General features: G+C 36.8%; 4 protein-coding genes across 5 annotated transcripts in view; 1 reads left to right on the top strand and 3 right to left on the bottom strand.

The window, feature by feature from the left end:
• The first annotated feature begins 71,184 nt into the window (after positions 1-71,184).
• On the top strand, positions 71,185-98,457 carry chrna11 (cholinergic receptor, nicotinic, alpha 11). Its single transcript, XM_015973582.3, has 10 exons — positions 71,185-71,479; positions 78,083-78,222; positions 79,378-79,422; positions 79,977-80,086; positions 80,167-80,246; positions 85,556-85,723; positions 85,801-85,995; positions 92,461-92,547; positions 94,856-94,965; positions 96,624-98,457. Exons 1-10 carry the CDS (start codon positions 71,428-71,430, stop codon positions 97,344-97,346), a joined length of 1,710 nt encoding a protein of 569 aa, XP_015829068.1. The 5' UTR covers positions 71,185-71,427; the 3' UTR covers positions 97,347-98,457.
• Positions 78,249-131,369, bottom strand: snx27a (sorting nexin 27a). 2 transcript variants are annotated; one of them, XM_070547488.1, is made up of 13 exons: positions 130,922-131,369; positions 127,161-127,386; positions 126,876-127,068; positions 126,651-126,715; positions 124,539-124,643; positions 124,381-124,459; positions 124,121-124,284; positions 122,258-122,347; positions 121,745-121,894; positions 121,455-121,583; positions 119,231-119,290; positions 119,012-119,060; positions 78,249-78,280 (listed from the first exon to the last, which is right to left on the bottom strand). In XM_070547488.1, the coding sequence occupies exons 1-13, from the start codon at positions 131,233-131,235 to the stop codon at positions 78,264-78,266; spliced, it is 1,641 nt and encodes a 546-aa protein (XP_070403589.1). In that variant the 5' UTR covers positions 131,236-131,369; the 3' UTR covers positions 78,249-78,263. The 2 variants fall into 2 exon arrangements, with proteins under 2 accessions (XP_070403589.1, XP_015829069.3); XM_015973583.3 differs by lacking the exon at positions 78,249-78,280 and adding an exon at positions 113,920-117,383.
• A 1,603-nt stretch (positions 131,370-132,972) lies between these two features.
• LOC107394594 (ictacalcin) lies at positions 132,973-135,749 on the bottom strand. The gene is made up of 3 exons (XM_015973584.3): positions 135,652-135,749; positions 133,369-133,517; positions 132,973-133,215 (listed from the first exon to the last, which is right to left on the bottom strand). The coding sequence occupies exons 2-3, from the start codon at positions 133,504-133,506 to the stop codon at positions 133,072-133,074; spliced, it is 282 nt and encodes a 93-aa protein (XP_015829070.1). The 5' UTR covers positions 133,507-133,517; positions 135,652-135,749; the 3' UTR covers positions 132,973-133,071.
• Positions 135,750-142,272: 6,523 nt separating this feature from the next.
• The window catches only part of s100a10a (S100 calcium binding protein A10a), a 2,516-nt gene continuing 609 nt past the window's right edge, over positions 142,273-144,179 (bottom strand). The window contains exons 2-3 of the mRNA XM_015973590.3: positions 143,616-143,777; positions 142,273-142,524 (exon numbers count right to left, since the gene is read on the bottom strand). Of these exons, the coding sequence (XP_015829076.1) occupies positions 142,363-142,524; positions 143,616-143,756 (303 nt within the window). The 5' untranslated portion in view covers positions 143,757-143,777 and the 3' untranslated portion in view covers positions 142,273-142,362. The remainder of the gene's footprint in view (positions 142,525-143,615; positions 143,778-144,179) is intronic.

Below are 144,179 nucleotides of genomic sequence, written 5' to 3'. Positions count from 1 at the left end.
AAAAAACAACATACTATAGTATGTGTCATGAAAATGTATAAAAAGCCAAGTTATAATATGTTTCCTGAAAATGTGTAAAAAAAACAACATACTATAGTATGTATCTTGAAAATTAGAGAAAAAACATTCTATAGTATTTGCCCTGAAAAAGTATAAAAAACAACATACTTTAGAATGTATCTTGAAAAGGTAGAGAAAAAAACATACTGTAGTATTTGCCCTGAAAAAGTATAAAAAAACATACTATAGTATGTGTCCTGAAAATGTGTAAAAAAAACATACTTTAGTATGTGTCCTGAAAATGTATTAAAAAACATACTGTAGTATGTCTCCTGAAAAAGTATAAAAAAACAACATACTGTAGTATGTGTCCTGAAAAAGTATAAAAAACAACATACTATAGTATGTGTCATGAAAATGTATAAAAAGCCAAGCTATAGTATGTTTCCTGAAAATGTAGGAAAAAAACAACATACTATAGTATGTATCTTGAAAATGTAGAGAAAAAACATACTGTAGTATTTGCCCTGAAAAAGTATAAAACACAACATACTTTAGTATGTGTCCTGAAAATGTGTAAAAAAACATACTTTAGTATGTGTTCTGAAAATGTATTAAAAAACATACTGTAGTATGTGTCCTGAAAAAGTATAAAAAAACAACATACTGTAGTATGTGTCCTGAAAAAGTATAAAAAACAACATACTATAGTATGTGTCATGAAAATGTATAAAAAGCCAAGCTATAGTATGTTTCCTGAAAATGTATTAAAAAAAACATACTTTAGTATGTGTCCTTAAAATGTGTAAAAAAACATACTGTAGTATGTGTCCTGAAAAAGTATAAAAAACAACATACTTTAGTATGTGTCCTTAAAATGTGTAAAAAAACATACTGTAGTATGTGTCCTGAAAAAGTATAAAAAACAACGTACTATAGTATGTGTCATGAAAATGTATAAAAAGCCAAGCTATAGTATGTTTCCTGAAAATGTATAAAAAAAACAACATACTATAGTATGTATCTTGAAAATGTAGAGAAAAAACATACTGTAGTATTTGCCCTGAAAAAGTATAAAAAACAACATACTTTAGTATGTGTCCTGAAAATGTGTAAAAAAACATACTTTAGTATGTGTCCTGAAAATGTATTAAAAAACATACTGTAGTATGTGTCCTGAAAATTTATAAAAACAACGTACTATAGTATGTGTCATGAAAATGTATAAAAAGCCAAGCTATAGTATGTTTCCTGAAAATGTATAAAAAAAACCCAACATACTATAGTATGTATCTTGAAAATGTAGAGAAAAAAACATACTGTAGTACTTGCCCTGAAAAAGTATAAAACACAACATACTTTAGTATGTGTCCTGAAAATGTGTAAAAAAAACATACTTTAGTATGTGTCCTGAAAATGTATTAAAAAACATACTGTAGTATGTGTCCTGAAAAAGTATAAAAAAACAACATACTGTAGTATGTGTCCTGAAAAAGTATAAAAAAAACAACATACTATAGTATGTGTCATGAAAATGTATAAAAAGCCAAGCTATAGTATGTTTCCTGAAAATGTATAAAAAAAACAACATACTATAGTATGTATCTTGAAAATGCAGAGAAAAAACATACTGTAGTATTTGCCCTGAAAAAGTATAAAAAACAACATACTTTACTATGTGTCCTGAAAATGTGTAAAAAAACATACTTTAGTATGTGTCCTGAAAATGTATTAAAAAACATACTGTAGTATGTGTCCTGAAAATTTATAAAAAACAACGTACTATAGTATGTGTCATGAAAATGTATGAAAAGCCAAGCTATAGTATGTTTCCTGAAAATGTAGAAAAAAAACCAACATACTATAGTATGTATCTTGAAAATGTAGAGAAAAAACATACTGTAGTATTTGCCCTGAAAAAGTATAAAACACAACATACTTTAGTATGTGTCCTGAAAATGTGTAAAAAAACATACTTTAGTATGTGTCCTGAAAATTTATAAAAATACTATAGTATGTGTCCAGAAAAAGTATAAAAATAAACATACTATAGTATGTGTCTTGAAAATGTATTAAGTAATATATTGTAGTATGTGTCCTGAAAAAGTATAAAAAAACAACATACTATAGTATGTGTCATGAAAATGTATAAAAAGCCAAGTTATAATATGTTTCCTGAAAATGTGTAAAAAAAAACAACATACTATAGTATGTATCTTGAAAATTAGAGAAAAAACATTCTATAGTATTTGCCCTGAAAAAGTATAAAAAACAACATACTTTAGAATGTATCTTGAAAAGGTAGAGAAAAAACATACTGTAGTATATGCCCTGAAAAAGTATAAAAAAACATACTATAGTATGTGTCCTGAAAATGTGTAAAAAAACATACTTTAGTATGTGTCCTGAAAATGTATTAAAAAACATACTGTAGTATGTCTCCTGAAAAAGTATAAAAAAACAACATACTGTAGTATGTGTCCTGAAAAAGTATAAAAAACAACATACTATAGTATGTGTCATGAAAATGTATAAAAAGCCAAGCTATAGTATGTTTCCTGAAAATGTAGAAAAAAAACAACATACTATAGTATGTATCTTGAAAATGTAGAGAAAAAACATACTGTAGTATTTGCCCTGAAAAAGTATAAAACACAACATACTTTAGTATGTGTCCTGAAAATGTGTAAAAAAACATACTTTAGTATGTGTTCTGAAAATGTATTAAAAAACATACTGTAGTATGTGTCCTGAAAAAGTATAAAAAAACAACATACTGTAGTATGTGTCCTGAAAAAGTATAAAAAACAACATACTATAGTATGTGTCATGAAAATGTATAAAAAGCCAAGCTATAGTATGTTTCCTGAAAATGTATAAAAAAAACAACATACTTTAGTATGTGTCCTTAAAATGTGTAAAAAAACATACTGTAGTATGTGTCCTGAAAAAGTATAAAAAACAACATACTTTAGTATGTGTCCTTAAAATGTGTAAAAAAAACATACTGTAGTATGTGTCCTGAAAAAGTATAAAAAACAACGTACTATAGTATGTGTCATGAAAATGTATAAAAAGCCAAGCTATAGTATGTTTCCTGAAAATGTATAAAAAAAACAACATACTATAGTATGTATCTTGAAAATGTAGAGAAAAAACATACTGTAGTATTTGCCCTGAAAAAGTATAAAAAACAACATACTTTAGTATGTGTCCTGAAAATGTGTAAAAAAACATACTTTAGTATGTGTCCTGAAAATGTATTAAAAAACATACTGTAGTATGTGTCCTGAAAATTTATAAAAACAACGTACTATAGTATGTGTCATGAAAATGTATAAAAAGCCAAGCTATAGTATGTTTCCTGAAAATGTATAAAAAAAACCAACATACTATAGTATGTATCTTGAAAATGTAGAGAAAAAACATACTGTAGTATTTGCCCTGAAAAAGTATAAAAAACAACATACTTTAGTATGTGTCCTGAAAATGTGTAAAAAAACATACTTTAGTATGTGTCCTGAAAATTTATAAAAAACAACGAACTATAGTATGTGTCATGAAAATGTATAAAAAGCCAAGCTATAGTATGTTTCCTGAAAATGTAGAAAAAAAAACAATATACTATAGTAAGTATCTTGAAAATGTAGAGAAAAAAACATACTGTAGTACTTGCCCTGAAAAAGTATAAAACACAACATACTTTAGTATGTGTCCTGAAAATGTGTAAAAAACATACTTTAGTATGTGTCCTGAAAATGTATTAAAAAACATACTGTAGTATGTGTCCTGAAAATGTGTAAAAAAACATACTTTAGTATGTGTCCTGAAAATTTATAAAAAACAACGAACTATAGTATGTGTCATGAAAATGTATAAAAAGCCAAGCTATAGTATGTTTACTGAAAATGTAGAAAAAAAAACAACATACTACAGTATGTATCTTGAAAATGTAGAGAAAAAAACATACTGTAGTACTTGCCCTGAAAAAGTATAAAACACAACATACTTTAGTATGTGTCCTGAAAATGTGTAAAAAAACATACTTTAGTATGTGTCCTGAAAATGTATTAAAAAACATACTGTAGTATGTGTCCTGAAAAAGTATAAAAAAACAACATACTGTAGTATGTGTCCTGAAAAAGTATAAAAAAACAACATACTATAGTATGTGTCATGAAAATGTATAAAAAGCCAAGCTATAGTATGTTTCCTGAAAATGTATAAAAAAAAACAACATACTATAGTATGTATCTTGAAAATGCAGAGAAAAAACAAACTGTAGTATTTGCCCTGAAAAAGTATAAAAAACAACATACTTTACTATGTGTCCTGAAAATGTGTAAAAAAACATACTTTAGTATGTGTCCTGAAAATGTATTAAAAAACATACTGTAGTATGTGTCCTGAAAATTTATAAAAAACAACGTACTATAGTATGTGTCATGAAAATGTATGAAAAGCCAAGCTATAGTATGTTTCCTGAAAATGTAGAAAAAAACCAACATACTATAGTATGTATCTTGAAAATGTAGAGAAAAAACATACTGTAGTATTTGCCCTGAAAAAGTATAAAACACAACATACTTTAGTATGTGTCCTGAAAATGTGTAAAAAAACATACTTTAGTATGTGTCCTGAAAATTTATAAAAATACTATAGTATGTGTCCAGAAAAAGTATAAAAATAAACATACTATAGTATGTGTCTTGAAAATGTATTAAGTAATATATTGTAGTATGTGTCCTGAAAAAGTATAAAAAAACAACATACTATAGTATGTGTCATGAAAATGTATAAAAAGCCAAGTTATAATATGTTTCCTGAAAATGTGTAAAAAAAACAACATACTATAGTATGTATCTTGAAAATTAGAGAAAAAACATTCTATAGTATTTGCCCTGAAAAAGTATAAAAAACAACATACTTTAGAATGTATCTTGAAAAGGTAGAGAAAAAACATACTGTAGTATTTGCCCTGAAAAAGTATAAAAAAACATACTATAGTATGTGTCCTGAAAATGTGTAAAAAAACATACTTTAGTATGTGTCCTGAAAATGTATTAAAAAACATACTGTAGTATGTGTCCTGAAAAAGTATAAAAAACAACATACTATAGTATGTGTCATAAAAATGTATAAAAAGCCAAGCTATAGTATGTTTCCTGTAAATGTATAAAAAAAACAACATACTATAGTATGTATCTAGAAAATGTAGAGAAAAATCATACTGTAGTATTTGCCCTGAGAAAGTATAAAAAACAACATACTTTAGTATGTGTCCTGAAAATGTGTAAAAAAAATACTTTAGTATGTGTCCTGAAAATGTATTAAAAAACATACTGTAGTATGTGTCCTGAAAAAGTATAAAAAACAACGTACTATAGTATGTGTCATGAAAATGTATAAAAAGCCAAGCTATAGTATGTTTCCTGAAAATGTATTAAAAAACATACTGTAGAATGTGTCCTGAAAATTTATAAAAAACAACGTACTATAGTATGTGTCATGAAAATGTATAAAACGCCAAGCTATAGTATGTTTCCTGAAAATGTAGAAAAAAACCCAACATACTATAGTATGTATCTTGAAAATGTAGAGAAAAAACATACTGTAGTATTTGCCCTGAAAAAGTATAAAACACAACATACTTTAGTATGTGTCCTGAAAATGTGTAAAAAAACATACTTTAGTATGTGTCCTGAAAATGTATTAAAAAACATACTGTAGTATGTGTCCCGAAAAAGTATTAAAAAACAACATACTGTAGTTTGTGTCCTGAAAAAGTATAAAAAACAACATACTATAGTATGTGTCATGAAAATGTATAGAAAGCCAAGCTATAGTATGTTTCCTGAAAATGTATTAAAAAAACAACATACTATAGTATGTATCTTGAAAATGTAGAGAAAAAACATACTGTAGTATTTGCCCTGAAAAAGTATAAAAAACAACATACTTTAGGATGTGTCCTGAAAATGTGTAAAAAAACATACTTTAGTATGTGTCCTGAAAATGTATTAAAAAACATACTGTATTATGTGTCCTGAAAATTTATAAAAAACAACGTACTATAGTATGTGTCATGAAAATGTATAAAAAGCCAAGCTATAGTATGTTTCCTGAAAATGTAGAAAAAATACCAACATACTATAGTATGTATCTTGAAAATGTAGAGAAAAAACATACTGTAGTATTTGCCCTGAAAAAGTATAAAACACAACATACTTTAGTATGTGTCCTGAAAATGTGTAAAAAAACATACTTTAGTATGTGTCCTGAAAATGTATTAAAAAACATACTGTAGTATGTGTCCTGAAAATTTATAAAAAACAACGTACTATAGTATGTGTCATGAAAATGTATAAAAAGCCAAGCTATAGTATGTTTCCTGAAAATGTAGAAAAAAAACCCAACATACTATAGTATGTATCTTAAAAATGTAGAGAAAAAACATACTGTAGTATTTGCCCTGAAAAAGTATAAAACACAACATACTTTAGTATGTGTCCTGAAAAAGTATAAAAAACAACATACTATAGTATGTGTCATGAAAATGTATAAAAAGCCAAGCTATAGTATGTTTCCTGAAAATGTATAAAAAAACAACATACTATAGTATGTATCTTGAAAATGTAGAGAAAAAATATACTGTAGTATTTGCCCTGAAAAAGTATAAAAAACAACATACTTTAGTATGTGTCCTGAAAATGTGTAAAAAAACATACTTTAGTATGTGTCCTGAAAATGTATTAAAAAACATACTGTAGTATGTGTCCTGAAAAAGTATAAAAAACAACGTACTATAGTATGTGTCATGAAAATGTAGAAAAAGCCAAGCTATAGAATGTTTCCTGAAAATGTATAAAAAAAACCAACATACTATAGTATGTATCTTGAAAATGTAGAGAAAAAAACATACTGTAGTATTTGCCCTGAAAAAGTATAAAAAACAACATACTTTAGTATGTGTCCTGAAAATGTGTAAAAAAACATACTTTAGTATGTGTCCTGAAAATGTATTAAAAAAACATACTGTAGTATGTGTCCTGAAAATTTATGAAAAAAATAATGTACTATAGTATGTGTCATGAAAATGTATAAAAAGCCAAGCTATAGTATGTTTCCTGAAAATGTATAAAAAAACAACATACTATAGTATGTATCTTGAAAATGTAGAGAAAAAACATACTGTAGTATTTGCCCTGAAAAAGTATAAAACACAACATACTTTAGTATGTGTCCTGAAAATGTGTAAAAAAACATACTTTAGTATGTGTCCTGAAAATGTATTAAAAAACATACTGTAGTATGTGTCCTGAAAAAGTATAAAAGTATAAAAGTATAAAAAAACAACATACTGTAGTATGTGTCCTGAAAAAGTATAAAAAACAACATACTACGTCATGAAAATGTATAAAAAGCCAAGCTATAGTATGTTTCCTGAAAATGTAGAAAAAAAACAACATACTATAGTATGTATCTTGAAAATGTAGGGAAAAAACATACTGTAGTATTTGCCCTGAAAAAGTATAAAACACACCATACTTTAGTATGTGTCCTGAAAATGTGTAAAAAAACATACTTTAGTATGTGTCCTGAAAATGTATAAAAAAAACCAACATACTATAGTATGTATCTTGAAAATGTAGAGAAAAAAACATACTGTAGTATTTGCCCTGAAAAAGTATAAAAAACAACATACTTTAGTATGTGTCCTGAAAATGTGTAAAAAACATACTTTAGTATGTGTCCTGAAAATGTATTAAAAAAACATACTGTAGTATGTGTCCTGAAAATTTATAAAAAAAATAATGTACTATAGTATGTGTCATGAAAATGTATAAAAAGCCAAGCTATAGTATGTTTCCTGAAAATGTAGAAAAAAACCAACATACTATAGTATGTATCCTGATAATGTAGAGAAAAAACATACTGTAGTATTTGCCCTGAAAAAGTATAAAACACAACATACTTTAGTATGTGTCCTGAAAATGTGTAAAAAAAAACATACTTTAGTATGTGTCCTGAAAATGTATTAAAAAACATACTGTAGTATGTGTCCTGAAAAAGTATAAAAAAACAACATACTGTAGTATGTGTCCTGAAAAAGTATAAAAAACAACATACTATAGTATGTGTCATGAAAATGTATAAAAAGCCAAGCTATAGTATGTTTCCTGAAAATGTAGAAAAAAAACAACATACTATAGTATGTATCTTGAAAATGTAGAGAAAAAACATACTGTAGTATTTGCCCTGAAAAAGTATAAAACACAACATACTTTAGTATGTGTCCTGAAAATGTGTAAAAAAACATACTTTAGTATGTGTCCTGAAAATGTATTAAAAAACATACTGTAGTACGTGTCCTGAAAAAGTATAAAAAAACAACATACTGTAGTATGTGTCCTGAAAAAGTATAAAAAACAACATACTATAGTATGTGTCATGAAAATGTATAAAAAGCCAAGCTATAGTATGTTTCCTGAAAATGTATAAAAAAAACAACATACTATAGTATGTATCTTGAAAATGTAGAGAAAAAACATACTGTAGTATTTGCCCTGAAAAAGTATAAAAAACAACATACTTTAGTATGTGTCCTGAAAATGTGTAAAAAAATACTTTAGTATGTGTCCTGAAAATGTATTAAAAAACATACTGTAGTATGTGTCCTGAAAAAGTATAAAAAACAACGTACTATAGTATGTGTCATGAAAATGTATAAAAAGCCAAGCTATAGTATGTTTCCTGAAATGTATAAAAAAAACCAACATACTATAGTATGTATCTTGAAAATGTAGAGAAAAAACATACTGTAGTATTTGCCCTGAAAAAGTATAAAAAACAACATACTTTAGTATGTGTCCTGGAAATGTGTAAAAAAACATACTTTAGTATGTGTCCTGAAAATTTATAAAAAACAACGAACTATAGTATGTGTCATGAAAATGTATAAAAAGCCAAGCTATAGTATGTTTCCTGAAAATGTAGAAAAAAAAACCAACATCCTATAGTATGTATCTTGAAAATGTAGAGAAAAAAACATACTGTAGTATTTGCCCTGAAAAAGTATAAAACACAACATACTTTAGTATGTGTCCTGAAAATGTGTAAAAAAACATACTTTAGTACGTGTCCTGAAAATGTATTAAAAAACATACTGTAGTATGTGTCCTGAAAAAGTATAAAAAAACAACATACTGTAGTATGTGTCCTGAAAAAGTATAAAAAACAACATACTATAGTATGTGTCATGAAAATGTACAAAAAGCCAAGCTATAGTATGTTTCCTGAAAATGTATAAAAAAAACAACATACTATAGTATATATCTTGAAAATGTAGAGAAAAAACATACTGTAGTATTTGCCCTCAAAAAGTATAAAAAACAACATACTTTACTATGTGTCCTGAAAATGTGTAAAAAAACATACTTTAGTATGTGTCCTGAAAATGTATTAAAAAACATACTGTAGTATGTGTCCTGAAAAAGTATAAAAAACAACATACTATAGTATGTGTCATGAAAATGTATAAAAAGCCAAGCTATAGTATGTTTCCTGAAAATGTATAAAAAAACAACATACTATAGTATGTATCTAGAAAATGTAGAGAAAAATCATACTGTAGTATTTGCCCTGAAAAAGTATAAAAAACAACATACTTTAGTATGTGTCCTGAAAATGTGTAAAAAAATACTTTAGTATGTGTCCTGAAAATGTATTAAAAAACATACTGTAGTATGTGTCCTGAAAAAGTATAAAAAACAACGTACTATTGTATGTGTCATGAAAATGTATAAAAAGCCAAGCTATAGTATGTTTCCTGAAAATGTATAAAAAAAAACAACATACTATAGTATGTATCTTGAAAATGTAGAGAAAAAACATACTGTAGTATTTGCCCTGAAAAAGTATAAAAAACAACATACTTTAGTATGTGTCCTGAAAATGTGTAAAAAAAACATACTTTAGTATGTGTCCTGAAAATGTATTAAAAAACATACTGTAGTATGTGTCCTGAAAATTTATAAAAAAACAACGTACTATAGTATGTGTCATGAAAATGTATAAAAAGCCAAGCTAAAGTATGTTTCCTGAAAATGTAGAAAAAAACCAACATTTTATATTATGTATCTTGAAAATGTAGAGAAAAAACATACTGTAGTATTTGCCCTGAAAAAGTATAAAACACAACATACTTTAGTATGTGTCCTGAAAATGTGTAAAAAAACATACTTTAGTATGTGTCCTGAAACAGTATAAAAAACTAAATACTTTAGTATGTGTCCAGAAAATGTATAAAAATACTATAGTATGTGTCCAGAAAAAGTATAAAAATAAACATACTATAGTATGTGTCTTGAAAATGTATTAAGTAATATACTGTAGTATGTGTCCTGAAAAAGTATAAAAAACAACATACTTTAGTATGTGTCATGAAAATGTATAAAAAGCCAAGTTATAATATGTTTCCTGAAAATGTGTAAAAAACCAACATACTATAGTATGTATCTTGAAAATTAGAGAAAAAACATTCTGTAGTATTTGCCCTGAAAAAGTATAAAAACAACATACTTTAGTATGTATCTTGAAAAGGTAGAGAAAAAACATACTGTAGTATTTGCCCTGAAAAAGTATAAAAAACAACATACTTTAGTATGTGTCCTGAAAATGTGTAAAAAAACATACTTTAGTACGTGTCCTGAACATGTATTAAAAAAACTACTGTAGTATGTGTCCTGAAAAAGTATAAAAAAAACATACTATAGTATGTGTCCTGAAAATGTATAAAAACCCAAGCTATAATATGTTTCCTGAAAATGTGTAAAAAAACCAACATGCTATAGAATGTATCTTGAAAATTAGAGAAAAAACATTCTATAGTATTTGCCCTGAAAAAGTATAAAAAACAACATACTTTAGTATGTATCTTGAAAATGTAGAGAAAAAACATACTGTAGTATTTCCCTGAAAAAGTATAAAAAACAACATACTTTAGTATGTGTCCTGAAAATGTGTAAAAAACATACTTTAGTATGTGTCCTGAAAATGTATAAAAATACTATAGTATGTGTCCTGAAAAAGTATACAAATAAAAATACTATAGTATGTGTCTTGAAAATGTATTAAGTAACATACTGTGGTATGTGTCCTGAAAAAGTATAAAACACAACTTACTTTAGTATGTGTCCTGAAAATGTGTAAAAAACATACTTTAGTATGTGTCCTGAAACAGTATAAAAATTTAAATACTTTAGTATGTGTCCTGAAAAAGAATAAAAAACAACATACTATAGTATGTGTCCTGAAAATGTGTAAAAAAACATACTTTAGTATGTGTCCTGAAAAAGTATAAAAAACAACATACTATAGTATGTGTCATGAAAATGTATAAAAAAACAACATACTATAGTATGTATCTAGAAAATGTAGAGAAAAATCATACTGTAGTATTTGCCCTGAAAAAGTATAAAAAACAACATACTTTAGTATGTGTCCTGAAAATGTGTAAAAAAATACTTTAGTATGTGTCCTGAAAATGTATTTAAAAACATACTGTAGTATGTGTCCTGAAAAAGTATAAAAAACAACGTACTATAGTATGTGTCATGAAAATGTATAAAAAGCCAAGCTATAGTATTTTTCCTGAAAATGTATAAAAAAAAACAACATACTATAGTATGTATGGTGAAAATGTAGAGAAAAAACATACTGTAGTATTTGCCCTGAAAAAGTATTAAAAACAACATACTTTACTATGTGTCCTGAAAATGTGTAAAAAAACATACTTTAGTATGTGTCCTGAAAATGTATTAAAAAACATACTGTAGTATGTGTCCTGAAAATTTATAAAAAACAACGTACTATAGTATGTGTCATGAAAATGTATAAAAAGCCAAGCTATAGTATTTTTCCTGAAAATGTAGAAAAAAAACCAACATACTATAGTATGTATCTTGAAAATGTAGAGAAAAAACATACTGTAGTATTTGCCCTGAAAAAGTATAAAACACAACATACTTTAGTATGTGTCCTGAAAATGTGTAAAAAAAACATACTTTAGTATGTGTCCTGAAAATGTATTAAAAAACATACTGTAGTATGTGTCCTGAAAAAGTTTAAAAAAACAACATACTGTAGTATGTGTCCTGAAAAAGTATAAAAAACAACATACTATAGTATGTGTCATGAAAATGTATAAAAAGCCAAGCTATAGTATGTTTCCTGAAAATGTATAAAAAAACAACATACTATAGTATGTATCTTGAAAATGTAGAGAAAAAACATACTGTAGTATTTGCCCTGAAAAAGTATAAAAAACAACATACTTTAGTATGTGTCCTGAAAATGTGTAAAAAAACATACTTTAGTATGTGTCCTGAAAAAGTATAAAAAAACAACATGCTGTAGTATGTGTCCTGAAAAAGTATAAAAAACAACATACTATATGTTACGGCTGGAGCCTTTTTGTGTTGTGATTTCATTTTTTTGTGCATTTTATGTTGCATCTGAGGAGCCTGCCTGCAGACTATGTTGGCTCACCCTTGCTCCTCCCTGCACCAGCTGAGCTGGGTTTTCATCAGCCGCAAATTGTTTAAAGGACCAGCTGGAGCTCCTCACCAATGGGGGACAATAGTGCAGAGCTGCCTTTCCTCTGGTCTGTTGTCTCCCACTTAGAACTCCGATATTGTGCTCTTACTGTTTGAACCTGTTTTGGTAAAAGTGGATTTAGATCCGTGGTGGTTAAAAGAATAATAGTCATCTTTTCTGAATTAAGAGAAAGTAAATAAAACCTTTGTTAATTTTCCTTTGTGTCACGCGTCCTCCATGTTACCCCAGGCCCCCTAGACACCTGGTTGTAACATATGGGGGCTCGTCCGGGATCATTAAGTACCCTTAAACTGAGGTTGGATGCGTGATCATTTGTGTGTCTCAGTGTTTTACCAGTTATGGCTACTTTTGATTTAGCGCAGTTTGTGGAGGCCCTATCCCGTGGACTGATTGGTGCCTGTCGCAAGCGGGATCTGCTGGACGTGGCGGATCACTTTGGATTTCAGGTGGACAGCTCAATGTTAAAGGTGGAGCTGCAGGTAATCAGTGGCTTGGAGGACTTGGGCCTGCTTACTCGGCAACAGGCTGCCTCGCCTGCGGAGGCCCGTGTACATGCTGAACCTCCCCTGGCGACCCCGCCCCCTGTCAGCCCTGCAGCACCTGATGACAGAGACAGACTGGTTACAGCTGCTGGAGACGTGGACCCGGCTGACTCTGATGAGGACGTGACTCCAGCCGAATTCAGGCTGAGGATTGAGCAACTCCGTTTGGACGCTGAGGACAGAGCCCAGCGCAGACAGCTGGAGTTTGAGATGAGAAAGCTGGAACTGGAAGCTGATACAAAATTGCGGCTCCGCAAACTTGAACTTGAACACGAGGCTGTGAAGGCTGTGAAAGAGGCATCTCCGGTGAGTTCCCCACCGCAAGACTCTTTTAATATCAGTAACTGCATGGCGTTGATGCCTGTTTTCAGGGAATCTGAGGTTGACTGCTACTTCTCTGCGTTTGAACGCATCGCAACGGCGCTTAATTGGCCGCGGGATGTGTGGCCTCTTCTGCTGCAGTGCAGATTCACAGGTAAAGCCTCCGAGGTTGTAGCCGCTCTCTCTGTCTCGGATAGCAATAATTATGACACCGTTAAAACTGCAGTTTTACAGGCATATGAGTTGGTGCCAGAAGCCTATCGCCAGAAATTCAGACTTTCCAGGAAAAACTCTGCACAGACACACATAGAGTTTGCTCGAGTAAAAACGGTTCTATTCGATAAATGGTGTAATTCCTCCAAGGTAAAAGACTTTGCTACTTTGCGTGAGCTCCTGCTCCTTGAGGAATTTAAACGCTGCATCCCTGATAAAGTGGTTCAGTATGTAAACGAGCAGAAGGTGACGTCATTGTCTGCTGCAGCGCAGCTCGCGGATGAGTTTGTGTTAACTCACAGGGTGAACTTTGATCCCAACAGAAGACCCTCACCTGGGCCGCCTGCTGAGGCAGACATAACGAATGTCGTTCCTGAACCTGCTCTGTGTTTTTATTGTCACAAGCCTGGTCATGTCATAAAGGACTGTCCCATTCTCCAGGCCAAGAATGTAAGACAAGAACAGCCTGACAATGTTGAGGTTTTTACCTGTTCAGCCCATGTTACTGTTGGGGAACGGGATGTGGGATCCTGTTTTAAGCCATTTGTATTTTCTGGATTTGTTTCATTGTCGGCTGATGATAGGCCTGTACCGATAAAAATCCTGAGGGACACTGGGGCATCTCATTCTCTCATTCTGAGTTCGGCATTACCCTTTTCTGGAAGAAGTGCTTGTGGTTTTAAAGTAGTTGTTAAAGGGATTGCGCCCCCGTCCTTTCAGAGGCCTGTCCATCGTGTGTTTTTAACATCTGATCTCGTCACAGGATATTTTAACATTGCTGTCTGTCGCTCCCTACCAGTGGATGGCGTCGTTCTCCTGTTGGGAAATGACATCGCCGGGGACTTGGTGGTTCCACCTGCCTGGTCAAATCCTCAAGCTAAGGGAGTAGAAAACATGTCAGTTTCTACTCCTAATGGTCTCATTGCAGGAAACAAAAACACAGGCTCCTGTGAAATGGACAGACGTGCTGCTGAGCCTGAGCCGCCCGTGTTTGATGCTGGGTTTTGTGGACCAGCCAAAATAAAGAGGAAAAATAAAAAGAAACCATTATGATTTATCCGTGAGTAGTGTACAGAGACCTTCGCTTTACAAATTCCGTGCTTTGGCCACTTATTAAGTAAGATGACAAGCAGCAAAGGCCCAGAAAAGATTTTGGTTTTGCCCAACCTGGAGAATGAGATGTAGCAGTGTTTGTTGTTTTGTTTTTTGTACCCAAAGGTGTAGACCTTAGGCTTTATGGGGGGAAGTGTTACGGCTGGAGCCTTTTTGTGTTGTGATTTCATTTTTTTGTGCATTTTATGTTGCATCTGAGGAGCCTGCCTGCAGACTATGTTGGCTCACCCTTGCTCCTCCCTGCACCAGCTGAGCTGGGTTTTCATCAGCCGCAAATTGTTTAAAGGACCAGCTGGAGCTCCTCACCAATGGGGGACAATAGTGCAGAGCTGCCTTTCCTCTGGTCTGTTGTCTCCCACTTAGAACTCCGATATTGTGCTCTTACTGTTTGAACCTGTTTTGGTAAAAGTGGATTTAGATCCGTGGTGGTTAAAAGAATAATAGTCATCTTTTCTGAATTAAGAGAAAGTAAATAAAACCTTTGTTAATTTTCCTTTGTGTCACGCGTCCTCCATGTTACCCCAGGCCCCCTAGACACCTGGTTGTAACACTATAGTATGTGTCATGAAAATGTATAAAAAGCCAAGCTATAGTATGTTTCCTGAAAATGTATAAAAAAAACAACATACTATAGTATGTATCTTGAAAATGTAGAGAAAAAACATACTGTAGTATTTGCCCTGAAAAAGTATAAAACACAACATACTTTAGTATGTGTCCTGAAAATGTGTAAAAAAACATACTTTAGTATGTGTCCTGAAACAGTATAAAAAACTAAATACTTTAGTATGTGTCCAGAAAATGTATAAAAATACTATAGTATGTGTCCAGAAAAAGTATAAAAATAAACATACTATAGTATGTGTCTTGAAAATGTATTAAGTAATATACTGTAGTATGTGTCCTGAAAAAGTATAAAAAACAACATACTTTAGTATGTGTCATGAAAATGTATAAAAAGCCAAGTTATAATATGTTTCCTGAAAATGTGTAAAAAACAACATACTATAGTATGTATCTTGAAAATTAGAGAAAAAACATTCTATAGTATTTGCCCTGAAAAAGTATAAAAACAACATACTTTAGTATGTATCTTGAAAAGGTAGAGAAAAAACATACTGTAGTATTTGCCCTGAAAAAGTATAAAAAACAACATACTTTAGTATGTGTCCTGAAAATGTGTAAAAAAACATACTTTAGTACGTGTCCTGAAAATGTATTAAAAAACATACTGTAGTATGTGTCCTGAAAAAGTATAAAAAAAACATACTATAGTATGTGTTAGGGCTGTCGCGGTTGAGGAATTCCCCCTGCGGTGATTCAGGGTGGCTTAATATTGCGGTATGCGATATTATTGCAGTCCTTTTTTTTATTGCAGTACTATCTAAACATAATGTTTACACATTTAAAAAAGGTTAAAAATTGCCGTGCCTTCTTTTATAACGCTTTACTGAATGCAGATCAAAGGGCAGTAACAACACAGATCGCAGTAACGTTTGTTTCTCCGACAGTTGGAGTCCGACTGAACTTAAAAACAACAAAATTCAGGAGAAGGTTAAACTTTTAAATGCAAATTTGGCTGCAGCATCTAACAAATAAGAAACAGTCCCCATTTTGTTTAGTTGTTTAAAATCAAGCATAAAAAATTACATGTACCGGGCGCGCGCGCGCCGGGGGGCGGGCGCACTATCATTTCACTTTCACACACACGAATGACGGTGATTTATAGCTCGGTCACGTCCTTGTTACCTACAAGGAAAACTAGCATGTTAACCATATACGGTTTGAGAGAGGATCTGAGAGGGGTGGCAACATTTCCAGCAACACTGAAAACCCTCTCGGATGGTGCGCTCGTTGCACTTACCCCAAATTCCACTACCTCCGCTCCGGTCCGGCCCCGCTCGCTTCCTAACTCAACTTGCGTACGACTCTGGCGAGCAAAGGGAATCTCTCCCGGTTGTTGCTCCACCATGTCAGGGGGTTCTTTAGGGTGGATGCATTCCTCCTGCAGGTAGCGAGTGAGCTCCAGCTCGGCTCAAACTCTCTTCAGGACGGTTGCAGAAGCAGTGCTTGTCCGGGACTTCAGCAGGTCTCCGAGCGTTTATTATTTATTTATTTTTTGCCGCTGCAGCTCCGTCTCGGCCAAGGACTCTGGCTGCGCAGCAGCTGACGTACTGAAAACCAAAGCGCTCCCAAAGGAGCGAAGTAACGTTTCGTTTTGATACCAGTGCAGCCATCCTTCTCAACATGCATCATTGAGTTGAACCAAGTTCAGTAATCGCGGTGGCCCATGATGCAGCGCGGTGGGCTTCTTCATATCGCGATATTTCATTTTTGCGGTTACCGCGACAGCCCTAGTATGTGTCCTGAAAATGTATAAAAAGCCAAGCTATAATATGTTTTCTGAAAATGTGTAAAAAAACCAACATGCTATAGAATGTATCTTGAAAATTAGAGAAAAAACATTCTATAGTATTTGCCCTGAAAAAGTATAAAAAACAACATACTTTAGTATGTATCTTGAAAATGTAGAGAAAAAACATACTGTAGTATTTCCCTGAAAAAGTATAAAAAACAACATACTTTAGTATGTGTCCTGAAAATGTGTAAAAAAACATACTTTAGTATGTGTCCTGAAAATGTATTAAAAAACATACTGTAGTATGTGTCCTGAAAATTTATAAAAAACAACGTACTATAGTATGTGTCATGAAAATGTATAAAAAGCCAAGCTATAGTATGTTTCCTGAAAATGTAGAAAAAATACCAACATACTATAGTATGTATCTTGAAAATGTAGAGAAAAAACATACTGTAGTATTTGCCCTGAAAAAGTATAAAACACAACATACTTTAGTATGTGTCCTGAAAATGTGTAAAAAACATACTTTAGTATGTGTCCTGAAAATGTATTGAAAAACATACTGTAGTATGTGTCCTGAAAATTTATAAAAAACAACGTACTATAGTATGTGTCATGAAAATGTATAAAAAGCCAAGCTATAGTATGTTTCCTGAAAATGTAGAAAAAAAAACAACATACTATAGTATGTATCTTGAAAATGTAGAGAAAAACATACTGTAGTATTTGCCCTGAAAAAGTATAAAACACAACATACTTTAGTATGTGTCCTGAAAAAGTATAAAAAAAGAACATACTGTAGTATGTGTCCTGAAAAAGTATAAAAAACAACATACTATAGTATGTGTCATGAAAATGTATAAAAAGCCAAGCTATAGTATGTTTCCTGAAAATGTGTAAAAACCAACATACTATAGTATGTATCTTGAAAATGTAGAGAAAAAACATACTGTAGTATTTGCCCTGAAAAAGTATAAAAAACAACATACTTTAGTATATGTCCTGAAAATGTGTAAAAAAACATACTTTAGTATGTGTCCTGAAAATGTATTAAAAAACATACTGTAGTATGTGTCCTGAAAATTTATAAAAAAAATAACGTACTATAGTATGTGTCATGAAAATGTATAAAAAGCCAAGCTATAGTATGTTTCCTGAAAAAAAACCAACATACTATAGTATGTATCCTGAAAATGTAGAGAAAAAACATACTGTAGTATTTGCCCTGAAAAAGTATAAAACACAACACACTTTAGTATGTGTCCTGAAAATGTGTAAAAAAACATACTTTAGTATGTGTCCTGAAAATGTATTAAAAAACATACTGTGGTATGTGTCCTGAAAAAGTATAAAAAAACAACATACTGTAGTATGTGTCCTGAAAAAGTATAAAAAACAACATACTATAGTATGTGTCATGAAAATGTATAAAAAGCCAAGCTATAGTATGTTTCCTGAAAATGTAGGAAAAAAACAACATACTATAGTATGTATCTTGAAAATGTAGAGAAAAAACATACTGTAGTATTTGCCCTGAAAAAGTATAAAACACAACATACTTTTGTATGTGTCCTGAAAATGTGTAAAAAAACATACTTTAGTATGTGTCCTGAAAATGTGTAAAAAAACATGCTTTAGTATGTGTCCTGAAAATGTATTAAAAAACATACTGTAGTATGTGTCCTGAAAAAGTATAATAAAACAACATACTGTAGTATGTGTCCTGAAAAAGTATAAAAAACAACATACTATAGTATGTGTCATGAAAATGTATAAAAAGCCAAGCTATAGTATGTTTCCTGAAAATGTATAAAAAAACAACATACTATAGTATGTATCTTGAAAATGTAGAGAAAAAACATACTGTAGTATTTGCCCTGAAAAAGTATAAAAAACAACATACTTTAGTATGTGTCCTGAAAATGTGTAAAAAAATACTTTAGTATGTGTCCTGAAAATGTATTAAAAACATACTGTAGTATGTGTCCTGAAAAAGTATAAAAAACAACGTACTATAGTATGTGTCATGAAAATGTATAAAAAGCCAAGCTATAGTATGTTTCCTGAAAATGTATAAAAAAACCAACATACTATAGTATGTATTTTGAAAATTTAGAGAAAAAACATACTGTAGTATTTGCCCTGAAAAAGTATAAAAAACAACATACTTTAGTATGTGTCCTGAAAATGTGTAAAAAAACATACTTTAGTATGTGTCCTGAAAATGTATTAAAAAACATACTGTAGTATGTGTCCTGAAAATTTATAAAAAACAACGTACTATAGTATGTGTCATGAAAATGTATAAAAAGCAAAGCTATAGTATGTTTCCTGAAAATGTATAAAAAAAACAACATACTATAGTATGTATCTTGAAAATGTAGAGAAAAAACATACTGTAGTATTTGCCCTGAAAAAGTATAAAAAACAACATACTTTAGTATGTGTCCTGAAAATGTGTAAAAAACATACTTTAGTATGTGTCCTGAAAATGTATTAAAAAACATACTGTAGTATGTGTCCTGAAAATTTATAAAAAACAACGAACTATAGTATGTGTCATGAAAATGTATAAAAAGCCAAGCTATAGTATGTTTCCTGAAAATGTAGAAAAAAACCAACATACTATAGTATGTATCTTGAAAATGTAGAGAAAAAAACATACTGTAGTATTTGCCCTGAAAAAGTATAAAACACAACATACTTTAGTATGTGTCCTGAAAATGTGTAAAAAAACATACTTTAGTATGTGTCCTGAAAATGTATTAAAAACATACTGTAGTATGTGTCCTGAAAAAGTATAAAAAAACAACATACTGTAGTATGTGTCCTGAAAAAGTATAAAAAAACAACATACTATAGTATGGTCATGAAAATGTATAGAAAGCCAAGCTATAGTATGTTTCCTGAAAATGTATTAAAAAAACAACATACTATAGTATGTATCTTGAAAATGTAGAGAAAAAACATACTGTAGTATTTGCCCTGAAAAAGTATAAAAAACAACATACTTTAGGATGTGTCCTGAAAATGTGTAAAAAAACATACTTTAGTATGTGTCCTGAAAATGTATTAAAAAACATACTGTAGTATGTGTCCTGAAAATTTATAAAAAACAACGTACTATAGTATGTGTCATGAAAATGTATAAAAAGCCAAGCTATAGTATGTTTCCTGAAAATGTAGAAAAAATACCAAGATACTATAGTATGTATCTTGAAAATGTAGAGAAAAAACATACTGTAGTATTTGCCCTGAAAAAGTATAAAACACAACATACTTTAGTATGTGTCCTGAAAATGTGTAAAAAAACATACTTTAGTATGTGTCCTGAAAATGTATTAAAAAACATACTGTAGTATGTGTCCTGAAAATTTATAAAAAACAACGTACTATAGTATGTGTCATGAAAATGTATAAAAAGCCAAGCTATAGTATGTTTCCTGAAAATGTAGAAAAAAAAACCAACATACTATAGTATGTATCTTGAAAATGTAGAGAAAAACATACTGTAGTATTTGCCCTGAAAAAGTATAAAACACAACATACTTTAGTATGTGTCCTGAAAAAGTATAAAAAACAACATACTGTAGTATGTGTCCTGAAAAAGTATAAAAAACAACATACTATAGTATGTGTCATGAAAATGTATAAAAAGCCAAGCTATAGTATGTTTCCTGAAAATGTGTAAAAACCAACATACTATAGTATGTATCTTGAAAATGTAGAGAAAAAACATACTGTAGTATTTGCCCTGAAAAAGTATAAAAAACAACATACTTTAGTATATGTCCTGAAAATGTGTAAAAAAAACATACTTTAGTATGTGTCCTGAAAATGTATTAAAAAACATACTGTAGTATGTGTCCTGAAAATTTATAAAAAAAACAACGTACTATAGTATGTGTCATTAAAATGTATAAAAAGCCAAGCTATAGTATGTTTCCTGAAAATGTATAAAAAAAACAACATACTATAGTATGTATCTTGAAAATGTAGAGAAAAAACATACTGTAGTATTTGCCCTGAAAAAGTATAAAACACAACATACTTTAGTATGTGTCCTGAAAATGTGTAAAAAAACATACTTTAGTATGTGTCCTGAAACAGTATAAAAAACTAAATACTTTAGTATGTGTCCAGAAAATGTATAAAAATACTATAGTATGTGTCCAGAAAAAGTATAAAAATAAACATACTATAGTATGTGTCTTGAAAATGTATTAAGTAATATACTGTAGTATGTGTCCTGAAAAAGTATAAAAAACAACATACTTTAGTATGTGTCATGAAAATGTATAAAAAGCCAAGTTATAATATGTTTCCTGAAAATGTGTAAAAAACAACATACTATAGTATGTATCTTGAAAATTAGAGAAAAAACATTCTATAGTATTTGCCCTGAAAAAGTATAAAAACAACATACTTTAGTATGTATCTTGAAAAGGTAGAGAGAAAAAAACTGTAGTATTTGCCCTGAAAAAGTATAAAAAACAACATACTTTAGTATGTGTCCTGAAAATGTGTAAAAAAACATACTTTAGTACGTGTCCTGAAAATGTATTAAAAAACATACTGTAGTATGTGTCCTGAAAAAGTATAAAAAAAACATACTATAGTATGTGTTAGGGCTGTCGCGGTTGAGGAATTCCCCCTGCGGTGATTCAGGGTGGCTTAATATTGCGGTATGCGATATTATTGCAGTCCTTTTTTTTTATTGCAGTACTATCTAAACATAATGTTTACACATTTAAAAAAGGTTAAAAATTGCCGTGCCTTCTTTTATAACGCTTTACTGAATGCAGATCAAAGGGCAGTAACAACACAGATCGCAGTAACGTTTGTTTCTCCGACAGTTGGAGTCCGACTGAACTTAAAAACAACAAAATTCAGGAGAAGGTTAAACTTTTAAATGCAAATTTGGCTGCAGCATCTAACAAATAAGAAACAGTCCCCATTTTGTTTAGTTGTTTAAAATCAAGCATAAAAAATTACATGTACCGGGCGCGCGCGCGCCGGGGGGCGGGCGCACTATCATTTCACTTTCACACACACGAATGACGGTGATTTATAGCTCGGTCACGTCCTTGTTACCTACAAGGAAAACTAGCATGTTAACCATATACGGTTTGAGAGAGGATCTGAGAGGGGTGGCAACATTTCCAGCAACACTGAAAACCCTCTCGGATGGTGCGCTCGTTGCACTTACCCCAAATTCCACTACCTCCGCTCCGGTCCGGCCCCGCTCGCTTCCTAACTCAACTTGCGTACGACTCTGGCGAGCAAAGGGAATCTCTCCCGGTTGTTGCTCCACCATGTCAGGGGGTTCTTTAGGGTGGATGCATTCCTCCTGCAGGTAGCGAGTGAGCTCCAGCTCGGCTTAAACTCTCTTCAGGACGGTTGCAGAAGCAGTGCTTGTCCGGGACTTCAGCAGGTCTCCGAGCGTTTATTATTTATTTATTTTTTGCCGCTGCAGCTCCGTCTCGGCCAAGGACTCTGGCTGCGCAGCAGCTGACGTACTGAAAACCAAAGCGCTCCCAAAGGAGCGAAGTAACGTTTCGTTTTGATACCAGTGCAGCCATCCTTCTCAACATGCATCATTGAGTTGAACCAAGTTCAGTAATCGCGGTGGCCCATGATGCAGCGCGGTGGGCTTCTTCATATCGCGATATTTCATTTTTGCGGTTACCGCGACAGCCCTAGTATGTGTCCTGAAAATGTATAAAAAGCCAAGCTATAATATGTTTCCTGAAAATGTGTAAAAAAACCAACATGCTATAGAATGTATCTTGAAAATTAGAGAAAAAACATTCTATAGTATTTGCCCTGAAAAAGTATAAAAAACAACATACTTTAGTATGTATCTTGAAAATGTAGAGAAAAAACATACTGTAGTATTTCCCTGAAAAAGTATAAAAAACAACATACTTTAGTATGTGTCCTGAAAATGTGTAAAAAAACATACTTTAGTATGTGTCCTGAAAATGTATAAAAATACTATAGTATGTGTCCTGAAAAAGTATACAAATAAAAATACTATAGTATGTGTCTTGAAAATGTATTAAGTAACATACTGTGGTATGTGTCCTGAAAAAGTATAAAACACAACTTACTTTAGTATGTGTCCTGAAAATGTGTAAAAAACATACTTTAGTATGTGTCCTGAAACAGTATAAAAATTTAAATACTTTAGTATGTGTCCTGAAAAAGAATAAAAAACAACATACTATAGTATGTGTCCTGAAAATGTGTAAAAAAACATACTTTAGTATGTGTCCTGAAAATGTATTAAAAAAACATACTGTAGTATGTGTCCTGAAAAAGTATAAAAAACAACATACTTTAGTATGTGTCCTGAAAATGTGTAAAAAAATACTTTAGTATGTGTCCTGAAAATGTATTTAAAAACATACTGTAGTATGTGTCCTGAAAAAGTATAAAAAACAACGTACTATAGTATATGTCATGAAAATGTATAAAAAGCCAAGCTATAGTATGTTTCCTGAAAATGTATAAAAAAACAACATACTATAGTATGTATCGTGAAAATGTAGAGAAAAAACATACTGTAGTATTTGCCCTGAAAAAGTATAAAAAACAACATACTTTACTATGTGTCCTGAAAATGTGTAAAAAAACATACTTTAGTATGTGTCCTGAAAATGTATTAAAAAACATACTGTAGTATGTGTCCTGAAAATTTATAAAAAACAACGTACTATAGTATGTGTCATGAAAATGTATAAAAAGCCAAGCTATAGTATTTTTCCTGAAAATGTAGAAAAAAAACCAACATACTATAGTATGTATCTTGAAAATGTAGAGAAAAAACATACTGTAGTATTTGCCCTGAAAATGTATAAAACACAACATACTTTAGTATGTGTCCTGAAAATGTGTAAAAAAACATACTTTAGTATGTGTCCCGAAAATGTATTAAAAAACATACTGTAGTATGTGTCCTGAAAAAGTATAAAAAAACAACATACTGTAGTATGTGTCTTGAAAAAATATAAAAAACAACATACTATAGTATGTGTCATGAAAATGTATAAAAAGCCAAGCTATAGTATGTTTCCTGAAAATGTATAAAAAAACAACATACTATAGTATGTATCTTGAAAATGTAGAGAAAAAACATACTGTAGTATTTGCCCTGAAAAAGTATAAAAAACAACATACTTTAGTATGTGTCCTGAAAATGTGTAAAAAAACATACTTTAGTATGTGTCCTGAAAAAGTATAAAAAAACAACATGCTGTAGTATGTGTCCTGAAAAAGTATAAAAAACAACATACTATAGTATGTGTCATGAAAATGTATAAAAAGCCAAGCTATAGTATGTTTCCTGAAAATGTATAAAAAAACAACATACTATAGTATGTATCTTGAAAATGTAGAGAAAAAACATACTGTAGTATTTGCCCTGAAAAAGTATAAAACACAACATACTTTAGTATGTGTCATGAAAATGTGTAAAAATACTATAGTATGTGTCCTGAAAAAGTATATAAAATAAACATACTATAGTATGTGTCTTGAAAATGTAGTAAGTAACATACTGTGGTATGTGTCCTGAAAAAGTATAAAACACAACTTACTTTAGTATGTGTCCTGAAAATGTGTAAAAAACATACTGTAGTATGTGTCCTGAAACAGTATAAAAATTTAAATACTTTAGTATGTGTCCTGAAAAAGAATAAAAAACAACATACTATAGTATGTGTCCTGAAAATGTGTAAAAAAACATACTTTAGTATGTGTCCTGAAAATGTATTAAAAACATACTGTAGTATGTGTCCTGAAAAAGTATAAAAAACAACATACTATAGTATGTGTCATGAAAATGTATAAAAAGCCAAGCTATGATATGTTTCCTGAAAATGTATAAAAAAAACAACATACTATAGTATGTATCTAGAAAATGTAGAGAAAAATCATACTGTAGTATTTGCCCTGAAAAAGTATAAAAAACATACTTTAGTATGTGTCCTGAAAATGTGTAAAAAAATACTTTAGTATATGTCCTGAAAATGTATTAAAAAACATACTGTAGTATGTGTCCTGAAAAAGTATAAAAAACAACGTACTATAGTATGTGTCATGAAAATGTATAAAAAGCCAAGCTATAGTATGTTTCCTGAAAATGTATAAAAAAACCAACATACTATAGTATGTATCTTGAAAATGTAGAGAAAAAACATACTGTAGTATTTGCCCTGAAAAAGTATAAAAAACAACATACTTTAGTATGTGTCCTGAAAATGTGTAAAAAAACATACTTTAGTATGTGTCCTGAAAATGTATTAAAAAACATACTGTAGTATGTGTCCTGAAAATTTATAAAAAACAACGTACTATAGTATGTGTCATGAAAATGTATAAAACGCCAAGCTATAGTATGTTTCCTGAAAATGTAGAAAAAAAACCAACATACTATAGTATGTATCTTGAAAATGTAGAGAAAAAACATACTGTAGTATTTGCCCTGAAAAAGTATAAAACACAACATACTTTAGTATGTGTCCTGAAAATGTGTAAAAAAACATACTTTAGTATGTGTCCTGAAAATGTATTAAAAAACATACTGTAGTATGTGTCCTGAAAAAGTATAAAAAAAACAACATACTGTAGTATGTGTCCTGAAAAAGTATAAAAAACAACATACTATAGTATGTGTCATGAAAATGTATAGAAAGCCAAGCTATAGTATGTTTCCTGAAAACGTATTAAAAAACAACATACTACAGTATGTATCTTGAAAATGTAGAGAAAAAACATACTGTAGTATTTGCCCTGAAAAAGTATAAAAAACAACATACTTTAGGATGTGTCCTGAAAATGTGTAAAAAAACATACTTTAGTATGTGTCCTGAAAATGTATTAAAAAACATACTGTAGTATGTGTCCTGAAAAAGTATAAAAAACAACGTACTATAGTATGTGTCATGAAAATGTATAAAAAGCCAAGCTATAGTATGTTTCCTGAAAATGTATAAAAAAACCAACATACTATAGTATGTATCTTGAAAATGTAGAGAAAAAACATACTGTAGTATTTGCCCTGAAAAAGTATAAAAAACAACATACTTTAGTATGTGTCCTGAAAATGTGTAAAAAAACATACTTTAGTATGTGTCCTGAAAATGTATTAAAAAACATACTGTAGTATGTGTCCTTAAAATTTATAAAAAACAACGTACTATAGTATGTGTCATGAAAATGTATAAAACGCCAAGCTATAGTATGTTTCCTGAAAATGTAGAAAAAAAACCAACATACTATAGTATGTATCTTGAAAATGTAGAGAAAAAACATACTGTAGTATTTGCCCTGAAAAAGTATAAAACACAACATACTTTAGTATGTGTCCTGAAAATGTGTAAAAAAACATACTTTAATATGTGTCCTGAAAATGTATTAAAAAACATACTGTAGTATGTGTCCTGAAAAAGTATAAAAAAACAACATACTGTAGTATGTGTCCTGAAAAAGTATAAAAAAAAAACATACTATAGTATGTGTCATGAAAATGTGTAAAAAAACATACTTTAATATGTGTCCTGAAAATGTATTAAAAACATACTGTAGTATGTGTCCTGAAAATTTATAAAAAACAACGTACTATAGTATGTGTCATGAAAATGTATAAAAAGCCAAGCTATAGTATGTTTCCTGAAAATGTAGAAAAAAAAACAACATACTATAGTATGTATCTTGAAAATGTAGAGAAAAAACATACTGTAGTATTTGCCCTGAAAAAGTATAAAACACAACATACTTTAGTATGTGTCCTGAAAAAGTATAAAAAAACAACATACTGTAGTATGTGTCCTGAAAAAGTATAAAAAACAACATACTATAGTATGTGTCATGAAAATGTATAAAAAGCCAAGCTATAGTATGTTTCCTGAAAATGTATAAAAAAACAACATACTATAGTATGTATCTTGAAAATGTAGAGAAAAAATATACTGTAGTATTTACCCTGAAAAAGTATAAAAAACATCATACTTTAGTATGTGTCCTGAAAATGTGTAAAAAAACATACTTTAGTATGTGTCCTGAAAATGTATTAAAAAACATACTGTAGTATGTGTCCTGAAAATTCTAAAAAAAATTACGTACTATAGTATGTGTCATGAAAATGTATAAAAAGCCAAGCTATAGTATGTTTCCTGAAAATGTAGAAAAAAACCAACATACTATAGTATGTATCCTGAAAATGTAGAGAAAAAACATACAGTAGTATTTGCCCTGAAAAAGTATAAAACACAACATACTTTAGTATGTGTCCTGAAAATGTGTAAAAAAAACATACTTTAGTATGTGTCCTGAAAATGTATTAAAAAACATACTGTAGTATGTGTCCTGAAAAAGTATAAAAAAAACAACATACTGTAGTATGTGTCCTGAAAAAGTATAAAAAACAACATACTATAGTATGTGTCATGAAAATGTATAAAAAGCCAAGCTATAGTATGTTTCCTGAAAATGTAGAAAAAAACAAGATACTATAGTATGTATCTTGAAAATGTAGAGAAAAAACATACTGTAGTATTTGCCCTGAAAAAGTATAAAACACAACATACTTTAGTATGTGTCCTGAAAATGTGTAAAAAAACATACTTTAGTATGTGTCCTGAAAATGTATTAAAAAACATACTGTAGTATGTGTCCTGAAAAAGTATAATAAAACAACATACTGTAGTATGTGTCCTGAAAAAGTATAAAAAAAACATACTATAGTATGTGTCATGAAAATGTATAAAAAGCCAAGCTATAGTATGTTTCCTGAAAATGTATAAAAAAAACAACATACTATAGTATGTATCTTGAAAATGTAGAGAAAAAACATACTGTAGTATTTGCCCTGAAAAAGTATAAAAACAACATACTTTAGTATGTGTCCTGAAAATGTGTAAAAAAATACTTTAGTATGTGTCCTGAAAATGTATTAAAAACATACTGTAGTATGTGTCCTGAAAAAGTATAAAAAACAACGTACTATAGTATGTGTCATGAAAATGTATAAAAAGCCAAGCTATAGTATGTTTCCTGAAAATGTATAAAAAAAACCAACATACTATAGTATGTATTTTGAAAATGTAGAGAAAAAACATACTGTAGTATTTGCCCTAAAAAAGTATAAAAAACAACATACTTTAGTATGTGTCCTGAAAATGTGTAAAAAAACATACTTTAGTATGTGTCCTGAAAATGTATTAAAAAACATACTGTAGTATGTGTCCTGAAAATTTATAAAAAACAACGTACTATAGTATGTGTCATGAAAATGTATAAAAAGCAAAGCTATAGTATGTTTCCTGAAAATGTATAAAAAAAACCAACATACTATAGTATGTATCTTGAAAATGTAGAGAAAAAACATACTGTAGTATTTGCCCTGAAAAAGTATAAAAAACAACATACTTTAGTATGTGTCCTGAAAATGTGTAAAAAAACATACTTTAGTATGTGTCCTGAAAATGTATTAAAAAACATACTGTAGTATGTGTCCTGAAAATTTATAAAAAACAACGAACTATAGTATGTGTCATGAAAATGTATAAAAAGCCAAGCTATAGTATGTTTCCTGAAAATGTAGAAAAAAACCAACATACTATAGTATGTATCTTGAAAATGTAGAGAAAAAACATACTGTAGTATTTGCCCTGAAAAAGTATAAAACACAACATACTTTAGTATGTGTCCTGAAAATGTGTAAAAAAACATACTTTAGTATGTGTCCTGAAAATGTATTAAAAAACATACTGTAGTATGTGTCCTGAAAAAGTATAAAAAAACAACATACTGTAGTATGTGTCCTGAAAAAGTATAAAAAAAACAACATACTATAGTATGTGTCATGAAAATGTATAGAAAGCCAAGCTATAGTATGTTTCCTGAAAATGTATTAAAAAAACAACATACTATAGTATGTATCTTGAAAATGTAGAGAAAAAACATACTGTAGTATTTGCCCTGAAAAAGTATAAAAAACAACATACTTTAGGATGTGTCCTGAAAATGTGTAAAAAAACATACTTTAGTATGTGTCCTGAAAATGTATTAAAAAACATACTGTAGTATGTGTCCTGAAAATTTATAAAAAACAACGTACTATAGTATGTGTCATGAAAATGTATAAAAAGCCAAGCTATAGTATGTTTCCTGAAAATGTAGAAAAAATACCAACATACTATAGTATGTATCTTGAAAATGTAGAGAAAAAATATACTGTAGTATTTGCCCTGAAAAAGTATAAAACACAACATACTTTAGTATGTGTCCTGAAAATGTGTAAAAAAACATACTTTAGTATGTGTCCTGAAAATGTATTAAAAAACATACTGTAGTATGTGTCCTGAAAATTTATAAAAAAACAACGTACTATAGTATGTGTCATGAAAATGTATAAAAAGCCAAGCTATAGTATGTTTCCTGAAAATGTAGAAAAAAAAACCAACATACTATAGTATGTATCTTGAAAATGTAGAGAAAAACATACTGTAGTATTTGCCCTGAAAAAGTATAAAACACAACATACTTTAGTATGTGTCCTGAAAAAGTATAAAAAAACAACATACTGTAGTATGTGTCCTGAAAAAGTATAAAAAAACAACATACTATAGTATGTGTCATGAAAATGTATAAAAAGCCAAGCTATAGTATGTTTCCTGAAAATGTGTAAAAACCAACATACTATAGTATGTATCTTGAAAATGTAGAGAAAAAACATACTGTAGTATTTGCCCTGAAAAAGTATAAAAAACAACATACTTTAGTATATGTCCTGAAAATGTGTAAAAAAACATACTTTAGTATGTGTCCTGAAAATGTATTAAAAAACATACTGTAGTATGTGTCCTGAAAATTTATAAAAAAAAATAACGTACTATAGTATGTGTCATGAAAATGTATAAAAAGCCAAGCTATAGTATGTTTCCTGAAAAAAAAACCAACATACTATAGTATGTATCCTGAAAATGTAGAGAAAAAACATACTGTAGTATTTGCCCTGAAAAAGTATAAAACACAACACACTTTAGTATGTGTCCTGAAAATGTGTAAAAAAAACATACTTTAGTATGTGTCCTGAAAATGTATTAAAAAACATACTGTAGTATGTGTCCTGAAAAAGTATAAAAAAACAACATACTGTAGTATGTGTCCTGAAAAAGTATAAAAAACAACATACTGTAGTATGTGTCATGAAAATGTATAAAAAGCCAAGCTATAGTATGTTTCCTGAAAATGTAGGAAAAAAACAACATACTATAGTATGTATCTTGAAAATGTAGAGAAAAAACATACTGTAGTATTTGCCCTGAAAAAGTATAAAACACAACATACTTTTGTATGTGTCCTGAAAATGTGTAAAAAAACATACTTTAGTATGTGTCCTGAAAATGTATTAAAAAACATACTGTAGTATGTGACCAGAAAAAGTATAAAAAACAACATACTGTAGTATGTGTCCTGAAAAAGTATAAAAAACAACATACTATAGTATGTGTCATGAAAATGTATAAAAAGCCAAGCTATAGTATGTTTCCTTAAAATGTATAAAAAAAACAACATACTATAGTATGTATCTTGAAAATGTAGAGAAAAAACATACTGTAGTATTTGCCCTGAATAAGTATAAAAAACAACATACTTTAGTATGTGTCCTGAAAATGTGTAAAAAAACATACTGTAGTATGTGTCCTGAAAAAGTATAAAAAACAACATACTATAGTATGTGTCATGAAAATGTATAAAAAGCCAAGCTATAGTATGTTTCCTGAAAATATATTAAAAAACAACATACTATAGTATGTATCTAGAAAATGTAGAGAAAAATCATACTGTAGTATTTGCCCTGAAAAAGTATAAAAAACAACATACTTTAGTATGTGTCCTGAAAATGTGTAAAAAAAACATACTTTAGTATGTGTCCTGAAAATGTATTAAGAAACATACTGTAGTATGTGTCCTGAAAATTTATAAAAAACAACGTACTATAGTATGTGTCATGAAAATGTATAAAAAGCCAAGCTATAGTATGTTTCCTGAAAAAAAAACCAACATACTATAGTATGTATCCTGAAAATGTAGAGAAAAAACATACTGTAGTATTTGCCCTGAAAAAGTATAAAACACAACACACTTTAGTATGTGTCCTGAAAATGTGTAAAAAAAACATACTTTAGTATGTGTCCTGAAAATGTATTAAAAAACATACTGTAGTATGTGTCCTGAAAAAGTATAAAAAAACAACATACTGTAGTAGGTGTCCTGAAAAAGTATAAAAAACAACATACTGTAGTATGTGTCATGAAAATGTATAAAAAGCCAAGCTATAGTATGTTTCCTGAAAATGTAGGAAAAAACAACATACTATAGTATGTATCTTGAAAATGTAGAGAAAAAACATACTGTAGTATTTGCCCTGAAAAAGTATAAAACACAACATACTTTTGTATGTGTCCTGAAAATGTGTAAAAAAACATACTTTAGTATGTGTCCTGAAAATGTATTAAAAAACATACTGTAGTATGTGACCAGAAAAAGTATAAAAAACAACATACTGTAGTATGTGTCCTGAAAAAGTATAAAAAACAACATACTATAGTATGTGTCATGAAAATGTATAAAAAGCCAAGCTATAGTATGTTTCCTGAAAATGTATAAAAAAAACAACATACTATAGTATGTATCTTGAAAATGTAGAGAAAAAACATACTGTAGTATTTGCCCTGAATAAGTATAAAAAACAACATACTTTAGTATGTGTCCTGAAAATGTGTAAAAAAACATACTGTAGTATGTGTCCTGAAAAAGTATAAAAAACAACATACTATAGTATGTGTCATGAAAATGTATAAAAAGCCAAGCTATAGTATGTTTCCTGAAAATGTATTAAAAAACAACATACTATAGTATGTATCTAGAAAATGTAGAGAAAAATCATACTGTAGTATTTGCCCTGAAAAAGTATAAAAAACAACATACTTTAGTATGTGTCCTGAAAATGTGTAAAAAAAACATACTTTAGTATGTGTCCTGAAAATGTATTAAGAAACATACTGTAGTATGTGTCCTGAAAATTTATAAAAAACAACGTACTATAGTATGTGTCATGAAAATGTATAAAAAGCCAAGCTATAGTATGTTTCCTATAAATGTAGAAAAAAAACCAACATACTATAGTATGTATCTTGAAAATGTAGAGAAAAAACATACTGTAGTATTTGCCCTGAAAAAGTATAAAACAAAACATACTTTAGTATGTGTCCTGAAAATGTGTAAAAAAACATACTTTAGTATGTGTCCTGAAAATGTATTATAAAACATACTGTAGTATGTGTCCTGAAAAAGTATAAAAAAACAACATACTGTAGTATGTGTCCTGAAAAAGTATAAAAAACAACATACTATAGTATGTGTCATGAAAATGTATAAAAAGCCAAGCTATAGTATGTTTCCTGAAAATGTATAAAAAAACAACATACTATAGTATGTATCTTGAAAATGAAGAGAAAAAACATACTGTAGTATTTGCCCTGAAAAAGTATAAAAAACAACATACTTTAGTATGTGTCCTGAAAATGTATTAAAAAACATACTGTAGTATGTGTCCTGAAAAAGTATAAAAAACAACATACTATAGTATGTGTCATGAAAATGTATAAAAAGCCAAGCTATAGTATGTTTCCTGAAAATGTATAAAAAAACAACATACTATAGTATGTATCTAGAAAATGTAGAGAAAAATCATACTGTAGTATTTGCCCTGAAAAAGTATAAAAAACAACATACTTTAGTATGTGTCCTGAAAATGTGGAAAAAAAATACTTTAGTATGTGTCCTGAAAATGTATTAAAAAACATACTGTAGTATGTGTCCTGAAAAAGTGTAAAAAAAACAACGTACTATAGTATGTGTCATGAAAATGTATAAAAAGCCAAGCTATAGTATGTTTCCTGAAAATGTATAAAAAAACAACATACTATAGTATGTATCTTGAAAATGTAGAGAAAAAACATACTGTAGTATTTGCCCTGAAAAAGTATAAAAAACAACATACTTTAGTATGTGTCCTGATAATGTGTAAAAAAAACATACTTTAGTATGTCCTGAAAATGTATTAAAAAACATACTGCAGTATGTGTCCTGAAAATTTATAAAAAACAACGTACTATAGTATGTGTCATGAAAATGTATAAAAAGCCAAGCTATAGAATGTTTCCTGAAAATGTAGAAAAAAAACCAACATACTATAGTATGTATCTTGAAAATGTAGATAAAAAACATACTGTAGTATTTGCCCTGAAAAAGTATAAAACACAACATACTTTAGTATGTGTCCTGAAAATGTGTAAAAAAACATACTTTAGTATGTGTCCTGAAAATGTATTAAAAACATACTGTAGTATGTGTCCTGAAAAAGTATAAAAAACAACATACTGTAGTATGTGTCCTGAAAAAGTATAAAAAACAACATACTATAGTATGTGTCATGAAAATGTATAAAAAGCCAAGCTATAGTATGTTTCCTGAAAATGTATAAAAAAACAACATACTATAGTATGTATCTTGAAAATGTAGAGAAAAAACATACTGTAGTATTTGCCCTGAAAAAGTATAAAAAACAACATACTTTAGTATGTGTCCTGAAAATGTGTAAAAAAACATACTTTAGTATTTGTCCTGAAAATGTATCAAAAAACATACTGTAGTATGTGTCCTGAAAAAGTATAAAAAACAACATACTATAGTATGTGTCATGAAAATGTATAAAAAAACAAGCTATAGTATGTTTCCTGAAAATGTATAAAAAAAACAACATACTATAGTATGTATCTAGAAAATGTAGAGAAAAATCATACTGTAGTATTTGCCCTGGAAAAGTATAAAAAACAACATACTTTAGTATGTGTCCTGAAAATGTGTAAAAAAATACTTTAGTATGTGTCCTGAAAATGTATTAAAAAACATACTGTAGTATGTGTCCTGAAAAAGTATAAAAAAACAACGTACTATAGTATGTGTCATGAAAATGTATAAAAAGCCAAGCTATAGTATGTTTACTGAAAATGTATAAAAAGCCAAGCTATAGTATGTTTCCTGAAAATGTATAAAAAAAAACTACATACTATAGTATGTATCTAGAAAATGTAGAGAAAAATCATACTGTAGTATTTGCCCTGAAAAAGTATAAAAAACAACATACTTTAGTATGTGTCCTGAAAATGTGTAAAAAAATACTTTAGTATGTGTCCTGAAAATGTATTAAAAAACATACTGTAGTATGTGTCCTGAAAAAGTATAAAAAAACAACGTACTATAGTTTGTGTCATGAAAATGTATAAAAAGCCAAGCTATAGTATGTTTCCTGAAAATGTATAAAAAAAACAACATACTATAGTATGTATCTTGAAAATGTAGAGAAAAAACATACTGTAGTATTTGCCCTGAAAAAGTATAAAAAAACAACAGACTTTAGTATGTGTCCTGAAAATGTGTAAAAAAACATACTTTAGTATGTGTCCTGAAAATGTATTAAAAAACATACTGTAGTATGTGTCCTTAAAATTTATAAAAAACAACGTACTATAGTATGTGTCATGAAAATGTATAAAAAGCCAAGCTATAGTATGTTTCCTGAAAATGTAGAAAAAAACCCAACATACTATAGTATGTATCTTGATAATGTAGAGAAAAAACATACTGTAGTATTTGCCCTGAAAAAGTATAAAACACAACATACTTTAGTATGTGTCCTGAAAATGTATTAAAAAACATACTGTAGTATGTGTCCTGAAAAAGTATAAAAAAACAACATACTGTAGTATGTGTCCTGAAAAAGTATAAAAAACAACATACTATAGTATGTGTCATGAAAATGTATAAAAAGCCAAGCTATAGTATGTTTCAAGAAAATGTATAAAAAAACAACATACTATAGTATGTATCTTGAAAATGTAGAGAAAAAACATACTGTAGTATTTGCCCTGAAAAAGTATAAAAAACAATATACTTTAGCATGTGTCCTGAAAATGTGTAAAAAAATACTTTAGTATGTGTCCTGAAAATGTATTAAAAAACATACTGTATTATGTGTCCTGAAAAAGTATAAAAAACAACGTACTATAGTATGTGTCATTAAAATGTATAAAAAGCCAAGCTATAGTATGTTTCCTGAAAATGTATAAAAAACAACATACTATAGTATGTATCTAGAAAATGTAGAGAAAAATCATACTGTAGTATTTGCCCTGAAAAAGTATAAAAAACAACATACTTTAGCATGTGTCCTGAAAATGTGTAAAAAAATACTTTAGTATGTGTCCTGAAAATGTGTAAAAAAAACATACTTTAGTATGTGTCCTGAAAATGTATTAAAAAACATACTGTAGTATGTGTCCTGAAAAAGTATAAAAAAACAACATACTGTAGTAGGTGTCCTGAAAAAGTATAAAAAACAACATACTGTAGTATGTGTCATGAAAATGTATAAAAAGCCAAGCTATAGTATGTTTCCTGAAAATGTAGGAAAAAACAACATACTATAGTATGTATCTTGAAAATGTAGAGAAAAAACATACTGTAGTATTTGCCCTGAAAAAGTATAAAACACAACATACTTTTGTATGTGTCCTGAAAATGTGTAAAAAAAACATACTTTAGTATGTGTCCTGAAAATGTATTAAAAAACATACTGTAGTATGTGACCAGAAAAAGTATAAAAAACAACATACTGTAGTATGTGTCCTGAAAAAGTATAAAAAACAACATACTATAGTATGTGTCATGAAAATGTATAAAAAGCCAAGCTATAGTATGTTTCCTGAAAATGTATTAAAAAAACAACATACTATAGTATGTATCTTGAAAATGTAGAGAAAAAACATACTGTAGTATTTGCCCTGAAAAAGTATAAAAAACAACATACTATAGTATGTGTCATGAAAATGTATAAAAAGCCAAGCTATAGTATGTTTCCTGAAAATGTATTAAAAAACAACATACTATAGTATGTATCTAGAAAATGTAGAGAAAAATCATACTGTAGTATTTGCCCTGAAAAAGTATAAAAAACAACATACTTTAGTATGTGTCCTGAAAATGTGTAAAAAAAACATACTTTAGTATGTGTCCTGAAAATGTATTAAGAAACATACTGTAGTATGTGTCCTGAAAATTTATAAAAAACAACGTACTATAGTATGTGTCATGAAAATGTATAAAAAGCCAAGCTATAGTATGTTTCCTATAAATGTAGAAAAAAACCATCATACTATAGTATGTATCTTGAAAATGTAGAGAAAAAACATACTGTAGTATTTGCCCTGAAAAAGTATAAAACAAAACATACTTTAGTATGTGTCCTGAAAATGTGTAAAAAAACATACTTTAGTATGTGTCCTGAAAATGTATTATAAAACATACTGTAGTATGTGTCCTGAAAAAGTATAAAAAAACAACATACTGTAGTATGTGTCCTGAAAAAGTATAAAAAACAACATACTATAGTATGTGTCATGAAAATGTATAAAAAGCCAAGCTATAGTATGTTTCAAGAAAATGTATAAAAAAACAACATACTATAGTATGTATCTTGAAAATGTAGAGAAAAAACATACTGTAGTATTTGCCCTGAAAAAGTATAAAAAACAATATACTTTAGCATGTGTCCTGAAAATGTGTAAAAAAATACTTTAGTATGTGTCCTGAAAATGTATTAAAAAACATACTGTATTATGTGTCCTGAAAAAGTATAAAAAACAACGTACTATAGTATGTGTCATGAAAATGTATAAAAAGCCAAGCTATAGTATGTTTCCTGAAAATGTATAAAAAAAACAACATACTATAGTATGTATCTTGAAAATGTAGAGAAAAAACATACTGTAGTATTTGCCCTGAATAAGTATAAAAAACAACATACTTTAGTATGTGTCCTGAAAATGTGTAAAAAAACATACTGTAGTATGTGTCCTGAAAAAGTATAAAAAACAACATACTATAGTATGTGTCATGAAAATGTATAAAAAGCCAAGCTATAGTATGTTTCCTGAAAATGTATTAAAAAACAACATACTATAGTATGTATCTAGAAAATGTAGAGAAAAATCATACTGTAGTATTTGCCCTGAAAAAGTATAAAAAACAACATACTTTAGTATGTGTCCTGAAAATGTGTAAAAAAAACATACTTTAGTATGTGTCCTGAAAATGTATTAAGAAACATACTGTAGTATGTGTCCTGAAAATTTATAAAAAACAACGTACTATAGTATGTGTCATGAAAATGTATAAAAAGCCAAGCTATAGTATGTTTCCTATAAATGTAGAAAAAAACCAACATACTATAGTATGTATCTTGAAAATGTAGAGAAAAAACATACTGTAGTATTTGCCCTGAAAAAGTATAAAACAAAACATACTTTAGTATGTGTCCTGAAAATGTGTAAAAAAACATACTTTAGTATGTGTCCTGAAAATGTATTATAAAACATACTGTAGTATGTGTCCTGAAAAAGTATAAAAAAACAACATACTGTAGTATGTGTCCTGAAAAAGTATAAAAAACAACATACTATAGTATGTGTCATGAAAATGTATAAAAAGCCAAGCTATAGTATGTTTCCTGAAAATGTATAAAAAAACAACATACTATAGTATGTATCTTGAAAATGAAGAGAAAAAACATACTGTAGTATTTGCCCTGAAAAAGTATAAAAAACAACATACTTTAGTATGTGTCCTGAAAATGTATTAAAAAACATACTGTAGTATGTGTCCTGAAAAAGTATAAAAAACAACATACTATAGTATGTGTCATGAAAATGTATAAAAAGCCAAGCTATAGTATGTTTCCTGAAAATGTATAAAAAAACAACATACTATAGTATGTATCTAGAAAATGTAGAGAAAAATCATACTGTAGTATTTGCCCTGAAAAAGTATAAAAAACAACATACTTTAGTATGTGTCCTGAAAATGTGGAAAAAAAATACTTTAGTATGTGTCCTGAAAATGTATTAAAAAACATACTGTAGTATGTGTCCTGAAAAAGTGTAAAAAAACAACGTACTATAGTATGTGTCATGAAAATGTATAAAAAGCCAAGCTATAGTATGTTTCCTGAAAATGTATAAAAAAACAACATACTATAGTATGTATCTTGAAAATGTAGAGAAAAAACATACTGTAGTATTTGCCCTGAAAAAGTATAAAAAACAACATACTTTAGTATGTGTCCTGATAATGTGTAAAAAAAACATACTTTAGTATGTCCTGAAAATGTATTAAAAAACATACTGCAGTATGTGTCCTGAAAATTTATAAAAAACAACGTACTATAGTATGTGTCATGAAAATGTATAAAAAGCCAAGCTATAGAATGTTTCCTGAAAATGTAGAAAAAAACCAACATACTATAGTATGTATCTTGAAAATGTAGATAAAAAACATACTGTAGTATTTGCCCTGAAAAAGTATAAAACACAACATACTTTAGTATGTGTCCTGAAAATGTGTAAAAAAACATACTTTAGTATGTGTCCTGAAAATGTATTAAAAACATACTGTAGTATGTGTCCTGAAAAAGTATAAAAAACAACATACTGTAGTATGTGTCCTGAAAAAGTATAAAAAACAACATACTATAGTATGTGTCATGAAAATGTATAAAAAGCCAAGCTATAGTATGTTTCCTGAAAATGTATAAAAAAACAACATACTATAGTATGTATCTTGAAAATGTAGAGAAAAAACATACTGTAGTATTTGCCCTGAAAAAGTATAAAAAACAACATACTTTAGTATGTGTCCTGAAAATGTGTAAAAAAACATACTTTAGTATTTGTCCTGAAAATGTATCAAAAAACATACTGTAGTATGTGTCCTGAAAAAGTATAAAAAACAACATACTATAGTATGTGTCATGAAAATGTATAAAAAAACAAGCTATAGTATGTTTCCTGAAAATGTATAAAAAAAACAACATACTATAGTATGTATCTAGAAAATGTAGAGAAAAATCATACTGTAGTATTTGCCCTGGAAAAGTATAAAAAACAACATACTTTAGTATGTGTCCTGAAAATGTGTAAAAAAATACTTTAGTATGTGTCCTGAAAATGTATTAAAAAACATACTGTAGTATGTGTCCTGAAAAAGTATAAAAAACAACGTACTATAGTATGTGTCATGAAAATGTATAAAAAGCCAAGCTATAGTATGTTTACTGAAAATGTATAAAAAGCCAAGCTATAGTATGTTTCCTGAAAATGTATAAAAAAAACTACATACTATAGTATGTATCTAGAAAATGTAGAGAAAAATCATACTGTAGTATTTGCCCTGAAAAAGTATAAAAAACAACATACTTTAGTATGTGTCCTGAAAATGTGTAAAAAAATACTTTAGTATGTGTCCTGAAAATGTATTAAAAAACATACTGTAGTATGTGTCCTGAAAAAGTATAAAAAAACAACGTACTATAGTTTGTGTCATGAAAATGTATAAAAAGCCAAGCTATAGTATGTTTCCTGAAAATGTATAAAAAAAACCAACATACTATAGTATGTATCTTGAAAATGTAGAGAAAAAACATACTGTAGTATTTGCCCTGAAAAAGTATAAAAAAACAACAGACTTTAGTATGTGTCCTGAAAATGTGTAAAAAAACATACTTTAGTATGTGTCCTGAAAATGTATTAAAAAACATACTGTAGTATGTGTCCTGAAAATTTATAAAAAACAACGTACTATAGTATGTGTCATGAAAATGTATAAAAAGCCAAGCTATAGTATGTTTCCTGAAAATGTAGAAAAAAACCCAACATACTATAGTATGTATCTTGATAATGTAGAGAAAAAACATACTGTAGTATTTGCCCTGAAAAAGTATAAAACACAACATACTTTAGTATGTGTCCTGAAAATGTATTAAAAAACATACTGTAGTATGTGTCCTGAAAAAGTATAAAAAAACAACATACTGTAGTATGTGTCCTGAAAAAGTATAAAAAACAACATACTATAGTATGTGTCATGAAAATGTATAAAAAGCCAAGCTATAGTATGTTTCAAGAAAATGTATAAAAAAACAACATACTATAGTATGTATCTTGAAAATGTAGAGAAAAAACATACTGTAGTATTTGCCCTGAAAAAGTATAAAAAACAATATACTTTAGCATGTGTCCTGAAAATGTGTAAAAAAATACTTTAGTATGTGTCCTGAAAATGTATTAAAAAACATACTGTATTATGTGTCCTGAAAAAGTATAAAAAACAACGTACTATAGTATGTGTCATTAAAATGTATAAAAAGCCAAGCTATAGTATGTTTCCTGAAAATGTATAAAAAACAACATACTATAGTATGTATCTAGAAAATGTAGAGAAAAATCATACTGTAGTATTTGCCCTGAAAAAGTATAAAAAACAACATACTTTAGCATGTGTCCTGAAAATGTGTAAAAAAATACTTTAGTATGTGTCCTGAAAATGTGTAAAAAAAACATACTTTAGTATGTGTCCTGAAAATGTATTAAAAAACATACTGTAGTATGTGTCCTGAAAAAGTATAAAAAACAACATACTATAGTATGTGTCATGAAAATGTATAAAAAGCCAAGCTATAGTATGTTTCCTGAAAATGTATTAAAAAACAACATACTATAGTATGTATCTAGAAAATGTAGAGAAAAATCATACTGTAGTATTTGCCCTGAAAAAGTATAAAAAACAACATACTTTAGTATGTGTCCTGAAAATGTGTAAAAAAAACATACTTTAGTATGTGTCCTGAAAATGTATTAAGAAACATACTGTAGTATGTGTCCTGAAAATTTATAAAAAACAACGTACTATAGTATGTGTCATGAAAATGTATAAAAAGCCAAGCTATAGTATGTTTCCTATAAATGTAGAAAAAAACCATCATACTATAGTATGTATCTTGAAAATGTAGAGAAAAAACATACTGTAGTATTTGCCCTGAAAAAGTATAAAACAAAACATACTTTAGTATGTGTCCTGAAAATGTGTAAAAAAACATACTTTAGTATGTGTCCTGAAAATGTATTATAAAACATACTGTAGTATGTGTCCTGAAAAAGTATAAAAAAACAACATACTGTAGTATGTGTCCTGAAAAAGTATAAAAAACAACATACTATAGTATGTGTCATGAAAATGTATAAAAAGCCAAGCTATAGTATGTTTCAAGAAAATGTATAAAAAAACAACATACTATAGTATGTATCTTGAAAATGTAGAGAAAAAACATACTGTAGTATTTGCCCTGAAAAAGTATAAAAAACAATATACTTTAGCATGTGTCCTGAAAATGTGTAAAAAAATACTTTAGTATGTGTCCTGAAAATGTATTAAAAAACATACTGTATTATGTGTCCTGAAAAAGTATAAAAAACAACGTACTATAGTATGTGTCATGAAAATGTATAAAAAGCCAAGCTATAGTATGTTTCCTGAAAATGTATAAAAAAAACAACATACTATAGTATGTATCTTGAAAATGTAGAGAAAAAACATACTGTAGTATTTGCCCTGAATAAGTATAAAAAACAACATACTTTAGTATGTGTCCTGAAAATGTGTAAAAAAACATACTGTAGTATGTGTCCTGAAAAAGTATAAAAAACAACATACTATAGTATGTGTCATGAAAATGTATAAAAAGCCAAGCTATAGTATGTTTCCTGAAAATGTATTAAAAAACAACATACTATAGTATGTATCTAGAAAATGTAGAGAAAAATCATACTGTAGTATTTGCCCTGAAAAAGTATAAAAAACAACATACTTTAGTATGTGTCCTGAAAATGTGTAAAAAAAACATACTTTAGTATGTGTCCTGAAAATGTATTAAGAAACATACTGTAGTATGTGTCCTGAAAATTTATAAAAAACAACGTACTATAGTATGTGTCATGAAAATGTATAAAAAGCCAAGCTATAGTATGTTTCCTATAAATGTAGAAAAAAACCAACATACTATAGTATGTATCTTGAAAATGTAGAGAAAAAACATACTGTAGTATTTGCCCTGAAAAAGTATAAAACAAAACATACTTTAGTATGTGTCCTGAAAATGTGTAAAAAAACATACTTTAGTATGTGTCCTGAAAATGTATTATAAAACATACTGTAGTATGTGTCCTGAAAAAGTATAAAAAAACAACATACTGTAGTATGTGTCCTGAAAAAGTATAAAAAACAACATACTATAGTATGTGTCATGAAAATGTATAAAAAGCCAAGCTATAGTATGTTTCCTGAAAATGTATAAAAAAACAACATACTATAGTATGTATCTTGAAAATGAAGAGAAAAAACATACTGTAGTATTTGCCCTGAAAAAGTATAAAAAACAACATACTTTAGTATGTGTCCTGAAAATGTATTAAAAAACATACTGTAGTATGTGTCCTGAAAAAGTATAAAAAACAACATACTATAGTATGTGTCATGAAAATGTATAAAAAGCCAAGCTATAGTATGTTTCCTGAAAATGTATAAAAAAACAACATACTATAGTATGTATCTAGAAAATGTAGAGAAAAATCATACTGTAGTATTTGCCCTGAAAAAGTATAAAAAACAACATACTTTAGTATGTGTCCTGAAAATGTGGAAAAAAAATACTTTAGTATGTGTCCTGAAAATGTATTAAAAAACATACTGTAGTATGTGTCCTGAAAAAGTGTAAAAAAACAACGTACTATAGTATGTGTCATGAAAATGTATAAAAAGCCAAGCTATAGTATGTTTCCTGAAAATGTATAAAAAAACAACATACTATAGTATGTATCTTGAAAATGTAGAGAAAAAACATACTGTAGTATTTGCCCTGAAAAAGTATAAAAAACAACATACTTTAGTATGTGTCCTGATAATGTGTAAAAAAAACATACTTTAGTATGTCCTGAAAATGTATTAAAAAACATACTGCAGTATGTGTCCTGAAAATTTATAAAAAACAACGTACTATAGTATGTGTCATGAAAATGTATAAAAAGCCAAGCTATAGAATGTTTCCTGAAAATGTAGAAAAAAACCAACATACTATAGTATGTATCTTGAAAATGTAGATAAAAAACATACTGTAGTATTTGCCCTGAAAAAGTATAAAACACAACATACTTTAGTATGTGTCCTGAAAATGTGTAAAAAAACATACTTTAGTATGTGTCCTGAAAATGTATTAAAAACATACTGTAGTATGTGTCCTGAAAAAGTATAAAAAACAACATACTGTAGTATGTGTCCTGAAAAAGTATAAAAAACAACATACTATAGTATGTGTCATGAAAATGTATAAAAAGCCAAGCTATAGTATGTTTCCTGAAAATGTATAAAAAAACAACATACTATAGTATGTATCTTGAAAATGTAGAGAAAAAACATACTGTAGTATTTGCCCTGAAAAAGTATAAAAAACAACATACTTTAGTATGTGTCCTGAAAATGTGTAAAAAAACATACTTTAGTATTTGTCCTGAAAATGTATCAAAAAACATACTGTAGTATGTGTCCTGAAAAAGTATAAAAAACAACATACTATAGTATGTGTCATGAAAATGTATAAAAAAACAAGCTATAGTATGTTTCCTGAAAATGTATAAAAAAAACAACATACTATAGTATGTATCTAGAAAATGTAGAGAAAAATCATACTGTAGTATTTGCCCTGGAAAAGTATAAAAAACAACATACTTTAGTATGTGTCCTGAAAATGTGTAAAAAAATACTTTAGTATGTGTCCTGAAAATGTATTAAAAAACATACTGTAGTATGTGTCCTGAAAAAGTATAAAAAACAACGTACTATAGTATGTGTCATGAAAATGTATAAAAAGCCAAGCTATAGTATGTTTACTGAAAATGTATAAAAAGCCAAGCTATAGTATGTTTCCTGAAAATGTATAAAAAAAACTACATACTATAGTATGTATCTAGAAAATGTAGAGAAAAATCATACTGTAGTATTTGCCCTGAAAAAGTATAAAAAACAACATACTTTAGTATGTGTCCTGAAAATGTGTAAAAAAATACTTTAGTATGTGTCCTGAAAATGTATTAAAAAACATACTGTAGTATGTGTCCTGAAAAAGTATAAAAAAACAACGTACTATAGTTTGTGTCATGAAAATGTATAAAAAGCCAAGCTATAGTATGTTTCCTGAAAATGTATAAAAAAAACCAACATACTATAGTATGTATCTTGAAAATGTAGAGAAAAAACATACTGTAGTATTTGCCCTGAAAAAGTATAAAAAAACAACAGACTTTAGTATGTGTCCTGAAAATGTGTAAAAAAACATACTTTAGTATGTGTCCTGAAAATGTATTAAAAAACATACTGTAGTATGTGTCCTGAAAATTTATAAAAAACAACGTACTATAGTATGTGTCATGAAAATGTATAAAAAGCCAAGCTATAGTATGTTTCCTGAAAATGTAGAAAAAAACCCAACATACTATAGTATGTATCTTGATAATGTAGAGAAAAAACATACTGTAGTATTTGCCCTGAAAAAGTATAAAACACAACATACTTTAGTATGTGTCCTGAAAATGTATTAAAAAACATACTGTAGTATGTGTCCTGAAAAAGTATAAAAAAACAACATACTGTAGTATGTGTCCTGAAAAAGTATAAAAAACAACATACTATAGTATGTGTCATGAAAATGTATAAAAAGCCAAGCTATAGTATGTTTCAAGAAAATGTATAAAAAAACAACATACTATAGTATGTATCTTGAAAATGTAGAGAAAAAACATACTGTAGTATTTGCCCTGAAAAAGTATAAAAAACAATATACTTTAGCATGTGTCCTGAAAATGTGTAAAAAAATACTTTAGTATGTGTCCTGAAAATGTATTAAAAAACATACTGTATTATGTGTCCTGAAAAAGTATAAAAAACAACGTACTATAGTATGTGTCATTAAAATGTATAAAAAGCCAAGCTATAGTATGTTTCCTGAAAATGTATAAAAAACAACATACTATAGTATGTATCTAGAAAATGTAGAGAAAAATCATACTGTAGTATTTGCCCTGAAAAAGTATAAAAAACAACATACTTTAGCATGTGTCCTGAAAATGTGTAAAAAAATACTTTAGTATGTGTCCTGAAAATGTGTAAAAAAAACATACTTTAGTATGTGTCCTGAAAATGTATTAAAAAACATACTGTAGTATGTGTCCTGAAAAAGTATAAAAAAACAACATACTGTAGTAGGTGTCCTGAAAAAGTATAAAAAACAACATACTGTAGTATGTGTCATGAAAATGTATAAAAAGCCAAGCTATAGTATGTTTCCTGAAAATGTAGGAAAAAACAACATACTATAGTATGTATCTTGAAAATGTAGAGAAAAAACATACTGTAGTATTTGCCCTGAAAAAGTATAAAACACAACATACTTTTGTATGTGTCCTGAAAATGTGTAAAAAAAACATACTTTAGTATGTGTCCTGAAAATGTATTAAAAAACATACTGTAGTATGTGACCAGAAAAAGTATAAAAAACAACATACTGTAGTATGTGTCCTGAAAAAGTATAAAAAACAACATACTATAGTATGTGTCATGAAAATGTATAAAAAGCCAAGCTATAGTATGTTTCCTGAAAATGTATTAAAAAAACAACATACTATAGTATGTATCTTGAAAATGTAGAGAAAAAACATACTGTAGTATTTGCCCTGAATAAGTATAAAAAACAACATACTTTAGTATGTGTCCTGAAAATGTGTAAAAAAAACATACTGTAGTATGTGTCCTGAAAAAGTATAAAAAACAACATACTATAGTATGTGTCATGAAAATGTATAAAAAGCCAAGCTATAGTATGTTTCCTGAAAATGTATTAAAAAACAACATACTATAGTATGCATCTAGAAAATGTAGAGAAAAATCATACTGTAGTATTTGCCCTGAAAAAGTATAAAAAACAACATACTTTAGTATGTGTCCTGAAAATGTGTAAAAAAAACATACTTTAGTATGTGTCCTGAAAATGTATTAAGAAACATACTGTAGTATGTGTCCTGAAAATTTATAAAAAACAACGTACTATAGTATGTGTCATGAAAATGTATAAAAAGCCAAGCTATAGTATGTTTCCTATAAATGTAGAAAAAAACCATCATACTATAGTATGTATCTTGAAAATGTAGAGAAAAAACATACTGTAGTATTTGCCCTGAAAAAGTATAAAACAAAACATACTTTAGTATGTGTCCTGAAAATGTGTAAAAAAACATACTTTAGTATGTGTCCTGAAAATGTATTATAAAACATACTGTAGTATGTGTCCTGAAAAAGTATAAAAAAACAACATACTGTAGTATGTGTCCTGAAAAAGTATAAAAAACAACATACTATAGTATGTGTCATGAAAATGTATAAAAAGCCAAGCTATAGTATGTTTCAAGAAAATGTATAAAAAAACAACATACTATAGTATGTATCTTGAAAATGTAGAGAAAAAACATACTGTAGTATTTGCCCTGAAAAAGTATAAAAAACAATATACTTTAGCATGTGTCCTGAAAATGTGTAAAAAAATACTTTAGTATGTGTCCTGAAAATGTATTAAAAAACATACTGTATTATGTGTCCTGAAAAAGTATAAAAAACAACGTACTATAGTATGTGTCATTAAAATGTATAAAAAGCCAAGCTATAGTATGTTTCCTGAAAATGTATAAAAAACAACATACTATAGTATGTATCTAGAAAATGTAGAGAAAAATCATACTGTAGTATTTGCCCTGAAAAAGTATAAAAAACAACATACTTTAGCATGTGTCCTGAAAATGTGTAAAAAAATACTTTAGTATGTGTCCTGAAAATGTGTAAAAAAAACATACTTTAGTATGTGTCCTGAAAATGTATTAAAAAACATACTGTAGTATGTGTCCTGAAAAAGTATAAAAAAACAACATACTGTAGTAGGTGTCCTGAAAAAGTATAAAAAACAACATACTGTAGTATGTGTCATGAAAATGTATAAAAAGCCAAGCTATAGTATGTTTCCTGAAAATGTAGGAAAAAACAACATACTATAGTATGTATCTTGAAAATGTAGAGAAAAAACATACTGTAGTATTTGCCCTGAAAAAGTATAAAACACAACATACTTTTGTATGTGTCCTGAAAATGTGTAAAAAAACATACTTTAGTATGTGTCCTGAAAATGTATTAAAAAACATACTGTAGTATGTGACCAGAAAAAGTATAAAAAACAACATACTGTAGTATGTGTCCTGAAAAAGTATAAAAAACAACATACTATAGTATGTGTCATGAAAATGTATAAAAAGCCAAGCTATAGTATGTTTCCTGAAAATGTATTAAAAAAACAACATACTATAGTATGTATCTTGAAAATGTAGAGAAAAAACATACTGTAGTATTTGCCCTGAATAAGTATAAAAAACAACATACTTTAGTATGTGTCCTGAAAATGTGTAAAAAAAACATACTGTAGTATGTGTCCTGAAAAAGTATAAAAAACAACATACTATAGTATGTGTCATGAAAATGTATAAAAAGCCAAGCTATAGTATGTTTCCTGAAAATGTATTAAAAAACAACATACTATAGTATGTATCTAGAAAATGTAGAGAAAAATCATACTATAGTATTTGCCCTGAAAAAGTATAAAAAACAACATACTTTAGTATGTGTCCTGAAAATGTGTAAAAAAAACATACTTTAGTATGTGTCCTGAAAATGTATTAAGAAACATACTGTAGTATGTGTCCTGAAAATTTATAAAAAACAACGTACTATAGTATGTGTCATGAAAATGTATAAAAAGCCAAGCTATAGTATGTTTCCTATAAATGTAGAAAAAAACCAACATACTATAGTATGTATCTTGAAAATGTAGAGAAAAAACATACTGTAGTATTTGCCCTGAAAAAGTATAAAACAAAACATACTTTAGTATGTGTCCTGAAAATGTGTAAAAAAACATACTTTAGTATGTGTCCTGAAAATGTATTATAAAACATACTGTAGTATGTGTCCTGAAAAAGTATAAAAAAACAACATACTGTAGTATGTGTCCTGAAAAAGTATAAAAAACAACATACTATAGTATGTGTCATGAAAATGTATAAAAAGCCAAGCTATAGTATGTTTCCTGAAAATGTATAAAAAAACAACATACTATAGTATGTATCTTGAAAATGAAGAGAAAAAACATACTGTAGTATTTGCCCTGAAAAAGTATAAAAAACAACATACTTTAGTATGTGTCCTGAAAATGTATTAAAAAACATACTGTAGTATGTGTCCTGAAAAAGTATAAAAAACAACATACTATAGTATGTGTCATGAAAATGTATAAAAAGCCAAGCTATAGTATGTTTCCTGAAAATGTATAAAAAAACAACATACTATAGTATGTATCTAGAAAATGTAGAGAAAAATCATACTGTAGTATTTGCCCTGAAAAAGTATAAAAAACAACATACTTTAGTATGTGTCCTGAAAATGTGGAAAAAAAATACTTTAGTATGTGTCCTGAAAATGTATTAAAAAACATACTGTAGTATGTGTCCTGAAAAAGTGTAAAAAAACAACGTACTATAGTATGTGTCATGAAAATGTATAAAAAGCCAAGCTATAGTATGTTTCCTGAAAATGTATAAAAAAACAACATACTATAGTATGTATCTTGAAAATGTAGAGAAAAAACATACTGTAGTATTTGCCCTGAAAAAGTATAAAAAACAACATACTTTAGTATGTGTCCTGATAATGTGTAAAAAAAACATACTTTAGTATGTGTCCTGAAAATGTATTAAAAAACATACTGCAGTATGTGTCCTGAAAATTTATAAAAAACAACGTACTATAGTATGTGTCATGAAAATGTATAAAAAGCCAAGCTATAGAATGTTTCCTGAAAATGTAGAAAAAAAACCAACATACTATAGTATGTATCTTGAAAATGTAGATAAAAAACATACTGTAGTATTTGCCCTGAAAAAGTATAAAACACAACATACTTTAGTATGTGTCCTGAAAATGTGTAAAAAAACATACTTTAGTATTTGTCCTGAAAATGTATCAAAAAACATACTGTAGTATGTGTCCTGAAAAAGTATAAAAAACAACATACTATAGTATGTGTCATGAAAATGTATAAAAAAACAAGCTATAGTATGTTTCCTGAAAATGTATAAAAAAAAAACATACTATAGTATGTATCTAGAAAATGTAGAGAAAAATCATACTGTAGTATTTGCCCTGGAAAAGTATAAAAAACAACATACTTTAGTATGTGTCCTGAAAATGTGTAAAAAAATACTTTAGTATGTGTCCTGAAAATGTATTAAAAAACATACTGTAGTATGTGTCCTGAAAAAGTATAAAAAACAACGTACTATAGTATGTGTCATGAAAATGTATAAAAAGCCAAGCTATAGTATGTTTACTGAAAATGTATAAAAAGCCAAGCTATAGTATGTTTCCTGAAAATGTATAAAAAAAAAACTACATACTATAGTATGTATCTAGAAAATGTAGAGAAAAATCATACTGTAGTATTTGCCCTGAAAAAGTATAAAAAAACAACATACTTTAGTATGTGTCCTGAAAATGTGTAAAAAAATACTTTAGTATGTGTCCTGAAAATGTATTAAAAAACATACTGTAGTATGTGTCCTGAAAAAGTATAAAAAAACAACGTACTATAGTTTGTGTCATGAAAATGTATAAAAAGCCAAGCTATAGTATGTTTCCTGAAAATGTATAAAAAAAACCAACATACTATAGTATGTATCTTGAAAATGTAGAGAAAAAACATACTGTAGTATTTGCCCTGAAAAAGTATAAAAAAACAACAGACTTTAGTATGTGTCCTGAAAATGTGTAAAAAAACATACTTTAGTATGTGTCCTGAAAATGTATTAAAAAACATACTGTAGTATGTGTCCTGAAAATTTATAAAAAACAACGTACTATAGTATGTGTCATGAAAATGTATAAAAAGCCAAGCTATAGTATGTTTCCTGAAAATGTAGAAAAAAAACCAACATACTATAGTATGTATCTTGATAATGTAGAGAAAAAACATACTGTAGTATTTGCCCTGAAAAAGTATAAAACACAACATACTTTAGTATGTGTCCTGAAAATGTATTAAAAAACATACTGTAGTATGTGTCCTGAAAAAGTATAAAAAAACAACATACTGTAGTATGTGTCCTGAAAAAGTATAAAAAACAACATACTATAGTATGTGTCATGAAAATGTATAAAAAGCCAAGCTATAGTATGTTTCAAGAAAATGTATAAAAAAACAACATACTATAGTATGTATCTTGAAAATGTAGAGAAAAAACATACTGTAGTATTTGCCCTGAAAAAGTATAAAAAACAATATACTTTAGCATGTGTCCTGAAAATGTGTAAAAAAATACTTTAGTATGTGTCCTGAAAATGTATTAAAAAACATACTGTATTATGTGTCCTGAAAAAGTATAAAAAACAACGTACTATAGTATGTGTCATTAAAATGTATAAAAAGCCAAGCTATAGTATGTTTCCTGAAAATGTATAAAAAACAACATACTATAGTATGTATCTAGAAAATGTAGAGAAAAATCATACTGTAGTATTTGCCCTGAAAAAGTATAAAAAACAACATACTTTAGCATGTGTCCTGAAAATGTGTAAAAAAATACTTTAGTATGTGTCCTGAAAATGTATTAAAAAACATACTGCAGTATGTGTCCTGAAAATTTATAAAAAACAACGTACTATAGTATGTGTCATGAAAATGTATAAAAAGCCAAGCTATAGAATGTTTCCTGAAAATGTAGAAAAAAAACCAACATACTATAGTATGTATCTTGAAAATGTAGATAAAAAACATACTGTAGTATTTGCCCTGAAAAAGTATAAAACACAACATACTTTAGTATGTGTCCTGAAAATGTGTAAAAAAACATACTTTAGTATTTGTCCTGAAAATGTATCAAAAAACATACTGTAGTATGTGTCCTGAAAAAGTATAAAAAACAACATACTATAGTATGTGTCATGAAAATGTATAAAAAAACAAGCTATAGTATGTTTCCTGAAAATGTATAAAAAAAACAACATACTATAGTATGTATCTAGAAAATGTAGAGAAAAATCATACTGTAGTATTTGCCCTGGAAAAGTATAAAAAACAACATACTTTAGTATGTGTCCTGAAAATGTGTAAAAAAATACTTTAGTATGTGTCCTGAAAATGTATTAAAAAACATACTGTAGTATGTGTCCTGAAAAAGTATAAAAAACAACGTACTATAGTATGTGTCATGAAAATGTATAAAAAGCCAAGCTATAGTATGTTTACTGAAAATGTATAAAAAGCCAAGCTATAGTATGTTTCCTGAAAATGTATAAAAAAAAAACTACATACTATAGTATGTATCTAGAAAATGTAGAGAAAAATCATACTGTAGTATTTGCCCTGAAAAAGTATAAAAAAACAACATACTTTAGTATGTGTCCTGAAAATGTGTAAAAAAATACTTTAGTATGTGTCCTGAAAATGTATTAAAAAACATACTGTAGTATGTGTCCTGAAAAAGTATAAAAAAACAACGTACTATAGTTTGTGTCATGAAAATGTATAAAAAGCCAAGCTATAGTATGTTTCCTGAAAATGTATAAAAAAAACCAACATACTATAGTATGTATCTTGAAAATGTAGAGAAAAAACATACTGTAGTATTTGCCCTGAAAAAGTATAAAAAAACAACAGACTTTAGTATGTGTCCTGAAAATGTGTAAAAAAACATACTTTAGTATGTGTCCTGAAAATGTATTAAAAAACATACTGTAGTATGTGTCCTGAAAATTTATAAAAAACAACGTACTATAGTATGTGTCATGAAAATGTATAAAAAGCCAAGCTATAGTATGTTTCCTGAAAATGTAGAAAAAAACCCAACATACTATAGTATGTATCTTGATAATGTAGAGAAAAAACATACTGTAGTATTTGCCCTGAAAAAGTATAAAACACAACATACTTTAGTATGTGTCCTGCAAATGTATTAAAAAACATACTGTAGTATGTGTCCTGAAAAAGTATAAAAAAACAACATACTGTAGTATGTGTCCTGAAAAAGTATAAAAAACAACATACTATAGTATGTGTCATGAAAATGTATAAAAAGCCAAGCTATAGTATGTTTCAAGAAAATGTATAAAAAAACAACATACTATAGTATGTATCTTGAAAATGTAGAGAAAAAACATACTGTAGTATTTGCCCTGAAAAAGTATAAAAAACAATATACTTTAGCATGTGTCCTGAAAATGTGTAAAAAAATACTTTAGTATGTGTCCTGAAAATGTATTAAAAAACATACTGTATTATGTGTCCTGAAAAAGTATAAAAAACAACGTACTATAGTATGTGTCATTAAAATGTATAAAAAGCCAAGCTATAGTATGTTTCCTGAAAATGTATAAAAAACAACATACTATAGTATGTATCTAGAAAATGTAGAGAAAAATCATACTGTAGTATTTGCCCTGAAAAAGTATAAAAAACAACATACTTTAGCATGTGTCCTGAAAATGTGTAAAAAAATACTTTAGTATGTGTCCTGAAAATGTATTAAAAAACATACTGTATTATGTGTCCTGAAAAAGTATAAAAAACAACGTACTATAGTATGTGTCATGAAAATGTATAAAAAGCCAAGCTATAGTATGTTTCCTGAAAATGTATTAAAAAAACCAACATACTATAGTATGTATCTAGAAAATGTAGAGAAAAAACATACTGTAGTATTTGCCCTGAAAAAGTATAAAACACAACATACTTTAGTATGTGTCCTGAAAAAGTATAAAAAAACAACATACTGTAGTATGTGTCCTGAAAAAGTATAAAAAACCACATACTATAGTTTGTGTCATGAAAATGTATAAAAAGCCAAGCTATAGTATGTTTCCTGAAAATGTATAAAAACCAACATACTATAGTATGTATCTTGAAAATGTAGAGAAAAAACATACTGTAGTATTTGCCCTGAAAAAGTATAAAAAACAACATACTTTAGTATGTGTCCTGAAAATGTGTAAAAAAACATACTTTAGTATGTGTCCTGAAAATGTATTAAAAAACATACTGTAGTATGTGTCCTGAAAATTTATAAAAAAAAATTACGTACTATAGTATGTGTCATGAAAATGTATAAAAAGCCAAGCTATAGTATGTTTCCTGAAAAAAAACCAACATACTATAGTATGTATCCTGAAAATGTAGAGAAAAAACATACTGTAGTATTTGCCCTGAAAAAGTATAAAACACAACACACTTTAGTATGTGTCCTGAAAATGTGTAAAAAAAACATACTTTAGTATGTATCCTGAAAATGTATTAAAAAACATACTGTAGTATGTGTCCTGAAAAAGTATAAAAAAAAACATACTGTAGTATGTGTCCTGAAAAAGTATAAAAAACAACATACTATAGTATGTGTCATGAAAATGTATAAAAAGCCAAGCTATAGTATGTTTCCTGAAAATGTAGAAAAAAAAACAACATACTATAGTATGTATCTTGAAAATGTGGAGAAAAAACATACTGTAGTATTTGCCCTGAAAAGTATAAAACACAACATACTTTAGTATGTGTCCTGAAAATGTGTAAAAAAACATACTTTAGTATGTGTCCTGAAAATGTATTAAAAAACATACTGTAGTATGTGTCCTGAAAAAGTATAAAAAAAACAACATACTGTAGTTTGTGTCCTGAAAAAGTATAAAAAACAACATACTATAGTATGTGTCATGAAAATGTATAAAAAGCCAAGCTATAGTATGTTTCCTGAAAATGTAGAAAAAAAACAACATACTATAGTATGTATCTTGAAAATGTAGAGAAAAAACATACTGTAGTATTTGCCCTGAAAAAGTATAAAACACAACATACTTTTGTATGTGTCCTGAAAATGTGTAAAAAAACATACTTTAGTATGTGTCCTGAAAATGTATTAAAAAACATACTGTAGTATGTGACCAGAAAAAGTATAAAAAACAACATACTGTAGTATGTGTCCTGAAAAAGTATAAAAAACAACATACTATAGTATGTGTCATGAAAATGTATAAAAAGCCAAGCTATAGTATGTTTCCTGAAAATGTATAAAAAACAACATACTATAGTATGTATCTTGAAAATGTAGAGAAAAAACATGCTGTAGTATTTGCACTGAAAAAATATAAAAAACAACATACTTTAGTATGTGTCCTGAAAATGTGTAAAAAAAACATACTTTAGTATGTGTCCTGAAAATGTATTAAAAAACATACTGTAGTATGTGTCCAGAAAAAGTATAAAAAACAACATACTGTAGTATGTGTCCTGAAAAAGTATAAAAAACAACATACTATAGTATGTGTCATGAAAATGTATAAAAAGCCAAGCTATAGTATGTTTCCTGAAAATGTATAAAAAAAACAACATACTATAGTATGTATCTTGAAAATCTAGAGAAAAAACATACTGTAGTATTTGCCCTGAAAAAGTATAAAAAACAACATACTTTAGTATGTGTCCTGAAAATGTGTAAAAAAACATACTGTAGTATTTGTCCTGAAAAAGTATAAAAAACAACACACTATAGTATGTGTCATGAAAATGTATAAAAAGCCAAGCTATAGTATGTTTCCTGAAAATGTATTAAAAAAACAACATACTATAGTATGTATCTAGAAAATGTAGAGAAAAATCATACTATAGTATTTGCCCTGAAAAAGTATAAAAAACAACATACTTTAGTATGTGTCCAGAAAATGTGTAAAAAAAAACATACTTTAGTATGTGTCCTGAAAATGTATTAAGAAACATACTGTAGTATGTGTCCTGAAAATTTATAAAAAACAACGTACTATAGTATGTGTCATGAAAATGTATAAAAAGCCAAGCTATAGTATGTTTCCTATAAATGTAGAAAAAAAACCAACATACTATAGTATGTATCTTGAAAATGTAGAGAAAAAACATACTGTAGTATTTGCCCTGAAAAAGTATAAAACAAAACATACTTTAGTATGTGTCCTGAAAATGTGTAAAAAAACATACTTTAGTATGTGTCCTGAAAATGTATTATAAAACATACTGTAGTATGTGTCCTGAAAAAGTATAAAAAAACAACATACTGTAGTATGTGTCCTGAAAAAGTATAAAAAACAACATACTATAGTATGTGTCATGAAAATGTATAAAAAGCCAAGCTATAGTATGTTTCCTGAAAATGTATAAAAAAAACAACATACTATAGTATGTATCTTGAAAATGTAGAGAAAAAACATACTTTAGTATTTGCCCTGAAAAAGTATAAAAAACAACATACTTTAGTATGTGTCCTGAAAATGTATTAAAAAACATACTGTAGTATGTGTCCTGAAAAAGTATAAAAAACAACATACTATAGTATGTGTCATGAAAATGTATAAAAAGCCAAGCTATAGTATGTTTCCTGAAAATGTATAAAAAAAACAACATACTATAGTATGTATCTAGAAAATGTAGAGAAAAATCATACTGTAGTATTTGCCCTGAAAAAGTATAAAAAACAACATACTTTAGTATGTGTCCTGAAAATGTGTAAAAAAAATACTTTAGTATGTGTCCTGAAAATGTATTAAAAAACATACTGTAGTATGTGTCCTGAAAAAGTGTAAAAAACAACGTACTATAGTATGTGTCATGAAAATGTATAAAAAGCCAAGCTATAGTATGTTTCCTGAAAATGTCTAAAAAAACAACATACTATAGTATGTATCTTGAAAATGTAGAGAAAAAACATACTGTAGTATTTGCCCTGAAAAAGTATAAAAAACAACATACTTTAGTTTGTGTCCTGATAATGTGTAAAAAAACATACTTTAGTATGTGTCCTGAAAATGTATTAAAAAACATACTGTAGTATGTGTCCTGAAAATTTATAAAAAAACAACGTACTATAGTATGTGTCATGAAAATGTATAAAAAGCCAAGCTATAGAATGTTTCCTGAAAATGTAGAAAAAAAACCAACATACTATAGTATGTATCTTGAAAATGTAGATAAAAAACATACTGTAGTATTTGCCCTGAAAAAGTATAAAACACAACATACTTTAGTATGTGTCCTGAAAATGTGTAAAAAAACATACTTTAGTATGTGTCCTGAAAATGTATTAAAAACATACTGTAGTATGTGTCCTGAAAAAGTATAAAAAACAACATACTGTAGTATGTGTCCTGAAAAAGTATAAAAAACAACATAAAAAGCCAAGCTATAGTATGTTTCCTGAAAATGTATAAAAAAAACAACATACTATAGTATGTATCTTTAAAATGTAGAGAAAAAACATACTGTAGTATTTGCCCTGAAAAAGTATAAAAAACAACATACTTTAGTATGTGTCCTGAAAATGTGTAAAAAAACATACTTTAGTATGTGTCCTGAAAATGTATCAAAAAACATACTGTAGTATGTGTCCTGAAAAAGTATAAAAAACAACATACTATAGTATGTGTCATGAAAATGTATAAAAAAACAAGCTATAGTATGTTTCCTGAAAATGTATAAAAAAACAACATACTATAGTATGTATCTAGAAAATGTAGAGAAAAATCATACTGTAGTATTTGCCATGAAAAAGTATAAAAAACAACATACTTTAGTATGTGTCCTGAAAATGTGTAAAAAAATACTTTAGTATGTGTCCTGAAAATGTATTAAAAAACATACTGTAGTATGTGTCCTGAAAAAGTATAAAAAAAACAACATACTGTAGTTTGTGTCCTGAAAAAGTATAAAAAACAACATACTATAGTATGTGTCATGAAAATGTATAAAAAGCCAAGCTATAGTATGTTTCCTGAAAATGTAGAAAAAAAACAACATACTATAGTATGTATCTTGAAAATGTAGAGAAAAAACATACTGTAGTATTTGCCCTGAAAAAGTATAAAACACAACATACTTTTGTATGTGTCCTGAAAATGTGTAAAAAAACATACTTTAGTATGTGTCCTGAAAATGTATTAAAAAACATACTGTAGTATGTGACCAGAAAAAGTATAAAAAACAACATACTGTAGTATGTGTCCTGAAAAAGTATAAAAAACAACATACTATAGTATGTGTCATGAAAATGTATAAAAAGCCAAGCTATAGTATGTTTCCTGAAAATGTATAAAAAAACAACATACTATAGTATGTATCTTGAAAATGTAGAGAAAAAACATGCTGTAGTATTTGCACTGAAAAAATATAAAAAACAACATACTTTAGTATGTGTCCTGAAAATGTGTAAAAAAAACATACTTTAGTATGTGTCCTGAAAATGTATTAAAAAACATACTGTAGTATGTGTCCAGAAAAAGTATAAAAAACAACATACTGTAGTATGTGTCCTGAAAAAGTATAAAAAACAACATACTATAGTATGTGTCATGAAAATGTATAAAAAGCCAAGCTATAGTATGTTTCCTGAAAATGTATTAAAAAAACAACATACTATAGTATGTATCTTGAAAATCTAGAGAAAAAACATACTGTAGTATTTGCCCTGAAAAAGTATAAAAAACAACATACTTTAGTATGTGTCCTGAAAATGTGTAAAAAAACATACTGTAGTATTTGTCCTGAAAAAGTATAAAAAACAACACACTATAGTATGTGTCATGAAAATGTATAAAAAGCCAAGCTATAGTATGTTTCCTGAAAATGTATTAAAAAAACAACATACTATAGTATGTATCTAGAAAATGTAGAGAAAAATCATACTATAGTATTTGCCCTGAAAAAGTATAAAAAACAACATACTTTAGTATGTGTCCAGAAAATGTGTAAAAAAAACATACTTTAGTATGTGTCCTGAAAATGTATTAAGAAACATACTGTAGTATGTGTCCTGAAAATTTATAAAAAACAACGTACTATAGTATGTGTCATGAAAATGTATAAAAAGCCAAGCTATAGTATGTTTCCTATAAATGTAGAAAAAAAACCAACATACTATAGTATGTATCTTGAAAATGTAGAGAAAAAACATACTGTAGTATTTGCCCTGAAAAAGTATAAAACAAAACATACTTTAGTATGTGTCCTGAAAATGTGTAAAAAAACATACTTTAGTATGTGTCCTGAAAATGTATTATAAAACATACTGTAGTATGTGTCCTGAAAAAGTATAAAAAAACAACATACTGTAGTATGTGTCCTGAAAAAGTATAAAAAACAACATACTATAGTATGTGTCATGAAAATGTATAAAAAGCCAAGCTATAGTATGTTTCCTGAAAATGTATAAAAAAACAACATACTATAGTATGTATCTTGAAAATGTAGAGAAAAAACATACTTTAGTATTTGCCCTGAAAAAGTATAAAAAACAACATACTTTAGTATGTGTCCTGAAAATGTATTAAAAAACATACTGTAGTATGTGTCCTGAAAAAGTATAAAAAACAACATACTATAGTATGTGTCATGAAAATGTATAAAAAGCCAAGCTATAGTATGTTTCCTGAAAATGTATAAAAAAACAACATACTATAGTATGTATCTAGAAAATGTAGAGAAAAATCATACTGTAGTATTTGCCCTGAAAAAGTATAAAAAACAACATACTTTAGTATGTGTCCTGAAAATGTGTAAAAAAAATACTTTAGTATGTGTCCTGAAAATGTATTAAAAAACATACTGTAGTATGTGTCCTGAAAAAGTGTAAAAAACAACGTACTATAGTATGTGTCATGAAAATGTATAAAAAGCCAAGCTATAGTATGTTTCCTGAAAATGTCTAAAAAAACAACATACTATAGTATGTATCTTGAAAATGTAGAGAAAAAACATACTGTAGTATTTGCCCTGAAAAAGTATAAAAAACAACATACTTTAGTTTGTGTCCTGATAATGTGTAAAAAAACATACTTTAGTATGTGTCCTGAAAATGTATTAAAAAACATACTGTAGTATGTGTCCTGAAAATTTATAAAAAAACAACGTACTATAGTATGTGTCATGAAAATGTATAAAAAGCCAAGCTATAGAATGTTTCCTGAAAATGTAGAAAAAAAACCAACATACTATAGTATGTATCTTGAAAATGTAGATAAAAAACATACTGTAGTATTTGCCCTGAAAAAGTATAAAACACAACATACTTTAGTATGTGTCCTGAAAATGTGTAAAAAAACATACTTTAGTATGTGTCCTGAAAATGTATTAAAAACATACTGTAGTATGTGTCCTGAAAAAGTATAAAAAACAACATACTGTAGTATGTGTCCTGAAAAAGTATAAAAAACAACATAAAAAGCCAAGCTATAGTATGTTTACTGAAAATGTATAAAAAAAACAACATACTATAGTATGTATCTTTAAAATGTAGAGAAAAAACATACTGTAGTATTTGCCCTGAAAAAGTATAAAAAACAACATACTTTAGTATGTGTCCTGAAAATGTGTAAAAAAACATACTTTAGTATGTGTCCTCAAAATGTATCAAAAAACATACTGTAGTATGTGTCCTGAAAAAGTATAAAAAACAACATACTATAGTATGTGTCATGAAAATGTATAAAAAAACAAGCTATAGTATGTTTCCTGAAAATGTATAAAAAAACAACATACTATAGTATGTATCTAGAAAATGTAGAGAAAAATCATACTTTAGTATTTGCCCTGAAAAAGTATAAAAAACAACATACTTTAGTATGTGTCCTGAAAATGTGTAAAAAAATACTTTAGTATGTGTCCTGAAAATGTATTAAAAAACATACTGTAGTATGTGTCCTGAAAAAGTATAAAAAACAACGTACTATAGTATGTGTCATGAAAATGTATAAAAAGCCAAGCTATAGTATGTTTCCTGAAAATGTATAAAAAGCCAAGCTATAGTATGTTTCCTGAAAATGTATAAAAAAAAAACAACATACTATAGTATGTATCTAGAAAATGTAGAGAAAAATCATACTGTAGTATTTGCCCTGAAAAAGTATAAAAAACAACATACTTTAGTATGTGTCCTGAAAATGTGTAAAAAATACTTTAGTATGTGTCCTGAAAATGTATTAAAAAACATACTGTAGTATGTGTCCTGAAAAAGTATAAAAAACAACGTACTATAGTTTGTGTCATGAAAATGTATAAAAAGCCAAGCTATAGTATGTTTCCTGAAAATGTATAAAAAAACCAACATACTATAGTATGTATCTTGAAAATGTAGAGAAAAAACATACTGTAGTATTTGCCCTGAAAAAGTATAAAAAAACAACAGACTTTAGTATGTGTCCTGAAAATGTGTAAAAAAACATACTTTAGTATGTGTCCTGAAAATGTATTAAAAAACATACTGTAGTATGTGTCCTGAAAATTTATAAAAAACAACGTACTATAGTATGTGTCATGAAAATGTATAAAAAGCCAAGCTATAGTATGTTTCCTGAAAATGTAGAAAAAAAACCAACATACTATAGTATGTATCTTGATAATGTAGAGAAAAAACATACTGTAGTATTTGCCCTGAAAAAGTATAAAACACAACATACTTTAGTATGTGTCCTGAAAATGTATTAAAAAACATACTGTAGTATGTGTCCTGAAAAAGTATAAAAAAACAACATACTGTAGTATGTGTCCTGAAAAAGTATAAAAAACAACATACTATAGTATGTGTCATGAAAATGTATAAAAAGCCAAGCTATAGTATGTTTCCAGAAAATGTATAAAAAAACAACATACTATAGTATGTATCTTGAAAATGTAGAGAAAAAATATACTGTAGTATTTGCCCTGAAAAAGTATAAAAAACAACATACTTTAGCATGCGTCCTGAAAATGTGTAAAAAAATACTTTAGTATGTGTCCTGAAAATGTATTAAAAAACATACTGTATTATGTGTCCTGAAAAAGTATAAAAAACAACGTACTATAGTATGTGTCATGAAAATGTATAAAAAGCCAAGCTATAGTATGTTTCCTGAAAATGTATAAAAAAACAACATACTATAGTATGTATCTAGAAAATGTAGAGAAAAATCATACTGTAGTATTTGCCCTGAAAAAGTATAAAAAACAACATACTTTAGCATGTGTCCTGAAAATGTGTAAAAAAATACTTTAGTATGTGTCCTGAAAATGTATTAAAAAACATACTGTATTATGTGTCCTGAAAAAGTATAAAAAACAACGTACTATAGTATGTGTCATGAAAATGTATAAAAAGCCAAGCTATAGTATGTTTCCTGAAAATGTATTAAAAAACCCAACATACTATAGTATGTATCTAGAAAATGTAGAGAAAAAACATACTGTAGTATTTGCCCTGAAAAAGTATAAAAAACAACAGACTTTAGTATGTGTCCTGAAAATGTGTAAAAAAACATACTTTAGTATGTGTCCTGAAAATGTATTAAAAACATACTGTAGTATGTGTCCTGAAAATTTATAAAAAACAACGTACTATAGTATGTGTCATGAAAATGTATAAAAAGCCAGGCTATAGTATGTTTCCTGAAAATGTAGAAAAAAAACCAACATACTATAGTATGTATCTTCAAAATGTAGAGAAAAAACATACTGTAGTATTTGCCCTGAAAAAGTATAAAACACAACATACTTTAGTATGTGTCCTGAAAATGTGTAAAAAAACATACTTTAGTATGTGTCCTGAAAATGTATTAAAAAACATACTGTAGTATGTGTCCTGAAAAAGTATAAAAAAACAACATACTGTAGTATGTGTCCTGAAAAAGTATAAAAAACAACATACTATAGTATGTGTAATGAAAATGTATAGAAAGCCAAGCTATAGTATGTTTCCTGAAAATGTATTTAAAAAACAACATACTATAGTATGTATCTTGAAAATGTAGAGAAAAAACATACTGTAGTATTTGCCCTGAAAAAGTATAAAAAACAACATACTTTAGGATGTGTCCTGAAAATGTGTAAAAAAACATACTTTAGTATGTGTCCTGAAAATGTATTAAAAAACATACTGTAGTATGTGTCCTGAAAATTTATAAAAAACAACGTACTATAGTATGTGTCATGAAAATGTATAAAAAGCCAAGCTATAGTATGTTTCCTGAAAATGTATTTAAAAAACAACATACTATAGTATGTATCTTGAAAATGTAGAGAAAAAACATACTGTAGTATTTGCCCTGAAAAAGTATAAAAAACAACATACTTTAGGATGTGTCCTGAAAATGTGTAAAAAAACATACTTTAGTATGTGTCCTGAAAATGTATTAAAAAACATACTGTAGTATGTGTCCTGAAAATTTATAAAAAACAACGTACTATAGTATGTGTCATGAAAATGTATAAAAAGCCAAGCTATAGTATGTTTCCTGAAAATGTAGAAAAAATACCAACATACTATAGTATGTATCTTGAAAATGTAGATAAAAAACATACTGTAGTATTTGCCCTGAAAAAGTATAAAACACAACATACTTTAGTATGTGTCCTGAAAATGTGTAAAAAAACTGCTGCTTATGACTAAAATAATGATGCTTTATTTAAAGAATATTAATCTGTAGCTCAAAGAAAAACCAGATTAAAAGGTGGAAGCACACATTAGTCAGCAGTAGCTCAGCACCACGGGTTTCTATTTGGGACAAACTCTAATCCTCTCTGCTTTCAGACCTTTTTCTTTAACCAGTTATATGAATGACATGGCATATCTCACACGCGTGTTTAAGACGGCTCTGAAATGACTCGACTCTTTAAAGCGGGTTAAGTTACTTTAAATATCAGCGGAGGAGCGATGAGGAACATTTTAACTGGAAGGATGTCAAACTGGCATCAAGCGCGTGCGGCTAAGCACAGAATGACTGCAGCTGGAGATTAAAACCACCCATCCAAACATCTGAACCCGTTTATAAACCATCCGTCACATCAGCGAGATGATGCGTCCACGCTGACATCGAATGAAACTAAAAGAGAAAACTCATTTCTTTCCCACTGCTTTCTGGCGAGGGATCCTGGAACGTCCCCCACCGAACCAGCAGACTTTGCAGTGCTGTGACTTGTCTGTGAGTCTGTTGAACTCATGATAGTTTTAATTATCACTTGACAAATAAACGATTTGCTGTTTCTTATTTGTTTTAAATCCCAGTATGGTTTTTTTTATTAAAAATTAAATGTATTTTCATTTCATTTAGTTAATAAACAACTGTCCTGTACTTGTACTTCTGCGTTCCCCATACTAAGATACTAGATCCCTGTGTGGGTTGGACTTTTTCTTCTTTACCCTGTGTTTTGGTTCTAAGAGACACCAAAACACAGTTCTGTTGGCAACTTCAAACCTTCACCTTGAGGATGAACTGGGGTGAATCACAGCTGAGTGTGAAGTCTATGCCCTGTTCAATGATCACAAGATCTCAAAACAAAGTAATCAGAGTAGATCCAAAGGGTTCAAATGAAGGCAGCTGGACTTCTTTGGTTTCTTGAAGACGTTTCGCTTCTGATCTGAGGAGCTTTGTCAATTCTAACTGGAATATGGGAGAGTCAAGCTTATAAGCTGTAGCTGTCTATTATTTAACGGGCCGAAACTACTCTGGGTACCCCGCCTCTCCATCCCCTGATGAGTCGTCGGCCTCTATTGACCCTTTGCACGTGATGTCACGCCACTCATGAGACCGCCGCCTTCGCCATGATGGACAGCAAAAAGACCGTTTACACCCGTAGAAACTCCAGTGAAGGTAGTCAAAACAAGCCAGTTTGTAGCCTTTTATCGCTTTTGTTTAGTTGATTCGACAGTAAAATGGTTTTAGCTTGCTGCATGGTTTGCTGCACTAACTCAACTCATTTTGTTTTTTTAATAACTTTGATGGAGACTGAGGACGGAGATGAACTGCATTGATCAATCAATCAAGCGGACTGGCAGCCCTCAGATTTGCAGCGAACATGTTTTTACCAGGTGAGATTAACGTTCATTTATTTCACGAGGAAGACAGGGACAGGGATAAATGTGATGTGTTCATTTATACAAGTTATTGATAATCCTGATGGATGGGTATTCCACCACGGAGGCTGCACTCCGTCCACTGTAGTGTAAAGCGAGACAATTATTGACAATATTAAAGCTCCGATGTATGATTACGTGTTAGAATGACGTTATTTATTTATATGAGCGTCAGCGTTCAGAGATCTTCTCATTCCGGTGTGAGAGCAGCAGCTGAACCCGGTGACACCACCAGCTACAGAAGCTGGTAGGGATCCGGACTTTTTAAGTCAGCTTTCGTGTAAAGTGAAACGCTGTTTATAACATAATGTTATAAATCCAGAGGGGTGAATTTAGGCAAAGTCAGCAACATGTTTACATCGGTGAACAGCTGCAGAGAACTAACCGCTCTCTATGAGCCCCGGCTAGATGCGCTACTTCTTCTGATAACTGAACTGGGCATGAACTAGTTGAAGGAATGCTGGAGGAGTTTTGTTTTGATCACATAAACAATTTCAGGCTCTATTTTTCCCTTTGTTTAGTAATCGTGTCGCTCACTGTTTACATGCTTTTGCCGTCCAGCATGGTGGACCCACGTGAGTAGGTGACGTAGGTGCAAAGGGCCAATTGAGAGGGAGTCTTCGTGTTGATTAGATGCTCCTCGGATGAGAAGCAAAACGCAGTGGCGGCTGGCCAGTAGAGGGCGATAGGGCACCGCCCTCCCAGTTTTTCCGTGTTTTTAATTTTTATTTAAAAAAAAAATAAAATTAACAATAATCACATATTCTAAGTTAATTGTGTGTTTTGTAATAAAAATAAATCATATATATATATATATATATATATATATATATATATATATATATATATATATATATATATATATTGGTCTCTGCCGGTCTCTGCCGAGCGGTGGAGGCTGTGTGCTGTTTTTCAATCGCCCAAACAGGACGAGACCAGCTGTCCAATTGCTGACAAGAATATCAAAGGGTAGGAATGGGAATGTATCCAATCAGCGTCGACGTTGTTTCAGAACGTTTCAGAAGCATGATGGGCGATGGAGCTACCGCCAAAGGTTTCGTTGGTGTTCGGTAGAACTCGGTAGAGTCGTTTTTGGTCGTGACGCAGATGTAACATGGACGCCGCCAGTGACTACAACCAGCATGGATACCGGATCTCAGCAGCCACTGAATTCAGTTCAGTCCCTTCTCCAGTATCCGTTCGAGAGGAGAACTATGGTGGAAAAACTTAATGTCAAAGAGCTTGGACCAGATCAGCCCGACGTAAAGATAAGCCAGCAGGAGAAGGAACTGTACACACGACGCTTCTCCCAAAAATTGGTACACCAGGAAGCAGTGGCTAGCTGGATGCAATCATGCTAATGCGTAATTTTGCTTTCCGTGTTTGTTATTCAAAACGGCTGGGACAGATAAGGCATGGATGAGTCAGGAGTTACAGACATGAGAAGGTGAAGAAACACGAGTCATCCTGGGCACACATGGACAACAACACGGTGAAGCTAGCCATGCTAGGCAGCAGAGCTAACGTTGCCATGCAGGGAGAACAGCAGCTGGGCGCAGAGGTAAGCTGTACATTACAATCATTCAAAGCTTTATTTATAAAGCGCCTTCTGCAACCCTGTCAGGAAGCCCAAAGCGCTGAACATTGTACAGTTGTATGTAAATATATTGAATAAATCAACAATAAAAGAAATTCAAATTACAAAATACAAATTACAAAATACAAAATGGAAATTACAAGATAGAGGAAACATTCTGGTAAAGGACAAATGTGTGAAACACATTTGGATTGAGTGGATGGATTGAGTGTACCAATGAAAACTGTGGAATGGATTCAACATAAAAGAGGGCCATTTCTGTGAACAAGACAATCAGAATCAGAAATCCTTGGTTGTCCCACAAACTGGGACATTTGTTTAATAACATGTTTAATGTGCAATAACTGTAAAAATTTCAACACACATACTTATTATACATATTTAATCACGTAAATGTGTATTTCATGTAAATTTGTACATACATCAATCTGATTCCATTTTACTTGTTACACTTCTGCTGCAGCAAACAAATTTCCCAGCTTTTGGGACAATTAAACATTTCTGATTCTCAATTAGATGTTTTTACCTCAAATGTAAAAACATCTGATTGAGAATCAGAAATGTTTTATTGTCCCAAAAACTGGGAAATATAACATTTGTAAGAGAATACTGATGACATTATTTCCTATGAAAGTGTTTCCTATGTACTTATCTGTTGTTTTTTATTTATCATATGACAGGTTTTTCACACCATCCTGAGCCATACAAAAGAAGATTCTTGTCACCACACCCATGACCACAGCCGAATCAGAAAGGTGCTTTTCTACTTTAAAGAGGATTAAGACTTTCCTTGAGGAACACCATGACACAGGATGGGCTGGATGCTCTTGCCATGCTCTCCATGGAAAAACAAGCTTGTCACAAACATTCCTGACTTCAATAAAAAGCTCATCGAGAGCTTTGCCACTCAAAAGGACAGAAGGGCAAAATTTCTGTACAAATGAGGTATCACACACACACACACAAATGCATCCACTTGATCTTTGTATAAAGTTGACCTTGGCACAACACTCCAGAAATATTTAACAGTGTAAATTTCTGGCATTTTGTCTAAGTGGTGTTTACTACCATTACTGTAACAGTGACCTGCTCGTAATTTTTGGTGTTCACTCAAATGTTGAAATTAAACAAAATGTTTTTGTTACTTGCCTCTTGCATTGCCTATTTACCATTTATGTCGTGTTATTTTATGTGCAATTGAATGCAGTATTTTTCAACCTTGGTCTGCAAGGCAGCGTGCCAATAGTCAGACACACCTGGATTAATCAGTTTGTCCAATGATGTAAGACAGGAAATAAAAGAGCTGTGCTTAATTCAGGAAATAGTGAAGTTGTGCACAAAGCTCAGAAAGCACAAGTTTGTTTAAAAAAAAAAAATAGCACAGCCCCACCAAAAATATTTTTCACCAGCCGCCACTGGCAAAACGTCTTCAAGAAACCAAAGAAGTCCAGTTGCCTTCATTTGAAACCTTTGGATTACCATGATCTGGATGACTGAGAACCTTCACCAGCATAATCAGAGTAGAGCTGCTGGTCATCAGAAAAGTGCCAGCTGTTGTCACTTCTCTCTGGAGGGTTTCTGGGCTTGCCCCACTGGAAGAAGACACCAAGGCAGGCACTAAACTCATTGGAGGGATTGGATACAAGTATTTGGCAACCATCATGTGTGCAGGTTGTCCCATTTAAAAAAAAAAAAACCTCGACCTGGGGCTCCATGCAGGATCTCACCTCATGGGGCATAAATGATCTTGAGAACGTTGAGGAAACAGCCCATAACTACACAATGACCCAAAGAGAGCTAGGACCACAGTAAAAATGGTTACTATTAGTAACACGCCGCATTGTCATGGCTTAAAATCCTGCAGCACTCGAGAAGTCCCACTGCTCAAGCCAGCACGTGTCAAGGCCCATCTGAAGTTTGCAAGAGGCTATCTTGAAGATCCAGAGGAGGATCGAGGAACCTCCTTCCATCAGTGGAGATGAAACGTGGATGGATCTTCCAGCATGACAATGATCCCAAACACATTGCAACAAACAAGTGTCTATGTTAAAGGCTTTAAAAGGTTTTGGAGTGGCCAAGACTGTCTGCAGACATCAATCGAATAGACAATCTGTGTTGCCCCAAAACATCACCACCCTAGAGAAGACCAGCATGAAAGAATGGGCCAAAATACCAGCTACAGTGTGTGCAAACATTTGTCTTCCACCGCTGCCAACCCCAAGGTTACGTTACAAAGTAGGTGAACTTTTGTTATTGACCAAATACTTCTTTTCTGCACCATTGTAACATTCATAAACCAAACAATTAGATTTTCTGGAGTTTTATTTTTACATCCTCTCACAGCCAGGGGCGGACTGGAACCAAAATTCGGCCCTGGCATTTTTACAAATCGTCAGCCCCCAGTTGGCCCTCCCCATTGGGGGAGCGGTGGGGGTGGGGGGTGTTGCCGCCCGCGGACTCTTCCCGAAGCAGGGCCAGACCGCTGCGACCGGGAGCCCTGGCCTTCCAGATCAGCTCATTCTCCACGGGCAGAGATCAGTGGGACATTAGCTACATGCTAACACGGTAAAACAACTCCTAAATCATTGCTCTACCACGCTTTTCTTGCTAAAAATGCCTGGAAAAGCCCTGTTAGCTTCGGGTTACCATGTAGCTACTGTTCTGCAGATCACCAACTGTGGAGTACTGTCAGCTAAGCGGCCCACCGGGACGGTGCCAGAATGCCAGAAAGGCCAGTCCACCCCTGCTCACAGCTGACGTGTATCTATGATGAAAACTACAGACCTCTTCATTGGGACAACTTGCACAATTGGTCGCTGCCAAATACCTTCCTGTCCCTTCCTTCATCTTTAGGACCGCATAATTCATAATTTGCAAATAAACATGTCATGTCCCTGAGCAGAGGTGAGTTCCATCATCTCCTCTCACCAGAACCTGAGTTCATTCTCCGCAGGTGGGGAGCAGAGGGAACTACAGCTGCAGACAATTCCCTAATCAGGAACGCGGGTTCAAAAGGAGGACGGAGACACTTCATTTCGCCGGATGATTGTACCAGTTCAGGTAGCACCAGCCACTCGACTTTGAACCTTGAAACCTGTTTAACTCGTGTTTTGGATTATTGACCTTGGATCGTAGTTTCGGATTTGGATATTCCCTTATACCTGTTTGTCTCGCTCAGGATCACCTCATCATCATCTCACCCTCGCTGTCTTCACTTCTGGATTATTCTACATGTCCCGTCCTCCTCCGACGTTCCTGCTCGGATTTCCCTCTGCTGCCTCACTCCTACGACATCTCTCACCCTCTGCTCAGCGTCCTTCCCGGCTTCACTTCCTCTCAGCATTCTACCTGACACCTCAAAGACTCGAGCCGTCTTGGCTCCTCAGCACAGGACTTCCCTGTTGCAGTTCTTAGTTACCGTTTATAATAAAGACATTTTACTTTACTATTTTGGACTTGTGTGATGATTCTGCATGTCTTGGGTTAGGCACTTACCCCGAGCCATGACAAAACACACATTTATTCCAGCTCTGTTATTCCTGTGTGACAACAGTTATAATATTTAACCCTCCCACTGTCTTCATAGGTGACCCCGCCAGGAAAGTTGACCATTGAGCAGGATTGATGGTTTATCTATTGAGGTCCATGTGGCAGGAGTGAGGTAGTGCTCACTCCTCACCCCTGCCACGTGGACCTCAAGGGATAAACCATCAATCCTGCTCAATGGTCAACTTTCCTGGCGGGGTCACCTATGAAGACAGTGGGAGGGTTAAATTAATCACTCACAGGTTATTAATACTCTGATTTAAGTTGTGTTTCAAAGCAGAGGAGGGCATCCTGATGGATAAGCGTTTCAGAGTTACATCAGCTGGATTTTCAATAAAGTTGGCTCCAGGATTTGTCAAAGACAGTGATTTCAGTGCTTCGAAGCAGTTCAGTCTCATAGGAACACTTTGCTGAACCAACTCCTCTTTGATGTCACGAATTATTGGATCACAGTCCACTTTGTCCTCTGGCTGGACTTACTGCGACAGGACGTACCTGAAGTCTATCTGAAAAGAATTTAATCTACTTAACTCCACTCTGGAAAAAAAGATGCCCACCTGACAATATCATCCTGTTAAGAGGAGGGGACATGTCTGCCTAATCCAATCAGCGGAGTCATTAAAAAGTCACAGCCCAGCAGCCGCCATGGCTGATGGCTGCCATTCAGTGGGGCATGAGCAGCAGTCATGTCATGGGGAAGGAGTCACCATCAGTGTTGCTACTCCTCCAACCGTCATCATTAATGTGGATTTCATTCAGTTCCTCCTCAGGCTGCGTAATTGGCATCTCGTCTTGGTTTTGCACCGTTTAGCTCACTTCCTTCCTTGTTAATTAAGACCACCAGCTCCCTACTCCCAGGATGCACTTTTGCCAGGGTTGGCATGCACTTGGAAAAACAAACCACCAGATGTCACCCATGCCTCAGTGCCTCCAATCTGTGTTTTCATGAGGCCTAATGAATTTTGGTTTTTTGGCTCACGCTGGTTGCCGGGTGCGCGACAACACATAAACCAGAATGAGTTGTGCAGAAATGCGAAGAGGAACGCTGCAGCAACAGGATGATTTTTTTTTGTCTTCTGTTTGTGCAGTTTGCTCGTGACTCTGTCATCTTTCTTCTCACCTCTGAGGGCCATTCTCCATCCTGTGTGTGCAGCCGAGCATGAGTGTGTGGCTCCGGATGTGTGACAGGCTTCCAGAGAGAGAGGAAGGTGTAGAGGGGGGTAACTCTGAAGGGCAGTAGAAGTAATAGGGTAATCTATTATACAGTCCAAGTCTTTCTTCCTCCTTTTCTTACCCCCCCCCCCTCCCCCTTTCTTTCTCATTCAGCTTCTCGCTGCCTCTGCCCTTGCATCAGCATTTCACGAGGACAAATGAGAAGTAGAGTTTAACTATGCACATTCCCGTTGTCCTCCTGCAGAGCCCAGCACTTTCTCAATTAAACCGGAGTCCGCCTGCACGGCTGATTCAAAGCTCTCCCCACCGCCTCCACGTGGGTGGAGGTGGCTCATCACACAGAAAACACACAGCTCAGTAGTGCATGACCATCGTTGCAGACGCGGAGCAGTCCGACACAAGTCCTGCAGCACAACTAGAAAGGAGCTGAATATTATTAACAGGGATTTAGGGAATAATCCATGAGGGAGACACGCTTCCTGCTCCCGTAATCCCCGTTTCTCTTCCTCCTTTCTGTAGATACCTGAGAAACTTTTCACACTCATCTGTTTTGTTTACCTTTGGTGAGGTCAGTTCATGGTGATGGACTTATTAAACCCCCCCCCCCCCCCCCCCCCCCCGACATTTTCCTTTTTTTTTTACTTTCAATTTTAGGCCCACCTCCCAAAGAGACAGAGCGCACAGCAACCATGTCCTCCTCCTCTTCCTCCTCCTCCTCTACCTCTCCTCTCCTCCAGCAAGCACACGCTTGCTCAGACTCCTGCCATCTGATGCCGACTGGATGCAGAGCGAAGATTTCCAAGCAGTCTGTCTCCTCCTTCTTTCCTTCTTCCCCTAGCAGCGAGAGCTTCTCCTCTTCTGCTTCCTCTCCTCCCCCGGCTGTTAACTACAAGGATGTGGCACTCCATGGCTCTGCTCCTCTCTGGATTCTCCGCTTTGATCAACGGTGAGCCCGCCTGCATCTCTTGCCTCTTTTCATTCAGAATCTGGCTGCAGCGGTGGTATTTAGTAGGAATTAGGAAGCAGGAGTGTGTTTTTGGTGCTTCGTGTATGAGGCGGAATTTGAAGTGGAGGTAAGACTCCAGGAGAAGTAAAGTCAGAATCTGGCTCACCTGTTTGCTTGGATGATTGCGCACACAGCATATGTTCAGGACTGCATGACATGCTTTAACAGGGAGATTGACATCCAGAATATCAGATGACAGACACAGCATGCAGGCAAAAATCAGAGCTGTCGGAACATTTCATCATCCTAACATTGTCTTTTTTTTCCATATCTGTGCTCGCATCAAGGGGAACCCCCTGCATAAAAGCAAAACCAGATCAGTTTGATGACAGGTATAAATCAGCTCTTCCATCTGGCCTCCGTGTTGCTGCAGCCGGATTGATGCCGAGGATGTCGGAGCTGAGAGAGTGGGTGAAGTTTCCCTACAGGCAGCAGAGAAAAGCTGTTTCAGTTTGTGTTTAGGAGAATGCTGTAGATCAAAACTCCTACAGCATAAAAGACACAGAGATGGGAAAAGTAAAAGTTTTTCACTGCGTTGCTGCAGACTGACTTCTGAGGCCAAAAAAAACAAAACATCCAGGACTTTTCCATCATTCTGAAACACTTTGAAGCAAACTGTTGGGAGCGCTCGCTGATTCCTTCCCCTGCGTCACTGTCACAGTTTCAGCCGGTGCATTATTTATTTATTTATTTGCTGCACAGTTTAACCAACATCTCTGTTTCCTGTCTCAGAGTTACATGATCACAGATGGAGAAAACTCAATTGACTCAAATGAAAACAAGTCGATGCATTTGGGTCGTACAACCTTTGGCTCATTGGACGGCCATTGATACTTGAGTACAGGTGACCTTTATACTTTCAGACTTGATAAACAGATTCAGTCAAATGCATGGAGAAGCATCGATGCCTGCTTCTCCTGTTTAAAGTCAAAGGTCAGGCTTTGCTCCTTAGAACTTGTAGAAGAGAGCTAAATTCCTGGTTCATGGCCCAGAAGCAGCAGAGCAGCCCTAGACCATCACACTACCACCGCCGTGCTTGACTATTGGTACAATGTTCCTCTTCTGAAATGCAAGATTTGTTTTACTCTGGATGTAACGGGGCAGGCGTCTTCCCTAAAGTTCCACTTTTATCTTGTTCTTGTGATGGGCCTTTTTCATTTTGGTCAACACAACAGAGGTTTTGGTTTCTGGAATCTCCCATGAATGCTTTTTTTGTCTTAACCCAGTGAGTCTGCAGTGCAGCGGAGCGGATTAGGGTTAGTAATCGGAGGGCTGTGGGATCAATCCCGGCAGAGAATGCTGCTGTTGTGTCCTTGGGCAAGATACTTAGCCCAACTTGGCTGCTGGTGGTGGTTGGAAGAACAGGTGGCACCAGGATTTGGCAGCCTCACCTTCATCAGAGTGGCCCAGGACAGCTGTGGCTACGATGTAGCTCATCAACACCGGTGTGTGAATGTGTGCATGCATCAGTGATTGTGTTCAGAAGTGCCATGGGGGGTTGTAGAACCCTAGAAGGCCATTTACCAACAGGACATGATTTGTTGCTTTTTGAGATCTTTTAGTCTGGTTCATGTTGTCAGACAGGTTCTGTTGAAGTGATTTCTTAATTCAACAGGTCTGGCAGTAATCAGGCCTGTGTGTGGCTGGGGAAAACTCAACTTAGCTATCCTAATAATGTTATTAATCACAGCTTATTCATGATTTAACAACTACTTTTTCACCTAGAGCACCTAAAGTGTTTTTGGACAGGTTTGTTTTCCTTAATCAATGAAGGAAACAGAAAACAGCATTTTGTGTTTACTTAGGTTATCTTTGAACATTTGTTTGATGAAGAAATCAAATTAATTTCTCAGCATTTATTTTAGATTTATTTATTTCTCCTATCGTCTCTCACAGGATGTAAAATCTTTCCTACAATGGCCGATCGTCTTTTCACGATCAGTGTTAAGTCGTTCAAGGTCCTAGGTGAGGGATCAGACAAAGAGCAGCCCGAAGACCTCTTATGATGAATTATATGGAAACCATGTTCCCTCGCCCGACGTGGGTCACTGGGGCACCTCTCTGGAGCCAGGCCTGGAGGTGGGGCACATTGGCGAGCGCCTGGTGGCCGGGCTTTCACCCATGGAGCCCGGCCGGGCACAGCCCAAATAGGAAACGTGGGTCCCCCTTCCCATGGGCTCACCACTCGTGGGAGGGGCCAAAGGGGTCGGGTGCAGTGTGTGACGGGTGCTAGTCGAGGGCGGGGACCTTGGCGGTCTGATCCTCGGCTACAGAAGCTGGCTCTTGGCACATGGAATGTCACCTCTCTGGTGGGGAAGGAGCCTGAGTTGGTGTGTGATGTTGAGAGGTTCCGACTAGATATAGTCGGACTCACCTCAACGCATGGCTCTGACTCTGGAACCAGTTTCCTTGAGAGGGGTTGGACTTTCTACCAATCTAGAGCTGCTCCCACTGAGAGGTGCCGAGCAGGGGTGGGCATACTAGTTGCCCCCCATCTTGGTGCCTGAACGTTTTGGTTTACCCCAGTGAATGAGAGGGTAGCCTCCCTCCGTCTATGTGTGGGGGGACGGGTTCTGACTGTGGTCTGTGCTCAAGCACCAAACTACATTTGAGTCTACCCACCCTAATTGGAGACCTTGGAGGGGGTGCTGGAAAGCGCTCCTTCCGGTGACTCCCATGTTCTGCTGGGGGACTTTAACGCTCACTTGGGCAACGACAGTGAGACCTGGAGAGGTGTGGTTGGGAGGAGACCCCCCAATCTGAATTCGAGTGGTGTTTTGTTATTGGACTTCTGTGCCAGTCATAGATTGTCCATAATGAACACCATGTTCAGACATAAAGGTGTCCATTTGTGCTCTTGGCACCAGGATACCTTAGGACGCAGCTCGATGATCGACTTTGTTGTTTCGTCTGACCTGCAGCCGCATGTCTTGGACACTCGGGTGAAGAGGGGGCGGAGCTGTCAACTGACCACTACCTGGTGATGAGTTGGCTCAGATGGTGGGGGAGGATGCCGGTCAGACCAGGCAGGCCCAAACGTATTGCGAGGGTCTGCTGGGAACATCTGGCAGAGTCTCCTGTCAGAAGAAGCTTCAATTCCCTCCTCCGACAGAACTTCCAAAATGTTCCGTGGGAGGCGGAGGACATGGAGTCTGAATGGACCCTGTTCCGTGCCTCCATTGTTGAGGCAGCCGACCGGAGCTGTGGTTGCAGGATCGTCGGTGCCTGTCGTGGTGGCAACCCCCGAACCCGCTGGTGGACACCGGCAGTTAGGGATGCTGTCAAGCTGAAGAAAGAGTCCTATCAGGTCTTTTTGGCCTGTGGGACTCCAGAGGCAGCTGACGGGTACTGACAGTCCAAGCGGAACGCAGCTCGGGTGGTCGCCGAGGCAAAAACCCGGGCATGGGAGGAGTTCGGTGAGACCATGGAGCAAGACTTCCGTACGGCTTCGAGGAGATACTGGTCCACCATCCGGCGCCTCAGGGGGGGAAAGCAGTGCGCTACCAACAATATCTATAGTGGGGACGGTGTGCTGCTGACCTCTACTCAGGACGTTGTGGATTGGTGGGCAAAATACTTCGAAGACCTCCTCAATCCCACTGACACGTCTTCCACTGAGGAAGCAGAGTCTGGGGACTTTGGGTTGGCCTCTCAAATCTCTGGTGCTGAGGTCACTGAGGTGGTTAAAAAGCTCCTCTGTGGCAAGGTTCCGGGGGTGGATGAGATCCGCCTGGAGTTCCTTAAGGCTCTAGATGTTGTGGGGCTGTGTTGGCTGACGCGGCTCTGCAATATCACATGGACATCGGAGGCAGTTCCACTGGAATGGCAGACCGGGGTGGTGGTCCCCTTATTTAAAAAGGGGGACCGCAGGGTGTGTTCCAACTACAGGGGGATCACACTCCTGAGCCTTACTGGTAAGGTCTATTCAGGGGTTCTGGAGAGGAGGGTCCGTCGGATTATTGAACCTCAGATTCAGGAGGAGCAATGTGGTTTTTGTCCTGGCTGTGGAACACTGGACCAGCTCTATACCTTTAGGGGGATTCTGGAAGGTGCGTGGGAATTTGCCCAACCAGTCTACATGTGTTTTGTGGATTTGGAGAAGGTGTTTGACCGCATCCCTCGATGGGCCCTGTGAGGGGTACTCCGGGAGTATGGGGTACCAGGTCCTCTGATACGGGCTGTTAGGTCCCTGTATGACCGGTGTCGGAGCTTGGTCCGCATTGCCGGCAGTAAGTCGGGCTCGTTCCCAGTGAGAGTTTGACTCCACCAAGGCTGCCCTTTGTCACCGATTCTGTTCATAACCTTTATGGACCGGATTTCTAGGCGCAGCCAAGGTGTGGAGAGAATCCATTTTGGTGGCATGAGGATCAGGTCTCTGCTTTTTGCAGATTATGTGGTCCTGTTGGCTTCATCAGAACGTGATCTTCAGCTTTTGCTGGAGCGGTTCGCAGCCGAGTGTGAAGCAGCTGGGATGAGAATCAGCTCCTCTAAATCTGAGACCATGGTCTTGATTCGGAAAAGGGTAGAATGCCTTCTCCGGGTCAGGGATGAGGTCCTGCCCCAAGTGGAGGAGTTTAAGTATCTCGGGGTCTTGTTCACGAGTGAGGGAAAACTGGAGCGTGAGATCGATAGGCGGATTGGTGCTGCATCTGCAGTGATGCGGGCGTTGTACCGGTCTGTCATGGCGAAAAGAGAGCTGAGTCAGAAGCCGCAGCTCTCGATTTACCGGTTGATCTACGTTACTACCCTCACCTATGGTCATGAGCTTTGGGTAGTGACCGGAAGAACAAGATTGCGGATACAAGCGGCCGAAATGAGTTTTCTCCGAAGAGTGGCTGGGCTCTCCTTTAGAGATAGGGTGAGAAGCTCGGTCATTCGGGAGGGGCTCGGAGGAGACCCGCTGCTCCTCCACATCGAGAGGAGCCAGTTGAGGTGGCTCGGACATCTGGTCAGGATGCCTCCTGTACGCCTCCCTGGTGAGGTTTTCTGGGCACGTCCAACCGGGAGGAGACCTAAAGGTAGACCCAGGACACGGTGGAGGGACTATGTCTCTCACCTGGCCAGGGAACGCCTTGGGATTCCCCCGGAGGAGCTGGCCCAAGTGGCTGGGGAGAGGGAAGTCTGGGCCTCTCGCCTTAGGCTACTGCCCCGGCGACCCGACTCCAGATAAGCGGATGAAAATGGATGGATGGATGGATGGATGGGTGTTAAGTCGTTTTTAAGGTGCCACCTAACTATTACAGCCTCAGACATCCAAGTCTATGAACAGGCTGCTTTTGGTGACATTTTTATATCCAAGCTCAAAAGCAGAATATACAGCACCCGTTTGGTGGCAGTTCCTAATCTGTGGAACAGCTCAACTTATTATTAAATTTGAGCGGGAAACCCAATTTCTTTGACTCAGGTTTCAGGCCCAGTTCAGCAGAATGTATGCAATGAGAGTCCTTGTTTACGTTAACTTATATGAAGTTTTTCTGTTTTTACAGTTCATTTAAATTTTTCATTTTGTAATTAATTGATTCTACATGTCACAACTTGCCATTTTAATACCTCATTAAATTGTTTTTACAGTGAATCTTGAGTAGATTAGAAAACATAAATCTTAGGAAAAGCTCCTGTTTGGGTGTTCTAATGCGATGTAAAGCTCTGAAAATATTAATTTCACATCATTTGTAGTTTATTTGTCTTCTAAAAATTACAGTGGACCTCCAGGCCTCTAAGCTAACCCAGTTAGACACCAATCTGAGTCGGTTATGTCCCGATCAGATTTCTTGTTATTTCTAATTGGGTTACCAAATCCTCTTAGTGTTCCCCTCTAAAATGTATTAATCTGTATTAATGCAGAATATTTCATTCTGTCTGAGGAGCAGGACGTTTCCTTCACGTCTCGTCTGAATAGCTTGAACCTTAAAAGCAGAGACAAGTGTGACTAATGGTGATAAAATATTGTGCTAATTTCATTATTACATTTCCTGTTTCACTGCCTTTTCCTGACACTTTTCTATTCCTCTAAAAGGATTTTCTTTAGAAGAAAAACGTTCAACTTCTCTTTTAAACCGGCTACTCATTACTTTTTCAATTTCCTTAGTCTCACTTGAACATCAGAGAAGTTTTTCTTCCCTCTTCAAAATAATCCAAAGGGGTTGGAATGAAGGCAACTGGACTTTTTTTTTTTTTGGTTTCTTGAAGACGTTTTGCTTCTCATCCGAGGAGCTTCATCAATTCTGACTGGAATATGGGAGGGTTGAGCTTATAAACTGTAGCTGTCTGTTGTTGTTTAACGAGCTGACACTACCTATGAATACCCCTTCTTCCTACTGTCTGAAGAGTCATTGAAGTCATTAGGCCCTATTGTGTGAGAATGGTAGTTTTGATTAGATAAGATTGATTAGAGGGTGCGACCTAGACTGAAACGGTTTTGGAATTAGGTTTAGAGCTGCACTGTAGGTGCTGGAAAGGTGTTGTTTTCAAAACACAGTCCATGAAAGGTTCAGCTAAAATTATTGTAGCAGATTTAAACGTAATTCTTTTCTGCTTCTTCAGTGTCGTTGCAGGGGCCTCACCAGAGGACACTGCTGAAGAACCTTCTGAAGGACTACAACCGGATGGAGCGGCCTGTTGGCAACGACTCTCACCCTCTTACCGTCTTCTTTACCCTCAGTTTGATACAGATCATGGATGTGGTACGTGCACCCAGCCATCGCTGCTTCCACCCGCCACATCCTCATGATGGATACATAACTGAATGACAAAACAGTAAAACAACAGGAGATAGACTTAAGAATTCACATTTGTCTCTTCACTTTGCCTCTACTAGGGGTGCCGTGTGCCAACAGGCAAGGCAAGTAATTGCTTGGTGCCCACATGCCACAAGGGGGCTCCAGAGGGCTGAAAAACTTTGACATCAGAACCGCAATCGTATAGGGAGCCTAAGTCACATCCATCTACTTCTGGACCACGGGTCCCCGGAAGAACGCAAAAATTAACGCAAGTCAGCGGGGCAAAAAACGCAATTTTCAAATTCCGCTTGTTTTGTGTCATGGATTTCACACATGACGTCTGTGAATTTTAAAGACACATTTTGATACCAAGAATGCGCTTATTTTCGAAAATAGGGAAATGCTATTTTAGGTTTTCTGTGAAAATAAGTCCAGGACTAAAAATGCACTTCATGAAAGTGACGTCATCGAACCAGACACAGAGAAAACAGAGGGAAAATTGCTGTAAGTTCAACAAACTTCCCACAGGAGGAAAGAACCACCATAAATCTGGTCATTTGGTAAGTAGCAGCTACTTTGGGGAGAGGAGATTATGTGACGACATCACATGTGCGACGTGTCGATTTCTAGTTTGTAGTCATGCTAATTACGAACTTTTACAAGCTAATAAATCTCAAAGTACTTGACTGGCATGGTCGAAACACCCATCATTACTTTTTATTTCAATTGCAGTACAACATATGTGCGATCTAGGGCGTAAGGCAAAGTGGATTAGAAAATAGCATTTTTAGCCCCGTTGGCTTGCATTCATTTTTTCCTTCTTCCGGGGACCCATGAGCCGACCGGAAAGGGAGGAGATTTAGACTCCCTTCTGAGACAGTGAAGAGCTGTTATTTGACCATCTCACACTGCCTGACCCTTTATAGTTAGCCTCAATAGTCGTTTTGGGCAAAGGCATCTGCCAAATATGGGATTTGACTCAAAAATGATTAAAACTTTAGTAAGGCAGCATGTGATTAAAACTTGTTGGACGAATGCTAATCCTTTAATACACCATGTAAGTGCGAAAAATATGATTGCAAAGTTGATTTTACTAATAATGCTTTAAAATTATTGCAGGATGAGAAGAACCAAGTGTTAACCTCCAACATGTGGTTACAGATGGTGAGAATTCATCTTTTCTGGGTGTTTTTTACTCTTTATGAACTAGTTGATATAATCTGTAATGTGGAAATTAAGGTCATGAAACTTGCTGTGACCCAGTACCTCTAAATTTAGAAGAGAACAAAAAAGTATCTTATGTCATAAGGAGTCTCCTCCTGGATGTAACCAAGCAAGTTAGTGAGACCCTCTCCTAAGACGTGTGCTGTAGTCATTAATATGTTTCAGGTGGTAGAAGGTTAGCCTCCACAGAGTCCAGAACATAACCCAAATTACATCGCTGAGATGTGCTGACAAATACTTCACACAGCAGTCTGACTTTCGCATAATCAAAACGTTTCAGCATAAAGAGAAATAAAATGCAACTTCAGTTGTTAATAAGTGTTTCGCCGTTGCGTGCTGTTAACTTAATGAAAGGATGTCTTGGCAATTATGATCAATGCTAAATTTAGTCCAAGAAAATATTATCTCAGCGTTATGTAATGGGGTTTGTGTTGAAACGATGTGGCTGGGCTGTGACCTGAAGGGTCTCAGTGTTTATCTATGTGTGTTTAAAGAGTTGGTTCGACCACTACCTCCAGTGGAACCAGAGCGAACACCCTGGAGTGAAAAACCTCCGCTTCACCACAGATCAGATCTGGACGCCGGACATCCTGCTCTACAACAGGTAAATCACCTGAACGCATGCTTCACACACATTTAGACTTGTCGTCAGGTGATGTCACTTCCTCCCCTGTCCCTCCTCAGTGCAGATGATGACTTTGACTCCACCTTTAAGACTAATGTTCTGGTGAACTCCAGCGGCTTTGCCAAGTACCTGCCACCTGGTAGGTCTCCTCTTTTGATATTGTTTAAAATGTACTTCCTGTGTGTATTTTTCTTCCTTTTTGGATTCACTCGGTTCCCAGAAGTGCTGCTGCAGCATCTCACTCCGCCGTCCCTGCATGTCTCCTCGTTTATACTCTTGGTATTAATATTTCATCGGGATAAAACAGCAATACGGATTAGGAACTGGTTACAGTGCTCTAACATCTATAAATAGGAGGCGCTCGCCTCCTCCGCCTCCTGTCTTAACCTAAACGCGAGACCCTTGCAAGTCTGTGAAGGCAATGACTCCCTCGGGTTTTCACGGGTCTTTGCTTCGTATTTTCTCAGGCTCTTTCAGATTAAAGTAGCTTCGGCGAGAATCCCTTGTGCAGCTGAGGGAGTCAGAGCTGAAATTACCCACTACGGTAAAAAAAAAGAAGAAGCATGGACTGAGCTCAAAGAGACCCTCTATCAATTCAGTTCAGGAGCCAGATTTATTGATGGACTGCTGCTGAATGTATTTACAGCGGCTTTATGCTGTGATTTAGATCAGAGTTGGCTAGAGGAAAGATCAAAGGAAGAGTTGGGGTTCAATGAATGAAGCAGAGAGGGTCGGCTCATGTTGAGAAACTTTGAAAGGAGAAAAATGGGACGAAATGAGGGAGCAGAATGAACAATCTGAAGTCTGTGTGCAGATTTAGGCTTTTTTCCACCAAAGAGATTCTAGTGACAGACCAGAAAAACCAACAACCAGAGAGCAACTTTCAGTTTCCTCATCATGTCACCTACAACTAGGGATGTTCGATATCGTTTTTTTTAAACCAACAAACCAATATGACAAATCATTTCAGGTAGCTAGCATCACATATCTCCCAACATGTAGACTTTACACTGCAAAAACTAATTTCTAATTTTTAGACATTTTATACTATTTTTAGTCTAAAATGAAAAATAATTCTTCTCTAGAAAAATTGCATAACTTAAAATAGGGTTAGTTTTCATAGCATGCTTGGCCAGTATTCTTTAAACTAGCAAAAGAATACAAATTTGATTTATTAGCTAGTTTTAAACAACCTTAACCTCTCAGACTAAAAATGTAATAAAATGTGTATATATATATATATATATATATATATATATATATATATATATATATATATATATATATATACCGTAAATCCTCTAATACAGGCCCGGGCCTGTATTTGACTCAAGCTCATCAAGCTCCAGGCCTTTATTGGAAGGAGGGCCAGTATTAGAGGCAGGCCTCTATTTCTATTTGAGCAAAATGAACTAATGGTTCGCTGGAGTTTTTGACAATTAAAAGTGCGCCCACATTTTCAAAGTTAAACACATTTCTTTTAACAACGGTAGTTCCTGCTTCAGCCCTCTTCCCCCTCCCCCTGCGCAGCGCCGCAAACTCACTGATGCGCCTGCAGCCTCTCGGAGTTCCTGCTGCTCTAAACATTAAAATAATTATTTCATTTTCTGTTCCTCACTTCTGATGACCTTCAATTGTGTCTGTTTGTTGCAACAGCAGAAAAACCAACTTGTTTTTATTTGACTATTTTTCTGTCCTGTCTGTTTATTATCTTCCTGCATCTCCTCTCAATCCTAAAGAAAAACTGCTGCCTGGGTTCATATATATTCACCTTATGAGTTACCTTTGAACTGCAGTTCTAAAAGATCTACCGACCGCAAAAACAGCGGAGCGCTTGCTGTTTGGCGGCCGTATCAGTGAACAGTGCGTCGGAGGACAAGGTGATGCCCGCAGCGCCCCGCTCCACAGCATGCAGCGAAACGCATCAGGCGCGAATAAAAGACAGAAAACATTAAAGGAAATGAACTGACATGAACGATCGCGTGTTAAATTAGTTTTTGAGGTGGCGACACCTGATTGTTACTGTGGCCGTGCTCAGGAGGCAGATCTACCGACCGCGAAAACAGCTGAGCGCTCCCTGCTTGCCGGCCGCATCAGTGATCTGTGCGTCGGAGGACAAGTTGATGCGCCCCGCTCCACAGCAGCGATACACTTCAGGTGCAAATAAAAGACAGAAAACATTAAAGGAAATGAACCGACATGAACGATCGCGTGTCAGTACCTACGGTCCGGCACAGCGCGTTGCTGATCACAGAGAATGTGATCATACGATAATTCAATAGGGAGCGTGGTTTCACAGACACGGAAGTGATAGCGTCGGTGAAACGCCGGCTGCTCTAGGAAACCCCCGAGCGTTCGAGCGTCAACGAAGTGACACGGAAATGCCGGGCTTTCCAGAAGTAAGTAAGATAACTTACTATGAGCTGATAGTTCGTTGGATTGATCGGTAGGTTGGAAACTCTGATCATGAATCTGAAGAAATGATGACTGAGCTGGAAAGGCGACTTCCGTTTATAGCCGCGGTTTGTGACGTAGGTGCGACGTGGAGGGAATCCCCGCGAGGGGCATGCTGGGAGTCCCTACTTCGCGGATTTTCACCTATCACGGCCAGGTCTGGAACGCATCTACCGCGATAAACGAGGGATTACTGTAGTTCATACACCCCCTACTGCTGCTCTCCAGAGTGTTCTGCAGCATAATCAGCACGTTCTCTTTGAACTTGATAGTGTAATGACCTGGCTGGGGTTGTAAGCCAGGTGCATTCTGGGTATTGTGTTATATGTGTTTCCTATCGTTCTGCTGGTTCCTATGTGTTGATTTGCGTGTTGTGTGAGTGTTAGGTAAGCCACAGGGAAGGTGATGTGTGGTCTGTGGAGCGGGTTGAATTAGCATGGCTAACTGACACCGTGACTCTGTGTGGTAGGAGCATGATAGAGGATCGTGTCTGTAGCGTTACAAAGCATTGAAGAAAAAGCCTAATAAAGGTCTGCGTGAACCCCTACTGCCTCCTGCTGGTTGATTTGGGGACTATAACCCTGCCGCTGGGACTCTCGTACTTGCTTGTTACCACATTCCATCCGGCCACAATAAGAGACCGGCCATTATCCTCCGTTGACTCCGACACCGGCCAAAATTGGAGACCCAGCCTTTAATTGAATACCGGCCTGTATTAGAGGATTTACTATTATATATATATATATATATATATATATATATATATATATATATATGTGTATATTTACTTTCTTAGAAATCAGTTTTTGGAGTGCTACTTTAAACATTATCTGTGCAACATATGACAACTACTAAAATTTAAGTTAGGCCAGATGTGCAAAACAAACAAAATTATCTTACTGGATTCGTCACATTTTGGCATTTTGAGTGAGAGAATTAGCCGTTTCATCACATGTGCATGTATGTAAAGGTGGTGTCATTAAAACAGTAAAAAGTGATTCCAATAATAATTTCAATAGTGGCCGATAATATCGGACAACCCTACTTAAAACACCGATTTGATCTTTCTGTTCCTCAGAGGTTTTCTAATTCTTGCCTAAAAGACATCTTGATATCACCATTCTAGTTTCTAAACCCCGTTTCTAAACACCAGTCAGTGTTTGTGAACGCTCTTTACTAATCTCTGACGGTTATTTATACACACCACGAGAACAGGAGTTATATGTGTGAAGGATTAATCAGGGGCCTGTCCAGGGAGTGGCCTGGGGTAGCACATGCCACCCCTGGAATCTGATTGGCCACCCCAGGTGCCACCACACTAATTTACCTTTAAATCAGCTTTTCATTGTCCACAAAAGGCTTGGGGGTAAAACAAAAAAAGCATAACCATTGGTGCCACCAATGCACAAAGTTGTGCCTCAACTTGGCCACCCCATTTTAAAAGATCTGGACACACCACTGGGATTAATAAACACCAACAATGTTCATCAATGATAATTTAAACTGTGTTTTTGCATTGATTTGAAAAGATCGACTGAGTGCGTTTCAAGTAACCGCTGAAAGTATTTCATCTTAGTGAAACTAACTTTTAAAACGGGCGCTCCAACATCTTCCCTGGCTGTTGGTCTTCCTGAACAAAAGCGGTCTCTCCAGTGAAGAAGTAGAGCCAACCCTAACCCTATACCCATAAGAAATATCCTTGCCAGTAAATCAAAAATCCACATGAAGTAATTAAATGTGTAATTTTGTGGTTTTTTGGGGGGGATTATTGGTGTTTCAGAAGAAAAGGTGCAACCGATTAGAGCTCTTATCTGATTTGGTGACATTTACATCTAGCTAATCTTGTCTCGGGGTTTGTAATGCTTCTTGGGAAGTGAGTTTTGTTTGATTTTAGGAGCCGTGTGTGTGCTCCGACACTGAGGTTGCTCCTAGCAACTGAAGAAAAAAGTTGATGCCTTAATTGCTCAAGTGTTACTGGGAACCATTGAGAGGCAGGTTGGCTGAGATGGAAAGCAAAGGCAAACACCAATTTCTATTTCTGTGTATATAAATAGTTTTACCAAGATGAGGAAAATGCACAAACTCAGTGTTTATGACTGATTTCTAAAGAAGTACATGGAAATAAATGTACAGCCATAGTTTTAGATTAACCTCTGTTCTCAAGCCTAACTTCCTGCGTTTGCCAAACTCAGCTTCCATTTAACTCCGAGGGCTGATTTGCATGTCGACAGACTTGTAATGAACGTCTCTGAGAGCTGCAAGGCTTCATTGACATTTTGCTTTTGTGTGTGTGTGTGTGTGAGTGTGTGACTGAATGTCTTAACAGGCTTGATTAGTTTATTCCTTTAAGTACATTAAGGAATGCAGTTTGCCAGCAACCTCTGCATGAATCACCGGGATTCTTCATAGGGGGGGGGGGGGGGGGGGTTGGATTACATCCTGGAAAGTGTGCCATGCTGATGCACGTGTGTGAGCACATTTATTTAGCATGATAAAAGTGGCAAATGTGTGTTTTCTTCTGGCCCAGTGATGCTGTGGATGTTTGCTTCTGCTGAGGCTGATGCTTAGTGAACAGCTGTGTGCAGGCTGAGGGGAAAGGAGATCTGAGAAGCAGCGACGTGCAACAACACTGCTGCCAGTTCTCTTTTAATAGACATGCCTGTGAGTGGAGGTTGTTTATTATCTAGTCTCTGCTTTCATCTTCGAGACAGAATTTTAACACAGTAAACTCTGTGGGCCGAGGCATTGTTAAAATAAACCCTCCACAGTGGGCGTCATTAGTTGTGTTGCACCGTTCTCACATAATTGTGGTGTAAAAAAAAAAAAGTCAATGTGAATGAAAGCTCTAATGAGCTATTTGATATTCAAGACAGACTCCACACAGTCCTTCACTACATCTGTTTTCGGTCTCCGCAGGAAGCTGCAGGGGTCAATACAGTCATCTCGTCAATTGATTGTCAGGTTGTAACTCCACGTCTTTCTTTTCCCTCTCAGGAATCTTTATGAGCACATGCAACGTGGATGTTCGCTGGTTTCCTTTTGACATTCAGAAATGTGAGCTAAAATTCGGCTCCTGGACCTACGACGGCTGGCTGCTGGACCTCCAGATGACCGACGCTGACATTTCAGGCTACATGCCCAACGGAGAATGGGACTTAATTGGTTAGCGTGGCACTGCATCGTCACTGAAAGCATCTGCCTGTAGAGAGATAAGAGTCCGTCTCTTTGTGTTCCTGTAGGTGTCCCTGGCACCAGAAATGAGGTCTTCTATGATTGTTGTAAGGAGCCGTACCCAGATGTGACTTTTGTTATAACGATACGGCGGCGGACTCTCTACTACGCTCTGAACCTGCTCATCCCATGTGTCCTGCTTTCGTCTATGACTCTGCTAATCTTTGTGCTGCCAGCCGACTCCGGGGAGAAAATCTCACTGGGTGAGTGGATGAGAACAGGTGGACTGTTTATGTAAAACCGTGGTTTCTAAACCTTACACGAAAAGTATCAAATTTACTTAAATTTACAATTTACTAAACGGTACAAGTACCACAAATCCACAGAAAGAGCAGCACAGATGGTAAATGGCCTGTATTTGTATGTATATAGCGCCTTCTTAGGGCTCTACAACCCCCCAAGGCGCTTCGTAACATAGTCAGTCACCCATTCACACATGCTGGTGATGACGAGCTACGATGTAGCCACAGCTGCCCTGGGGCGCACTAACAGAGGCAAGGCATGCCGAACATTGGCGCCACCGGTCCCCGCGACCACCACCAGCAGGCAAGGTGGGTTAAGTGTCTTGCCCAAGGACACAACAGCAGCATTCTCTGGTCAGGATCCGTCCGATTGCTAGACAACCCATCCTACCTCCTGAGCTACTGCTGTCCCACAGATAATAGTTGTGTTTCCACTAAAGAAGTTTTGGGAAATTTCTAGGAGAAGGGAAGATGCCAGGGAAAATATGCTGGCTTGGTTCTCTCATCCGTTGTGTCCTCTTACAAAACCGTCCCTTTCCTGACTTTCAGCAGTAAGCACCGAAAGGCGTCCACGGACATTAATAACAGAAAGATTTTATCCTGTCAGAGTACGCTGTAACTTAAAGAGCAAGTCACCCCCAAATCAACTTTTTTTTCCTGATAAACTATATAAATGTGTGTCTAATCGTGCTGCAGACACGTGTAGTCAATAGTTTTGCACTTTAGTGCATTTTAGTTAAAATTTTAATTTTCTGCCTAAAACTGTCCGTTTTGCCGTTGTCAGGTAAAAAAATCTGTACTGCATTTGAATTTAAATCTGCCATCGCTATTGGCTAAGAGGTACCCTAGAATGTTAGCTGGTACCATATGATGTCACAATGTCGTTGTGAGCCTGAGTGTGTGTGTGTATTTGTTAGCAGCTCCGCCCTCTCGGTCTGCTAGGCAACAGCATTTGTTGCATTTTTCAAACAGGAAGTGGGAGTTGAGTAAGAATCTGGTAGGGGGTGACTTGCTCTTTAATCTATCTGGGGGACGGAGAGAAGTGCAAAAAGAGGATTTACACAAACACCACAGATAACCACGCCTAGCCCCAGAATGCGAAGGTTCTGATTGGATCAGCCAAAAGGAAATGTGTCGTGTGACTTTAGCATTATGTGTCCTCAGTGTCTAGTGCAAATGTCCAAGATTATAATAACTTGTAAAATACTACTGATCACAGGATTATAATCTCAAGTAATAAACATTGTCATTTCACAGATTGATTGAACATTGGGCTCACATTATTATAGGTAATTAACAAAGTTGTTGATTATGTGTTTATCAGAATAGTTCTTCGTCTTCGCTTGGTAACAAAAGTGAAGCAGTTCAGATGAGCAGAGTGCATGAAAGACCTTGGCCACTATCTCATGTAGATTAGGCTGTCAGAGACTTTATGTCTGCTCGACCTATAGGTCATAAACAGGACATTCATGATGCTACAATTATATGGGTATAAATATAAAAGCAAATAATTAGCCACGGTTCTGCGGAAACAGCAGCCTAAGATAAATTAGTACAGGATTAAGACATGCTGTATGACAGAAATTAAAGCTTTATACTATATTACATATAGAATATTTCATATTGCATGGGTTCAAGTTAGATATGGCATTGTTGGTGGGGTTTCCACCATCTTTTCGGCGTTGGGAGTTTTAAAGCAGTGTCAAAGCTGCTTATTTGGTTTTCCTTCCATTTTGCTTCACCAGCAACTCCCAATTTTAAAAATGCTGATTGTTTGGTGACGTCAGCTAAGTTTCATTTCTCAATAAGTTACAACAATCGGCATGAGTTAACCACAAGTCCCACCTTGTGGGCCTTTTCAGACACTAGTTCAGATACCCGTTTGGTCCCTGAAATTGGTCTTTTTGGGCTGGGCCGGTGAAATGGAGACATGCAAAGGCCCGGTAAAATTACCCAGATGTTCTGATAATGGCAACAGGTCAAATATGTGGGTTACATCCTCAAAAATGTGAATCTAAAAGCCCCAAACCAGTTAAAACAAACAATAGAATAATAGCACTTTAGGGGTCACTACCCAGACATTCTGCTGTATTTTTCAATGAACATTCCTTACGGCTGATATCTCACTATAAAAGTGAGTTATCGGGCTTTCTGATGATATAACATTTATTACCAAGAGGCATTGTTACAACAAAGAATTAATCCCTCAAACACAAATTTCCTCCTTTTTAGTGTTTTCAAGAATAAACAGACGAAAGCAACACGAGTCTCAGAAACGATCAAATAAAATAGCTGTAAACTTTAAAATCACTAGAATTTCCAGTCATTTCTAATATAATCTAGTCTGATTGTCATCTAGATTAAGATGCAAAAAGCCATTATTTTTATATCTCTTCTGCCTCAAGTGTTGAGGTTGAAAAATACACCCTCTTTCTGATGTTTCATCTGTTTCTTTCACAACAAAAGTTTTCTAATTCATCAGTAAGTCAGTGTTTCCCAGTCGGTTGTTGAAACTCCTCAAAGTTTGGGGTCTTGGGAAAAATTCCACAAATAAAAAAAAAATACCATTTCTATTTATTATTCAAGTAGGGATGCACTGATATGAAACTTTAGCCCGATACAAACACCCTAAGAAAACTGATATTCACCAATACAGACGAGCCGGTTTTATGATACGTCATGTAAAAAATGGCTAACATCATCTGAGATGTTGTTGCTGATTCATCGTGCAAGTCTAATTGATGGATAGAAGTTGTTTTACTTCAACTGTGCTGTTTGTGTCTACCGATATTTGGAGTTGGAAGTCTTTACTGTGCGAGTCAGAAAATGACTAGTTTGGGAACGGCTCAAGTGGCGCAGTTGTTAGCGCTGTTGCCTCGCAGCACGAAGGTTGCAGGTTCGAAACTCAGCTGCGGGCTTTCTGCGTGGAGTTGCGTGTTCTCCCCATGCATGCGTGGGTTTCCTCCGGGTACTCCGGTTTCCCCCACAGATCGCAACATGCCCTATAGGTTATAAAATTGTAAGTCGCTTTGGATAAAAGTGTCTGCTAAATAAATAAACATAAACATAAGTAGAGCAGGAATAAAACAAGTCATTGTGTCCTCTTGGTTTCCTGCAGATATTGAGTCATTCCTCATTCCTTTTATATTTCGAAGGAACCAGACAGCATTGTAATCTTTTAAAGTGCTGAAGGTTTTGAATTTCTCTTGGCTGATTTAGTTTTTTCTTCTCTGACATTTTCTGAGGTATCCAGGCTGAGCTCAGCTCTATGAGTTATTTGGGCATAAAAGAAACAGAAATCTGTGTTGTGTTGGCGCAGCTTAACAAAAAACCAGTTTAAAAATGGATCTTTAGACACTTAGTTACCTGCAGCCTGTCACAAAAACTATTTGACCCGTAAAAACATTTCAACAAGATTTTTCCCAAAAGAGCTGAAAACCTGTCATACATTAGGTATCTCTCCTCTTGTTTCTTAAAGATGCAAGTTACAGATGACCTTCTGAAGAAAGATTTTACAATCAAGGTTTAACTTTTTTCGCTTAAAGGGTGAAACAATAACAAACTAACTCATTTAAGCCCAACACAGGGCTTCAGACATCACACCGCTGGCCATCAGAAGTCTAGAAACACGATGGGAGATGTTCTTCTGCAGAAAAGTGGTTTCCTTGGTGATGTCCTTCCACTAACTCTATTTATGTTCATTGTTTGTTAGGTAGGAGGATAGATGCAAATGACTGCAAATTGTGACTTTATTTTCTGATTCCGTTTTCATGCATAGAAGTATTTTTTGCAGGTTTTGCTGATGTCTGATTTCCACTGATAAGAGCAGAAATGTCCTCTATGTTCAATATTTAGATACGTTTCTAGATTTGAGAAGTCCTGTTGCAAGTTTTTAATGTAATCAGAGCAATTAACATATTTTTATTGTCTGGTTTAAAGATAATTAATGACAAAAGACAAGATTTTATTTTGAGTGGTTTATCTATGTTTTTGGTTAACTGAGAAATATAACAGCTAGATTTTGGTGGGGTAATGTATTCAGAAATTAGTCTAAATTTAGAGAAGAAACTTGTTTTTTAGAAGTTGAAATTTTAATACAAATGAAAGTTCTCAGGCCAGAAAGACAAAGGTGCTGACAAGACAGAAAACGTGTCTTTAGTTTTGGCAAAGGAACAAAAACAAGTCAGAAAAAAAGCCTCAAATAGGTTAAATAAATCTGAAATTTCAGTGCTGTGTGTGTGTGTGTGTGTGTGTGTGTGTGTGTGTGTGCGTGCGTGCGTGCGTGCGTGTGTGTGTGTGTGTGTGTGTGTGTGTGTGTGTTCACATTTGAGTATTTGATGTTTGAGTCCAAGTCTAAGTCACAGAGGATTAGTCCAAAATGAGCCCAGGTAAAGTCACTGCACTGGCCAAGTCTGAGTCCAAGTCCCCAAAAAGAATCTTCCAGTCCAACATCCATTTTCAACTTCCACCTGTTAAGTTTGCAGCTAGAAAATAGATAAAATTGCTATTACCATTAGCATGTAGCCGATGCTAATATTAGCTTATTATATTCAATCAGATGACTGGACAGATTTAATAACCAAAACTTCACAATGCCTTTATAAGTGTACACATTGTTTATTTATTGTTTTCAAATTTATTTTAATGAGAGCATACAATCGTTATTTCAGTAAAGCCGTTTGTCCAACAGCACTACTCAGCCTAAAGCAGCTCGGTACAGCGTGGTTTAACACGGCTCACGTCGGAGTGGTTGGTTCTCCCTGCCAGCTTTGGGACAAAAAGTGGGTGTGCCCCTCATAGCTCATGGGTTGAAGGGGATGCAGCACTTGTGTGTGTGTGTGTGTGTGTGTGATTTTTTTGAGACAAAAATAGCATGAGACGATCTGTTTGCTACACAAAAACACAATTTAGCACAAAAATGGCAGTGATGTTGAATATTATATTCAGTTATATGGCTTTTTGTCAGACTCTGAATCAGGAAATGGCTGTAGGAAGCTAGAGCAACCAGGGACTCCGCCCACTAGCCAATCAGCAGCTGGGGGGGGGGGGGGGGGGGGCAACATAGGCTAACAGCAAAGCGATTTGTCCACTGCTTATGTTCACCCTTCTTTTTTAGGTATAAAAAAATGCAACACTGATCTGTTATCTACACAAACAACACAAGCTCGAACGTGTTCCCCCATGTGGTGGAGTCGCTAATGCTAAGGTTAGCTTCTATTAGCTGAGATGTGCTCTCCTCTCCTTGCAACTTTGTAATTTCGAGTTCAAGTGCTAGACGTCAGCAGGACTTGATTTTCCATTCCGGGTGTAGAGACGGGCTAAAAGTGAACGACTGCAGAACGAAAGTACAGGAGTACACAGGAGATTATCAGGAGGCACAAATGAGGCCAAACGGTAGGGGGAGGAGTGGGAGGAGCAGGATTACCGGATAACTTGGGAGGGAAAAGAGAGCAGTGGGTCTGGGAAGATGGCAAAAAGACGAGTGATGAATTTAAAATAAAAAAGGACGAGAGAGAAAGGATCAAAGTGAAAGAGAGAAGTGATGAACCTGAGTGAGCAGTTTGAGTTTCAGAACGTTAAGCAGACCCACAAAGCTAATTGGAGAATGTCCACCCTGAATTTTTAACTGAAAGATTCAGAAAATCAAGTTAAAAGAGCTATTAGTACATCATCTACTAGCTAAATACATGCTATAATTTGGATAAATGATTATGATCTAGTTTTAAAATGATGTCTGAGTGGGATGGAAGCCACAACAGCACTGTCAAAGCACATCCTCAGCTTCAGCACCGTGTGTGTTTAGCAGCATTTCTCCAAAGAACATTCAAGCCCCACAACATGCGGCCAATTAACCTATTGATGTAATTAAGGCTGGTGCATTGATTATACGAGGGAGAGCTTAGACACTGTCTTCTAGGAAAATACCTCGCTGTCATTTCCAGTTGATGAAGGAGACACCGGGACAAAGAGGCTGTGCTTCTTGGGGTTACAGAAGCACGCTTTTACAAGAGAGTGCAAAGAATGATTTTACCTAACATCATCAGGGCGTTCATAATTTATCTCTCAGCTCAGAGGTTTAATTGAATGCTCTGACTGGAGACAGTTATGCCAGCAAAGCACTCGTTAAAATCTGTAGCGGACGTGAGTGTATGAGATGCGTTTCCTAGCAAAGTCTGAACGGTCTAAAAAGACGCTGTTTGTTGTGTAGAAGTGCTGCTTTTTAGCAGACCATCTAGTGTGTTTGGGCATTAGCTGGTCCTTTCCATAAATCGAACCTGATCTAATCATGAGCCCTGATCATTTATCAAAACACCAAACACCCCAGTGGAGCTTCTCTCTGGGAAGAGGCTAAACCACGGTATTGATTGCTTAACAAAATGTAGCTAAAAGCAATGTGAGCTATCTGTCTGTGTTTGTCTGCCGCAGGTATTACCGTGCTGCTGTCGCTCACCGTTTTCATGCTCCTGGTGGCAGAGATCATGCCCGCCACATCTGACTCCGTCCCTCTAATAGGTACGTAAAATCAGAGTTTGATCAGTAAATTAAACCAACAGCTGATTAAAACATCTCACCACAGCAACAAAGGATGATTTTTAAGTGCTGTGCACAAAATTGGACAGCATCAGGGTTTTCCCAGAAGAAAAAAATGGTTTTGTTTCTGGATTTGTTTAAAAAAGAAAAAAGAAAACAAAAACTAGATTTTGTTGCGGGGTTAGTTGTGATGTCACACCATCCTCTTTCAGTCCAGACTTATTACTAAAACTATAACCACGTAGAAAATGAACAAATATCTAAATATGAGTGAAGCCGTGATCTCACTGAGCTGCAACTGTTAATGATGAATTGTTAACAGTATTCAAAATATTAAACATTTCTGATTATCCTCAATTATGAGCATCTTCAAAAGAACAAATTTTCTCTCAAAATAGTCCCAGAGTCGTCATCAGTTATGACAGAAATAGTGCAGCAAGTGAGCCAATATGATAAATGATCAGCACTTGTATACCGCCTCTCAGAGTAAGGACTCCAAAGCGCTTTACACTACAGTGTATCATTCATCCATTCACACACACATTCACACACTGATGGTGATGAGCTACGATGTAGCCACAGCTGCCCTGGGGCGCACTGACAGAGGCGATAAATATCGCAATACAGGGGAGATGTCATCCACATGAAAAACGCAGATTTACACATCAAAAACAAATCCTTTAAAAAAAAAAACTCCGGCCAAAGTGAAAATTAGCATTTTCTCCGTTCCAAGCGTTTCTTTGTGGACAGAAGTAACTGGAGTTGTAGGTTTCACAAAGTCACTGTCTGCGACAAAAATGCTGACGGCCCATGGCGACTTGTGTTTACACTACAACAGGACTACTCAATTCCGGGTCTGGAGGGCCGGTATCCAGCACGTTTTAGTTCTAACTCTGCTTCAACACGCCTGATTTCAATCAGCAGGTGATTAACAGGCTTCTGCAGAGCCTGATGAGCTGCTGCACAGGTGATTCAACCACTGAATCTAGTGTGTGGGAGCAGAGGAATAACAAAAATGTGCTTGATACCGGCCTTCCAGGATCAGAATCGAATGCCCCTGCACTGCATCATGGATGCCCTCGGAACTGTGCTCATGTTATCAATCGTCCAAGCGCTGTTTGTCTTTTAGCAATTCTACCTCATCGGTCCACACAAACGAGGCAGCCGCAATGTTTCATGCTATGTTGAAGTTGAGCCGGAAGACGAAATGGATAGGATTCGGAGGAACGCCTGCCGCCTACAGGTCTGGCATGCCTATGAATGTCCTCAACAATGCGTTCAGGTGTGGATGGAGTTTTTTTTTTTAAACGAGGTGGTGTGGACGCAATTTTTGAAGAGGATGGATATTCGTTTTTTTTTTAATAAACCCGGCTTAACAAGGCCTTAAATTAAAGAAAACCCAAAATTTCTGAGCAACTAAAATCCTGAATCACAGCATCTTTACTTTTGTACCTTTTTTTTAACACCCGTTCCCTAACCACTTAGTGGATGTTGGTAAAAGAAAAACTGATGCAACTCAGTAGTAAACGCTGTTTTAATGTTTCGCTCCTGCTGATGGCATCAAATGTTTAATAAAACATTTATAGGCATCAACATTTGATATGTTGCATCATTACTGCTTAGATAAAAAAATACTGTTTATTTATTAATTTGGTCACAAAGACTCACGAAATTAAGTCAAACTCATCAACCAAAGCCCACAAATGTCAAAATAAGTCATGCAAAAATGGATCTAATTCAATCTGATCCACTTGTCCAGCGCAGCAGCGCACTTTGCCAAGTTTATCCCACTTTAATAATCTGCACAAAATGTCACTCCCTTTATCCTATGGTAGGATCCAACGTGTGGAAATGAAATACAGTCAAAACATGCAAGCAGTAAAGCTGTCAAATACCCCCCCAACCTGTAAAAAACTGAATTTATACAAGCCACCTGCTTACGGTAAAGTTTTATAGTCTGAATTTATTGTCGGCCCACTGCTGGAAATTATGTTTAGAGAGCTAACCCTGCAGACAGAAGCAGATGCAAATCTTTGCCTGAAGATGCAACATCTACAGATTAAAAGCTTTAGAAAAAAGTCATAATTATTAAAGTGCTGCTTTCAGCGTTTTAAAAAAAGTCGAGACAAACTACCCTCGTCTCAGTCAGTTAGATTATTTCTGCTAACATTTACAGTATAAGCAGCTTTTTTTCTTCGTACTAAAGACAACCTCGCAGTTTCCCCCACAACTCGAAACTTTGTTGTTTTTGTGTGACTTCAAATAAAACCTGATCCTTTCCCCTCCTTAGGTCAGTACTTTGCCAGTATCATGATCATCGTTGGGATGTCGGTCATCGCCACCGTGGTGGTTCTACAGTATCACCACCACGACCCAAACGGGGGAAACATGCCCAAATGGGTGAGGCTGATGCAGACGCTTTTTATCCCCACTCCAGATGTATTCATAGACACATGCATAAATCCGCTCGACTTGCTACAGATGTTATATATTCCTTTTGTCAGTCTTTATCCCAGTGTTAGAAACAGTCTTCTGCCCGGGTCGTTAGTGCTTCCCCTGCCTTCCTGCTAGTTTCTCTTTTGATTCTCCGACTTCCTTGGCTGTCACTCACACAGCAGTGTCAGTCTGCTTGAGTGTTTTTGTCAAACGCCTCGCCGCAGACTTCAGCAGGAGTGCATTTCAGAGCTATCTGGATCTACGTGGGCGGATTCGTTTCCACTTACTCGTTATTTCTAGTTCCCTTCTGTTTATCGCCGTGGGGAAAAATGCGGCGTCGTTATGCAAAAAATTAGTTTTTAAAAAGAAACATTGTAATCGTGGAAAAATGATTTGAAGTGACAACTTTTCTTAAAACCCTGTTCCTCACTTGTGTAATTGATGCAAGCATCAAATGTGTAGGTCAGCTGCGTGAGCATGCAAATGCTTTATTGACACGTTGCACAAGGACGTTCTGTTGATGAATGGCCCGCTCAAACAGTCTGATGGCCAATTAACCAGCTAATTGATGAGGTTCAGATTTGGGCATTGGACGAGTGCAGTTCATAATTAGAGTTTGCACAAAAACTGCATCAGTAGTCGCAGCTACAGGAGCCGCTACCCAACTTGTAAAGTCTGCAGATACTAATTGAGCGGTCATCTGGACATTAGCCCTCATTAGAAGCCAGACACCCATCTGGATGATGTTGGGCCTGTTTGCCCTTTCAAAGAACACGTTGGTGTTTTATACAGGAGTGTGTGTGTGTGTGTGTGTTTCTGTGGAGCAGAACTCTTAAATCTGAACCAGTCTATGGTTTCGTTATTCTGTGTTGTATCTGGAAACACAGGCTCATAACGGTGACAAAACATTAGTCGATCTCAGTAAGCTAACGGTTTGAATTCAAGGCCGAGTTTTGTGTGTCCTCACAGCAGGGAGCCTCACAAAACCTCTCCTGTGCCTCAGGAGCTTTTCTCAGGCATTGCTTGCCAGGATTTTAATGCGCAGACAAACGCAGAAGATGTGTTTAACAAACCACAGGGTAGGAAACAGAATCAGATCCAAACCACAACAAATTACACAGGAAGTCCGGTTTAACTGAAGCTCTGAGTGGATCATGATTGCAGTATTTTATTCTTCTTTCAAGGTCAAGTTAACCGACTAACCCACACACCCACACCCACACACACACACACAGAAAATAGATGGGAAAACGCTTGGATTAGAAAAAACCAGACAGATTTACGTCACACTGAAAATTAGCCCCGCCCCGAGCATCTTGGCTATTATCAGCTAACTGTTAGCATTAGCAACTCCACAACATGGCAGAACTCCTTCAGGCTTTTGTTATTTGCGGAGATAAAACATCAACCTTGCAGGGCAAACGAGTCAGTGGAAGAGTTGAGTTACTGTTAGCCAATCAGCGGGCAGATGTTAGAATATTGTGAATAATAATTAGTAAAACCCCGTTTTCTGTCTGCTACTCCTCCAGCTAACTTCCTGAAACAGGAGCTTGCTAACACAGCATATTGAAATAACGAGTGTCTTTAATTTGCCTCTCTGAATGCCCTCACCCCCCCTCTAGGTGCAGCTCGTTTTGCTGCAGTGGGTCGCCTGGTTCCTGCGGATGAAACGCCCGGGGGAGAACGATGACCCCGAGCGTCCTCCCTGCGCTCCCAACCTGCGACGCTGTTCCTCGGGATCGCAAAGTGGAAGCATCCCCAACCCTCCGGACCCCACCCTCCACCCGCTGCACCCACAGAACCTGACTCCTCTCCAGACTGGCCCCCTTCACGCGGGGCACCCCCACCTGCACACTCAGTCCAGTGCCAACAACAATGGGAACCTTCTTTACATGGGCTTCCAGAGCATCGAGGACTCGTCGGTTCTCTCGGAACCGGTCCAGAGGAATAACATCACAGGACCTCCACGAGTGGCAGGAAGTCCACCTCCCCACTTGCCCTCTCAGTTCTGCAGCTCCCCACCCCCTCCGGATACCATGGGGTGTCCCAGCACTGTCTCAAGTGGTGGGGGCTTTGGCGGTGGACCGGGAGGACTTGGAGGGTGCTCGACTTCAGGGATGGGAGACCCGCAGCTGCAGGCCATCCTGGAGGAGGTTCGTTACATGGCAGACCGCTTCCGGGAGCAGGATGAGGCCGAGAGCGTGGCCGACCAGTGGAAATTTGCGGGAGCTGTGATCGACCGCCTGTGTCTGGTGGCCTTTAGTGTTTTTAACATCATTTGCACCATCTCAATCCTCATGTCTGCGCCCAACTTTGTGGAAGCGGTTTCCAAGGATTTTGTTTGAAAGCAACAGAAAACAAGAAGAGAAACTGGAAGGAACAGTTGAAGCAAATAATAAATAGAATGTAGAGTGAAATGGGCCACGATCCAAGGAAACACAATTTCTAGCAAACTGTACGCTCTGTGAGTTCAAGGATCCGGGAAAACATTAAAAAACAAATGGTTTTCTTTGCAATACATTCTGTTTTGTAACCTAAAATAGAAGAAACCAGATGATTGAGGAAATACAGAGTGAAGTTTAAATGAAATTAGAGACCCCGGGGTGCTTTATCAGATCCTTGACTAGAAGAAATGGATTTTTGTGGCCAATTCAGTATTTTTTTTTCTTTTTAAAAAAAGAAAAAGAGGAGTCAGAAATAGAGGATTTAGTCCCGCTCAGCCTGAGGTAAGAAGCATTTTGAATCAGGGCCGACAGATAGACAGACAGATAAAACTGACAGATTTGTGGCCGTTTTATTGTCTTAAAGAGGGAAGACAGCTCTTTACTCCCACATGTAGGGGAAATACTGCATCATTTATAGTGATGTGAGGACGAGAAGGTGGAGAGAGGCTTTTACAAGGACACAAAACTAAGAGCTGCCTTAAAGGACCGACACTGTTCCCCCGGTGATTCTGGCAGATTTAGAGTCAAGAAGCAGCTCGATGCTCGGATGCACAAAAAGTTGACCGAAGATCGAGTGTGCCGCCTCGCACGGGAGCTGGAACGGATCTCATCTGTTATTTAATCACGTTCATCTAATGACCGTCAAAATGAAAGACCTTAGGATAATCTTTAAGACCATTAAGCTTTTGGAAGATGAATCCCCTTCTCTACTTGTGAGCCACTTTGAATTTCCAAGGCCTTATCTCTACGAGACGATCGCCAATCAGAAGAGATCAGAAGCTCGGTGGCAGCTTGCTCGGTGTGCAGCGGCTCGTCCCGACCCGGAAACCGAATTAACCGGTCATCAGCATGGCTGGGGCTTGTTGCTGCACTGATGTGGAGAGGATTCATGAGGCCAGCTGCCTAACTGGATCTGGCAGGTCATAATGGATCAACGAAACTCACTGGATTTCACATTAAAGGTTTAATAACTCGGACGGGAGGTCAGGACTTTAAAAGGACACGAGAGGCAGCAGGAGGAAGGGGGGGGGGGGGTCATTTAAGAAGCAGCCTCCCAATAAATTTCCCTCAAACCCCTCAGCTAGTTTACAGCGTGATGAGCGAGCTGATGAAGGAGAAGTAAAATTTGATTTAAAAAATGTTAAACAGACTCAGGCTGATCAGAGTTTAGATTTATACTTAAGATAATTATTTCTTTGACTTGTTTGGATTTTATTGAACTAAAACGACTCGTGTCTCTGCTGGCAGTTTGGATGCTAAATTAGCTTAACACACACACGCACACACAACGGTTGGTGGCAGGATGCAGATACAGATGGTGAAATCTGTGCACTAAATGATGATTTTAACAATTCCCACAGTGGAATGGAACGGTAACATTTCCGAAAGAAGAACTACGATCCAATCTGTTGGAATTTAAAGATCCCAAAACACTTTGTTGTTTGGGGAGTTAATGGGGCAGTAAGAACGAGGCGAATAAAAAAAATGGGATTAGCAGCAGGAATTCCCGCACCTCGGTGTGAATACTAAACAAAAGTAGACAGCAGAATGTATGATTGCTTTTAAATGTCAGACAGATAGCTGGGTTTTTACGGAGGCTCCTCCTCATCCTGACTCATAAGAGCGTCTCCTGATCGCCTCTACCCTTAAGACTTTCCAGGCTGGTCCCATTGAGAAGAGATCCTCTTAGGCCTGCCTTGGGATCACCCAGGAAGAGCTAGGAGGAGGGATGGTTGGGTTTTCTCATGGATCTGTTACTTCTGTGAACAGACTTACGATAAGTGACAGAAAATGGATGAATGGGGTTTTAAGTTGCCATAGCAATTCTTCTTCATCCTAATAATGGTTTTAGTGTTCATGTATAATTTATCACCATGTTCCTAAGCTATAATGTTGTCATATTCCACTGCTTAGCCTATGATTTGTACCATGGGGACAGCATCCCTACAAACAACACCCAGACTGTCCTCTCCGATGGATCCTAAGCTTATCCTGGGTCAGCCCAGGGTCACAGATTGGTAGGATATGCCTGAAACATCTTCCCAGGGAGACATCCGGGGAACGTCCTGATCACTTTCAATGTAGAGGAGCATCAGCTCTACTCCAAGTCCCTCCTGGATGTCTGCGCTCCTCACCTGATCACCAGACATCCTGCTTGTATTTGTGATCTTGTTTTATTACCCAAAACTCACTATCTTTGGTGAAGACCGGAAGATAGATTGACCAGCTCAGTGGCCTAGTGGTAGAGTGTCCGCCCTGAGACTGGGAGATCAGGGTTCAATTCCTGGTCGGGTCATATCAAAGACTTAGAAAAAAATGGGACCCAATGCCTCCCTGCTTGACACTCAGCATTAAGGGGTTGGATTGGGGGGTTAAACCACCAAATAGTTCCCGAGCGCGGCTGTGTCTGCAGCTCACCGCTCCCCCAGGGGATGGGTCAAATGCGGAGAACAAATTTCGCACACACACCTGTGATACTAATGGGACTTTAACTTTAGCCTCTTGTTCTGGCTTAGCTCTCTCCTAGCCAACGTCTCCAGCGAGAGGTTGCAATTTGGCAAAACCAAGAGGATCACATCATCTGCAATCAGTTGAGACGAGAACCTCCCACCACCAAACTCAAGCGTTTGGAGGAGTCCAACTGTCACTGGGAACAGGCCGGACACAAGAAGCACCTTCATAAAACAGGAACGCACATGCTCGTTCTTGTTGGGAGTCTTTCTACCATGATTCCCAACTTAACGCACCTACCGTACAACAACTTAGCATGCTAGCTAAAATAAAGTGGTGTTTTTATGGTGAAAACTGAAGCAGTTTTTAGTTTTCTGGGTTTGTTACCATTGTTAAAATCACAGCAGCTCAGTGCCACCAACAATCTGGGAAAGCCTCTCGAACAACCGGTCAAAACAGAAACTCCCCCTTGCTCTCTGGGGCCAGTTTGGTGGAAGGGTTACGAACGGGACATGACTGGATGAGGATTTTCAGGATTGTACTTTTCAGAGGCGATTTAAATTCATCTTTTTTTTTTGACAAAACACTTAACTTATTGGTTGCCATCAATATGTGACGAGCATTTCAAGCAATTTGGTAAAGAATGCTCCAGAAACACATCTCCTAATGCACCTTTACGTTTAGGTAATGGTCTTAATGCTTGTATTTTACTGAGACCGAACCCCAAATCTTGTTACAAGTTATTGAATTAGCTTCAAACCACAAGCGGAGACACAACGTCTGTAAAGAAACAGCAGGACCCTTTAAACTAGAGAATTGATTTTTTATTGATGTCAACAAATCCCATCAAAGGCGCAGAATTTCATTTCTTTAAATAAATCAGGCACTAAAACAGCTGGGCTCTTTTAGCGAACCCTTTACTATGTTCAGCTGCAGATAAATACATGTTCGATGTTCTGGAGAGTTTTTTTTTTTACAGCGGCAGGATGATGGATATGGGACTGACCGTCAATAAAATTAGGCCTTCATCTTAATGGGAAAACATGACCAGTGCAATGTGTGGCTTATTAATCTGTTTCTAATTATTTTATGACAGCAGAAGGAAAATAAATGTCAGGCTTTGGCTGCACGGGCTGTTACTAATTCTTTTATTTGATTGATAGATTTCTCTTTGGTTTTTGTGGGATTTGATGATGAGCAGGAAAATGTGCAATGCCGTTTTTCTTTTAAAAACCATTACGATTTTTTAATTTAAAGGGATAAAAATGTACATTCCTGATGAGTAGTGACAGATTCCTGTGTTTTATGAGTGGGAGCTGCTTCTTAGAGTGAAAAGTCCTTCTTTGTGCCTCTTAATCCGCTGTCTTTCTGTCTGTTCCTCTTTCAAGTCGACAGTACAAGCAGGTAGAAGGTAAACTTCCTGCCAGAGGGTTTGTAAAAGGTTCTTCTCTGAGCACATGCTGACACCCACATCTGTACAGAGCACCTCTCACTGAGAGAATAAAGGATTCTTTTCTTTTTTTTCTACCTCTTTTCTCTCCTTTCTACCTCATGGCTGACCCGACCCCCCCCCCCAAAAAGAGAAAAATGACAGTGAAATGGATAAGAGGAGGAGAGAAAGTGCTGATGTGCCGTGGGAGCCGGACAGGGCCTTAATTGATCACTCGTTCAGGAAGGAAGATGGAGGATGCAGGGAAGGGGGGTGCTGGGAAAGGAAGGAAGAGGAAAGGGAGGGTTAATGGATGAAAGAGTGGCATCCTGGGTAATTCATCGGATTTATGAGGGACGGTGGCAGAGGGAGATGGGCACTCAGACGAGTGTAACTCAGTCACAGGCCTCAGATGAAAGGTCACTGCACTAAATCACGCCACAAGAGGAAAATATTTCCTAAAGGAATAAACAAATTAGTCACGTCTTCATTCAGCTGTACGTCCATTAGAGGGGGACTGTGGCCTTCACTGTGTCACTCAGTCAGTGTGCCAGGATGAGTAAAGAGTCATCGGCGTATTTATAGTAGTGTGCTGGTCCTTATTCAGCCCAGGCGAGGCTCCCCGCTTGATGAGCTAACTCGACGGTGGAAAAATGTGCAGCGCCAGCAATCTGGCAGCACTTAGATTTACTGTGTTCACTCAGACGGAATAAAAGAAGAGCGAGTCTGAGGAGGCAGCGCGTGTGTCCGTAAGGGAAGATGAGCCCGCGGGTCCGCATGTATGAACACAACCCTTGTTTTTCTCCTCCATCGATCCTTACTTAATAAGAGCGCTGACCTAAAGTCTCCTCTCGGGCACCAGATTTTTACCAATTCAGCCTCTCGCAGCTGTATGACTTTAGGGGAAATATGCAAGCTAAGAGGATGTAACCACTGCAGTTTACAAATGAGGGAGAAAAAAAAACAGCCGCGAGGAATATATTTCATGCTCTAAAGCCTTTTGCATGCATTTACACTCATTTGTGTGATACTACATACATGATGTGGGTGGAAGCACCCAGCCGTGTGCGCGCACACCTGTTCACTTGAAGAGCCCCGGTGCTGCATGCTTGCATCCCCAACAATCTTGCGGCTGAGTGCGATCAATGCCTTTTAATTACCAAAGGCCCAAAGCGCTGGTCGATAGAGCTGACGAGAAGCAGAGAGAGAGAGGAGAATCTCCGGACAGTGATTGATGCTCACTCTTCCCAGTGAGCCTACCTACAGATGTGTCGTTAGGCCTGATTAATCCTGCCGGGCTGTGCTCGCTCATTTTACAGACTGTCGCTTAACCATCTCTGGCCGCCGCGGTCATAAGGTTAAGTGGGTACGAGATGTCCGCCCTGAGGAACACAAGCCCCGCACGACCAGGGAGTCAGTGGTGACAGGTGGCAGATGGTAGTAAGAATTGTGAGCTAACTGTTCTTATCGACAGGTTGGAAGATGCTTTTAATAAAATGCACCCAACGTGTCAAAGATATTAACCTTCTGTTCAACACTTTTACTCCTCAAGTATTCAGATACAGTAACTCTTAATCTAAGGACTTTCTTTCAGCTTGAGGAAATATTTGTCCTCTGAACAAAACCTTCAGCACTCCAGCTGTCCGATATAATGGAGATTTGGGTTCCACAAGGATCTCGTATTTTACTTCGTCTTCGTCTTCGTCTTCCTCCGCTTATCCGGGTCCGGGTCGCGGGGGCAGCATCCCAATTAGGGAGCTCCAGGCCGTCCTCTCCCCGGCCTTGTCCACCAGCTCCTCCGGCAGGACCCCAAGGCGTTCCCGGACCATATTGGAGATGTAACCTCTCCAACGTGTCCTGGGTCGACCCGGGGGCCTTCTGCCGGCAGGACATGCCCGAAACACCTCCCCGGGGAGGCGTCCAGGAGGCATCCTGACCAGATGCCCAAACCACCTCAACTGGCTCCTTTCGATCCGGAGGAGCAGCGGTTCTACTCCGAGTCCCTCCCGAATGTCCGAGCTCCTCACCCTATCTCTAAGGCTGAGCCCGGCCACCCTACGGAGGAAACTCATTTCGGCCGCTTGTATCCGCGATCTCGTTCTTTCGGTCATTACCCAAAGCTCATGACCATAGGTGAGGATTGGGACGTAGATCGACCGGTAAATCGAGAGCCTGGCTTTCTGGCTCAGCTCCCTCTTCCCCACAACAGATCGGCTCAGCGTCCGCATCACTGCAGACGCCGAACCAATCCGCCTGTCGTATTTTACATTTTTTGTATTATTTCAAGATTTCAGCCAGCTGAATGAACACATGAAAACAACAGTCAACGTGTCTCACACCCCCCTCTCCTGGGTCAAACTGCGTCCCCCTATTTTCCACCCACCATTGTTTTTTCCATACAGCCTACACTAATCTGGTTGAAACCTGGACAGCTTCCCGCTAACTGGCCACAAGCCTGTGAAAACTGAGCCAAAAGGCAGCACAGAAGCCCGACTCCCTCCCTCGGTACTTAAATAATAAGATGATAATGCACTTAGACAGTTTTTACAACACCAAATTATGGCTTATTGTTGTCGCTTTTTGCTACAAAAGAGCTGAACATTTTCAAACTTGAGCTTTATCTTGAGAAGCTAAATCAGAAATGATGTGGAAAATCTTTTCCAACTCTCCAAAACCAAATAAATTAAAACTGCGGTACATAGTTCAAAAATTCTAAAGTAACTTAAAAACCCTGTTTATCATGTAAAGTCGGTCATCTTTCATAATTTATATTTCCCCTAAGTGTCTCCCCTGGCCTCTACAGCAAAACAAACCAGTTTTGTAAGCCTACAGCATTGCCCAATGGAGTTGTGTTTCACCAATTCCCAGCATGCACTGCGGGGGGACGCACTAGCCTCTTTTACAAGACACACCATGCCGGCAAATCGGCGTTATATTACCGCAATGGTATGTCTATAAACGCGCCATGCCGGCATGGCGTTGCACGAATTTTGTGGCATTGGTTCCGCCTCGCTTGGTAGTAATATTGCGGCAATGGTCTGTCGTATGCGCCCTGGCGCAACAGAGGCAGATGTCATGATGACGCGGGGAGTTATCGCTGAGCTCTGGCTGGCAAGTTTATTGAAAATTAAAGTAAACACAGGCAATAAGGTTTGCTTTTTGAACAAAATCAGCTGAGATGGCAAACTGGAGCGCCGCAGCGCTCCACAAGCCTCTCTGTTAGAGCTGAAGCTCAGATCACCAGAGACTGCACAGGGACTGATGGGGACAGACACCTTTAGGAGCTGCTTGTTAAAAAAAACTTAACGATCACGGCTTCAATCGCAATAAAAAGCAAGTTATGTCCAAGATAAACTGAAGTCTGTGGCAGCGCAGACCGCCCCCATTCGCCCTTTATGCCGCCATCACCTAATCTTTTATAAAATTGCCATGATTGCGCTACATTACCGCCACGGTCTGATCTTATAAAAGACCTTTATCCACCCCAGGGAGCCGCAGCAAATCCCGTTTTGCAAACGCCATGGTCCTGTAAAAACAGCTACTGACGCAGTCAGCGTTGCACACCAACCTAGCTTGAATGCTAACTTGACCTGCGCTGAATTAATGCCAGTCTGTAAACTTCAAGCTAATTGTGGAAGAGGAGGGAAAGGAACAAAAAGGGACTAATCTTCCATGTATTGGAGCTAAGTGATTAGCGTAGAGCTCAACCTTACGCTACACTGAACTTGTTGTAGCATTAGCAGTGGTATGCTAGCATCAAGGGTGCCGAATTCCTGCTGGTTTTAGACGTTTCCCTTCTTAAACGCTGCAAATGTGATTAAAAAGGGTGATCAGGAGCTCCTGCAGAACCCAATGAAGACTGAGGAGATAATCCAGCAGTTAGAATCAGTTGTGTTTGAGCAGGAACATATCAAAAACATGCAGCCACAGCAGCCCTCCATTAGCACTACAAGGCTATTCGTGTTTGTGTACGGCTTTCAGCTCCTTCCAGAAGGGGAGAGCTTTTGCAGTTTACATTTCTAAATCGTCTCCTCTCTTTAAGGAAATTACGCTTTAACATACACAAAAACAATTAAACTACTCTACTTCGTGAAAACATCTTGATTGTTGAAGCCTAACCCTAACGTTCATCTACCAACACAAACAGTTTTAGTCTAATATCAGTGAAATTGACTGATTTCTAGTGATTTTTGTGTTTGCTAATGCTGATTAGTTATGGCGGCCATCTTTAATTAGGTTAACCCCAAAAGCTAATTAGCTTTGGATCTCTGAGATAAAATATTTTGCGAACACCCAGGCAAAAACGTCATCACCCACTGTGGTAATATACTTATGATCTCGAGTTCCCATTCTTCACAGCTACTCCATTTTACCTTTTAGATTGTTCTTGTTTGTGAGACAACAGAGTCTCTGAACTCATGCCGAGACATCATCTGTAATTTCTTCACACCTCAGAAGGTCAAGGACGCCCTGAGCCAGCAGCAGACAGGAACTGATGTGACAAGAACAGAAACCCGATCCTGATAGCAGAATCAGACTGAGTGCGCTCAAGTTGTGTCAGCTGACATGTTATAACGTCTTGTGATGGATCTACCTGATAAAATGAAACAGGATCGTCACGGATCCCTGCTTTTATACAAGTATGGATGATAAAATGTAGAATATTACTGTTGTTAATGCAGTGATGCACAAACTCTAAGTTGTGTTTCAGTGACTAACCCAGTTTTCTTGCTTTGCTTGGAAAAAAATTAATCAGATTTGGGTTTCCTAAATGGGGGGAAATAAACAGATAATCCAGGTCTTCATAGAAAAAAGGAAACTACGAATTTTGATTTGGAACTCAGTAGGAAATGCACATGATTATGCAAGCTTTTGGGGTTACATAATGTGATTTAAGATTCTAGATTCAGCACTCTGAGAAGCAGACGCATGAGAAACACAAAGACGTTATGGGCTTTTCTGAATGCACAGGAAAAAAGACAAACAAGTGACTCCAGCAGAAAAAAGACCAGCCAGATGTGACTCTGTGCAAAGTCAAGCATGGCGTGTAAGAGGAACTCCCACACACTTTCCACTGAAGCTTCAACACAAGTGGACAATAAGTGGACTCGACACATTTTTCCTCAGGTGTGACCACTAGATAAGCAGCCACACTGCAGCTCTGAGGTCATTATTCCAACCTGGCAGAGATAATTAGTGGACTGTAGGAGAAGACTTCCTGTCCTCACAATCTCCACACTACATGTCAGTCTTAACCAGTGGATCCACTTTAAACCATCACACTTACAGTAACCCAGTGAAAGTCTTAAGACTTCTACACCGAGAGAAATGCTGAGATCTTAAATAAAACATGCCTCTCCAGAGTACAGATCAGAGGAAAGGACTAGCTACTTAAAAATTAATGACCAGGAATGTTAATATAGTTTTGGACTAAAATACTCAAAAGTTAATTTCAATGTCCCTCCAGCAATGAAGAAACAGATTTGAGGATTTAGCACCATCTAGTGGTGAAGTAGTAGACTGCAGACAAATTAACAAAAGAATCACAACATATATAAGTTTATTTTCCTTTTGTAGCGTCCAGAAATGGTCAGTTTTTCATCTATTTTGGCCTTTTCAGAGACAGGTCACCTTCAGACATTAATCTGCCTCTGTACAGCTTCCTATCTAATATTCCAAGCTGCAAGAAAGATTCTGTAAGTGCATGTTGACATCTTGGGATCGCATTGTCAACATGCTCCCTCACCAAGGTTCTTCTCTACCAAACTGCTGTTATCTATTCCTTGTTTCACAGAACAAAAGATGAACTTTTATAATTAAATCATAATGAAATGAACAATGAATTAATTAATCATACAATGAATGGACAAGGGGTTAAATGAAATCCTCGCACACGTCGTTTGGAAAGTGATGTCCCATCGCCCTTTTCACCAATCGCCATCAAACTTCTGCTCTAGACTCTTAAGACACAGGGGAAAAAGTTCTACCATCGGATTTTTCAAAAGTTGAAAGGTATGGGCGTGGCTAAGCCTCAAACTTTGACCTGTTGCCACGCCACTCTTTTTTTCACAGCTCCCTATTGGACTCCTTTCACCCAATCACCAGCAATCTCTGGCAAATAGCAGCAGACAAGTTGAGGTCACTTTGTCTCCAGTACTGGCAGGTTTTTAAAGAAGGCGGGGCCTTGGGAGCATGGCGAAATCTGCCATCACGCCATGGAAATATGCTTGCCTCTCATTTCCTCAGAATTCTCTGGTGAGTGATCCTAGTCTGACCACCAATAGAAATGGATGTGATAGGTTTGTGGGTGTGGCCTATTTTCTGAAATAGCGCCCCCTAGGACCATTAAAACTGTGGGCGTGGCTAAGCCTCAAACTTTGACCTTTCACGCCCACAGTTTTAATGGTCCTAGGGGGTGCTATTTCACAAAATAGGCCACGCAAAGAATCCTAATTCTTCTGATTAAACATTCAAAGATCAATCAGGTTATATCCTATATTTATATAGAATATCACATCTTATTGGTCATAAGTAAAGGTAGTCTATTAAGCTTAAAGCAAGATATAACCCTCTACATTTTTACACTCTTTATTTGTCATTTGGTTTCGAACTGCTTGTTTTTTGCAATTCCCCAACAACACAGCGACTATTTGAGGAGATCATTTGTCTCGAACAATATAAAAATTTTAAAAAGTGACAAAAGAACAAGGTCGTGAAACTCAAGAGGAAATTTGCTAAAGTTTTTAGACATTTTGGAAACCTGTTCCTCTTGAATTATATTTGCAATTAGACCCCAGTAATTCTAGCCCACTAGTTTTGTTAATATAAAAGCACAACGTTACCACTACCCCACTTTAAGACCGCATTTACGCCATTTCATTTGAGTTTGTCTCCTCCTTGAACCGTCACCTTATCGTGGTGGAGGAGTTTGAGTGCCCTAATGATCCTAGGAGCTATGTTGTCTGGGGCACTTTGTGCCCCTGGTAGGGTCTCCCGTGACAAATTGGTCTTAGGTGAAGGGTGAGACAAAGAACGGTTCAGAGGTTCTTTCATGGAGGTAAAGTCAAAGAGTTGGAGTACCCAGCCCGGAGGGTTACTGGGGTCCCACCCTGGAGCCAGGCCTGGGGTTGGGGCCCGTGAGCGAGCGCCTGGTGGCTGGGCTTTCGCCCATGGGGCCCGGCCGGGCCAAGCCCGAACCGGATACATGGGCTCATCCAACTGTTGACCCACCACCTGCAGGAGGAACATGAAGGGTCCGGTGCAATGTGGATCGGGTGGCAGACCAAGGCGGGAGCCTTGGCGGTCCGATCCCCGGACAAGAAAACTGGTTTTTGGGACATGGAATGTCACCTCGCTGGCGGGGAAGGAGCTTGTGGCAGAGGTTGAGCGGTACTGGCTAGATATAGTCAGACTCACCTCGACGACACATAGCATTGGCTCTGGAACCCAAGTCCTTGAGAGGGGTTGCACACTCTCCTTTGCTGGAGTTGCTCCGGGTGAGAGGCGTAGGGCTAGAGTTGGCTTTTTGTTAGCCCCAAGACTCTCTGCCTGTGTGTTGGGGTTTACCCCGGGGGACGAGAGGGTAGCTTCCCTGCACCTTCGGGTCGGGGAACGGGTCCTGACTGTTGTTTGTGCTTATGGGCCAAATATCAGTTCAGAATACCCACCCTTTTTGGAGTCCCTGGGACGAGTGCTAGATAGTGCTCCATCAGGGGACTCCATTGTCCTGCTGGGGGACTTCAATGCTCACGTGGGCAATGACAGCTTGACCTGGAGGGGTGCGATTGGGAGGAACGGCCCACCTGATCTGAACGAGTGGTGTTTCGTTATTGGACTTCTGTGCAAGCCGCAGTTTGGCCATAACGAACACCGTGTTCGAAAATAAGGATGCCCATCGGTACACATGGTACCAGGGCAGCCTAGGTCGCAGGTCAATGATAGACTTTGTAGTTGTATCATCTGACCTGCGGCCGTATGTTATGGACACCAGAGTGAAGAGAGAAGCGGAGCTGTCAACTGATCACCACCTGGTGGTGAGTTGAATCAGATGGCAGGGGAAGATGCTGCGTAGACCTGGCAGACCCAAACGCATAGTAAGGGTCTGCTGGGAACGCCTGGCAGAAGAACCTGTTAAGACGGTCTTCAACTCCCTCCTCCAGCAGAGCTTTGACCGCGTCCCGAGAGCAGTGGGGGACATTGACTCCGAGTGGGCCTTGTTCCACTCTGCGATTGTTGAGGCGGCTGTTGCTAGCTGTGGTCATAAGGTGGCAGGTGCCAGTCGTGGTGGCAACCCCCATACCCGCTGGTGGACACCAGAGGTTCGGGAAGCCGTCAGGCTGAAGAAGGAGGCCTACAGGGTGTGGCTGGTCTGTGGGTCTCCGGAGGCAGCAGACAGGTACCGGATAGCCAAGCGGGGTGCAGCAGTGGCAGTTGCCGAGGCAAAATCTCGGGCGTGGGAGGAGTTTGGTGAGGCCATGGAGAAAGACTATCAATCGGCTCCAAAGAGGTTCTGGCAAACTGTCCGGCGCCTCAGGAGAGGAAGGAAGCAACTCGCTCACACTGTTTACAGTGGGGATGGGGAGCTGCTGACGTCAACTGAGGCTATAGTCGGATGGTGGAAGGAATACTTTGAGGAGCTCCTCAATCCCACCTATGCGCATTTCGAGGAGGAACCAGAGTCGGGAGACCTGGGGATGGACTGTCAAATCTCGGGGGCAGAAGTTGCTGAGGTAGTCAAACAACTACACAGCGGCGGAGCCCCGGGGGCGGATGAGGTTCGTCCTGGGTATCTCAAGGCTATGGATGTTGTAGGGCTGTCATGGTTGACACATCTCTGCAACATTGCGTGGTCATCAGGGGCAGTTCCTGTGGAGTGGCAGACCGGGGTGGTGGTCCCCATCTTTAAGAAGGGTGACCTGAGGGTGTGTTCCAACTATAGGGGGATCACACTCCTCAGCCTCCCTGGAAAGGTCTACTCCAAGGTACTAGAGAGGAGGGTCCGATCGATAGTTGAATCTCAGATTGAGGAGGAGCAATGTGGTTTTCATCCTGGTCGTGGAACTGTGGACCAGCTCTATACCCTTGCAAGGGTGATGGAGGGGGCATGGGAGTTTGCCCAATCAATCCACATCTGTTTTGTGGATTTGGAGAAGGCTTATGACCGTGTCCCCAGGGGCACTCTGTGGGGGGCACTCCAGGAGTATGGGGCGGGTGGCTTTCTGTTAAGGGCCATTCAGTCCCTTTACCAGAGGAGCGTGAGTTTGGTCCGCATAGCCGGCAGTAAGTCGGACCTGTTCCCGGTGAGGGTTGGACTCCGCCAGGGCTGCCCTTTGTCACCGGTTCTGTTATTACCTTTATGGACAGAATTTCTAGGCGCAGCTGTGGTGTGGAGTGTGTCGAGTTTGGTGGCAGGAGAATCTCGTCTCTGCTTTTTGCGGATGATGTGGTCCTCCTAGCTTCATCCAGCTCTGACCTTCAGCTTTTGCTGGGTAGGTTCGTGGCCGAGTGTGAAGCGGCTGGGATGAGGATCAGCACCTCCAAATCTGAGACCATGGTTCTCGACCGAAAAAGGGTGGCTTGCCAACTCCGGGTCGGGGGAGAGGTCCTACCTCAAGTGGAGGAGTTTAAGTATCTCGGGGTCTTGTTCACGAATGAGGTTAAGAGCGATCGGGAGATCGACAGGCGGATTGGTTCAGCGTCTGCAGTAATGCGGATGCTGAGCCGATCTGTCGTGGTGAAGAGGGAGCTAAGCCAGAAAGCCAGGCTCTCGATTTACCGGTCGATCTACGTCCCAATCCTCACCTATGGTCATGAGCTTTGGGTAATGACCGAAAGAACGAGATCGCGGATACAAGCGGCCGAAATGAGTTTCCTCCGTAGGGTGGCCGGGCTCAGCCTTAGAGATAGGGTGAGGAGCTCGGACATTCGGGAGGGACTCGGAGTAGAACCGCTGCTCCTCCGGATCGAAAGGAGCCAGCTGAAGTTGTTTGGGCATCTGGTCAGGATGCCTCCTAGACGCTTCCCCGGGGAGGTTTTTCAGGCATGTCCCGCCGGCAAGAGGCCCCCGGGTCGACCCAGGACACGTTGGAGAGGTTACATCTCCAATCTGGTCCGAGAACGCCTTGGGGTCCTGCCGGAGGAGCTGGTGGAGAAGGCCGGGCAGAGGACGGTCTGGAGCTCACTAGTTGGGATGCTGCCCCCGCGACCCGGACCCGGAAAAGCGGAGGAAGACGATGACGACGACAATTGAGTTTGTATGATTTTGAGTTTCCAGTCATAAAATCAACAGAAACAAAATTAGATTTCCAAATCTAAATATTTTTTTTGAGACTGAAAGCATCAACATTTAAAACACTTTTTGTAACATTCATGCGTTTTCTGTTTTGAAAGTGTTTTCTTATGATTTTTTTTCCCTTTCTTTTGCACCTCAGGGTACCAACTCTGTCAGCATGAAGATGATTGCACCTCAAAACACGCTTCATTTCTAAATGAAAGAAAACAGCTCTGCGGTTGTAGCTTCCATACGACTGGCATTCGCCAACACTGACTATGGACTGTAATTTCTAAAATTAAACTAGATTACTACTGATGAATATTCCCAGTGTTGGGTAACAGGGGGCGAAAGATGATGCAGGCAGATGGAAACATCACGGTGGTAGCATCAGCTTGAATGAGATGAGCTTTTTTCACCTCAGTAGAGCCAGAGCACAAATTTAATAGGCTTGAGTCCACGAGGAGCAATAGGAGCCCTTGTACTTTAAGTTAAAATAATACGGCCACCTCTACTCCCCAGCTTTTCCCCACAAAGTGCAACAGTTCCTGTTGGGAACAGCGAGGGAACGCTGTGCAGCTTGCACCTATCAAAATGTCACCGTGCCCGTGGTTCCACCAGGATAATGCGCCTGCGGAGCTGCAAACCATGATACATGGCCCTGGGACATGTAATGCTCGGCAAAGCACTTCTCCCTTTCCAATAAACCTGGGGCTGTTTGCAGGCAGGAAATGTGAATTTGTAATGAGAACTGCACAGCAAGAGAACAGGAGAAGCGGTGCAACAGAGCGGCTTTTCGTTTGACTTGAAAGTGATGAGGTTACATTTTTCCACTGAGCTTAAAACCCTTTTAATGATGAAATTCATCCTGCCAACAGGCTGTCATATCCGTTCTGTTGTCATGATCGGCCTGCTCTGCTTTTTAAACACCGGGCTGCGCAGCTCAAAGGTGTTAAAAGAAACAAAAACTGCTGTCAAAGCTGCTCCGGGGTCTCAATCTAAGCCAAATGTAACATTTACCACTAGTGAGTCGGCATAAAAGCCACCTACACAGAATTATAGAAGTTATCTCACAAAACTGGACACAGAAAAGCAGAAAACTGCAGCTTTATTGCTTAAAAGGTTCTCCTGTCACTGGTGAGGTCAGGAGAATCCATAAAATAATAAACACCACATAAGCAGTGGTGCCCCCAGAAAACCTTCACAAGGGGGCCAGTGACAATTTTGGGGTGGCAGAGTTAAGCTTGTAGCTGTTCTTTTCATTTTAAAACAACAAGCCTATGCATCAAACATATTGACCTCAAATTAAAGGGGGGAAAAACACTTCAGAAAAAGCAAAACATTTCAGTTATTTCTTCAAATGTCATTGTTTTAGAATTAAAAAATTTGAATTTGCTTGTTGCTGCTTCTACAAAAATATTCACTACTTTCCTTTTTGAAAATGGTTAGCTTAGGTGATTTTAAATAGTAAATTCTTAATTATATATTTAAAGGTCAACTTTACTCATACTTTTAATACATTTGCTGTGGTCTCTATAGGAATGAATGGCTGGTAAGTCCTACTCTCGGGAGAAAAGCTCCGATGCGGAGGAAAACGTAGCTTAAGACGTTGGTGTCTTATTTCCTGATATTTGGACATCTTGCCTCTGATTGGATAACAGCAACACAACTCTACCACTGACTCAGTTTGCTTTGCAACACTAATGTTTTATCTCTAAAAATAACTGAAGCCTGGAGGAATTCTGCTGTGAGGTGGAGTTGCTAATGCCAACAGTTAGCTTCTACTAGTCAAGACATCTGCCGTTTCCTGGACGCCAAACCAACACCAGCCTTTCCTCTCACGAGTCAAGATGGGTGAGTCCATGAACAATAGAGAGACAATGTGTACTTTTTACCGTTAACCTCTGGAAATATACATCAAAATATTGTTGAAATTGAATTAAATGATGCCCAGTTGTTGAAAAACGTGTCTAAAATGGATAGAAGTGGATTCAAGCCTGGAAAATGCCATATTAGACACAATGTTTCCTTCTACGTGAGCCGGTGAGGACAAAACACATTACACCATCTATTTTCTATCATAGGCAAATGCAGAAGACTATGTTCATGTTCAGCCTGCATGAAAAACTCAGTGACCAATTATTATCAGACATAAGGTGAGGGGATCTTCCTCAGGAAGGCCAGTGGAGCTGCCAAGAATTTTCCAGGGGTAGCCATTGCCCCCCTTGGCCATCCCTTTGGAACACCACTGCACATGAGATTTATCATGGAACTGGCAGTAAAAAAAAACTTCAAATGCAAGAAAATAAACACAGACCATCAACACCTTTCCCAATATATAACTTTATTTAAAATATTGTTACAATTTATTACTCTACACAACATTTTAAATTTTTGTATTTTTTATACTGGTTAGTAAACCTTCAAAGACATTTTTAGATATAAAACTATTTTTTTAGCTTGAGTTAATTGATGTCTTTATACACTCATCAAATGAGAAACCACATTTTAAACAACTGAGTCTTTTGTAGTAGGCCCCCACACTAAATAAAGAGTGAATAGTGTCTAGAAAGGTTTCACACTAGAATTTGAGAAATATCTTTAAATAAATAGAAGTTTGAGGAAATTAGAGTGCATTTATTTTGAAAGTAGGATACTTTTTCTTTCATTTAAAAACATTTTATAGGTTAAACTGAAGACAAATGCTTTTTAGGAGTTTTTCTGTCGCTGCTTTTTTGGTTTTTCCTTCCAAAGCAGCTAATTATAGGTAGACACTTTGTTTTTAAAACAGCACTTACTGTCCCGTCATGCTAGTCAAAGTTAGGACGCGGGCTGTGCAGCATCTGTGATGAATACCGAGTCTCCACAGATGAGAACGACTCCGACTGGACCCAAAACATCCAGCAAAGACAGAAAAATAAGAACAAAAAGCGGAGTGTGAGCTACACAACTTCAACTAACGCAGACTTAACACAAGACTCAGACAGCTGATGTGTTGCCGTAGCAACTGCACTCCAAATAGTGATGGAGAAACTTTCAGAGCCTTGCCCTCACATTTTTATTTTATTTTTTACTAACTCTAAGTTTCGTGCACCCTCCAACATTCATGTAACTGAAATCATACCTGAATTTGTTCTTTTAATAAATAACCGTTCGCTTATTCGTGCAGCATCTCAACGCCGCACGCTCCGACAACATCAAACAGCTCACCTGTCTAAAGACGTGCCCGGCTACATTCTCGTCACATCTGCGCTCTCGCTTTTTTATTTATTCTCAACTATGGCATTTAGCCCACGGGGTGAAACGAACAACAGCTGACAGGAAACACACACACTAACCTGTCTATGATCGACCATAAGGCGGCACATGGGATAGACAAGACAAATCAAACCACTAAATACTTCAATTCAACCCCCCCCCCCCCCCCCCCCCAAAAATGAAATTAAATTAAATAAAAGCCGCTTTCTAGAAGCGTATTCACAGCAGCCACTGAGACAGAGAACAAACATCAAACGGCAAAAACCACAGCGTTGAATACATTATTGGGAGGAGCGAGACGGTTGGATGACGGGAATAAAAGGAACAGAAGCTGCACTGAGCGTGTTGAGGCAACGTGTTGCTGCCACGGCAACCGCATTCCCCCTGCCGTGATGGCAGAGCAACCTGAGGAGAGCGAGAGTAGAGGACAAACAAGCACACAATCACGGACCTCTGACGGCCTCCCCTCTGTGTCACAAGTAAAGTCAAACAAAAACGCCATCATGGTCGAGCAGCTGCAGATCTTCCATCATCCATCTCTAAATTGGTTATTACTTTAGCCGTCAGCATCAGCATCCAGGATTCTGAACCCTCTCAATCAGGCCACAAGCTACAGCGGGCCGTGTGTATCGCTATAAACTGCTGCGTAACCCAGAGGCAACTATTACATGTCAAATAAACAAATTTCTTACAGCGTAGAAGGTGTGTGTGTGTGCGTTTAACACTTCTCATTTGTCTAAATCCGCCTGGTGTCTTACACCCAAATCCCATCTTCGTTTTGCACCAACAGCTCATCAGACACGTCCAATCATAGTCTAACAGCTTATCAGCAATGTCAACGATAAACATGGAGGACACGCGCGGGCAGCACAAGCTGCAAGCTCCAAAAACACACACACACACACGTAGCTCGACTTTAATCTGCTGAAGTCAAACGTGTACTGAAAACTTATTCTGAAGATTTTTTAATCTCTTCTTTAGAGTGAAAATTTTCAGTTTCTATGTTTCTGAATTTATTATTTTACTACCTAAAAGGTATTTATTCAGACTCATGAATGATTTTTTTTAAATAAAGCACATTGCTGAACTAGTTGATTTAAACACTAGCCCTTAGTGGGATGAGCAGAACCCCAGCATCGTCTCCGTTTAGAGAGAACCTGTCAGCTTCTACAGTACACTGAAGAAAAAAGCTGGTAAACACATAAAAAACATAAATAAAACTATGATTCGCAAGACAGAAATTCACAAGTGTACTTTCCTTAAATCACACGGCTAATACTGAGTGGGTGTGGCTGGAGACACATCATCTTCCTCCTGACTTAATGTGAGAGAGTGAAACTTTTGGGTCACTTACAGACCCAGAGGCATAAACATTTTCATTTCATCCCACTGACTGGCTGGGCCTAATACTCTGCTGCCCCCTGCTGCCTGCTCAGAGAACTGCACCCCTGCACACACAAATCCTGCTGTTTTATTCACAATCTGTCAGGTTCCCCGTAGTGTACGGTGTGATGTTTCAATAACATTAACGCTTTGGCCCATCAACCTTTTGTTGAAGAGATTATTCCTGCAGAGCCCAGAATGACAAAGCCGCCTTCGCTCAGCTCTGGAGCTCTGCAGAATTGCCACCATAAAACACTTCCGATGGGGATAAAATATCCATACAGCCGGATTAATGGTTGCCTGCCAGCAGATGTCACTCTGCAGCGCAGGTTAGACCCGAGCCGGGCCAACGTGGAGCTCAGTGAGATCAAGAAAACCATTTTTTTTTTTACAGCTCTTATATTAATCTATATTTCATCAGTTTGTTAAACATACAAATCAATGAGGAACACTTCGATTATGACATTTGTGCTGCTTGTGTTCTCAGACAGAAACAGGACGCCAACAATCCCACAGTTAGAAAACATGACTTCTATTCTGTTAATGTCCAGCATCAGTGTTATGTGTCGTTTTTGCTTTCTTCTCTTATCACCGGCTGTGACAGAAGCAAAAGAAAATACATTTTCCACCAACGCCCCATTTTTTCATCTAAGCTCAGTTTGCCATTCGGGTCAGTAAGAACAGCTAAACTCCATTCCAGAAGTCAGCTCCTTTCGAGGCTTTGCAGCCGAGCCACGGCAGACCTGAGCGGTGGGCCGTCTCGTCCACGGGTGAGAATGTTGCTAGTGTTGAGCCTGGACGTCCCGGGGCAGATGCATGAGGAAAGACACGTAATGGAGATCTGGTAAATTAAATACAAAGCTGGCTTTTGCTGATTTTCCTTCCTTCGCTTTGCTCGTCTCTGGATTTTCTTCCAGCATCCCAAACTGGTCATCTCCTTTCAGGAGGAGGAGGAAAAAGGAGGCGGGACAACCTCGGTCTCCCAGCTCCTTAGTTTGACAATGGGCGCTCTCTGTGGGTGGCTGTGATGAGGCGAGTGGATCAGTTCTGGTTTGAGTGACGGGGCTTTATTTTTTTTAGGAAGTAGCGATTTCCCCCCCTAGGTGGCGCCATCCCTTCTGCTGCGTCTCCAGAGGAGGCAGATACTCTGGAACAAAGTGACGATTCAAAGGGACAAAGTCTCATTTATGTGACTCGTGAAACACAACAGGGATCAGTGACCGGGCCTTTCCACCGGACGTGTCGCGCAACGCGCAGCTGAAAGCTGCCATTTTAGTCGAAGGGCGTGTCTTGGACGCGTCCCAGAAAAGTGCATTGCTCTGCTAAATTTGCGTTTGATGTATGATCTTTTTACTCGCTACACTTCCTGAACACGCCAGGTCCAGCAGTTCAGATCGGACCAGACAGGAAGTGTTACACTGGAGCAGTACAAAACATTCATAAACTTTCAAAATAAAAGCTCCGTGCAGATTTTTAGCTTCTTAAAAGGTTGAATATGGAACAGGAACGCCAAAGCGACACCTAGTGTGTGGAGGTTGTAGCTGCAACAGTAGAACAAGGTTTCCAGCTGCCGGGATGTCAGGTTCAGTGTTGACACGTGAAGTGACCACCGGCACCATTTCCAGTGGCGAATCGTACAGGTTAAGGATTCATTTCAACAGAATTTAATGTTATCCTTTCAATTGTCGACATCTTCTAGGCTCAGAAGCAGGTGCTTGACTTTCCGAGTCCGCCATTTTTCACAGTGCCGGCCTCGATGTGCCAAATTACAATAGTTGGCAACCCGCAATGGTGCCCTCTATTGGCTGGTAGATGTAAACATAAAACCAGTGTTGTGCCCGTCAAAGTAAACATTTGTTATTTTTTTAAAGAAAATATAGTTGTACTTTCATTCTAAACCTGTAAATGCCACGTGGAGGAATCATTTTTTTAAATATAGCTTTTAAATAAACTGTTCCATATTCAACTAGTAATAAAAAAGTACGTCATTAGAACCCTTCGTAGCCAAAATAAACGGAACAGAAAATGGATCACAGACTTTTTGGACATGCTGCAGTCTTTCTCTTCACTTTTACCGCGTAAACTGCCAAAATTATGAGCGATCTTATTCTCTGGTGATTCCGTAAACTTGAGCGATCAGCTGCGCTTTCATTGCCGATTCACTCCACTGCTCGGGGGGTATAAACTGTTACGTTTACGCGTCTGTTGGAAAGGCTGGGTGTGTCCAGAGGACACGACGTATTCTTCACTGATCCTTATCATTCAGGTTTCGATCAGTTGCATCATATCTAGATGTCCTCAACAATGTCTTCAGGTGTTTCTCTCTCTCGTTTTCTTCCTGGAACTTCAAACCTTTCCCTTCATACTTGTTTAATGTGGCTGCTCCTCCACATACTCGTGTCGTCTCACATCAGTATCAGCTTCTATCTAATCAGCAGAGATGAGCTGGATAATGAGGCGAAGGTTCATCTCAAAGTCTTCTATAGTTTAGCAGTTATCCTTTAATCTTGTCAAAACTCTTCATTTCCTTTTGAACTTGAAAATAATTCTACTTTTAAAATGTTCACATAAACTTTGCTTTTGAACAAATGAAGAATTGGTGTTTGACATTCTCGTTCCATCCTTGACATTTTAGGTGTGAACAGATACGATGCTTTTGCATAATTCATGCTCTTTGATGGGTGTCATCAATCTAAGCAGTAAAGCCTCTGAATGCATAATAGAATTAAAAATATACCTCGTCCCATTAGAGCGTAACAAAAGTTATCTGCTCACCGTTGTTGCTGCAGTTTTTGTTGTCTTTATCAGAGGCCTCTTCCTCCACCTGAGGCAGATAAAGACATGGAAAACTTGACATTTGAAGAAAAGGGGATTAAGATAACATTGCGAGTGCTTTCTGCGTTTGGGAAGAACAATGTAAGGGCCGGCTAAGTTTAGACGTACAAAGCTGGCATGCGGTACATTTCCCACAAAGAGGAAAGGAGTGGTCCTTACCTGCTTCCTCCACTTCAGCTCACAAAAGATACGCTCGAAGCACTCGTGCATGTAGTTGAACTAGGAGGGAGGGAGAGAGAGAGAGAGAGATAGAGAGAGAGTGTAAAAGAGAGAGAGTAAGAGAGAAATAGAGAGAAAGAGAGAGAGTGAAAGAGAGAGAAAGAGAGGAAGAGAGAGAAAGAGAAAGAGAGAGAGTAAGAAAGAGCGAGTAAGAGAGAAAGAGAGAGAGAGTGAAAGAGAGAGAGTAAGAGAGAAAGAGAGAGAGAGTGAAAGAAAGAGTAAGAGAGAAATAGAGAGAAAGAGAGAGAGACAGAGAGGGAGATAGAGAGAGAGAGTGTAAAAGAGAGAGAGTAAGAGAGAAATAGAGAGAAAGAGAGAGAGACAGAGAGGGAGATAGAGAGAGAGAGTGTAAAAGAGAGAGAGTAAGAGAGAAATAGAGAGAAAGAGAGAGAGTGAAAGAGAGAGAAAGAGAGGAAGAGAGAGAAAGAGAAAGAGAGAGAGTAAGAAAGAGCGAGTAAGAGAGAAAGAGAGAGTGAAAGAGAGAGAGTAAGAGAGAAAGAGAGAGAGAGTGAAAGAAAGAGTAAGAGAGAAATAGAGAGAAAGAGAGAGAGACAGAGAGGGAGAGAGAGAGAGAGAGTAAGAGAGAAATAGAGAGAAAGAGAGAGAGACAGAGAGGGAGAGAGAGGGAGAGTGAAAGAGAGAGAGTAAGAGAGAAATAGAGAGAAAGAGAGTGGAAGAGAGAGAGAGAATTAAAGAGAGAGAGAGTAAGAGAGAAATAGAGAGAAAGAGAGAGAGACAGAGAGGGAGAGAGAGAGAGAGAGTGAAAGAGAGAGAGTAAGAGAGAAATAGAGAGAGAGAGAAAGAGAGTGAAAGAGAGAGTAAGAGAGAAAGAGAGGGAGAGAGAGAGAGAGAGTGAAAGAGAGAGTGAAAGAGAGAGAGAGAGAGAGAGAGAGAGAGAGGGAGAGAGAGAGACCAGAAAACGTTACTCAGACTTCTACAGTCTGCTGAGGTGTGTTAAAATCAGTCGTCTTCGCATTTTCTAAATGAAAATCTGATAAGTTAAAGGAATGGATGGCAGTTTTTATGCTTTTTGTTTTCCTTACAAAAGAAAACTTGCCATCATGCATATTTTAGAACAGCCAGGGGTTGTTCTGGGCTGCCATGCACGGCGGCATGTACACTAAATGTCGAGAGGTCAGCGACATTAAAAAGTGATGGTTCCGACGTATCGACAAACTTCCAAAGCAGCGTAAATTCATCTGTAGCCAGTGTTCTGTCTAGGGAGCATTTCTGCCTGGACCACTTTCCAGGGCTCCCACCATTCCATGCAGCTGATCCCGTGAGATCATGGAATTACAGGAGAAACAACATTTTAAAGTAAACACTTGAAGCGATTTGTTTAAAAGTGGGTTTTGGTGATTCTGTAGGTACAGACTTGACCAGCTGTACCTTAGACAGCCTTATGCTGACCAGAAACTACACTTAACAGTTCTTTGGGATGGTAGGTGCCCTAGGGGGAGCTCTCTACCTGCTGCTGTTAGCTGTTTACTGTGCCAGTAGCTAATAAGAAGGCTAGCAGTTAGCTTTTTCAGTTTGCCGACTGTCAATAAAAAGCACAAGAACAAGAAAAAGAAGAAGTTAGCTTTTTTGTTGGGATCATGATGAGTCTGGAGGTAAAAGTAAGAAAGTAGAAATCAGGGACTGATGGTGACCTGGCTTTGTTGCCACTGGACTTGAGTAATATGTGTGGATCTTGTAACTTTGTGGTTTATTTTAGTACTAATTGGTTTGTGTTGGTGTTAGCTTGATTTTAGCACTAGCTACACTGGGAAATAAGGCTATGTAGTTCAGTAAGTTGAAAAGTAGAGAACCAAAAAAGAAAATGTAAAAAGCTTAGTTAAAATAAACGAACTACATTTCAGGATTCCTCGTAAAAAATGATCAATTCAATATAAATGTTTACCAAACCTCTCACCCCTAATTAAGCTAAAGGAAGCTCTTATTTAATTCAACCTTTAGCGTGAAGGTTTGATTTTAAATAAAAGCCAGAGGTAGTAGAAATGCTGAGATCATACATCCGGGCTTTTACAGTAATTCCATAAAAACATCTGTGGTTGTAGTTTCAATCCCTCACCTCTAGCAGCAAATGCTGTCATCCATTACAGCAGCTGCTCTGTGCATCTATGGCATGTCGTAATTATCACAGGTGTAAAAGAAAACTCACATAAGGAGTGAAAATCTTAACCCAGCGGGGTTTCTTCTCTCCTCTGGCATACTCGAAGCAGAACGCCATCCCCTCCTCGTCCGTGTCCCAGCGCTGCATCTCCGCCCACTCAAATGATATTACCTGGTTCTGGGGAAAACACAGTTCAGCGTTTAGGTTAATACCCTAGTTCAGAGTTTAAGGAAGTCCACTCCTGGAAGAAGCAGACACAAATAATGCTCTCATTTCTCATGAAGTTAAAGAAATGAGCCAGAAAAGTGCCCGTGCGTGTTTTAACGCAGCAGATTCACCTCCAGCGTGCCGTCCTCGGTGCAGGCGTGCAGCTTGAAGTGATGGATGCTGATAGCCGTGATGACGTGACCCTTCCTCCTGGAGTCACAGGAGCAGTGGGGGAAGACCACCTCGTTGTAGCCCTCACACGTCCGCAACAGGCTGAGGTACTAAACGTCACGCAGAGGACAACGATCAGCCAGCAACACAACAAGCAGCTAGCTTAGCTACAGGGTTAGGGTTAGATTTTAATTCCTCTGTGTGAAACAACATGTCTGTGTGATTATTTACAGTTCTTTAACAGCTTTGGAGGGTAGCTGGTAACGTGGTTTAAGACACAAAGGAGCTCTTTTAGTTAATGTTCCACAAACATCAATATATTAAACGCTGTTTTCACCACAGAGGGCCGTTTTCTGATCTTTCTTCCTGTTTGTGCTTATATTAGAAGAGTTCTGGTCACGGCTCTGGTCAGCAGGCACAAAACGTAGCCCCCCCCCCCAAAAATACAACAAAGACTGGTTTGTGGTTCTGACCGTGGCCATCTTGCGCTGCTCCACCAGCTTCTGCAGCTGGTAGGATTTGTCCTCTGTCTTTATGAATCCCTTCTTCACATCGTCCAGTGCCTAGACAGACAGGGGGGGGGGGGGGTCAGGATGGTGTAAAGAGATGCAACATTTAGAAAACAAGACAACAAAACACAAACGATTCAGTGAACGGATCAGCGATGCTGAACGTTTGGTACCACTTCATTCCAAAGTGAAATCAAAGATGGCAGAAAAAGATATTCTAACATTATTCAAATGCTGCCAGAACCACAAAGGTCCACATCAGCAGACCTTTTCCAATGCTTGTACTCCTCAAAAGGTGTTTTTATAATGATTTAATGGGTCACTGTTTACCCTGCCTCAGGTGAACGACCTCTACTGGCTGGCCGATCGCTCGCAGGGTAGTAAAAGGTGACTTTATACCTAACAATGACTCATTGTGTTGTTTATGATACGAGTCTCAGGTTTTGTGCTCATGACCACGAGGAAATATTTTAATGTTGTCCACTAGCCTAAAAATCTACAAACCGAAGCAGCAGCTACAGGTCGGTCTAGCCACGCTGCGCAGTAGCTTGTTTAAGCTAGGCCCATCACAGCGCTCTAGATCTGTAGAAAGATGGCAGAGCTGCGATGGAGCAAAACTACAAGCATGGCGGTGGCTTTGGAACGACAATCGCTTGAAACAGGGTATCTGCAGGTTTAAGGGAGCCAAATTTAAGACTTTTTAAGACCTTTTTTAAGGCCACTTTGACCAAATTTAAGCTATTTTTTAATATTAAATTTAAGTTATAATTTCCAGCTATTGCCTGGAACCGGTGCTAACCACATTGTGAACGTGGGATTAGCCATCCAGTTACCATTAATGTTGCACTTCCCCATGGCGCAAGCTCCCACTAGCATGCTCCTCTAAAATTAGCCCCCTTTCACAACCAACCGTATGTGTACGGTTCCGCTTACGCCAACATCATACACAAAAAATCCTGAACTAACTAGAAATTCACGAAAATTTTATAGAAATAAAATAATCTTGTTTATTGGGTCTTTGGTCATTTAAGACCTTTAGAAACTGTATTTAAGGATTATTTGTCATTTTTAAGGATTTTTAAGGCCTTAAATTTGGAAAAGCAAATTTAAGACTTTTAAGGACCCGCGGATAACCTGTTGAAATGGCTTTGGCATCAACTCTAGACTATTTAGACTTTGGCTTTGCTTTGAGACATGAGCAGATACAGGTACTTCAATTTCTTCTTCTTCGTGTTTGGCGGACTGCCCCGCTGGCTGATTTCTGTAGCGACGAATACGTCACATTGTTCATTGCTCTGATTGGTCCTAGCTCTGTCCAATGCAGACAGTTCAAAAGACAATCGTAGATTCTGCCTCTTTACCGAGCTCTGTCGACGGGTCGTGGCCAGGCGAATTCTCCGCAGCAAAAAAGTCAGACAATACTGTTTTTGCCTGTTTGTCAAATGACATTGTTGAAGATTTTAATGAAATTCTCAAATCACATAATGCATGATTGTGCAATCCTGCGTGAGACTGTACATGACGTTATCTCCAATATTTCACCAGTACGGCTAAAACTCCATCGTTTCTCAACCTAGGGTGTTTTAAAACTCTGACAGGAATTATATAAGTAGGCCATAAACATTTATGTGATTAAAAAGGACCCAAATGCACTTTTTCATTTATTAAAATGACTTCATCTTCTTGGATTTGTCATGTAGATCAATTACATGCTTTCCAAAAAGGTAGAAAAAGCAGCCTTTTCTTTAAAAAACTAGATAAAAGATCATACAACTGTATTCTAACAGAAAGTATCTTTGTCATGAGGTAAACGTGTATCGTCACTACCTGATGGAAGCAGTAATGCAGTGCCAGCGGGTTATCTCGTAGCAACTCCTCTTCCTGAATGCTAAACAACCATTTGCGGAGAGCTAAGCAAGTACCGGGAACAGCTGATGTGTAGTTTTGAACGTAAAGCTTGTGAGGGAACTCGTTCGGTGCCAGCTTCCTCACTGAAACAAGAGACGAAAAAGAAGAAACATGGTGTTAATTTAGAAAAACGGTGTTTGTAACCGACTACACTCTGAGAAATGACATGAATTTCTTACCAAAAGAATGGTTGATGACTTCAAAAAGGGCGAAGTAGCTCGCCATAATACTGTCCATTCCAACCTTCATCACCAACGCCTGCAGAAAGACCAAAATAAAGTCAGCTAAGGGTTTCTAATGATTCGGCTACCTGTGAACAACAATCGGCTGGTCTTACCTGGTACACCTGGTCTGTGGTGCTGTTTTTACGGACTCGGACGGAGATGGTGGTCTTATCTGGCAGGGCTATCCTCAGCTCTACATCGGTCACACCGTTGTAGTTCTACACAGATGAACGTAGCGGTTATAAGAAGTAACACAAAACACACTTTTGTGTTAAAACTAGACCAGAAAAGCTTAAACTGACATTTCTGACCCAGACTAAAAATTGAAAGGACCCACTTTCTTGGCCTAATTTCCACCACCCATCTGTCTCTGAACACCCAGCACATGAATTAAGTTTTGTCCCCCTTAGGAGAGTTTCTGAATGCGAGTTCTTGGGTTTCCCCCAAACGATGGTTGCCGTGAAGTAAACATGTGAACGGCCCATCCAAGAAAGTGTTTTGTTTATCCGCTCTGGGCAAGGAAAACAGAAGTGTGAGGAGGGTGAGCCGAATGTTTGGATTTCATTTGCTTCCTCTGAGAGATTCCTGAAGGAGATTCTTATTTTCACCTCATTTGACTTTCTAAAAGATCACAATATTCACGATCAGATTAATGAAACTAACACTTGAAGCAGCAATCTGAGGTTTTCCCCTTAGAAGAAATTATGTACGATTTATTAGAAATCTGTAAAAGTGAGACCCTGTACTGTGGTATTATGTAGGCATACGCAAACTTTTTATAAGCCCCATGCAATTAGAATTGAGCGCCTCTATATTAGCCATTAGCATTATAGACATATGCTTTCATACAGATGTCAATCACAGAGCGTGGGTGAGCATTAGTGTGCAAGTAAATCTTTAAAAAATACATAGATATGTTGCATTTCTTTACTGTGTGGGCATTGGAACGAGCCCCCGCACCGTGAGAACAAACATCTCAGCTCTAAAGCCGATCTTCATCCGCGTACGTCACACGTCACGTGATCAGGAAGCAGAAAATCCATGTGTTAGGAGATCGTTTTGGTCCCCTGCTGTAAAAAAAGTGAGGTGCGAACTGGAAAAGCTTCTGCCGATCACAATTCAACAACGGATTATGAAAGAACGGATAACGCTCGAAACGCGCAGATTCTTCCTGATGTAAGAGGTGAGTCTCTGCTTTGTTTTGTTTGTTTCGGCATCGACATCATGCTAGCGCGCAACGTTCTGTGACTCTTAAAAAAAAACAGTAAAAACGGTGAGAAACGCTGGCAGCGAATGAGTTAAACAATGTTTTAGCTCTGTTGGCCGGCTAGAGGTGAGCGTTCACGAAAGAGAGGCGTTGCTTCTAGCCGTAATCACGGAAGTAGAGAGAGGGGCTTATGGTGCAGTACATTTTTCTGCCTCTAGATGGTGCCATCTGCGAAAAAAAAAATAAAAATAAAAAACCTGATTTCTGCTTTAATGCAAAATTGTGTTAATGGATATCTCCAAATAAAACCTTCTTTCCACCGGACACGAAATGAAGTAGCTGCGTTTTACCCGCATTAGAACGGAATGTTTCAGGCACAAAACTGAAACGAAAGCGTTCCACGCAGGTGAACCCATTAGGTCACAAGATCACGGGTGAATTGCAACACCACGCGTGATTTCAGAAGTCCAAAAAATAACAAGAAAGGAGAAAGACGGATATATGTATCCAAAAAGGTTCTGTTTGCATCGGCTACAAGGGTTTCAAAGGAAATGATGCACCTTGATCTGCAAGTGACTTTTATTTTGAAAGCTTCCGAATGTTTTGCACTGCTTCCCTGTTTGGTTCGATCTACACTTTGGAGTTGGACGTGTTTTGAAAGCGTGGCGTAAAAAATATACTCAGAAGGTAATGTTGGCGTCCCTTCGCTTCTGGGACGCGTCCTAAGTGTTACACTTTGCTGCAGGTGGAAAGGAAACCGTCCACCATGATGGCAGCTAACTGCAGCAAAGTATGTTTTGCAGCTATTTTGCGGCGCTTACACGTCCACTGGAAAGGAGGCTTTTCACAAAAGGAATCTACATCAGCAGCAAAAACACATTAAGACAGGTTTTCTTACTTTTTTCATACAATGTGGCTTATTGAAGCAAAAAATATTACACACATATGCAAAAATAGTATAAAAATCATTAAAATACAAGCAAATTCACAAAAAAGTAAAAGATAGAACACTTCATACTTCGTCTGACTCAGACAGGAACTCCTGCATGATGTCACTCTCGCCAATCACCCGCACAGAACACACTAAAGACAAGAAAATGAGATAAGATATCAAAATAAAGCAAATATTTCAGCTAAATGTTGCTTTTTGGGATACCCATACACTAATACAGGTTTTTATTCATAAAAACATCCTGACTTGTACATAATTCTCAAAAGCGTATGTGTCATGTATGCAGCCTACCTCGCTCCAGATATTCCTCCAGGCCTCTACGGCGAGCATCCAGCTGCTGTTCAGAGAGGGAGAAGGGCCATTTACCAGGAAGCTTTGGGAAGTTGAAGTTAGAGAATTCTCTCTTGAGGTTTTGATGCAGGATGGCAAATTCACGATAGCGTTTCGAGCACAGCTGCCTTCCTGACATGTACACATTGTACACCTGCGGCGGACAATACAAAAACAGAATTTTTTTAAAAGAAGCATAAAAAAATCTATGACATTAAAAAATCAGTAAATGTAACAATCACTGACCACAAATCTCTCCGAGTGCTGCTCTACATGTTTGTACGTGGGAACAGAAATGGGGACGGCCTGTTTGTCACCGTAGTCGTAGCTAAGTTGGACGTCGTCCCCTCCTTCTAGTCCATCAGCCTCCTGAGGTGGAACCGACAGCACGGCCAGAACCAGCTCCTTCTCTGCTGCGCGGATCAGGTCCACCACCTGCTTGTGGGTTGCACCTTCCACATTCACGCCATTGCTACATATAAAACCATAAAACACACACAATAAGCTTGTTTCCTACATTTTTCTCAGGTTATATTAAAGCGGTGGCTCAATTAGTGGGGCGCACAAATAAAATAAATTAGCTAAACTGAAACCAACGATCGTAGGTCGCGTCGACGCTCACTCTGGTTTTAGCTCTTTGGATCACATCCAAAGACATCTTCCTTTTACTTCCAGGCTCCGCCATGATGCCAGCAAAAAGCAACCTTCTTCTTGCACTTTTCAGTGAACTAAAAAGGCTAACTGCTAACCTTTATTTGAGCTACCAGCACAGCTGTTGCAGTAAAGCAGGTAGAGATCATCCACTAGTACCTACCCAAACCACCAAAGTTTAGTGCAGTTTCTGGCCAGCAGAGGGCTAAAGTGAAGCTGCTCAAGTTTCTGGCTCAAGAAGCACAGAAACCAGTTTGAAAGCAACAGCTTTCGGGTTAGTGTTGCATTAAATTATTTGGAAATAACTAAAATTTTGTATCTTCACATTTATTATTTATTCTAGGGATGAGCCGGATACTCGTTTCAGACGAGTATCTGGTACGGATAAAGCATTTTTGACGAATACGAGCATGAGACGAGTAAACCTCGTAAATATCTGTAATCGTGCTGAAGGAAAATCCTCATTGGGTAACTGACTGTCTTCACGCTCTGTGATTGGCCAGTCACATTGAGCGCCCGCCCCTCCCTACACACAAAGCTCTCTAACCGGCCGGGAGCGCAGTCCGTCCGGCTCACACACAAACAGACAGTAACGGATCTCGCTGTGATTGCTTCACTGTTGCTCACGTTTCTTCAGTTTTCCCTAGGTTTTCTTCAGCTCGCCTCTTTTTCAGTTGAATATTTAAAGTTACTTTTTTCGTAACATACATGGTGCATTTGACAAGACAGAGCTGACGTGCTGCATTAACTCACCACCTCCGCTCTGGTTTTTTATTTTTTTTAACTCCATCTCTCTCCCTCTCTATCTCTCTCAGACACACACACATTAATCAACATTGCTTTGTTTAACTTTGTGTGTGGCAAAATGTCAAGAACGTTAAGAAAAAAATCAGTTTAATCAAATTAGAATAAAAAAATATACATAAAGTTGTGTCTGGTTCTAGCATTTCATATGTCCTAGTTCCTACTGCATGAGTTCAGATGTATTAATCCATGCACTTAAATATTAATGTTCTGATTTTATTGAAACACTTGTTCTGTAATAGTTCCTTTACTATTGTGATCAAAATTTTTAATCTCAATTCTGAGGCTGCTCTGTAAACAGTTTTCAAATAAACAATACACATATCAACTTCTGGTCAATCCATATCAATTTCAGACTTAAAATAATATATTGATGTAAGCCACACCCACTTCCGGTTAAACCACGCCCAGATACAGATAATTTAGTTGGTTGAACAGATAGTGGTGTACTCGCTCATCCCTAATTTATTCATTTATTTATTCTTTATTTAACCAGAAAGGTCCCACTGAGATTAAAACCCTTATTTAAAGGGAGTCCCAGCCAAGAGGCAGGACATTTATAACTGGAACACAAAAGACCAACAACTGGCGCGGACACTCTATTCATAGATATAATCAGAACCCCACTCTACGAATTATTTCTGGCATAAAACATTTAATAAATATCAAGAGCATGCATCCTTTAGAGTGTCTGATTACATTGTGTCGTAATATAGGACTTTGTCCATCATTGATTAACACACAGGGTAGGAAGTGACCAGGTCAGCGATTATGTTCGCCTCTCTTTCAGTGCGGGGAGACGCCTCCTTTCTCAGCTTTGATGACACCAGATGGCATGGGCATCAGGTGTCTGTTCATCTCCCAGTGAGAAACAGCGTGACAGACACAGTAAGGGCATAAAAAAACATGCATTTGACAATAAGTCATGTGTCTGTTGTTTTGATTTAAACGTATGTCCTGTGTTGAAGGGTAAGCAGCATAAATGAGGGGAAGTAAAAGTTAAATCTAATTCAAAAGAAGAACTGAGGCAGGTACAATCACAGATGATCTTTAAACAGCAAAAACGGGAACAAATTCTGGTGTATAGCTGCATAAAAATATTCCTGAATATTCCATTGGTAGAGCACTCAAAGAAAAATATTCATGAATAAAATATCACTTAATAATTATGCTAAAAAAAGGCTGCTTGTACAGCACAGATGCACCTTTACAGATGATTTACTAATGAATGTTATGCAATAATGAAACCGATCCTTCAACCCTCCCAGGACGACCAAGTTCTCACACTCCGCTAAAGTTGTGAAATGTCTAAATCAGCTTGTGTCAAAAGGAGAGAAAGAAATTTAGATCTGGAGGAAAGAAAGCGAGGTTTCTGTAAACACACTCATGTGGAAGGATCATTAATTATTTCTGATCTAATTATCCAGGTGGACTTTCATCCTTTGTCCCTAGATTAAAGCGAGCACACTTCTCACCTATTCCACTTTCACATAAAACAGCAGATTCTTGTAAAAAAGGAAAAATATAGCTAAAAATTACTGTTTAAAAAACTGCTTAATTTATCACATGATAAGTACGGGGCCTGTCATGTGATCGAAGACATTCAACAGAGACAAACACAGTCAGCTTAAACTTGTTTAACTATTGTTCCTTATTTTTTCTGTTTGTTCTTCCTTATGCTCAGTTTAACCCTGTAGTTTCCAGGTAATTTGGGAGACTATTGTCATTACTCAGGTTTAATGATCACGCTGAGCCAGCAGGAAAATGCTTACACCACTAAAGAACACAATAAGTAACATGCAGGAAATTTCATGCGTTCATTATTAAGGTTATAGCTCACAATCTTGCTGAGATGTGTTAATTATTTTATTACCGAGTCTGGCATTATTAAAGGTCTTTCTTCAAATATAAACTGACTTATTAGTGAGGACACATCCCATATTTAAATTATTTATTTACCCTTTAGTGATATAAACTCTATTCTACTGCCTGTTCCTCTTGCGATGACGTTTAACCTAAATTAAAACATTTTGTTAAATGCTGATATGAAGACTACTGAAAGGTTAGTTTTCATCAGACTGAGCTTCCTTAAGTAAACAGCTCTGCTGTTTGGAATGCTTCCCAACCAATTAGCCCTGGACTCTGCCAATACAGAACACTGCTCTAAATACAAATTATCACAAATATGCGTGAAAATATGATGGGTCGAAGGCAGTTGATCGAGCAAAGTCCTTACCAGGAAGCTAGAACAGACACACAACGGGTATTTTACCCTCGAATTAACGCTACCCGCTTTGCTTGCTAGCTAAAGCTAATCAACATGCAGAGGCTGTTGTCCAACTATGTAAGCTGGTTAGCTTTCTACGCAACTCCCCAGCTCAGTGTAGGTTTATTCTCAAAATACTTAAGTCCAAAAAACACAAGATGAAAATTAAATGTATGTTTTTATTGTTCGTACTTAATGTTGATACATGTTTAAATAGGCACCGTAGAGGCTAAACTAAACAGAGCGGCTAGCCCCATTTGCTAAGTGAACGGAGAGGCTAACTTACACCTCCAGGATCCTGTCACCCTTCGATATCCCAGCTCGGTCTGCAGCACCTCCGGGCAAAACAGCGCTGACATGTTGGAGCGGAGCGTACAGTTCCCCGTTGATGCTCCGAAGCTGCCCTCCTTCGCTGACTTGACCGCGAACATTGAAACCGTAGCCAGACTCCGACTTGACGATCCTAACTACCCTCGGACCTGACGTTACCATTGCTGCATTCTGGCCCGCGGTGCCCGCCGAGGAACCGTCAACAACCGGACCGTTGCGGGATGCCGCAGGGAGAACTGGCCGAGTTTCTTCGTCTACAACATCCGCCATCTTCTTCTCGACAGGCTCTAAAACCTTCTCCTGCAGTCGGTGTTTGCTAGCAGATTCAAAACAACACTCCAGCTCTGTCCCTGGGTTACGTTAGCTCCAAACAGACCGACTCTATTGGTAATAACCCGCCCCTCGGTGACGTCACAAGTCACAGTCACGTAACGTGACCTGCGGAAGAAAGTGGGGCAGGCCGTTGTGACATATAATCAATTCAATTTGTCTCCACTTTGTTCACATTTGTATTTGGTAATATTTCTTGATAATTAATAATATTATTATTCACTAGGTAGATAGTGAATATCTATCTATCTATCTATCTATCTATCTATCTATCTATCTATCTATCTATCTATCTATCTATCTATCTATCTATATATATATATATATAAAATAAATGTAGATATATTCTTTGTTAAAAACTTTAAAGTATCAACTTTTCCTTTGATGCTCTGTCATATCGCTGCTTTTCCGCCAAGCCCCTGATAATAACATTTTATCTAGAATTGTGCCAAAATTGAGAGGTAATTGGAATGTTCAGCAGGGATGTGTATTGGTGAAATTCTGGCAATACGATACGAATTACGATACAAGGGAGATGATACAATGTGTCACGATATATTGCGATACATTCAGCCAGAGTACAATTCTTTTAGGCTGAATTTATCGTAGGAATACTCAATAAACATATATATTGCCATATCAATATTTTCTTACATCCCTAATATTCAGCATAATCTGCGTAATCAGAGAGTTATCTATTCAGTCTGTGAATGCACCATGGCCAATTAAGCTGCAATAACAAAACCTAGAAATTTCCGTGTTTTATGAACCTAACATTGCTAATTCCAATTGGTGTTAGACAATTCTTCCACATGGATTTTTTACTTCAATAATTAAAATTTTGAAAGGCCTCTGATATTTTTTTCTTAAAAATTCTGCTAATTTTTGAGAAACATTGGAATCAGCCAAAATAGTTAATGGTAGATCAGAGTTGTACAAGACCAGGATCACTGTATTTCAGGTTGTGTATTACGGCAAATGTTATAGCCAGTTGGAAACAGAAGGTTTGTTAGGTAAGTAAATGTGCAAAAATATAGAATTAAGATGAGTAAAATAAAAATAAGAAACAAAACAGTGCTGATGCATACTGAAGTAAAGCATTTTGTGGGAGTTGGAGGGTTTTGGTTCATTCCAAGGTGAACACATGCACAGAAAACAACATTCACTTTGCACCTGACGGCAATTTAGAATTTTTAGGTTATGTAAGTTGCATAGTTGTGGACTTTGCAAGAAAACTGGGGCACCCAGCAGGAAGCCATAGCAAACACAAAACACCAGCATGTCTGCTTTTAAATCTGTGACCTTCACGCTGAAAATCCTCTATCTTCACTCTACTTGCTGAACTTACTCAGGTTGTTTGATTTAGTTATTGCACCTGAAACCCGTTTTACAAATATAATGGAACCATGGAAGTGTATTCCGGAAAAGGATGTACAGCTAGCCCCAGAGAAGTGTCACAACAGCTGTGAAATAACGTTTATCTGCTGGTTTGATGCTACTAAAAATGTTATTTTTAATAGCATGCTGGTTTTATCAGTGATTTATTTTCTGTTTTATCTCTGCTTTGCTCTTTTTATCAAAGGGACTCAAGCCGCAAATCATGAAATCTAATGTTTGAATGTGTTTTATACGGTAGTGGCACAAAATCACATGAAACAAAATGATTGATTGCAGCAATTCAGATGGAAAAAAAGAGGTTTATTTAATTTTGCATGACAAGATAATTTCTGCAAATTCACATCTCTCTCAGTCAGCCTCTAGGTGGCGCTGGGATTCTTATTTCTTGCTGGTGAAGTAATCGTGGCACATCTGAGTGAGGCAGCAGATCAGGCTGACAAACTCACTGAAATCCACACTGTTGCTCTTGTTGGTGTCCAGATCCTTGAAGATGCGGTCTATCGCTGCCTTGTCATCGGCTTTCTGCAGGAAACAAAGGAGTCACACTAAAACATTTTCCTTTTTAGTTCACCTTCACAGTTGATTGCTTCTCATCTTTTCAAAATGCCATTATAATGATCATTTAGGGGAAGGGCAGGCTGGGTTGGGAAAGACTCAGGTGCAAAGGACACTTACACACAGCAGATCTCCGAATTCATTCTGCAGAAGCTCCTTCAGCTCCTCCTTGTTCAGGGTTTCCTTGTCTCCCTCCTTGCTTGCATATTTGGTAAAGGAGGTGATGAGGAGGGCCATGGCCTTCTGGATGTCAGTCATGATGATGATGGCTAATTAAAAAAAATTAAAATGGAGACATTTAATATCTTCTAGAACAATTTTTTTTCTTTTTTAACAATTGGAAACTTTTTCTTGAGCCTTTAATTAGAGAATAAAATATTGTTGTGGCTCAAAATGGCCCAAGAGCCATGAAAAATGGTCAAATACAACCCCATAATAAAGCCCCTCAATGGTAAGAATTGTTTGTCCCGCCCACTGGGCTAGAACATGATTATTAAATTAGCTGCCTGCTGATTGGCCAGTTTACCCTGATGGCTGTCTGACAGTGCCTGAAGCTAGAAACATGTACACATGTATCTGGACAACTTAAAAATGGAGCTTTGTATTTAACTGACATTTATTCAGAATATGGGTGTTCCCAGCACATTCTGGAATGTTACAAGTGTGCTTTGACCTTCTTTGTTTTCCTTTATCTGACAAGGATTTTAGCAGTAGCTTGGGCTAGCGTTAGCAGTAGCACAGGGCCAGCGTTAGCAGTTCCTCATGCTAGCATTAGCAGTAACAGGGCCAGAGCTAGCAGTTCCTCAGGCTAGCATTAGCAGTAGCAAAGGGCCAGAGCTAGCAGTTCCTTGGGCTAGTGTTAGCAGTGGCTTGAACTAGCATTAGCGATAGCACAGGGCCAGCATTAGCAGTTGCTCAGACAGTGCCGCTCCTCATAGGCAGAACAAGCGCTGTACATGGGGCCCTGCAATCCATGGCGGAGCCCATCTTGCACAAGAGGACGCATTTTGTTCTCTCCAATCAGGCGATCTGCGCACTGAGCAATGACTGAGACAGTCAGCCCGTGGAAGAGAGAATAAAAAAAAAAGATCATCTGACACTGCAAACGCTGCCCGTCGGACACTTTCTGTCACCTAACCCACCACCCACCACCTCATCGGATGGCTTATTGTGGGGGTCCTTAAAATAACTTAATGTGTAGGGCTCCAAAGTGGCAAGGGGCATTAGCACCACCAACATTTATAAAGGACTGACATTTTTGGGACCTACTAATTTAGACAAAAAAGTTAATTTTATAAACAAGCTGACATTAGCCCTCCTGGGAGCTATTATATTTTCATTCACAACTTTAAAGATTCACATGCCAAAAAAAAAAAAGATCCGGTTAGAAGTTCTGCCTCCAGATCAGATCAAGATATTAACTCTTATGCTGTCAGATGTGGATCTTATCAGATCATGTCCACAAGATGTGGGGTGGTTAAAGAGAACGAGCAGTGCTTTATGTGAGGAGTTAAAGCAAAAATATAAAAAATAAGAGTTGTTGCTTTTTGTAATATAGTGAAAATATTAGGCGCCGCTGAAGCAGCAGCCCATAGCTGATATCACTGTTTCCATCTTAGCTGGTGTTTTTCTTTGAACTTTCCATCCAGCTGCATGAAAGTAATCCACCTGGGCTTTTATTTCTCCCGGTCTCTAATGCCACGTCTCTGCAGAGTGACACCGACCAGTGTCATGGAAACCCTTTAGTCTGAACAACAGGAAGTAAAAAACCTCTTTATGTTAACAGAAGCCATCAGCTTTCCTAAAATAAAGTTGTAATTTAAGTTTAGTTGTCTCATGTTTCTTTCTCCACCCTGAATAGCTCTATAAATGCACCAAGGCTGCTTGTGGTTGGGGCTCAGATGGAGCTGTGCCGTCCCTGGAGCATGGTTAGCGGAGGAAACTGTAGGGTTTGTAAACAGATGGGAATTGTAGAGGAAGAGAGAGGAAAACCAGAAACTGTGTTCTGTTGTTTCTACTCCCCAACACAGTGTTTCTTAGAGTCAGAATTAGAGAAAACCCTTTAAAAATAAGATGTGCTTCATAAATGTTTGCAGCTATAGAGCTTTGTGAGGATTCGACTGGAAATCTTCATTTTAATAGAATTTTCTGGGGATAATTTATTTATCATTTAAGGGAAAAGACCCTCCGTCCACCTATAAAGTGAAACTCTCAGATCCAGTTAGTCACACAAATGGCATTAAAACATTAGAGATTTGTTTTTGAACAAATCTAACATCTGCTCATATTTAATTAGCTTTAAGGGGCTCCATTATTAATCAAATTCCAATCAACAGTTAAGAAATCAAATAAGACAAAAGAAACTGTTGTTTTTAACGTGAATATTTTTAGTTTTTTACTCACCAAGGCTGAGGTTTTAGCAGATCGAAGTATGACAGTCGCTCTTTCAGGAGTGATGAAGATGAGGGTGTAAAGGATGCTTTATATCTCACCACACCCTGGATCTCTTCCTCCTCAACCCTCCTCTCATCTTCAACCACTCCTCTTTTTTCATTCTTTACCTTATTTACTTCCAAACGTATCCCTTAAGCTTCAGATTAAAATAAAGGATGAATATAAAATCAGCAAATGCACGTTATTATTTTGTTTGAGATATTTGCTCATGCACACTTATTAAAAACAATTATATGCTGCTTTTGTGCCACATTGTTGATGATTTTATGAAAAAATATGAAATTTTTAGACTAAAAAGGAAGAAAAAGACCTGCAGGAAACTCTTTAGATTCACATTTTAATTAAAACCCTTTCTTTTACTGAGTTATTCCTAATTTAATGTGAATGTTGTACTTCTTTCCTCCTAATTTTATTAACTTGTTTGACAGGCACATGATTCTGAAGGGAAGACACTGGGAACAAGCTCTCTCTGTGTGCTGATTGTTCTAGTCCCGAGTTGCTTCGCTCTTCCTCACCATTTTCTGGGATTGGGAATCAAGAGGCACGTCTCTAAAAGCCAAAGATCCGTCTCAAAATACCCCCCAAAAAAAAACAAACAAAAAAAAAAACACTGTGGCGACTCAGTTTGCATTTTTAAATGTATGGTCTGTCTTTTTGTCTGTTTTTTTTATTTATTTTTAGGATTTCCAAATGATTTCAGATGACTGGGTAACAGATGACAATAAGGGTCCCTTTATTAAGTTACTTAGTGCATTATTAAGCATTAATTAACTATTAAATAATTAAAATAAACTACTTTTTAACCATAATATGTAATGCATTACAGAGCAGACACCCCCTGGTCCTTTATTCTAACCTTAGGGATACTTAATAGTTAACAATAATAATGGTAATGTTAATAAAGAGACAATTTGTTTAGTAATGCTTAATAATGCACTAAGTAGCATTAATAAAGGGATTCTTATTGTAAAGTGTAGCCGATTATCGTTTTACACGTTTTTTTCAGATGCATGTTTTGTTATTTCATTGTGGAAATTCTTAGTCACTGTGTGTGCAGTCGTCATCCTACTGACTCACATGTACCAAACACAGCTATGGAAACATCATGGACAATAAACAGCCTTTAAAGCACTCGTTTCCAACACTGTAGCTGCACTCTTCTGCCGTCTAGTGGCTTAAAAACGAACTGAAGGAAAATAAATTAACACCAAATAATCAGAAATCAGCTTGTTGAATTCAACAAAATTAATATTGGGGTAAGAGGAATTAACAATTCATTCAAACATCTTAAAATAAAACAAAATAAAATTTCACTTAATTTAATTTAATTTATAATTAAAAACTAAAACAATAAAATTCAGAAAAAAATTAAATGAGATGAAACAAAATTAAAATATAATAAAGAAAAATTAAAGCTGCAAGCAGCGTCGTTCGGCCCTCGCAGCTCTGCGCCGCTCCGGCCTGGCCGGATGATGGTGATGTCAGATGTCCACATTGTCACTGTTTTGAGATGTGGTCAGTGATCACACGGACAAAGTTTGATATGGATTTGATCATGCACATGGGAGTTGTTACGTCAAGTAATGTAATGGCAAAAGGTCAAAGTTTGAGGCTTAGCCACGTCCACAGCTTTTAACTTTTGAAAAATCCGGCGGTTGAATTTTTTTCCCCTATGTCTTAAGAGTATAGCAGAAGTGTGAAGGCGATTGGTGAAAAGGGCGATGGGGCATCACTCTCCAAACTACATGTACAAAAACCACTAAAATGAGTACTTGAACCAAAATGGCCGACCTCCTGTGCAACTTTGCGCTTGGCTCCACGAGACATTTTTGTAGGTACTGAGACACTACATTAGTGTACCAAATTTTGTAATCGTCAGTCAAAGCATGGCTTGGGGCTGACAGTTTTAATGGTCCTAGGGGGCGCTATTTCAGAAAATTTGCCACAGCCACAAACCTATCATGTCCATTTCTATTGGTGGTCTGACTAGGATCACTCACCAGAGAATTCGTAGCGATATCACGATAACTGAGGAAATGAGAGGCAAACGTATTTCCATGGCATGATGGCGAATTTAGCCATGTTCCCAAAGCCCCGCCTTTTTTCGAAACCTGCCAGTACTGGAGACAAAGTGACCTCAACTTGTCTACTGCTATTTGCCAGAGATTGCTGGTGATTGGGTGAAAGGAGTCCAATAGGGAGCTGTGAAAAAAAGAGTGGTGTGGCAACAGGTCAAAGTTTGAGGCTTTGCCACGCCCACAACTTTTAACTTTTGAAAAATCCGACGGTTGAATTTTTCCCCCCATGTCTTAAGAGTCTATAGTAGAAGGTTGAAGGCGATTGGTGAAAAGGGCATTGGGGCATCACAATCCAAACGACGTGTGCGAAAACCACTAAATTGAGTACTTGGACCAAAATGGCCGACTTCCTGTGCGACATTGACCTTGGCTCCAAAAGACTTTTTTGTAGGTCCCAAGGCACTACATTAGTGTACCAAATTTCGTAGTTCTCAATTAAAGCACGGCTTGGGGCTGACAGTTTTAATGGTTCTAGGGGGCGCTATTTCAGAAAATAGGCCATGCCCACAAACCTATCACATTCATTTCTATTGGGGATCAGACTAGGATAACTCACCAGAGATTTCGTGGTGATATCATGATATCTGAGGAAATGAGAGGAAAACATATTTACATGGCATGATGGTGAATTTTGCCATGTTCCCAAAGCCCCACCTTTTTTTGAAACTTGCCAATACTGGACACCAAGTTATCTCAACTTGTCTACTGCTATTTGCCAGAGATTGCTGGTGACTGTGTGAAAGGAGTCCAATAGGGAGCAGTGAAAAAAAGAGTGGCATAGCGACAGGTCAAAGTTTGAGGCTTAGCCACGCTCATACCTTTCAACTTTTGAAAAATCAAAAGTTGAAATTTTTCCCCTATAGCTTAAGAGTATATAGCAGATGTTTGAAGGTGATAGGTGAAAAGGGCGACGGGGCATCATTCTCCAAACAACGTGTGCAAAAACCACTAAATCGAGTACTTGGACCAAAATGGCCGACCTCCTGTGCGACTTTGGGCTTGGCTCCAAGAGACTTTTTGTAGGTCCTGAGACACCACATTAGTGTACCAAATTTTGTAATCCTCAGTCAAAGCACGGCTTGGGGCTGACAATTGTAATGGTCCTACGGGGCGCTATTTAAGAAAATAGGCCACGCCCACCAGTTTTTCCACATCAGATTTTTTGGGGGGCTGGACTAGGATCACTCACCAGAAGTTTTGTGGCGATATCTTTAGAAATGACGAAATGGGAGGCAAATGTATGGCCACGGAGGTACGCCTGATTTCGCCGTGCCACTGCCACCACAGCCCCGCCTTCTTTTGAAAACTCCCTTAAAGTGACGCCAAGCAACCCTCACTTGTCTTGAGTTACCAGCTACAAATTTGTGGTGATTAAGTGAAATGGGGCGATTTGGGACCTATCACAGTAAAACTTGACCTTTTTGGTCCTGAGGGGGCGGGGCTTGTGTGATGTCGTCATCCGACCATTTAATTTAGTTTGTGGATGGATGTTGAATGACCACATAAATTTTTGTAACTCTGCTCTATTCGAGTATGAAGTTATAGCCATTGATATATTTTTGGAGAGTAGTCAAAATTCGAGGTCTGGCCAAGCCCCCTCAGTATGCACAAAAAGTCACTTTTATTTTCTATTTGATCGCTCATCCCTTCTGAGCAATTTCCCACAACTTTCGAGATGATCGTAGGAAAAATGATCGAGTAAATCAATGAGAAGCGGACCCTAGAAACGGCCAAAACGGGGTCAAAATCACCACTTCAAACCAAAATGGCCGACTTCCTGTTTGATTTTGAACATGGTTGCAAGAGGCTTTTCTGTGCGGACTGTTGAGTACTACAAGTGTACAAAATTTCATAACTGTACGACAAACTAAGATTTAAGAAGGGGGGCATTTTTCACATTCTAGGGGGCGCTGTGGAGCTAGTTTTATTGTGATTTTTTTGGGACCTTTAAAATACAAAATTTTACACCACGCCTGACATGTGTGCCAAAATTCCTGAGTTTTCGGGTATGCTGAGTCCTCCAAAAAGCCAATTTACTTGGTGGAAGAAAAATAAACAGAGCAGATACAATAGGCCTTTGCTGCACTTTCGCTGCTCGGGCCTAATAAAGTTAAATAAATAAAGTTAAATAAATAAAGTTAAATAAAATAAAATAAAGGGCTGCACAGTGGCACAGTGGTTAGCATTGTTGCAGCAAGAAGGTTCTGGGTTCACATGGTTTACATCCCAAACGGGGGTCTTTCTGCAAGGTGTTTGCATGTTCTCACTGTGCACATGTGGGTTCCCTCCAGGTACTCAGCCTTCCTCCCAGAGTCCAAATTCTAAAAAGAGGAATAACTTTTGTATTTATGGTGCCTGGTGCTGATACTGCTATTTAGAATTTTAGCTAATTTTTCTTCGCATGAGCCATTACTTGTCAGACCAAAGCGCCATCAGTGATCATGAGTATTTCAATTCCTGGGAGCTCACAACAGTTGGAAGTTGGAGAAGTTTGTTCAAAGAACTGGTTGATTATCTGCATCTGAGCCAGGTGCCATCTTAATTTATGAGTGTTTGCTTACCCTGCAGTTCACACAAATACACACCCTGGAGAGGAATGCCTCAAGTAAAAAGCAAAGGGAAACCCCACCAAATCATTTACTCTGCCTGGAGAATGATCTCAAGTCAGAGTCTGAGGCAAACGCTCAGGCATTCGTAATCGAGGATCTTTGAGCTGAAGGAACATGTTTTTTCTTGAATGTCAGTGAATTTCTGTCCGTGTGAACTTGTGAGTTTCTCCATTTTCCTAAGATTTCTAAACACCAGAGTGTATCTTGTGTAGAATGATGGCAGAAAAACTGACTCAGCTACTGGTCACATGGGTGTGGGGCTTTTGTACACACACACACACACACACACACACACACACACACACACACACACACACACACACACACACACACACACACACACACACACACACACACACACGGTAACCTAGTAACTAAAATGTTTCTCTGTTACCATGACCACGATAGAAAAAAAGAGCAACGCCCTGCCAGTGGTGATGTCAATGTATTCATATTTTTACCCTGAGTTTCATCTTTCAGGCAGGAAGTTGATATGACTTTGTCTCCATAATAACATAAAAATTGCCTTTAAATAACTTTTAGGGTATTTGCCTGAAAAGCAGTGCTGCATTGGGGGGTTTGGCTGTTCATGAGTGAATCAGACTGGGTGGGGACTAAATGGAATGTCCTCTTCCTTCCTTTGATGGTTCCCAACGTTTACCCAACAGAAATCACAGTGAAAACAATGTTTCAGAGAGAAACAGTGATGTCATCATCTGCAGCAAACTCCTGATCATTATCCATATCTGTCACAAAGTACATTGCTGTGTTGCAACATCAGCGGAGCGATAACGCCTCACAGAGGGGTGTGTTTGTGCTGGAACATTCTGCAAATTCCTCACAGCAATGATAATCAGGACTTTATGGAGAGAGGAAAGCAAAGTCCACCTCTTTTTGTTCAGGGAGACAAATAATCAGTGATCATGTGTCTCTTTTTTATGGCACCTTTACCAGAGAGTTTTACCAAAGGGTCAAAGGTCAACGCTTACTCTTCACTAGTTAGATTGTTTTACACTCACCTAAAGGATTTTTAGTAACACCCTTTCAACTTCTCCTTAATGCAAACATCTAATCAACCAGGAATGCAGCAAAGCATTTGTGAAGCCACAACACGCACAGCCTTGAGGCGGATGGGCTACAACAGCAGAAGACCCCGCCGGGTACCACTCATCTCCACTACAAATAGGAAAAAGAGGCTGCAATTTGCACGAGCTCACCAAAGTTGGACAGTTGAAGACTGGAAAAATGTTTCCTGGTCTGATGAGTCTCGATTTCTGTTGAGACGTTCAAATGGTAGAGTCAGAATTTGAACCTGGATCCATCATGTCTTGTTCCCACTGTGCAGACTGGTGGTGGCGTTGTCATGGTGTGGGGGATGTTTTTCTGGCACACTTTAGGCCCCTTAGTGCCAACTGGGCATCGTTTAAACGCCACAGGCTACCTGAGCGTTGTTTCTGACCATGTCCATTCCTTCATGACCACCATGTACCCATCCTCTAATGGCTACTTCCTGCAGGATAATGCACCATGTCCTAAAGCTCCAATCATTTCAAATTGGTTTCTTGAACATGACAATGAGTTCACTGTACTACAATGGCCCCCACAGTCACCTGATCTCAATCGGATAGAGCATCTTTGGAATGTGGTGAAACGGGAGCTTCGGGCCCCGGATGTGCATCAAATGCAAGATGCTATCCTATCAATATGGGCCAACATTTCTGAAGAATGCTTTCAACACCTTGTTGAATCAACGCCACGTAGAATTAAGGCAGTTCTGAAGGCAAAAGGGGTCAAACACCGTATTAGTATGTTGTCCTAATAATCCTTTAGGTGAGTGTATATGTAAATTTGAAACTCAAAGACAAACAGCAGGCACTTGGAAATTAGAGATTTGAAATCAAAAGGTCGATTTATTCAACAAAATAACATTTTACAAAAAGAACTTTGGTTTTGTATTCTTTATTCTCTGTCTTTTATTGTCTGGCTGTCTTCTTCAAGTGCGTCTGATAGCACTGTTCGCAGGCAACAGACAGTCCAACAACCAGAGAAACAAATTCCTCAAAGTCCACCTGGCCGTCTCCGTTGGCGTCCAGGTCCTTCATAATCTTGTCAATGGTGTGAGGGTCCTTCTGAGACTGTAAATAAAAACACACTAGAGCATTAGAAGCCTGAATCAAGGAGACCAGCGTTAGCTACACTAGAGCATGATGGAAATCGTTTCCTTACATGACCACAGATGAAAAGCATTGTTAGCATTAGGGATGTAGGTACATATCGATATACCGAAATATCGCAATATTTTGTGTCACAATACTGATTTGATACCTAAAAAGAGTGTTCTGATTTTTTCATTGAGAATTTAAATGCAAACATTTACTGTATTTCTATGACCAATAGGTGGCTGCAGTTTTCACCGCCTTTACTCTGACAGAACAACAAGATCTTGCGATGACACTAAATGTGTGTTGGAAGTATCCGGCCTGAATTTTCCAATTAAATTAGGTCTAAATATTGCAAATATCACCTAACTTTCAGTATCACAATATGTCACACTATCTCCCCATTATTGTGAAATATATGGTATCGTCCCCCCGACATTGTGATATATATTGTATCATCTTCCCCATGTTGTGACACGTATCATATCATCTCCCTCGTATTGTGATATATATCGTATTGCCCCCGTGTTGTGATATATATTATATTGTCGTCTCCGTATTGTGATACATATCGTATCGTCTTCCCCGCATTGTGATATATATTGTATCGTCCCCCTTATTGTAGTATATATCACATCGTCTCCCCAAATTGTGATATATATCATATTGTCTCCCCTAAATTGTGATATATTGCATCAACTCCCCCTTATTGTAGTATATATCACATCGTCTCCCCAAATTGTGATATATATTGTATCGTCCCCCCGTATTGTGAAATATATATCATATCGTCTCCTCCATTTTGTGATATATATTGTAGCAACTCCCCTTTATTGTGAAATATATGGTATTGTCTCCCCAAATTGTAATATATATTGTATCACCCCCCCCCCCCCCATATTGTGAAATTCATCATATCGTCTCCCCTTTATTGTGATATATATCATATAGTCTCCACCATATTTTGACACATATTGTATCACCACATTCTTGCCAACACACACCCCTAGTTAGCATCACAATGACAGAAAATGCAGCTTAATTAGTATTTTCATCACTCCTCACACCTTGAGGAAGTTGGACAGCTCGTTCTCCATCAGCAGCCTGAGCTCCCGCCGGCTAAGTGTGTTGTTGTGGTCATCCTTGGCGGCGTAGCGGTGGAACACTGTGATGAGTAGCTGCATGGCAGTCTCCAGGTCAGAAGGCATGGCTGCTGGAAGTTGTTTCAACTGAAAAACAAAATTAAAACACAGACGATTTTATTTTAGTACAACAAAAATGCAGATTTGCATGATTTATTGATATTTAAATGGGGATCTAAGGGGAATAGTAATTAAACATTAACCTGTTTAGTCTGTAACCTCAGCAAGAAGCTCCAAGATAATCAAATGTTTAATATGGAACTTATCTGAGCCATAGGTGAGGTCTAAAACTCAGAGTTCCATCACACCAAAGTGAATCATGCCATCATCCACCCAATAAGTGGCTGTTTGCTCCAACACCCTTCCCACAGATGAGTAATCCTCATGAGCAGTTCTCATGTAGGCCTGTCATTAAGTTAGAAAAATAAATAGAAGACAGCAAAGATTGCCTCTTTTGACTGAAAATCCAAGACATTCAGTTCTAAATCT

Source organism: Nothobranchius furzeri, chromosome 19, assembly GCF_043380555.1.
Source record: "Nothobranchius furzeri strain GRZ-AD chromosome 19, NfurGRZ-RIMD1, whole genome shotgun sequence".
Lineage (NCBI taxonomy): Eukaryota > Metazoa > Chordata > Actinopteri > Cyprinodontiformes > Nothobranchiidae > Nothobranchius > Nothobranchius furzeri.
This window is presented reverse-complemented; position numbering and strand designations above follow the sequence as displayed.

Coding starts and splice junctions, on each gene's coding strand:
- chrna11 (XM_015973582.3), top strand. CDS start 71,428: ATGTGGCACTCCATGGCTCTGCTCCTCTCTGGATTCTCCGCTTTGATC. Junction 78,223..79,377: donor TGATACAGATCATGGATGTG/GTACGTGCACCC, acceptor AAATTATTGCAG/GATGAGAAGAACCAAGTGTT. Junction 79,423..79,976: donor CCAACATGTGGTTACAGATG/GTGAGAATTCAT, acceptor GTGTGTTTAAAG/AGTTGGTTCGACCACTACCT.
- snx27a (XM_015973583.3), bottom strand. CDS start 131,235: ATGGCGGATGTTGTAGACGAAGAAACTCGGCCAGTTCTCCCTGCGGCA. Junction 121,584..121,744: donor CCGAGGACGGCACGCTGGAG/GTGAATCTGCTG, acceptor TGTTTTCCCCAG/AACCAGGTAATATCATTTGA. Junction 117,384..119,011: donor CAAAAACTGCAGCAACAACG/GTGAGCAGATAA, acceptor ACTTTGTTCCAG/AGTATCTGCCTCCTCTGGAG.
- LOC107394594 (XM_015973584.3), bottom strand. CDS start 133,506: ATGACTGACATCCAGAAGGCCATGGCCCTCCTCATCACCTCCTTTACC. Junction 133,216..133,368: donor AATTCGGAGATCTGCTGTGT/GTAAGTGTCCTT, acceptor TGTTTCCTGCAG/AAAGCCGATGACAAGGCAGC.